This window comes from Acomys minous (genome assembly GCF_964271855.1).
Source record: "Acomys minous genome assembly, chromosome: 4".
In the NCBI taxonomy this organism is placed as follows: Eukaryota; Metazoa; Chordata; class Mammalia; order Rodentia; family Muridae; genus Acomys; species Acomys minous.
Window position 1 is genome coordinate 119,032,690 of NC_140486.1, and position 144,179 is coordinate 119,176,868.

General features: G+C 36.2%; 1 protein-coding gene across 1 annotated transcript; it reads right to left on the reverse strand.

Annotated features, from left to right (window-relative positions):
- Positions 1–16,351: 16,351 nt before the first annotated feature.
- On the reverse strand, positions 16,352–100,076 carry ST8SIA4 (ST8 alpha-N-acetyl-neuraminide alpha-2,8-sialyltransferase 4). Its single transcript, XM_084779699.1, has 5 exons — positions 99,537–100,076; positions 93,255–93,386; positions 87,230–87,487; positions 58,967–59,260; positions 16,352–20,657 (listed from the first exon to the last, which is right to left on the reverse strand). Exons 1-5 carry the CDS (start codon positions 99,647–99,649, stop codon positions 20,375–20,377), a joined length of 1,080 nt encoding a protein of 359 aa, XP_084635825.1. The 5' UTR covers positions 99,650–100,076; the 3' UTR covers positions 16,352–20,374.
- Between the last annotated feature and the right edge of the window lie 44,103 nt (positions 100,077–144,179).

Sequence of the window (144,179 nt, forward strand, 5' to 3'; positions counted from 1 at the left end):
TAGATGTTGGAAAAATACTGATGCTGGAACTAAGACACAGTTTCATTGGATGTTGACTGGACAACGTCCTGTGAGTGAGTCTCTTAGAGATTTTTTTAACTTGGAGAAATTAACCAGAGAAAATAGAGAAATTGTGGCACGTTGAAGATCTTAATATAGTGAACTAGAGTCAGATGGGATGAAGTTCAAAACATGTTATCATGGAGTATTGAGAAAATATCACAAACAGGAAAGTCCCTTCTTCCCCGAAGCGGACCATAAAACTAGAAAGAGGCCATACATTCTTTCTCCTAGGAGCAGGCCATGAGAATCTTATTCAGAAGGAAGCATTCCTCTTCCCAGAGAGAGAAACATCTCATCTTTCAAAAAATATTATGGCAAACAAATTATTTGAAAAATAGGCTGGACTAAGTTTCTCCTGTGTTCCTTCATGATTAAATGTCAAGATTTCCCCATGACTGAACACTGGTCAGCAAAGCTAAGCATGACATTCATTTTCTCTATTTCTCTGAGTCTTCATTTCTAAAGAAGACTCATTACTATGTCATGTGCTACGTATATTGCACATACTTATGCATTTTCCCTTGTTAATCCAGCTTTTGTTGCAAGATTCTCAGTTATGAACCTACTGATGGGCAACACAAGGTAGTTACTTCCTTATAGCCCATAAAGTTTAAGCACTAAGAAGCACAAGGAGACCAAAAAAAAAAAAAAGTTTCTGAAAAGTGATGGGCACAGAGTCACATAAAACTACATTTAGATCTATAATAGCTATCATTTAATACAGTCAGGGTCCTTGTCACCATGTGTGCATTTTCTCCTTAAGATAGCCTGTTTCCTTTGTAGCAAATAGAATTGAATGCTTGCAATGAGGAGAACTGCTTACCTAGACAACCAACCTGTAATTAACAGAACTTTTTTATTGACATATGCAGGTGTGCATAGGGAGCACATTTTGGCCCATGCAGAGCCTGGGGTTGCATCTGGAAAACCAGTAGCAGCATGTCACCAGAAAAACATTCCTCAATTGGAGTATTACAGCAGAAACATATTTTGAAAATGTTTATTCATGGACTAGAATAGCAAATGAAATTTTAAAATATATTTGTAGGAATAGCATCCACAGGCATAATAAGAGAAATGCCCGATAGCATATGATGAGTCATGATTCTGCTTTTATTCATGGTAAAAATATGCACTTTAAACCACATATAATTGGAAAATAAAAATATGCTGTAAATTATCAAGGAAAATCAAGGGCTCTAAATTTTATAGTGTTTTAATTACATGTTACTATTTCTACATTCTGCAGTCTTTGGGAAGCTGGGATTTTATATTTCTATATCTAGTACTCTCAGTGCATTATAAAATTTTTCTCAACATTAAAATTATGCTCTATTAATTATTGAATCTTGGTCATGTCAAATAGTAGAGTCTCTGATCATATTATTGTTAGAATACAGGTGATTTAGCTGGTCTGCCTTTAGGATTGTAGCAATTGCTTATGTCATCACATGCCACCACCAGGTGTGCCTCCCTCCCTCCCTCTCCCTTCCTCGCTCCCTCCCTCCATCTCTCTCTTCTCTCTCTTCTCTTTCCCCTCTCTGCCCACATGCTTTGCTCACAGCCTTTACCCTACCTTCTCCAGGCCCTAACTCATTTGTTGGTTGTGGTTTTTTTTTTGTAATGGTCTCTATCTGTTGCAATGAGACATCTTGATGAGGAGTAAGGGCCACACTTATCTGTGGGTGTAAGTGCAAACATTTAGAATGTAATGAGGGATTACACTGGTTTACAAAGAGACAGTCATAGGTTCCCTTGCACGGTCCATAACTTTACTATTCTTAAATAGTTGGATACTTTTCCAGTACCAGGAATAATTCCCCTCTTGTTGGGTATGTTCAATTAGAGAGCTGTTGTTACCTTAAAGGTATGCATACACTATTATAATTTTTGGGTCGTTGTGCCATGTTGTTTGTTGTGATAGTTAGTAGGCTTCATACCTAGGTAGGAAAGTTGGTTGCTTCCCCATTTTGGAAGCTTGCATGGTGCCTTCTGATGCCATGAAAGGCAGTCTTCAGGGAGGAAGAATTCTGGTTTGATCCATATCAGTGGCCTCTTGACCCTGTGTCTGAGGTGCATGGGGCCTTTAGCAAAGGGAGTGACATTCACCTTCCACCTCTTGTGTGGAGAGAACTAAGGGCAATGGCTCTAATTAAATACCCCTACTTTCATCAACTTATTTGTTCCTCCACACACCTCTCCCTCCAGGGTCTCTTTTAACTTTCCCTCTTTCTGTTTCTACACTAGGACATGCACTCCCTCTAGATTTAGAGCTAGGAGCCTCCACTGAGAGAGAACATGTTGCATTGGGGTTTCTGGGTTGGAGTTACCTCACTTCATATGGTCTTTTCTAGTTTTATCCACTTGTCCGCAAGGTTCATAATTTTGCCAATCTTTAGAGCTGAGTAGTTTTTCGAATTGTACCATGATTCATTATTCACTCACTGGTGATGGGACATTTAGATTGCTCCAATTTCCTAGCTACTTAGAATATAACAGCGATGAATATGGCTGAGCAAGCATTATTGGAGTAGGATTTCTAGCAATTTGTGTGTGTGTGTCTGTATATATATATATATTCCCTGGTTGGTTGATCTTCACTGTTTTACCTGCAGTAAGATGAAATCCCAAAGTTGTTTTAATTTTAATTTAGCTAATTGGAAGAATAAACATATTTTGCATATTTCTTATTTATTTATTTATTTATCACTTGAGAACTCTATGTTCAGATGAAAGGCCTGTTTTTTAATGTGTTTGTTGTTGTTTTTGACTCTGTGTTCTCTATGTACTTTGGATATTTATCTTTGTCGAATGTACAGGTGGCAAAGATTCTTTCCCATCTTGCGGATTTCCTCTTCATTTGGTTAATTGTTTCAATAGCTCTGTAGATGCTTTATAGTTTTATAATGTCCCATTTGTCAGTTTCTGGCCAAATTCTTGGAAATATGGAGTTTTATTAGGAAGTCTTTTCTATACCTATTTCAGGGTACTGCCTATATGAATACTTCTATTTATTTCAGTGTTCTGCCTTTGCATTCAGGACTTTTATCTGCCTGGAGTGGATCAAAAAATCGCACACACAAACACACACACATTTATATATGAAATGTATATTAATTGAGGTTATTTGTTGTTGATTTTTCACTGTTGTTATTTATGTCTCAATGATACTTTATATTTTAAAAACTGTGTCTCATTTTTATGTTTGTTATTCTCTTCTCAATGTATACACTTCTGAATTGTCTTAAGTTTGGGAAGTTGTATATAAACTTTTTTAGAGCCTTTGGATCATGAAAAGTTTTTGTTTTTCTTGAAGTTTGGAGGCTAGTTCTGCTGAGTATGTTAGTCTAGGTTGGCATCCTGGTATCTAGGACTTGGAATGCATTGCTCCAGGCATTTTGCCCTTCCAGGATTCCACTGAGAAGCCCTACATAGCTCTCTTGGGTATTCTTTTATATGTCTTATGGTGCTTTTTCCCCTTAAGATTTTTGTTTTATATACTTATTGTTTTAATTAGGATATACCACAGGTATTTTCTTGTCAAATCTTGTATACTTCATCTTCTGCCTATTTCTTGTTAACTGCATGTGTGTGTTTTCTTCTCAGTTTGAATTAGTTTTCTTTTATGTTCTTTTTGAAGATCTTGTCTGTGCCATTGGCTTGGAATTGTTCTCTTTCATCTATGCCTATAATTTAAAGATTTGAACTTTTCATAATGCCCTATATGCTCCTTTTCTGTGGTTGTTTTGTTTGTTTGTTTTGCATTCCTTATTTGTCATTTAGTCTAGATCCTCTATCTCTGAGTCTTGAATTTCCTATCTTCTATTTGTTCCATTCCACTTCTAAGCCTTACCCTGAATTTTGTATTTGGGTTGTTGGATTTTTTTTATTCCATCTTCATTTCAATAGGTGTCATAATCAATATTTCTTTCTCTTAATTAGATACCATTCTCAAATCTTGGATTTTTTTTTTTTTGTCATTTCTATCCATCTAAGTTTGTGTTTTCTTGGGCATCACTCAGACATTTATTCTCCTTAAGTTCTTTATTGTTGATATCTTTGAGGTGTTTCTTTGTGTTTTCCTTAAACATCTTGATTTCTTTGATCAGGTTTATGATGTTCTTTTAAATTCCTTGTATCAGGAATTTATTTAGTTCGTTCTCATTGGTGTAAGCATTTCTCTAGGACTGGCCTGACTGTTCACATTGTTTGCATTTTTGTCATGAGGTGTTGCCATTTGGACTTCTATTGTTAGTTTTAAGTTTGATAGGGGTGGGGCAGTTTGAGGCAGAAGATACGGAGTGTAGGGAGGTTGAGACTAGAAGTTGCACATGGCGTAGATGCTGCAAAGTCAGGTGGATATAAGAGATGGGACTGGTATACAGGACATGTGTTCTTCTTCAAGTCTGAGGAGTGGGAGTAGTTCTGGTTGGGTGGAGAGTTTAGATATACCACAGCAGGTGGGGGGGGCGTTGTCTTCCGGATACAGACAGTATACATCCTGATGGAAGCCTAGAGATTGTTGCTGTGCAGATAAGGGTGGCCCGACTAGGCTAGCACACGGGGTATGGGACTGAGGTTGGGTTGAGCAGATTGAGGAGGATGAGTGGAGGGGATCTCCAGCAGACTTACCTTGTTTGATCTGGAAGGATGTACAGGATTTGGGTGGACGGAGACGGTAAATTTTGTGTGGCTTTAAGGCTTGTTGATCTGCTGTGACAGGGTGAGAGGCTAGAAGATGTTTGCAAGGTCCATGTTGGCTCTAGTGAGTTGAGGAGTGTGCATGGATAGCAAGGCCAGGTAGACTCATCAGACTAGATCTTGGGAACCTGGCCATGTGAGGAGGTGGGATGGGGCGTCAGAGAGTGGATGAAATCTTTTTAACAACTCAATTCTAGTTCATGCCTAAAAAAACAAAAATCTATGCTCTATCTACTAAGAGCAATGCTATGAACTTCTTTCCTGGTAAATAACCTTTTTAAAATGTTATTTCTCACCTATCTTCATCCTCAACCATCATCTAGAGTCTCTTGAAACAGGCACTGCAATAGACTTTGATGTTAGTTTTGTTAGGCAACGATTCCAGTGAACTACAAAAGGAAGAATGACTAGGCAGAAGGGAATGGCACACAACAATGGGGTTCTAAGCAAATCTCATAAAGACACACAGAAGCTCAAAACGTCTATTTTAATTATCTTATGTTGATTCTGATGTTATTGCATACTCATGGTCCAAACTATCCCTGAGTCGGGAAGGTCCTGATATTTCATAAGAGCTCTCTTTCCAGGTGAGGCAAACCGTAAATCACTGAAAACTGTATCTGTCTTCTACCATGACAGTTAAGTGGTGGTACCTTTCTTCTAAGTTTCATACTCATATTTACAATTGTAATCTTAACTTTATTCTTCCAAATGCTCCGTACAAAGCTGAGGCATCATCCTTGATGCATATCCCTCTCCCTAAATTACGTCAAAATTTCCATGAGAAACAATTGACTCTAAAGCTGTAAGAACATGCATCTCTTATCTAACCATATCTCTCCTTATTTACTGACAGTACTAACGTCTATGCCAATATTACCTTTTATGATGCCTCACTAAATTTACATTTCCTCAAGATTGCCTAGTCTCAACATTTTTGAGGGATAGTCTTGGCTGACAACTTGACATATATTGAAGGAGGAACCTAGGTCAAGCAATTGCCTCCATCATATTTGTTTATAGGCACATATGGTTTAAATTTTATTGATTTTATTTAATGTAGGAGGCCTCAGCCCACTCTGGGCAGTACCATCTCTCGGCAGGTGGGCCTGAACTGTATAAGAAAGGTAGATGAACGTTATTCAAAGAGTAAACCAGGGTAATGAGTGTTTCTTTATTTCTTCTTGGTTTTATATATTACTTGAGTTCCTCCCTTGGATGGTAATGAACTGCTAACTGAAAGGCTGTGATGAAATAAGCCTTTTTCATCCCCAACTTGCTTTTAACCACAGTGCTTTTATAACACAGCCACAGGGCACAAACTATAACAACACTGTGATCAATTTCATCAGTATGCATACTTAATATTTCATATTAATTAAAGCACTTTTTGCTTTATAAAAAAAAAGAAAGAGGGAAAGAAGGAAGAAAGGCAGGAAGGAAGGGAGAAAGGAAGAAAGAAAGACAAATAGGTTTTCCAGTAGAACCCAATTATTTTCATGGCTGATCAGGTAATGTCCTACTTCTCCTTGTCTTTCCACCCAGTTACCATTTTCTTAATCTGATCCTTCATTATTGGTGCAATTCCCCATCCTACTCTCACTGCTCTATCCTATCGGATGCCCCTGGCTTGTGCTTTTCTCAGTATTTAGCGATGCACTTTCTTTTTCTGCAGTTATCTGACCGTCAGCTACTCACATTACCACTTTTGTCTACTAAGAGCAGTTAGAAACTTTTTCACTGGTAGTTCCATTTTCCCAATCAACAGCCTCCCTTCTCCTTTGCTCTGTCTTCTTCAGGAATGAATAGATTTTCTTTGATCTTGTTAAAGTGCATTTGATCTTATTTACAAAGGCACTTACTTTATTTTTGAACTCTTCAGAACTCTTCAAGGGGACCATGAACAAGTATTCTAGACTGGCAGGATGGGAATATGGGTAGATTTAACAGTGTGGGTTCCCTCTTCACTCCAATTGCTAAGTAGCCAAACTGTCAATGACTCTAACGTGTGCCACACTCCCCAGGATGACAGCAGTACAAACTAACAACTCAAACGCATGCTGAAATGAGAGGAAGTGGATTGTATTACATCCACTCATGTTGGAGGAGGCAATAATGAATTTAGCCTTATCAGAACTGATGATTCCGAATTCAAGTTTTATATTTGGACACAATGCAATTGCCAGGCTTACCACGCAGATTGCAGGTAGTTACAAAATCTCCAGCTCACTGTAAAAGGTTCCTGTATTTCATTTTCTTGGACAAATGGGTAACTTCTTAACAAATAAGAAGCAAGGGGTGCATTAGCATTGCTTTGGAATACATTTCTCTCACTATGTACTTCATCAGCAAAAAGTGTGCTAGCCTAATTAATGTAACAGAATGAAATCTTAACTGCTCAGCAGAATGGCAGGTCATGGTCAAACCATTATGCATGTTTGCAAGGATATGATTTTCAGTTTAAATAAGCATTAAACAAACACCCTCCACATCTAGTTTCAGTCCCTACAAAAATGGCATCAGAGTATCATTCACCTATCTTCTTATTATTTTAAATTCATTTTTAGATATTTATTTCTAGTCTTCATAATTAAAATACTACTAGATTAGATGCCTTGATTTGTTCTAGGGCCCACAGGAAATATCTCACTGAAGTTAAAGCTGGGATTGAAGCTTTATTAAGCTGGCTTTTCTCTCCCCAGTGAGTCAATAGATAAGGAAAAGAGAGTTCTCCTCCTGGCAGAGGTAATTGGCACTGACGGGAACAGGAAGATACAATGCACAGAAGGAGCAATAAGTCTGGAACTCAGAAGATTCATTTAGTATCTCTTGGTGATTTGTTTCTGAAATAAATCCTAGTCCACAGCTGTGGCAATCAGTGTCTAGCAAATAAAAATCCAGTAAAAGCTCAGACTCCGAAAGAAGTGTGAGGTCTAAAGTGAGCGCGTAAAGATTGACATGAGTAGCAACAGACTTGAGGCGATTCACAGATAATGGGAGTATAATTTTCAATTAACTATCCTTAGTATTCTCTAATTTCGCAAATTATAAAATTGGCTCTTGGATTAGATTAGGTAGAAAGGAGAAACCTATTGAGAAATGCCTTGGATTTATTATCCAGACTCCTGAATACTCTTTTCTTTCCTCTGACTCAACTGAGATTCAGAAACTGTCTTAACAAATACAAAAGAGTAGATGGTAGATCTGAAAAAATCTATACTTGAAAAACAGCAAGTGAGATATTTAGGGGGAAAAGTATATAACACCCAATGGGTGGTAGGGTATGGTGAACAAATTGTTTATTGTTTTGTTCCCTGAATCAGGATCTTATCACAAAACTCCTCAAATTATTCAAGTAAGACTGAATACTACCATATAGAATTAATCAATTTAAGACATGTCTTTATTGGGTATATGTAGTGAATGGAGGGCTCGTTCTCCACGGTGGGGGAGGGGGAGATGGGAGGAGCAGAGACTGCCTCTAACATGGACTCTGGTGCCTGTGATTTGATCTGTTCCCTTTGGCTCGAAGGCTCTGACAGCACACAGAGGAAGGAGATGCAGGCTATCAGGATGAGACCTGATTGGATCATTTCAGAAGGTGGGGGAGGTGGGACCCCCTGTTAGAGGTCTAGTGGAGGGGAATAGGGCAAAAGAGGGAGGATGGGGATGAGAAGATAAGAGTGAAGGAGATAATAATTGGGTTGTAATATTAATAAGTTATAATATATTTAAAACACTTAAAAATAAAAATTAAAAGATATATTTATGTTTACTTTATCTCATATTCTATCATACTTTGCCTGATTCTTCACTTATATTCTCAGGAATACTTGCCTATTAAACTTTCTCCTTTAAAAAACCCTTCATGCTACATATTAAGTGGAACCTAAAAATATGAGTTGTTTCTTTTACACCGTTTAATATATATTTATCTGGATAGATAATTTGATTTTACTCTGGGTATTCCTTAGTATACTAAACTTTACAAATATTAGAACCCATAAGAACATTAAACAAATGCATATAGAAAAAAAGAAAAAAGATTAAAGTCTTCTAGACACATTTCAGAGAATATATGTAGGAAATCCTACATAGGAGATAGAAGATGTGGTTGTCAAGTCAAAATTAATATAAGCCTATTCCTATTCTATAGTCTGAGAGTTAGGAGTGGGGAATTTTCAGGTTATAGGTCTTCATAAAATAATAATTAAAAATCACATTAAAATACCAGAATGAATACTAGAAATTATTTTAAATTTTGTTACTTAGAATCAAGACATTTTCTTTTATGGTACATTGCTTTAAGTAGGTAACATAAAATATATATTAAAATGGTCACATTAAAACTTGTGGAATGGATAATTTCAGAAATACTCATTTATTTTGGTGGTAACTCCTTGTTTTAGATGGGAATTTGATGTTATTTAAATGTAAAATTCAAAAAGAAATCTAAGAAACTAATGTGATAACGGTATCTTATAATTTTTATAATGCGGGATTTGAGGGATTCCAATTCTTTAGGCGGTAGCTATTTCTTTTCCAAACTCCACTCTTTATAATAATGGAAGAACAATAAAGCCAGCATCTACTTCTTGCCTTCTCTATTAATAAAACATTTTTTGTTCTGTCTCTAGGATCTTGGCTTCTGGCTGCCTAAAGCTTGAGAGGATGGATCCTGTTTTACTAGTCAGTTCACTTCTGAAGGTTCTTTGTTTCATGTTCTGTCAAATCAGCTGTTATACTTTGACAGAAAGGATTCTGTGCTCCTTGTTATTACAACTAAAATAATGCTACACATATAAAACTAATACTGCAGCTTTACTGATGTAATCAACAGTTAATGAATGTTCATCAAATTGACTTAGAACTCACTAAAGCAGTGCCTGATCAGAGGATATTACTAATGCTTAACAGAGTTTATTATCATATACATGCTGAATAAATATGAACATTTTATGGATGTAGTATTTCAATTTTTATATGGAATTAAAATTAGCAGATACATACATTGAATGATAAACTCTTAGAAGAAATGTGTGCAAATACAGTCTGTAGAAGAAAGTTATGCCCAGAAAAATACCTAGCTTTTGGATATTCTAGAAAAAGCAAAAATTAGAATTATTAATACAGATAATTGTTAGACTGTTATAGAAAAACACCTGCTTGAATTACACCACTAGCATAGAAAAATAGAAAGGATATTTTTCTCTCAGTTTAAAATGGGGTTTATTAAAACAACACAGCAACAGGATACCTTGACCTACAAGGACAAACTTTATACTTGTTTCTACATCCTTGTGCCTGACAAATATCAGGTGAATGAACCTACATCAATCCTGTTGCTGTTCTAGACCCAAGAGTCAAGTGAGCTATTTGGACAGAGTGGCCTATGGCCAAGCATGAAGATTAACTAACACAGAAGCTGGAGCTGAACGGCTCTGATGATAGTGATCTTTCCTGGAAAACATCTGCTCCCAGCTGTGTGTGTTTACATCATGGTAACTCGGGCAGATGTGCTTAGATCCAACCCATCTGTGTGGTGCTGGGAGCCTGGGGCTGAGGAAGCAGCGAGGGACAGAATGTGGAGAGTGAGAACATCGCAAGATTCTGTGGAAAATGCAAATTAGCACCTCACAGAAACCTAATCCTTCCTGCAATTGTGATGCCTTAAGCCCTGTGGTTTGTGAATATAAGGCAGCATGAGCAATAGTTGAGCAATACTGATTAAAAGTAGGATTCCTCTTAAATAGTGTTAAGTTACAATCAGTTTTTCTTGTTATTCGTTTGTTTGTTTGACTGATACATTTGTTATTTAATGAGGTGTATATAATCTATCTTTACACATAAAGATAGTTTAAATTGTTTTTCTATTTTTAATTTGTTCACTTTACATCTTGACTGTAGCCCCCTCCTTCATCCCCTCCCACTCCTGCCCTCCCTCCTTCATTCCCTCTCCCCCCTTTCCCTAGTCCTAGAAAGGGAGAGCCCTTTTCTCCTAATATCTGACCCTAGCCTAACAAGTCTCATCTGGACTGCCTGTATCTTCTTCCTCTGTGGCCTGGCAAGGCCGCCCTGCTGCCAGGGCGGGGGTGGGGGCATGGGAGTGATCAACCTGTGGGCACCAGAATCCATGTCATAATTAGTCCCTGCTCCCCATATTATGGGCCCCACAAGGAGACTGTGCTATCTACTACATCTGAGCAGAGGGTCTAGGTTCTCCTGAAGCATGGTCCTTGGTTGGTGCATCAGTCTCTCTGCAGCACCCTCCTCCTCCACCCTGTTTTGTTGTCTGTATTGGTCTTCTTGTGGAGCTCCTGTCTCCTTCAGGTCCTTCTATTCCCCCAACTCTTCCATAAGATTCCTTGCACTCCAACCCAGAGTTTGGCTGTGACTCTCACCTTCACCTTGCATCCCTTATTGGGTGGAGTCTTTCAGAGGATCTCTCTGGTAGGCTCCCTTCCTGTTCCTTCTCTTCAACTGCTCTTGGAGTCTATTTTATTTGCCCTTATGAATGAGAATTAAGCATTTTCCTTCAGGTCCTCCTTGTTATTTAGCTTCTTTAGGTCTGTGTGGTTATCCTGTATTATTTGGCTAGTATCTGCTTATAAGTGAGTATATACCATGTGTGTCTTTCCGGGCCTAGGTTACCCCAGTCAGGATGATCGTTTTATAGTTCCATCCATTTGCCTGCAAATTTCAAGATTTCCTTGATTTTAATAGCTGAATAATATGTGGTACTTATAGAACAGAGTCAGATTTTTTTCCTCTTGTTTTCTTTTATTGAAAATTGATTCTTTTCTCATACAATATATCCTGATTATAGTTTCCCCTACCCCTACTCCTCCCTGACACTCCTATCCTGCAGATCTAGTCCTTTCTGCCTCTCATTAGAAAAGAACAGCCTCCCAATGGATCACAATGAAGCACGTCAAAATAAAATGTAGTAAGATGGAGGAAAAACCATCACATTGATTGTTGGACATGGCAACCAAACAGAAGGAGCAGACTTCCAAGAGCAGGTGCAAGAGTCAGAGACCTAGGGCTGGAGAGATGGCTAAGAGGTTAAGAGCACTGACTGCTCCTCTAGAGGCTCTGAGTTCAATTCCCAGCCACCACATGGTGCCTCACAACCATCTATAATGTGATCTGATGCCCTCTTCTGGCCTGCAGGGGTACATGTAGAGAGAACCCTGTATACATAGTGAATAAATAAATAAATATTTTTTTAAAAAAGGGTCAGAGACCTACTCATTCTCACAGTCTAAGGTCCCATTAGGCAGAAGACCTGGTGCAGACCCATTTGGACTCAGCGTTTGCTGCTTCAGCCTTTGTGAGCTCATATGCACCTTGCTTAGTTGATTCAAAGGATTGTGTTTTCCTGGTATCCTCCATCCCCTCTGGCTCTTAGAATCTTTCTGCCTCCTCTTTCATGGGATTCCCTGAGTTCTGAGGGGAAGAATTTGATGGAGAGCTCCCATTTAGACTCTTGGGGAATGTCTAGTCGTGAGTCTCTGCATTTGTTCCCATCTGCCTACAGAGGAAGCCTCTCTGCTGATGACTGGACAGGACAGTGGCCTATGAGTATAACAGGATATCATTATGATTCATTTTATTGATATGTTGTGATTTTTTTTTAAGAGTTTAATTTTATACTAGGTCTCTGGGCTACCTAGCCTCTGGTCCTTGGTTACCCAAGAAGTGTCAGGTATGTATTCCTTCTCATGGAGTGGGCCTTAACATCAAGTTAGACATTGGTTGGCCAATCTCAGTAGTCCTGTGTCACCATCGAATCGCTATATTTTGCAGGCAAGTCAGATTGTAGGTCAAAGATTTTGTGTCTGGATTGTTGTCCACATTTCTCTTTCTCACTCACCTGAGAGAGAACAGCATCAGTCTTGTTTTCATTGTTGTTATTGCTTAAATGAATGACAATAATTGTTCTTACAAAAATAATTTGGAGTTTTGAGTGAAACCCATTATTTAAAAAAACGTTTTTTGGAAAAAAATACTACATGCAGTAAGTTTGCTTTGCTAGAAGGATAGCATAAAGTGTTTATTGAGGAAGAATGAGGAATCAGGTCTGATATGCATGGAGTGTATAAAGAAGCTGGGCGTGCCAACATGCCTTTGCAATCCCAGCACTGGGAGACATAAGAAGGAAGATCACCCATCAGAGATGCATGGCCAGACATCCGAACTCAGTTTGTGAGCCCAATTCAGTGTGAGTCTTTTTTCAGAAAAAGGGGGCGTGGCATAGCACATGGGAAATCACACTCGGAGTTGTCCTTTGGACCCCACACTTTTGAACACACACTTGTACATGCACACACATGTAATCTGCACACAAAGGCAAACGTATACACACTTATTTTGTTTATTTCCTCTTATTTTGTCTTTCCTCATATTAAAATTATTTTTCAAAGTGTGATGGTAGAAAAATAATTTCAAGGATAATACAAGTTATTTAAAATTATCTAACTCCTGAAACTAAAGAAACTGCTTCCTGTATTGCAACATATCAGCTTCTGTACTGTGTTAATGAGTTTTCTGAATTTCCTAGGAGACCTGTAATACTGTCATTCAAACATTATAGGATTTGTGAAAACAAATAATTGATTTCTATGCTTTTATATCTACTTCACAAATTCAGCACTGGTGATTGTATCAGAAATCAATAAGATATCAGAAATCTGTAATCTGGAAGCAAAATAAGTAATTAACTGTACTTAGGCTGGTATTTAACCCCTTCATTGAATTTTGCTTTTGGAATTTCAGATACTGAACATTTAATTGATTATTATCATAATTTTAAAGGGGAAAATAGCCTAAAAATCCATCTATCAGCTGATGAATGGAAAATCAAATTGTGATATATTTGCACAACTTAATATTATTAAAGTATTAAAAAAATAAAATTATGAAATTCAGAGTTAAAGGGATGGAAGTGGAAATGATGATTCTGAGTGAGGTAGGCCAGACCAATAAGGATTCATATTTATTTCTCATTTGTTGATATAAGATTTGAATCAGTGTTTCATATGACATACCCATAGATATCAGGAAATTATTAAGGAATTTACTAGGGATGGGGATAGAATCAGTGATATAACTAAAACAAAGGAAAGAGTGGAAGACAGAGGATTGGATTAGGCTCAGGGAGGAAAGGCCAGTTTAGAAGAGGAATGCAGGGAGGGACAAATAACATTAATGGCCTTGTAAAAAAGTCATGGGTTAGCCTACCACTGTGTTTTTCCAAATATATTTATGTGATGGTGGTGTTAGTGTAAATGGTGTTTCTCTCTACTGAGGTGATATGCCCCCACCAAATACTACAAACTAACAAATAAAAACCGCAGTGCACATCAAAGAATGGGTTACCTCTTTGGAGTTGTTTTACAGTGAGGTTTTACAGTTAGATCTGTGGTCAAGCTGTCAGAACTTGAGAGTAAGACTATATTGCTAAAGCCAAAATATTTCAGCCATGGAACACAGAAATGAAGCTTGTATGGATATGGGAGCTTTATATTTACCTACTTCTCTATATATCAAACTTAGTGTGCTTTTATTAACTTGGCCATCAAGTCCAATTTGTGCTGTTGATACATTCTTGAGGATAAGGCTTTTTCAGTGAAGCATGCTCAGTTCAATAGGAACTAGACTCAGAAAAAACTGACTATCAGTCAATAGTTGCTTGCCTATGAGTGGGACTTTGTGGTTACATCCTATCTGAATACTGAGCTTTGGTCCAGCTTGCGCTTGCACGGGACTTAGGTTTGTTGTCCCAATGACTGAGTGTTAATATGGGCAGCTGCCATGTAGTGTTCAGAAGACACTGCTTTCTTGTAGCCAATCACTGCTTTGGGGTCCTAGAACCCTTCTGCCCCCTCTACTGCAATGGTTCCTAAGCCTTCGGGTAAAGGACTGTGATGCAGTTGACACTTCAGGGCTGAACATGCTGTCGTGTCTTAGTCTCAGCACATTGGCCAGCTGTGGGTCTCTGTATTGATCACCACCTACTGCAGAAAGTTTTCTAAGCACATTTCAAAAGGACATCATTGCTAGTGATGGAGAAGCATCATCCCTTCGAGCGGGTAGTACCAAGATGCAGGAGAAGGGGGAGAGTGGGGAGAGAGAGAGAGAGAGAGAGAGAGAGAGAGAGAGAGAGAGAGAGAGAGAGAGAGAGAGAGAATCCTCTAGTTCAAGTCCTCCTTCTCTTACTTTTGAGTCATATTTCCGAGATGATATCTCATAGTTTTCTAAATAGTGTGTGTGTGTGTCAAATTTGAATATTTGCAGTACCTGGATCTTGTATGTTTTAGTCAAATACAGTCAATTAACATATATTATTCAGAACAGTATTTGGTCAAAAGTATGGACAGTTCAAGTACTGTTAATAAAAGATCAGTAAAACACAAATTAGCCTATTGAATCCTGAGATACAATATGCATTCATTTAGTCAGGCTTAGTATAAATATAATCCCTTGTAAATTAATTTAGTTTTTGCTTAACTTGTTTGTTCCTCAGAGCCTGAACCATATTATAATGCTTTATTTATTTTTTTTCCCTGTGAGCACAATAGAACTGTGTGAGGCCATGTCAGTTAGTCCTTTGCAAAGCATGTTTAGCTGCTTACTAAAGAGAATGCTGGCAGGAAATCTAGCCACATATGCAGATGTTCAAGTCTATTTTAAATTAATCCACACATTAATATTTGAGGGTAAAGGTCGTTCTCTTTATCAGAGTGATGTTTTAAAGAACTGATTGATTCAAAGTCACCATTTCTACACAGGTTCTGAGAGCTGTTCCACAACATCGGGCCTTGAACTCAGCACGATGTGATCTGACCATACCTCAGGAACCCATGGAATGAGCATGATTATGGATATTGAAATATAAATGCAAGTACACAAGCATAAAGAACCCAGAACAATGACATATAAGCTTATGGACCATCTCTAATAATTCCTTGATGGCCTCCAGCAAACGATTCAAACTTGCAGAATGTTAAAAGGGAACTTACAAAATTAATTTTAAAGTGTTTTCCAGAAGAGAGAGACTATGTCTGAAAACATAGATTTGGAAGTTATTGAAAGGTCTGGAAAATGATTTAAATAAGTAGTCCTTCTAAATCGCTTTCTGGAAGGCAAACAGCAAATGACAGCAATTTGCAGATGCAGTCACGAGTCAACAGGCAGCCCTGGGCAACGCTGTGTGTAAAAAGTCAGCAGCATTCTAGCCACGGAGGCTACATGAGTCAGCTGTGTTAGTTAGTGGGAGATTAACTAATTAGAACTCATTAGAACTAATTTGCAGTAACCAGTGTCGTGAATGTCCCGGACTCAAAAGCACACACAGAATACTCCACCGCCTCCAATTGTTGAGGACTTCCTGAGGTCCATGCTGGGTTGGGAATTACCCATACATGCATGGATACATTTAGAAGAAAATGCTAAGCCAATTGTCAATCAGGGAGGCTGAAATTGGAAAAGACTCAGTCAGTAACAGAAGCTCCACAAGAGCACTCACCTAGTATTGATCCATGAAGTGAAATTGAAGGCGTAGATATACAAGATATGAAAACAATTGAAAAAGAAATTAATTTATTTTACAATTGTACGAATGGTAAAGCAAGAATAGCGCAGTACTATACACAAACAACAGAAGACAGTGGGGACAGAATGAACCCACAGAGTAAGCTTCATCGTCCCTTTCCACAGATGGTATAAGAAAACTCAGTAGCAATTATCCTATGCAGCAAAGCTATCTGTAAACTCGTTTGCACTCCTCCTCCTATGTACATTTAAAACACTTGTGCTTTCACCTTACACAAAGAAACAGTATTTCTTAAAAGGTGCTACATAAAGGGCAAACATACAGCCTAGATTCACAATCAGAAATTTGCGTTTTAAATACATAGCCAGCTTGAAGATATTTTTCTTTACTTTTTATTTATTTTTTATTATTTTTTGGAAAGATTTGAACATACTAGTTCCGTACTATTACTCTAGGAAAGAACATATAGTTCAGCTATAAAGTAGGTCTTTCTTAAAGCAGAATAGTAAATGAAGTCTCAAAAGAACTTCTGTTTTTAAAGTGGTCATGATCTCCAGGGCAGTTCACAGTGCAGACCCTGAAGATATCAATAGAACACACATCTAGTTGTGCACATATTACAGACTCAGTGTGTACACACAGATATACATATATAACATGGTATATATGCATCACACATGTCTATTTGTACTATATAGATATATTTATAGCACATATATAATAAAATATCTATTTCTAGATGGGTTATATTTGGAGTTTGTTTCACAAATTCAAATAATTACCCTTACTTGTTTTTGTTTTCATTAAAACCTTGATATATTGATAGCATTTAATGGGGAAACTTCCAAACTTGTAGAGATAACAGCTAACTATACACAACTTTTCCCATCCCCCTTCCACAGCTATAGATAGTCCTTATAATAATCACATGAAAACAACTCTGTGAACCAAATATCACATAATATGTATCATGATTAACTGGCACAACTAGAAATAAATTACTTTGCTTACCCCTCCTTGAGTAGTAGCTGAGTAACTTGTTGGTATGTACACTACCCTTACTACTTCTTAAATAAAGCATTTTTGTAAGCATATATGTAGAGATTTCCATTAACAATTGATATACAGGTCATATGATACACAACACATGAAGACACTTGACTGTCCAGCACCTTCTCCCAGTGAGAAAAACTTCCACAGTAGTTTCATTATTCCTGTGGGCTGACTAACTAACCCTGAAAGGCTATTACTGATTCGTATTTTCTTTCAGCAACTTATTACTAAGTCTAGATCATGCTGACTAATAATAATGTGAATATTTCCATGGCCTACTCATGACAATAGCACAGTCGCAACCGTGTTACCTCAAGGACTGGGATAATTTACAGTCAACTGCCTGGACATTCCCAGGTGCATAATTAAATGATGAAAAGGGAACCACAAGGAGTAAAGCTGTGAGCATGTTATGTTAATGAAAACACAGATAGTTCAAGTATACACTTATCATTTGATTTTTGTCACGATCCCTTATGCCACCATGTGTGTTAAATCATAACTTCTTTCCTCACTACCCCTGCTAGTCTTCAATTCTTGCTTTGCCTTCTCCCTGTCAGAAGGCCGTCATGCAGACTGAAGTACGAGGGCCAAAGAAAAGAGTTGTGCTAGAGAGTGAAATGGTCTCACACAGTATTTCTTCTCTGATCACTAAACACCTTCAACTGAACTCACTCTTCTGTATTGAAAGTTCCCTGAGATGAACAAAAGTAGTTTTCCTTCAGATCTGAAGCCCTTTTCATACTCAACGTTTTCCTAACTGGGCAAGCATTTTGGAGAACACAGAGCTGAGGGTGGAGAGCCAACGCGAGGACGTAGGAAGGCACCGCCCAATGCGTCTAAGGGAGAAACATCAATGCATCAAACAGTGGATGGCTGAGCTGTGCTTGCTGTGGCCTCAGTGGCGTTTAAACACAGTTTGTTCCTTTTTAAAATTCTGTCGAAATGGTTTGCTGATGCTTTCAAGTACATACTCTGAGTAAGTGCCAAGTTAGTAGTTGCTTGTAAGAATCTACTAGTGACTTCTAGATTTCTATGAATTGATGTTGGGCGCAGGGAATACTTATCTCCATAGAGTTCAAAATAAATCTGAATACATTAACTGCATTCCATTTGTCCAAAAAATTACACTTTCAAGTTAACATTCATATAACATGTATCTGATACTTCAAGTTTTCAAATAGATAAGGAGTTTAATGATAAAAGCATACTGCGATAACTCATGCTAGTTACGACACTCCCATATGCACTCTTTTTTCCTTTTTGATAGATGCACGTTCTCAGCAAATGCTCTTTTTATCCTAAGAATTTGTTGATTTTTTAAAAAATCGCGCCAACTATTATTTTACAGCATTGGTAACTGCACTATGTGACTATCCTTTTCTGAACTATGAATCCATATATAACGTATATGTATACCCGCCTTCCCCTTGCTCTTCATGAATTTTAGATTGCCTGTCTTAAGAAAAACAAAACATACACAGTTTTCATGATGTTCCTGCTTCCTCCAGACTGCCTTGCTCAAGAAACAAGAAGTTATGTTAAGTTGCTGCAGGCCAAAGCAGAAGTGAGAAAATAGTTCTGCTTTCAAGAGAAACAGAAAATTGGCCCTCAGGCAATTCAGTCACGAATCTAATGACTATAAGTCACTCGATAAATAACTTCTTGTTCCTTTAAAAAGGCAGTAATAGTGGAACTGTACTTAACTAAAAACAAAACAAAAACAAAAACAAAAAAATAACTTCTTGTCAATTGAATTTATTTTAAATGCAGTGCTGATATGTTATTGTTAAACTTCTCTGAATTGATCATCTGTTATGAAAACAAGGCTCGATTGAGCATGTTATTTTGTAGAGAAAATTTAAATGATATTAAGCAGCGCATGTTGACCTTTGTGCCTGAATAACCAAGATGATATTATTGAATGAGAAATTACGTCTCAGCTACATCAATCCAACTTTTCTTCTAGAGGGTAACATGTTTTCACAAAATTATTATGATATGTTAAAGGTATAAATTAAACATAAACTTTAAGTTTAAAAATTTTTAACTTTTTAGAGCAAAGTTTGATATTAATAGCATATTGATGTATTTCTGCTAATAACACATGCATTTCATGAAAGGAAAATGGTTTACTGTACTGGAACGTGATAGAATCTTTGGTACCAAGAGTGAAAATTTTCTGCTAATTTTTCCATTTTTAAAATATCACTTCTTTACATAGTTTACTACTAATGTCTGCTATAGTTTGGTGGGTACCTGCTATACCATTAACACATAATCCATATATTTAGAGTTGTGCAAAATAAAATAAAACTCCAAAATGTGGTGTGATTGCTGTTTTAAAAAATATAAGAACTTTAGAAAGGACTGTTTGATGCTTATTTTTCTCATCTATATGCATTTCCCATTTCTGTGTCTCAAACAAATTTCCCAGCATCCCCCATACTCAAACCAAAGTCAATTTTAGAAGACAAACAAAAACGTAAGCAGAACACAAACATGATCATTTTCAGTGTCCTGATGGAAGGGATTCACTCAAGTTGCTTCATCTCATGGACTTCACTGCTTGAACTCTGTTCTTCACTTCTGCTGATAAGGATGCTTTAGTTTCCCAAGGGCCGACTTGTTCTCCCGGGTTCCTCTTCCAATGTGCTTGGCATTACAGTGGCTGCCCTACAGCGATGAACAGATTTGCTTTGCTGAATAATGACAAGTGCACAGTTGGATTTTGTAAACACTACTGATAATACATTCAAACTGTATTCTTCGTGGAAGTGGCACTTGCTAGGACCCTTGAAGTCAGGCTGTTTTATAATTAGAGCACTTGGCAGGTATTTCATCAGCTGCTGGTAGGTAGGTTCACATCGACTTCCATTTCAGCTGTTCAGTCATTGGTGGATGCTGAAACCCCCAGCTTTGTTTTGGATCCTGTTTCTAAATCTCCAGAAGCATCGTTAGAAAAAGTTCCTGTCAAGTTTTCATCCTTCAAAATGTGCTTTATTGCTTCATGCATTTCCCTGTGGTGAGTTTTAGAGCTCCTCGATTGTGCAGCACATTCAGTGTCTTAAATTCTAATGGCATTCTGTGAGGGCTTGCGTTGGAAAAGTATCTGTATTTTAAGTCATCGTAGTAATGATATTTGACAGCCTTTCCATTCAAATCTTTAGGGAATGGCCAGAATCCATACAGGTGAATTTCATCACAGAACCTGGTAGCAAGCGTATACATGAGGAGACCCGTGCTGGGTCTTTTGATAGGAACTTTGTTGGTCAGCCAGTAACTAGAAGAAACAAAAGCGAAAGTAAAACAGAAGAAAAATTACAGTAATGCACATCATATTCTATAGAAATAATACTATGCAGGAATCACAATGCATAATTATGAATGTTTCAGTGATTACTCACAATTTATGTTTATGGCCTTAGAGAATTTCATACTTTCCATTTATACACTTTCTTTGATGTCTATTTTCTTACAGGTTCTTGTATTCATAAACACAGTGAGAGGGCTAAAAGCATGTGTTAGTGTACTATTCTAGATTAGTTCGGAATAAGCATGTCTTTAGAGCAGAATCTCCGCTCTCTGAAAATGCCCAGCATCAGTGATGCAGCTTTGATGGTTGGCAGTCACGTGAAAGGCGTGATGAGGTATGCAGAGGCGGGTGGACCAGAGTCTCCCTGGTCACCTGTGTGTAGTAGCAGCACCTGAGGTTGACCTCCAGCCTAAAGCACATACATGAGCAGTCTCAGACACCACAGCACAGCCAAATGAACGCTAAACTTGAAGGATGTCAACTGACTTTTTCTACTCCAATCATAAAGCCATATTTTAATGACTGAAATTTTAAAAATTCCCACAATGAAGCCAAGAGCAATAATAAAACAAAAAAATATAATTTTAGAATAAATTAATGAAGAGTTTGGTCTTTATATAATTTGTCATTTTAAATTTTTATTGATTAAAACATGTTCTCTGACAATTTCATATACATATACTGCTTCTTTTTTAAACTCATAGGCCACATTTTCATCTCCCTCTCACCTCTGCCACCTATTAATACTGCCTTCCGATTATTTTTCCATAGTCCTGTGCTTTTGTTATGTTTTGTGACCCCTTGGTTTATAACCAGGACCATTTGTAAGGCTATGGATTTCCTTTTAAGTAAGTAAGATGTATTTCCATAGTCAAAAATATTTCATAATATTAGTTTGTAACAACAATATAATACTTCAGAATGCTCAGATCCATTTTTGTTGCTAAATTTTGCTTGCCTAAAAAGCATGCAAATCCCTTGATAATCATCACTTTTAAAAGAAAGGGAGTTTCCAACACTTCTGTGAATATTCATTTCCTTAAAGAAAATGGTGTCATGTGAAAACAACTAAAAGAGGAAGAGAGTGAATTTCCTTTTACTTTAGATGCTTCTTTTTAAAATACAGTGTACTTCATTTATTATGTACCTTTAAATTATTGTTTTTCATGATCATCTCAAACTTCTAGAAATATATCCAAGGGAGAATTTTGTAACAGTATCTTTCTAGGAACAAGATGTATATGTCAGCATATACATCTAAAATCAACTTACTTCCTCCCTTATTCCTTTCACCTTTTTCTTCGCTTTTGCTTTACTATTAAAATGTAAAGCCAATATTCTTTAATATTACTATCCACACATTTATTAGGAAGTTATGTATAGCTTATACGGTATTTCTAACTGGAAAAAAAAGATGTAGGTCCCATAAGTCTCACTGCTCCAGGCATGAAATGTCAGTTCTTATTAACCAGGATAGCTTATTACTTTTCCTTTTTAAAATGCCCACATTCTTTGAGTAAACTAAAATCTGGAATGCTACAAACAGCCGTATTTATGATCATAAAATCCAATCCCATCAGTCCAGGAAGAAGCTGGCTCATTTGTTTGCAACTCAGTCAATAATATTTAACAAAGCTTAATATTATGATGACGTAAAAAGAGATGGTAAAGGCAAATGACTGCAGCATGCACCTTGACGCATAGTGAACAATATTTCACTCAACATGTCATGAGGAAAGCTGTTTTTCAATACAAATCCAACTTCTGGATTAGAAATTATCTCTTAGAATTACATGATGGCCAAACAATTGTGATGATATCATTTCATTTAACTGTACATGTTTCTTTCACTGAGAACCATAAATAAACATTTATTCCTATTCCTTTTGCTTCGCTATGTCTATTAAATTCCACTTCATATTAAAATATTTTTCCATGAAACTGTGTCAAACTCTAGATATGCTTCAGCCTACCCATTTAGCTCTCTTATTTTTTTGATATATGCTATCATAAATCAGTATGATTAATACATTATTTTTATTTTAGATTGGGTAGTCTTTTCTATTTTGCCTGATAATTACATCAAATAATTAGAACACAATAAATCAAATCATCTGATAGCTTCAAAGAACCACACTCTTAAGAAAGAAAACAAAAATATGCTGTTCAAATTTACTGTTCAGTGTTTGCCTTCAGCAAATAGACTGGTTATGAATAACAATTTGAATTTATATTTAAATAAAGAATTTTAGCACTTTGATGCAATAGAGCAGTACATAAATTTTATTATTATTTTGAAACTAAAAAAGCTAAGCTAATAAGACCTTTCAGGATTATGTGATGGCTTGAAATCCCACCAAAAGTACAGTTGATAATAAATTTCTTAAAGAAAAGACACAAACGTTCCCGCATTATCTCAATAAGGATAGTTCTGTCTGGCAGGGATTAATGCTTACTCTTTGCGTGTGTTGCAGGAATGCAGAGAATCTAAACCTGCTTCTTTTGTGAAGAAGTATATAAGGGGGCAGAACTGGACAGATTTGCAAAGCTAAAAAAAAAAAATCGGGGTAAAGCTCGAACACTTTATCAGATGTAACGAAAATATTAATCCATCGAGTGTTTATAAAGGAGCAGAGACTGAATTATAGTCTCAACATAGGAGTTTCTAAAGTTTGTTTCTCACAAAAACATTATAAACAGGTTTTACTTTCCGGAAGAGGCTAGTAGGGTGCGGGTAATAGGGAAGATTAAATAAGCACTTTAAGCTCCTGTGGAAAACAGGTGGGAGAACATGAATTTTCTTTGCGTGTGCAGTGATACCAACTTCAAATAATGAGCGCTTGGAACCCCCGGATCCTCTAGACCATTCAACTTGGAATAGAATGTAATGGAGGGAAATGAAAATGCCATAGGATTATCAGGCCAAGGTCAACATCGTTGTGGTTTATACATGGGGTTTTTGTACTTATTTCCAAAGTGAATAGAGCCCAGTTTTCCCAGTGTGCACTCTCAAGCTAAAAGGTGAGTTTCTGGTTTAAATATGCAAATATTTATTTAACCACACTGCAAATGCCAGAATCACTGACTTTGTATCATAGGGTATGGATTTTACAATGAGCACTCGGGAGGCAGAGGCAGGTCGATCTCTGTGAGTTCAAGGCCAGCCTGGTCTACAAGAGTCCAGGACAGCCAGGGATACACAGAGAAAGCCTGTCTCAAAAAACTAAAAAAGAAAGAAAGAAAATAATATCACAGTGGAGTTGAGTAGTGCTTCCTGAAATATTTTCAAGTTGCCATTAAACTGAAAGAACAAATTTAAACAAATTTGTAATCTCTAGAGGATATGTAACAGTGAAATTTTTGTGACCTTTCTACGCAAGTTTTTATTAATAAGGAAACTAAAAAATGAAATCCTTTTGTGTAGAAGGTATTCATATAATAAAGAAAAAATCATTAAACTTTAGAAACTTAATTCATTAGAAGCGTATGGCACTCATGGAATGAAGAAGAGTGAGCAAATGCTTGATGCTCAATATCTCTAACCTCCAAGCAGAAAAGTGTCCCGCGGAACATTCCTCATCCTGCATTTCATGTGGTCTAAGCACATCATTATTTTGATTATACATGCAGTTTTAAGAAATTCTAGATCAGATTAAATGGTGTTTACCATGCATCTCATATTTTATTAGTGAACAACTCTACTGGAACTTTATTTTATACATATCAATTCAAAGTACTACACAATGTTCATAGCATCTCATGGTGAATTCTATTGTGGGAGAGGCTATCACTAGTGGGTAAGCTCATGGCTCCAGAAGAAATGCGTCATGCTTGAGTTACTCAGTCAACAAGCCGCCTGCTGGTGTTTCATAAAAGATTTAAGAGTAGCTACTCAATAGGGAAGAGGGCATCAGAGAAGCTACTCTTTTCTTACATGCTGTCGGTGTCTGTGGTGGAAATGTTCTGATTATTCACGTCAAGCTAACAGCCTGACATCATGGGATATTTAGCCTGGAAGACACTGTACAATCAGCACTGGACCATAATCCACTCCAGCCCCAGTATATGTTTGTAATACAAGAGAGATAAACTACTTCTCCATACACAAGGTACAAACTTGAAAACTACATTGCAAAATTAAATAAATATTGCATGAGTACTTCTAAAAAGTAACTTTTTTCTTTACTTTTCAAGAAAGGAAGTGGATAGAGAGTCTGGGTATTATTTTTATAATGGAGAACTAACTACTGCTAGTCTCTTAAACAAGTATAATTCCCAACTGCATATTAAATACTTAATTTTTTTTTTTTTAGTTTTTTCGAGACAGGGTCTCTCTGTGTAGCCTTGACTGTCGTAGACTCGCTTTGTAGACCAGGCTGGTCTCGAACTTACAGAGATCCGCCTGCTTTTGTCTCCCGAGTGATGAGATTAAAGGCGTATGCCACCATGCCTGGCTAAATACTCAATTCTTATACCCACAGCTAGTGCAGCTTTCCCCTCTGATATAAGAAATTTCTTTTAAAGAATACAAAGACCATTACTGAAACCCACAACTGGATAATGCAGAGAACGGGTGAACAGGGGTTACCCAGCCCCAGATGTTCCACCTACAATACAACATTCACGTCTAAGGTTCCATTAACATCATGGAAGGAGGGGGGGTTGAGATTATTAGAGCCAGAGGACATGAAAGTTTTCTGTTTTTGAAAAAAAAAAAAACGTGTGTTTTCTATAAGTGACAATGAAGCAACATCCATGATATCTCAACAATAGAGGTGTCTAAAGAAGGCCAGATGTTAAAACCAGTGGAATGCCAATGTGGATGGGAGGAATGTTACAGGGTTCCACCCGTGCATGAATGGCTATGATGGGAAGAATCAATCTCCCTCAGGGATGGGACCTCTTGGTTATCTAAGGCCAAATGGCCAGCACTAAAAACATATGCATACACATATGCTAGAGGCTATGAACTTGATAAAGAGTTATTGAAGGAGAGTGATGGAAGGGCAACATGTACATGCACATATATATGAAAATTTAAGCATCATTTTAGTAACCTAACTGATACAGTGAACTCTTGCCGAAAAGTGAGAGAAACGAAAACAAAAATATCCAGAAGAACTATCTATATATCAAAATTCTAGACAGGGATTAAAATAAACTCAAAGCAAGATGGATGTCTCAGACCATTACGTCGTAGAGAGAAAGGTGTTGATGAGGGGGCTTCTTTTAAAGCCATAATCTACCCACAGTTTCTAATTGTACTTAACATATATATTTGGGCATTTAGAAAATAATACTTGAAATTTGAAACTAGTAAATGGAATCTACAGCGATATTTATAAAGATGTCATATCATACCACAATTCTGTGTGCCCTTTACTCATTGCAATTTACATCTGTGAGAAAACTGAGGACGTCACTGGAACTGTAGAACAAGGAAGTAGTAGCATACAAAAAGGGAAATACTGGTCACAGAAGAAGGATCATCATTCGAACTGTAAGGAATGAGCCAAATGAGGTTAAGGCTAAGGTCAACGACACTCAAGGGATCAGTTTTTGACGAACCAAAACCATGAAAGCCTTACATTTTTTCTCCCAAGACTGAAAGGACATAAGTAAAACGCAACCACTTATCTTGGGACATGGAATCTTATAAAGAAAGAGGAAGGGAATTGTAGGGTCAAAGCCACCCAAAATTTAGCAACAAACAGGTTAGTTGGTGGGAAATGGGAAACGTGCTTATTCAATGTAAAATTTTTTCACATGAACACTTAGTCTGAGAAGCTAGTTTGAGCTCACACTTCCAGGCGTCAGAAAGAGGCTTTCCCCACAAGAGTCAGTTTTGCTATGAAAACAGTGTGTAATCCACCCTTAAAGGTTGATGGTTTCATTTTGAGAGCAAACGACCTGTTTGCAAAGGAGTAAGCACAGTTCACTTCAGTAAGTCAGGCTTATCAGAAGCTAAGTCAGGAGCTGGGCTGAAAGTTATTTCAAGAACAGGGGGCGGGGGAGGGGGGGACAACAAGAGTGATCCTAATTCCTTTCAGATTCATACAGTTCTTACCAGCAAAGTTCACAGATTCTGTAAAGTTTTCCTGTCTGAAGGGCATCAATGCAGGCACACTTCTGCATTTTCACACTTTCCATAAGGGATTAGAAGATGACAGAAGTGCTCACTTAGACTACTGAGCTGTGCTTTGCATTAATTGAACACTCAATAAACAACTATTCATGAGTACATAAGTAGATAAAAGCATTGCATGAAAATGCCGTGAAGGAATAATGTGCAGCAATGTCAGGGGTACAGGCCTTGGCATCTGATACATACTGAAAAGATATGTAAGTACTTGGGAATGTGGCACACTCTACTCCACAAGATGAAGGGAATCATCTAACAGTATTTCGCCACTGAAATTTGCCAGGCGACAAGACAGCATACAATAGTTTTTGTTATATCATATGCAAATTAACGTACTTTTTCATATCACCTGCAAATCTTCACTGCTGAGATGCCAATATCATGGAATCCATATTAGTTTACATTAGCTTTTTTTGTTTTTTGTTTTTTTCAGGAGCAGTCATTTAATGTACAAGCCACATCTATAAAATGTCTCATGAGTAGTCAAACATTGCTATATAGAATTTTAAAAACAATGTTCCTGTGAAAAAAGGAAACAATAAGAATTGTAGCTGAAAATATAATTTCATCATAACATATGCTGTTTTTTTGCTATGGAAAACCACAAAGTGAAGATAGTATTATAAAGTCAGGTACTTCTATGTCAAACTATTTACTTGACTTACTCTCATAAGTTTTTTCATAACAGTTGACTGAGGTATCTTGATGAAGGATTAAAGATGAATACATTCACACTTTATGAAAAATTAAATTCCTTATAGGCCTTAAGATCTAAAACACTAAAACTTTAAAATTGTTATTATTTTAAATTTTTTGTTATGTGTATATTTGTGTCTTTATTATTATCTATTTATTTGTGTATATTTATTGTGTATATATGTATATATATTTATTATGTCATTGTGTAGCTATGTTCAGGTGAATACAGTTGTCCATGGAGATAAAAAAGGGCATCTGATCATCAAGAAAAGATAAATTGAGAGACCTAACAAAATGGAAAAAGAAAAAAAAAAAAAAAAGGAAGCTGAATCACATATCTATCTGGTGATGAAATTTTATCTAAAATAATTAAATAATATCTATGACTCAATAACAAAATATAACATAAATTTACAAAGAATAAGATCTGTACATAATTTTCAAAGAAAGATATACAGATGGCCAAGATGTGGGAACCTAAACGAGATATTTTCTTAGCAGTAGTCACAATAAAAGCATTCAAGTACTGATGATGATGTAGTGGCACTAGAGCCCTTATGCATTCTGAAGGAGAAGTAAAATGGTCAAGTCCTATGGAAAACAGTTTAGAAGTTTCTGAAAAGATTAAAACTGTGTTGCTCTACTATATAACAACTTCATTCCAAATGTATGCTTACTGAAATCTGTTCCTTAGCAAGGTTAGGCTCCTGCGAGGCCTCTCATGCAGCCAGCTTCAGAAGGCACGTCAGAGTCTGTGTCCATCCCGGAAGAGTCTAGTTTCATCACCAAAAACCAACAATGTGTCCCCCTTAGTGACTTTATTCTTCAGTTCCATATGACCACCCATCTGTCCCTTGCTAGATTCAGATGTCAGCTTAAATATGTTTGAATTTATTTTTTATCCATTAAAAAACTGAAGAAAATAAACTTAAAACACTATTATTTTTAATTTTCTCTCCAAAGACCCTCAGAAATGAAAGAACTCTATGTCCGTATAAAAATTTTACTTTTCACAAAAGGAAGTGTTACTATTATGTGGTGGGAAGATTTTCTTTTCAGGTCTTGAACTAGAAATTATTATAATGAGTGAGTTCACCCAGAAGCAAAAAGAGTCAAATGGTATATACTCACTTATATCGAGACACTAGTCCAAGGGGTATGTCCCCATGAAAAACTTTACCTACTAGGAAAGTAGGTCAGAGGGGAGGGCATCCTATTGAGACTTTAGGTGTGAGAAGCCTGGGAGAATGAGGAAATAGAAGGATCCAGAAGGTCCTGGAAAACTACAGGAGGGTCTGGGTCCTGGAGTCCTCCTCAAACTATGGCACCAGCCAAGGAAAATATAGGCAGTAAACTTCGAACCCCTACCCAGTCTAGCCAATGGACAGGACATTCTCTACCGTTAAGTGGAGAAGGAGATCTGACTTTCACACAAACTCTGATGCCCCATATTGGACCATGTCCCTTGGATGGGGAGGCCTGGTGGCACTCAGAGGAAAGATAATAGGTCACCAAGAAGAGACTCGATACCCTATGAGCATATACAAGGGGAAGAGGTAGGTCCCCCTCAGTCACAGACATAGGGGAGGGGAGTAGGGGGGAAGCGAGAGGGAGGGAAGAAAGGGAGGATACAAGGGATGGGCTAACAATTGAGATGTAATATGAATAAATTAATAAAAATTTAAAAAATTTACTTTTCATGGCCCCCCAAAAGAAGTAATTTACATTTTCATGAACAGATAAAATATATTATATACCACAAGAGAATGTTATTTGCCATTTAACATGAAATGTCAATCTTTAAAAATTATGGTAAGTAAAAGAAGAAAGATACAACAACAACAACAACAAAACCCAGTATATTATTTCATTTATATGAAATGTGCAAGGTACTATCAATTCTTTAATTACAGATGGCCAAGAACTGGAGTTGAAGGCAAAGATCATTTCTGTGAATAGCTGATGTTACACGAAGACTTTCTTTTGGATAATGAAAACAGACTAAAACTGATTGTGACAATGGTTCAGTAATCTTATCAATAAATGAAAGCCATCTGATTTTATACTTTAAATGTATGAGTAAAATAAATTCAGAAACAAAGGTATTGTAATAAAATGTAGCACTGACTGGTCAATTCCTGAAGTTTCTGTATCAAACACAGTACTTTATCACAGTTAGAAAATAGTCTGCAGCACTGAAGAACTACCTGGGAGGAAAAATATAAACCCCAAAATAGAGAACAGTAAGATTTTATAATGGAGGTTGTATAACTGTCAATCATTCATCTTTGTGCCTGTCTATAAATTGTATCCATAGCTCTATGAGTTGTTTTTCAAAGTGACAGTTAAGAAACAAATATTTCAAAAGCAAGAATGAAGTTGAGTATGGTAGCACATATCTGGTATCCCAGGACTTGGGATGTAGAGGTGAGAGGTTCTTAAGTTCAAGGCCAGCCTGTACTACATAGAAACACTTAGTAACGAGAAGGGAAGTGGGGAAGAGAAATGTTAAGGAAGTAAGTGGAGAAAGAAAAATTTTCCATTTTCTCAAATAGATTGGAAGTTTTTTGTTTTTGTTATTGTTTGTAGTTTATTTTATTTCTATTTTAACATATACATTTATATTATTATACATAAATAAACTACATGCTCCAAGAAGAACCATGAAACAATCAGAAATTATATAAATGCTACATTCATAGTGTTTTGGCTATTTTTTTTTTTTGGCAGCCTTGAAGAAAACTTCTTTCCTATTTTGGTGAGTCTACAATTCTTAATGAAAATTAATATCTATCATATCTCATCTCTAATAACTTAAAACATCTATCTAGAACTGAAAACATTTTAACACCTAAACAACTAAGCTTAATTATAAGACTAAACTATGTGGTCTTCAACTCCATCAGAGATTTGGGAAGGAATAAAACTTAGTTACCTGAATGAAGCAGAAGTTCAGGTTAGCAGCTTCCAAAATGAAAAAAAAAAAATGGCAGAGACAGTTTACTGCCTGAACAGTCACCCAAAACTCTCTATAACATTGAAACGTCATCTTCAACCTTCTGTCAAATATCTATAACATTGAAACGTCATCTTCAACCTTCTGTCAAATATCTGACAGACGTATTTGTGAGGCAGGAACTCCTGAGGATTTGCTTGCCCTGTCTTTGCAGAGTTTGACCATTGATTCTGCCTGCATCCAAGCTTGCCCCTTTTTAGGCAGAATTCTGTCTGTGGTAGAAATGAGGACATTTTGGCCTGTGGCTTGTTTGCCACATTTGAAGCCATCTTAATAAGGAGATTCTTAGATGCTCATTATCCTCTTTGAGGTAGACTGGGTGTTGACAGGAGTTAACTTTTCTTGTTGTCAAAGAATCTTTAGAATAATAAAAACATCTTTAAATGCCATATTCTATAGGTCTCTGAAGCTTTTGAAGAGCTTATCTAACTATTTTTTTTGCCATATATATCTATAGAATCATATCTATCTGTTAGACCTAGGATATATATTCTTGTGATAAAAATAGACTAGTATTTGACATGGGCATGATTTGATCAACTAATAATTAGCTTATATTACTTAATTATCCTAAATAGCCTTCAATACCACTTTCAAGGTATTGGAAGTAAACCTTGTATTATAATTGAGTTGGATAGATATAATATCTCATATTAGAGTAGAAATGTGTGTGTGTATATATACAGTGTGTGTGTGTGTATGTTGTGTGAAGAATAATCTTAAATTTGAATATTATACCAACGTATTGACATAACACTTATTTTGCATCAATATACAAAATTCTATACCAATGTATTTAAAATAAGGTTATTTGTGAGTAAAAATTAAGGTCTTAAGTTGAAGAGTGGATTCAATAATCTACTTTTTGCTTTATAACCCCTATATATTTCTATATCCCCTTTTCTTTCTTTTCAGCTCCTATCTCCTTACCTACGAAGGAAAGATAAAAGAAAAGGAAGATATCCCTGAGTCCAACCTAGTTTTTTCTCTGTATACGACCAATAATAACTTGTAACCAGCTCCTGCTGAAAATTAGCATCTTAGCCCAAGAAAGCAAACAGAAACCTACTTAACTCCCCTTAGGCGAAATGGGGCATTGTTCTCTTAAGGTTTGTTTAGTCTGATTTGGGGCGAATAATACCTTTGCTGGGGTCCATATAAAACTGAGGAAAATGGTTAAACAAGCCAGGGATAGCATTTGTGGTCTAGTTTCTAAATGTTGAGGATTTTCATGCTTAATAGGAGTCCTGTGTGGGACAGTCTGAATTGCTGGACCAATTGGGATCAACTTTCTGTGAATCTGTTCTGTTCTGTTGGGTAACAGCAACTGAAGCACCTGCGGCTGGAACATGAAGGATGTAGGATGTCAGGAAGCTTTTGTTTTATTTTACATTTTTAATGGGGTCTCACAATGCATCCCTGACTAGCCTGGAACTTGTTCTCTTCCTATCTCCCCATTCCTGCCATGACAGATCTGCTTTACACTCAACTTTAGCAAACTTGTTGCATTGAAAATCGGGTTTTGGATTCCTGACTATAACTAGGGGTAAACTATCTTACTTCAGGAAAAGTGGAAGGAGTGGAATCCTACAGGAGAAACAGTAGGTCAGAGAAGTTAAACTCACTCCACCATGTTGCTACACCTGCGTTAGGAAGGTTTAACCATGTTACCAAGCACGCACACACAGGGCACAGAGCTATGAGTCTGAACTGAGTTTGGCTCCCGTTTTTGCTGAGAATATTTCATGGGTTCTTGTCTCTATTATACAACTAGATCTTGAAAATCATCTGGAAAAACAAAGCAAGACTAATGAGCAAACAAACAAACAAAAAAGAATTCCAATGTTTGCTTTTTCGGGGATTTGGAAAATTTTTTAAAAAGCTGGAAAAACAATCATGGGATATCTATCATGTTCACTGTGAACTGTATAGCTCAGCTTAGTATATCGATCATCACATCCATGGCATTTAAAAAACTAAGAGAACCACAACCTTCATGCAATTTGATTTCTTTTAGCTATACAGATATAGTAAAATTCAGCACTGAGAGTCAAGTACTTCTATTCAACAGACACTTTGAATAAGAATATGAGCTGATGGAGAAAATCAGCTCAGATTTCATAACAATAGAACTTGAAAAGGGTGAAACAAAGCTCTATTCACAAAGACAATGAGATGGAAATGGCTTTTGTTGTGATTGCTCAGGAGGAATATTTTCATGATAAAGCATCTCTAATCCTTTGTTTGATGATCACTGTTACAGGCGGTAGGGAGTGCTACTTCACAAAGAATGTGTGCAATGCCTTTGACCATCTTTCTCTCTGTTAGTAGTTTCATGTAATATTGTTTTATATTTTGTCTCAAATCCTTTGTATAGAATCCCACAATGCGTAAAATATGTATAACATACAGAAAGCGGTAGATGAATCTAGGTTGTAGAAGGACTTAGAGAATGGTATTGATGGCCTCTTAAATATGAAAACAAAAACCACTCATTAAAGCTTTAATACTGTTACTCAATGGATACCTCTGAAATTTCTCTGTGTTATTGTAATATCCATCCACTTAAAGAAATGACAAACTAAATTCAACACTATTGAAAAGCCTTAAAATTTGTGGGAACTCCAAGAATTATCCAGACTGTTTCAATCATGAACGGGTAACATAGGTTTGGCTCTGGTTAAACTCAGTTGGCCATAATGTAAATACAACTAATAATAATAACACCAGAAAGGATACTGTCAGGAATGATAAGGATGGGATAGGAAAGAGTATAAGGAGGAAGGTATGAAGAATAACGAAAGATATTATATACAGGTGGGGAATCCTGAAGAAATAAATGTAATCATTTAACATGAGTTTTCCATTTTTGCTATAACAACTGTGGAGTAGAGCAAATTCAAGAACTCAGCTTAAAAATATGTCTAAGCTATATAGAAAATACAGACTCTAAGAGATAAAAGGCCATAAGATAAACAATTTCTTTGTGAAATAAATTGGAAAACACATGAAAAGTGTTTCTTAAAGTGACTATAATCACAAGAGAACTGGGCCTTGGGGATGTAGTGTTGAAGTGGCGATCATGATTAGGATGCCTAGGAACCTGGGAGCAACTCTGACATAGCCCCACAAACAAAAAGACACACGGGTGATCTCATAGCATTCTATTATTATTTTTTTACCATGTCATCCATCCTATTTGCATTTTCAGAGAAGCTATCATATATCTGGAGGACATTCTCTGTATAGAAAAACAAATCTGGAGTTTTGATGGGTCTAGAAAAATAGAAAACTTGTGTATATACTAATATAAACTAAAGAATGTGGAACCACATTGCAACATTGTGTGACGTTCTGGCAGCCTTGGTTGTGGTGAACCCTAGCCAATCTTCCTCATTTTTGACTCTGATATGCATTTAAGAACTGATTTTAGATACTACCGTGGGAAAACCTTACTGGTCTACAAACAAGAGCGCTATGTAAGTTTCAATGTCTAGTTGATTCATCAAACAAACAAACAAACAAACAAACTGGCATATAAAGAGAAAATATTACCTATTTCTTAAATCTGTTTAGCATAAAGTATTCCTCATGATCTTCTAGGGTTGATGGATAAGCCTTTTGGGTGATGTAATGCTTGCTCAAACCAAGTTGGGCACAGCGCAATAAGGAAATGCTGTGTTAAATTTCAGTTTTTACCTATTTTAGACATACAATTTCTAAATTTGTATACATGCAAAATATAAGCACTTTTCACTGAACAATTGTTTATGGCAAAGCTGAATATGCTGCTAAGTCAATTAAACAATCAGTGACATCAAGAGTTTCTGAGACAAGTATGTTTAATGAATCTTTATAGAACAACATACAGGACATGTTCTTTTTACTAATGAAATTATTAAAAATAAAACATATAACTTAAATAGTGTCTTCCTGTTGCAAATTTGAACTCACATAGACTGTGGCAACATAGACAGGACCTGCACAGGTCTAACCCAAATAGGTCCCAGCACTGAGAAGGAAGGGAGGTAGACTAAATCTCCACCACTAAGAGAGAAGGGTTCTCAAATTGACAACAGCTCACAAAGGAAAAACTATTTTCCTCAATGGAGTGTCACTCAGAAGATACATGTAAGAGAAGCCCCTGCCAAGTAGGAGATGACCAACACACACACACACAGAGAAAGAGAGAGAGAGAGAGAGAGAGAGAGAGAGAGAGAGAGAGAGAGAGAGAGAGAGAGAAAGAAGAAGAAGAAGAGGAGGAGGAGGAGAGGAGAGGAGAGGAGAGGGAGGAGGAAGGGAGGGAGAGGGAGGGAGGGAGGGAGAGAGAGAAGAAGAAGAAGAGGAAAGGAAGGAAGGGAGGGAGGGGAGGAAAGGAAGGAGGAAGAGAGAGAGGGAGGGAGGGAGAGAGAAAGGGAGAGAGAGAGAGAGGGGGAGGGAGGGAGAGAGAAAGGGAGAGAGAGAGGGGAGGGAGGGAGGGAGAGAAATAAACAAATATAAATAAATAACATTGACAAAAATAAGTTCAACAGAGGGAAACAAATACAAAATCTTTCTATTAAATGTAAATGGTGGGGGCTGGAGAGATGTCTCAGCAGTTAAAAGCACAGGCTGCTCTTCCCCAGCACCCACATGGTGGCTCCCAATCATCTGTAACCATAGTCTCAAGGTATCCAACACCCTCTTCTGACCTCCAAGGAAACTGTAATCATGTGGTACATGCAGGCCAAGCATCCATACACATGAGATTGTTTTCAGAGTTTAAAATATTAATTCCCAACAGTGGAAACCCCCTTTCCCAGATGTTCCACTGAAGTTCATCAAAAGTCCTCTATTTCCCTAGGTGGATGAAAGAGCCACGTAACTCCACAGCTTAAATATGAACAACATCCAAATGTTCCCTCTCAGTCTCAAATGTGGACTAAGAGAAGCCTGCTTCCCATAAAATGCTTGGCAGTCGACAAGCACAGAGCGTCCTGGGGTCAGCTCCATTATTCTGCATGTCATGTTTATTAAAACATCACGCTGTAGGAAAATATGTCACAGTCAAATTGTCTTGTTCTTTGCAGTCGGATTTATCCCATGATGGAAATAGTTTGAGTGCTTTTCTCTGGAGACATATGTCTCTCCGTGACAGCTGCGTGGCCACAATATTCTGAAGAGGCTCCAGTTGACAGGTCAGATCCTGCATCTCACATTCTAAATGGCAGCTGGAAGATGCCAGAGTGTGTTCTTGTAGTGGGTCACCCCAGCCTCAAGGATACATCTATTACAGCTCTTTTGGCCCCAGAAACAAAACGGACTTCTACACATGGCTGAAAGAAGCCCAGGTCATATTTTTGTCACTCTAGTTCTGCTGTAAGTAGAAGCGACATTCCGGGCAGAAATATCTACAACTCTGAGAGAGCTGCACCGAGCCTTTCAGGATCACTGTGCCGTGTGTTTTATTGTGACTAATGCTAGGTACAATGATAGCATGATGAGCAACACATCATATATAGTGGGTAAATGAAATCTCTGTTCACGGTTATGAATGTATGTGTGAGTGTGTACGTATGCAAAACTAACACACTCTAGTTTACAGTTTTAGAATATTTTCGTGGCTACAACTGAAAAACATGACCTCATTCCCACCAGTAGGAAGTAGTTCCTCACCTTCGTCTCGTGTCTCTCATATAATACCAACTAGGGACACATAATCCAACCACAAACTATAATTGGGCAGCGGGTAATAGGTTGCTAAGGCCTAATGCAAAGGCCATTTCCTCCCCGCTCTCTGGAGTTACTCCTTTGTGCCAGGCATGCAGATTCTTAGACCACTCACTCAGAGCACCTGCAAGAGAAAACTGCTATTCCTCACTGACAGCATGAGTTTTGAAGGAGCCAAGGCCCTATTTTTCTTTAAATGATACCTTAACAAACAAACAAACAAACAAACAAACAGTATTTCTTTGACCGTCTCTCTAAATGTTGCTTGTAACAGAATCAAATGTTTTAAAGTTAGTTGTAAATATATATATATATATTTAATTTAGATTTCCAAGCAAAAGTTTGCAAAATTTTTCCCTCAGGCAAAAGGCCTAGATTGAGTTCTAGATTTTGTTGATGCAGGACTCCAGAGCTCTAGAACCATTTCACTTGTATAAAAATGAACTAGGCCTCTGAGATATTAAGGACATAGGTGACAGAATTCTTCAGATGGGCCATCAGATTGCAAAATTGCACGGCAGATTCTTTGCCAACATGTATAGCTTCTGATCTAAAGAAAGATCCGACTGTACTGTCTATTGACAGAAGTTCCACACCAGAGGTACGGCTTAATGAGAGTTCCTCAGGACGTTGTGAAGACTTTTAGTTAGCTTAATTGTACCAGGAAAAGAACAAACCTCCCCCTTAGATCCCTAAAAATCTGTGGATTCTGATGCAGGTAGCATTTAACCACAAATCAATTCGATGACTTTGAAAACTGGATAGGCGTTTGTGAGTACAGATCCTTCCAAGATGTATCTTCCTCTGCGCCATGTGACTAACATCTTCCACACAATAATCTCAGTGTTCTGAATACTTAATCCTAATCCAGTGCTACCCTCTGACCTCTGGCCAATCAGTCAAAGGTCTCCTGAACCTTTGGAGCCCTCGAAGAACTTTGAAAGCCAGAAACTGTTTCTCATTTTTCTTCCTCCTCATTTAAAACAATTTTCTTTAAGCTTGATAGTCTATCTTTTGTACTGTCCCCCACATTGATAAATATAAACTCAATTTTCCTCCTAATGTAAACCCACGCATCTTCTTATAAATCCTACCCTTGGCTCTGCCCAACTTAATGCATTAAAATTTCTGTTCATCAGATATTCCTTTGTTGAATTCTATTTTAGCATATTAATGAAAAGGCAGAAAAAAAAGTCATGAAACATCTATAATGGACGAATGGAAAGTCATAAGTGAATAAGAAAGCAGATAGTCATTTTCCAACTCCAAAATGTTCAAAATGCTAATACAGCCTTTAAAATGGTCACATTTCTAACTAGTAGTGCATTGTTCAAGGAGACCTGACATTTTAAAAATCGGATGAATAGGTACAGTTCGATAACATGAAGCTATAGAATATCTTTATTTATTATTTGCTTCATATTACTGAGACTGTAATCATGGTATTTTTGCACATGTCAGCCACAGATACACAATGTTGAATTTCAGTTTTTATGTGGTCCAGCTTTGAAATGTTTTTCTACCACTCCAAAACGATTTTTATAATAAAACTATTCTCAGAGGTCAGTAAGTCAAAGGTGTTAGGACTTATCCTGAGCCCATGATTTTACAAGTTATGAGCAGTATCAAGCTGACAGTGCTACGGCCCAAGCATATTAATTTTTTTTCAGTGTTCACAAGATATCTAAGTTGATTCTCCATTTCATAATCTCTGTAATTAGGATGATATTTATCTTATATTTTGTTATGCAATTAAGTTTACAATTTCACAGTGGTTTTAATAAAACGTGGAACAGAGTTTATATGAAGCTAGATATGTTTGCTCACATCTGTAATCTTATTATTCAAGGGCCCAAGGCAGGACGAAAGAGATCTTTAAACCAACCTGAATTAGATAGTGAGGTCCTGGATAAAAAGAAACCAAAAATGTGAGGCAGCAGTTCTGTACTGCAATATTCAGACAAATGTCTTTCAAATGTTTGGGTTATAGGCATCTTTGGTGTATAAGGGTATGCAATAAGTACACAGATGTGGCAGATACACACATGGGCAAGCATAAAATAATTAAGATGCAAGAAGATCATTTCTCCACACAACTCATCACTTTATCATACCTAAGTTAACTGAGCAGTACATGCTTTCCAATATAAATATTGTCAGTTTTGTTTACTGAGGTCATAACTAGATGCAATGTTTTAATAACAGCTTGTAAATGCAAGGTGTAAGGAGAGATTACATCTTAAAATTTAAATTTATAGTTTTTCAGAATAAATCTGTATAAATGTTGGACTTGTATTTAATGTACACTGACTTTTTCATTATAGGTTTTCATTAAAATTTATTGCTGAGTTATCCCTGACAAGATGCTTAGCAGATAAGGATACTACAACACAAACCTGCCAAACTGCATTGATTGGTCAGACCAGATGGTGAGGCCCAAAGAGAGAATCAACTCTTGTGAATTTGTCCTTTGATCTCGGCATGTGTGTTATGGACACATAGATAAAAATAACAGATAACTGTATATATATATTTTAAATTGTATTTTCCAGGTTGATGATGATAGAAAATATTTTTAAAAATAAAGTTGAATATTCAAAATAGAATATTAGGACATGAAGAATCCATATATCCCTGTCAAAAATACTTGTCTGTATTACCAGGGTCTACAACTCTAAAACTATATTTAAGACACTGACTCTGAGAAATACTTGAATATACTCCAGGAAGTTTATCTGTGAATTTTACAGAAGATCTTCTTTAGCTTAAATATTTTGAAACACCACCAAAATAGTTATTAAATGTGAACAAATAATTAAATCTTTTTGCTTATTTACACTTATAACAAGAGTTTGTACAAAAATCAATTCACACTTAAATTTCATCTATTTTTCTTGTTAATTCTCTATGAACTAGTCTTTCTTTGGAGGATCTGGTAAGAAATCACAGTCTTTGCAATTATCACTAAAATATAAAGCAGCGTATCTGGGGCATATGCCCAAGGGAAGCCTTCCCAAAACCTACAAAAAAAGGATTGAAGATATTTCAGTCCCACAGATGCTTCCTATTGAAGATATTTCTGTATCACAGATGTTTCATTTTCAAATATGCCTTAGACAACAGAAACTGAAATAAAAATTAAAAAAGATTTCCTGTCCCCATCAATGACACGAAGGAAATTGTTCTTATTTTCGGAATCTGATGATCTTTTTCAGTTTGGTAAGTTTTGCATTAAAATGTATTCTGGAAGTCTAATTACTCGATGTACCATCAATTAACTCCACCTGGTCTTTCTTTCATTGGTCAACTCTAGATCCTCAATGATATGTTTAGTGTTAAAAAGAAATCACCCAGTAAATATTTTTGTGGGCTCAAGTCATCCAATAAGATGGGAGTTTTAAAAGAAAAGTATGGTTCCTATTTTGTTGCTTCTAGCTCAACAACTTTAATAGTTAAATCTCCATTCAAAGTAAGAAATAATGCTTGCTGATTACTATGTGGAAGTCTTACAGCAGACACACCCCCCTAGGATGTTCTCACTGTTCCTGCCCCAGCCTCTAAATGTGAGTGATTTCACTCATCTTGCTCCACAGTCAAGGCTCATTCACGCGATTGTCTTGTATTAGTAAATTACAACCTACTCTCCAGGTTCTTAAATGCCATTTTTTAACTGAAAAAAAAAACCTATTTTCTCTAATGAAACTAATTCTTCTCTTTATATCATTTTATTTATTTAGCTATACACTCCATTCTTAAATAGGTTTTAGATTTCTACTATGAATTCAAGGTGACTAAGACGAAACCTTTGCACTGTTGCCAAGTGCATGTATCAAACTGTCTGTGTTTCCATAAATTTTATATATTCTGAGCTGTATAAATGGTTAAAGGCACAGTTAAAAACAATGTATCCCTATATTCCTGGTATCTAGCAGAGAACCTTACATATAAAAGGAAATGTTGCTAAAGTCAACTGAATTCCTAATGTTGTTGATGATTTCTAATTCATGGTGGATGACACACAAAACTGTACTCATTCATTTTTTGGTGACAGAATTATTTCATCTATTAAACTGGAAATTATCATAATTTTAATTACTATGTTGGGCTAGAACAGCCAACCTATTATGTGGTGTTCATGGACCGTGCCTCCAGAGGAACTGGCATGGAACTGCTGAGATGTTCAATGGAACATGAGGGGCAAAGCTCTCTCCTGTTTCTGTGCCTTCCTCAGGATCATGAAATAGGACACAAATCCTAGCTGGCTATAGGTGTTGGTCACATGAGCTTATTACCTGTTAGCTTTCCCTCTGCAATGAGAGCATTGCTAGTGTCCTAAGTCCAGGCCAGTGAGATACATTCATCCTCAAAGTCCCTCCCCCATGGTTTATAAGTCCCTGTTTCACACGAAATAAAGCAGCCAGCATCATTTACTTTACTGAAGGACATCTGAGACTGGTTGTTTATTCTGACCAGTAGCACTGGGGAAACATTGGCTTCTCTTCTCCCCAAAGAATTCTTTGCTTGACCCCTCAGACTCAACTGCTGGCCAAGCCATTGCTACAGAACTTAAAAATAATTTAAGCAATTGATTCGAAATACGTATAATGAGAAAAACATCTAAGAAGGTGACATCATTTTTAGACTGTACTTTTACTTAGATTTGACAGAGTATTCTTGTACTCTGAAAAGAATAAAATCCATCAGAGAAGATTGCTACTGCTTTATGCTTACATTAAAGGGAACGCTTTGGAGACTAGCTTTACATTTTACAGGTAAAAGTACACCAATGTCACTCATTATCAACTATTGACTTTGCTCATAGGAACAGTAAAAACAAGCCTTGGGAATTTTCTCATTAGTGATAACACACACACACACACACACACCCCTTTAATTTTGCAAATATTTTCCATAGAAGGTATGCAAATAAAAGGAGATGCCATGAGTCTTTTAACTGTAACAACCTGCTATTGTCACCTTCATGTCTATCAACAAGCCTTATCTTTCATTACTCTCCTTAATCAAATCCTATATTTTTCAGTTATTTTATGGTTTATTTTCTCCATTTGGTAGATTAATGGAAACAAATTCTATCTCTAACACCTATAATTTCTGAAGCACAAGATAAATCTAATAAAAGGGTGAAATACTTTAGATGGAAGAGTTGTGGTGGGCCAGTATTATATTAACTTGAGGATGTATTCAATAAACATTAGGTGAAATAGCCGACATAATTGTCAGAACAGCCTTGTAAAATCAGTTTGGTCAAAGCCAATCAATCAATTAAGCACTTTTTTTTTTTGCTTTTAAGATTAATACAAACAAAATTGAGAGAAAGTGTGTGTGGGGTCTTTTCAGGAGTTAGAAGGTTGAGAGAGTAGAGGAGAAGTTAAATGACAACTATGAATGGTTTAAGATTTCTAAAATATAAAATTAAACAAATGATAAAATATGGTTTAAAAATTAAGACAATAGGGTAATGCTAAGCTATGTCTGATTTTAAATATTAGAAAAAAACAATAAGGTTTTAATTAATTTTCTTTGTGAATAATTCCACTGTGGAATGAGAAAGAAATACTATTTAATCCATAACCTAACGGATTCATAAGCAGATGACAGCAATACATAAATACTACAGTGAGACTGTTTTCTCCTTAAGCTATTCGGCATCTGCATTGGATACAAGTTTATAAAATAATTGCTAGAGTTTTTGAATTAGAAATAGAACTGGATTTGTATTTACTAATGTGTCTAACTGTAACACGTACACATGCAAGAAATGTGTGTACATATGCAAACTGTGCTATATATTATGCTGCAGATATTTGTCATATCAATACGTATTATTAATTGAAACTTATATTTTTTTGTATAGAATTTCATCACAGGTCATTTTCCTTCCAATATACTTAGATGTAAATAAAAGACATGATAATTTTATTTTCTCAGGGATTCTGGAATCAAATTTACTACTATATTTAATTTCAGACTAAGAACTTAAGATATTAAAATTTTCAAGTTAAGTAGGTCAATTTACATCTTGTAGAAATAGTGGTGCCATAACAATTATGTTTCTAGAGGAAAATAGATAATCATCTCAAATATTTATAATAGAATAATTATAGAGTCTGAACTCTGCTTTCAAGGATTACTATTAATCCTAAGATTTTGTAGGTCATAAAAAGATTAAAATATAGATAATAGGATTAGAATAAATATCCCTTCATGACAAACAATATAAGATGTGGGAACTATTCAAAATCATGCACCTAGGAGAACAAGCTCAGTAGCAGATAAAAAAAATTAAGTGTGTTTCTTTAATCAACACTACTTAAAGATACCTGTTTATGGGTTAAAATATAAAATTTACATTATGCATGCTTATACATGATTAACATAATAAACCAAAAGACAGCCATTGAACAAAAGTCATTTTCAGACATCAGTTGGCCAGTGCGCTCATCCTAGCCAATCTAAACTATTTTGTTTAATAACAAGATGCATTAGTGGCTCCAATATGGCATCACCAACAGCACTCATGACTGTCCTTGACAGGGACATCTATTCTAGTCCTGGTACTGGCTTAATTCCTTCACAGGGAAGATGTCGATTTTCTGGAAATTTGGAAATTGTTTGATATTTTATCTTTAATGCACAATCATATCTACTGGGAGCATTTGAAAAATGAAGATGTGCTAATATTATACATCTAGACTTTTCTCTTTCCCCAGAGATCTCATTATTACACAGTAACTGTCACATATTGCCTAAACGAAAATTCCATTGATGCTGTAGATGCTTCCTAATTTTCTGTCACCTATTTAGCAACATGTTTTCTACATTTGTGTCAAAATAGATACACAATAGACAAAGATCCTCCATTTGTATTCATAGTAAGTAAAAAAAAAAAAATAAAGACCTAATCACAGTTGGTGTGAATTATTTATTGTAAATGTATAACCCATTCTACCTCTAACAAGCAGGATAACTGAATACACGGTTAAAGAACCGGGAAAAGACAGGCTTCGATAAATGACTCATCTGGTATCACGATGGACCAGGAAGTTTTATACAACATCACCTAAAACAAGTAAAACTTTGTCATTTGTCATTTAACTCTGCCTCAGTGGTGTCATGACAATATTTGCATTTTATTAAAGTGACTAAAAACTGACATTTCTATTATAACCACAAAATTCTCTAATGTCAATTAAAGCCTTTTAGGATATCTGTGTTGATAAATATGTCAACTGCTTGAAATTAAATTGTGAATGATTACTATGCTCCTATTGTTCTGTAAGTAGAAAAAGGAGCAGAACTGTCAGTAGAAAGTTTCTGGGGAATCAATCAGGAAGATTATATGTGATCAACACTGCATATTTTTAAAGCCTTTCTTGATCAGGAACAATACCTGCAAGTTAATTTGATCAAATTTAAACACCACTTTCTTGTATAGCTGGATTACTAGCAAATACATCCAATTTTAAGCATCACTACAAGTACTTCCTTATATATTTACAAAATGGCAGGTTTAGTTTAATACAAATTGAAAATAATTATTATGTTTTGATATTTCAGAAACTCAGCTCAAATTCACCAAATTAGATACTCAGTTTGATGGTGTTCAAAACACATTCTCTAGAAATTTCCTCAACTGTACTTTCATGAATATTTGCTTTGGACAAGACACTATACACTTATAAGAAAAAGTAAAATTAGCATTATGCCATTTCAAGAAGTCAAAAACACAGTGATTATTTTTTCTTATATTATCTTATAACTATTAAACATTCTAGAAAAATCATTGATTAAGAAATCAATTTAAATCATGTTAAGGCATACTCCATAAACAGAAAAGTTTATTTATTCTGATGAATCTTGATTGACTTACAAAGTATAAGAATTACTATTTATTTATTATATAAAATTTACTTGTTCTCTGGCCAAAAACATGCTGTATCCTTACTTTGTTTTTAATTTCACTTACTAAAAAATATTTCAGATGGAGTTGGGTTGAGCTTGGTGAATAGCACAGTACACCATTTATCAGTTCTCCAAAAGAGAGCTTGAGTTTGCTCTGCAAACTTCAGCTGAAAGTCTGAGCAGATAAATGAACTTGGATTTAATGAAATGCTTCTGAATGCAGTGATGAAATTGTGCTATTTCTTTTACAGTTGGAAAAAATAACCATTCAAATTCTATTTTAGAATTATTTGAAAACATGGGCTTGTAGTTTGGGTTATAAATCCTTATGAGGAAGACAGCTTTTTTTAGTTATTTCTTCTTATCTTTAAAAAAAAAATAACTCCTTTGGCAGGGAGATGGGAGCCCACACCTTAAATCACAGCAGTTGGGAGACAAAGACAGGCAGACCTCTGTAAGTTCAAGGCCAGCCTGGTCTGTAGAGCTAGCTGCATGACAGCTGGGGCTATACAGAAAAAGCCTGTATCAACGACCTCCCCCTCCCCCAAAAAGAGAAAACTTCTTTGTATCATTGTCCAAGAAACAAACACAAGCTAGAAACAGATCAAGATCTGATATAACTAAAACAAATAGAAAAGACTCATTTTTAAAAATATAATTTTGTTATGATACAAAGGTATTTGAATTGATGGTATTATATAGAAAATTAAAGAAGAGTGTTAGAATGGGCAAAGACCATAATGGTATTGGTAGATGTAGACCTAACCTTAAATCAGCCAGTCTGGGTATGACACTAGATGAGGTTTGTTGCTGGTAATTCAGGCTTTAAAAGTATCTGGTATGGAAAGGATCCAAGATGATGGCGCTGATCACGCACTGTGTCTGATTAGCAGGACAACCAAGACTGCACAGCAACCTAAAGACCAAACTGAGGTCTACAAAACACCAGTGCTGCTGATTCCCAGCACCAAGTTGCTGTTCCTCACCAGAACAAGAAAAATCCCAGGACACTTTTGAAGAAAGCTTCCAATCCCAAAAGGTCCAGCATTTTAGACTGTCTCATACAGGACTCTAATTCAGCCTGGAATTTCTCAACATTTAGAAACTGGACCACAAATGCTATTGCTAGCTTGTTTAACCATTTCCCCAATTTTATTTGGGCCCCTAAAAAGATATTATTCATGCCAAATCAACTGGAAAAAAACTTCAGAGAACAACTCCCCATTTCCTTTAAGTTGGGTCGGGTAGGTTTTTGCTTGCTTTCTTGGGCTGTAGATGGTTATTTTCAATGGGATTGGTTATAAATTTTTATTGATCTTATTTAGAGAGAAAACAAGTTTGGACTCTAGGATGGCTCTCTTTTCCTTTATTCTGCATTTTTAGGTTTGAAGATGGGAGTTGAAAAGAAAGAAGGAGGAATATAGAAATATATAGGAAAGGTAGAACAAAAAGCAGATTAGTGAATCTACTCCTCAACTTAATGACTCAACTGTCATTCACAAGGTTATTTTTAATTCACTGGTACAGAGTTTTGTATTTAGATGCAAAATAAGCTTAATTTTAGATGCAGTGGTATAGACTTCAAATGTAAGAGTATTCTTCACACAGATTATATATATTTCTACTTTAATAGGAGGTGTTGTGCCCGTATAGCTCAATTATAACACAAGGTTTACTTCCAATACTTTGAAAGTGCTATTGCAGGCTGTTTAGGATAAATAAGTTATACAAGTTAATTGTTAGTTGATCAAGTCATGGTCATATCAATTATTAGTCTATTTTTATCACAAGAATATACATCTTATGTACAGCAGATAGATATGGTTCTATAGAAAGATAAGGTAAAATAGTTAGACAAGGTCTTAAAAAAACCTCATAGATGTACAGAATATGGCATTTAAAATATTTTTCATTATTTTAAAGATTCACTGACAATGAGACAGATTAACTCCTGGCAACAGCCAGCTTACCTCACATAGGATGATGAGCACAAAAGAACCTCCTTATGGAGATGGCCAAAAATGTGGCAAACAAGCCATTGGCAAGATGTCCTTGTTTCTACCACAGACAGAATTCTGCCTAAAAAGGGGCAAGCTTGAATGTAGGCAGAGTCAATGGCCAAACTCTGCCAAGACAGAGTAAGCAAGTCCTCAATGGTTCTTGCCTCACAAATATGTCTGTCAGATATATTGGGCCAGAAGGCTGAAGATAATGTCCTAATCTTATAGAAAGTTTTGTGTGACTATTCAGGTAGCAAACTGTCTCTGTTATCTCACGTAGAAAGCTATTAACCTGCACTCATGGTGCACTCAGGTAATCAATTTTATTCCTTCTCAAGTCTCTTAAGGGGTTGAAGATCAGATAGTTTAGTTTTTCAATTTAGCCTAGTTGTTTAGGGGTTAAGATGTTTTTAGGTCTAGATAGATGTTTTAAGTTGATAATGAAGAAATGTGATGGATATTGATTTACATTCAGAGTTTTAGATGCACCAAATTAGGAAAGATGTTTTTTCAAGGCTGTCAAATACAAATAGCCAAAACTCTAAGAATGTGACATTTATATAATTCTGATTGTGTGATAGTTCTTCTTGCTATAGGTAGATTATTGTATATGTGTGTAATAATATAAATATATATGTAAAAAATAAAAAAATGTTTAATAAAAATATGTAACAAATATTTTGTATATTAGTTCGCTATGCAAAAGAGATGGATGTGTTTACAAAGCAACTATATATTTTAATATTTCCAACACATTTATAATTTTTGAACTGTCTATTAATTATGCTGAAATTTCATAGTTATCATTTTGTATTTACTTTTAACAATGACAGCAACAATTCATATAATGACTCAAATAAAATATTGTCTTTGAATGTGCTCAGATATTTAAAGCACTCATCCATTTTTTTCTCACGTGATTTGATATTTTAGAACACTTTATACTTGTTTTGTGGAGTACCGTAGTTACTACAGGACTCTTTCACAGTGAACAAAAAGTAGAGAGTATGACTGTCTGACCATATACTCACCCCCATCCACATACATGATCAATTCTTGAATTTTCTTAAGGTAAATGATGGGGGAATTCGAAAGATTACATAACTACGTTCCAATATACGCCTATAAGAAATAACGAGCTAAGGAAACATTCCCTAATGTCATCAACAGCCAAGTTAGGAAGTCCCATACTTAAAGGTTGAGATCACTCAAGAGCTGGTAAAATTCCCCCAAGCGATTCATGTCATCATGAGTCATGTTCACCATGCCTGGAGATGTAAATAGTGTCCTAATACAAACCACTGGAGAGGATGCCGGATGCATTTTACACTCTCAGCTCTGGGTAGCATCAACTTATAACACATTTTTGTCTAAACAGATGCTTTTTCTAGTCAGTGTGTAAGAAGGTGCCAAAACTTTGTGATCCCTGGATTACTTCAGGGTGTAAAACCCTAGTCTTCATAAATATTCTCACTGTAAGGATCCCGAAGTGTACAATCAAGGAAAATAGTTTGTTTGGCTCTCCTCTTTACAGTGGCTTCTGCATGTACTATTCACTAAGCACCCTTCCTTTGGCAATGTGAGCGTGTCTCCTCATTATCATACTCTGTCATAGAGAGAAATTCAAGGACACATTTCCTGTGTACCCAAAGGAATGTGTAAATGAGAAAATGCGAAAACCAGAAACCAGAAACGGGAAATTCCTAACCTACCATATATCACAGCTGGGAGAGAAGAGGGATTCCTAAATCTATATTGGACATACTTTTTTTCAGCTAGGACTATCTCAAAAGACATTCCCAATTTCAGTAGTTGTGTAAATTTTTGGTTTATTCCTTTTTGAAGCATAAGCTTTAGTATGTAGAATGAAATAGCTTGAGTTTTAGACAGTGTATTAATGGAGAATTTGGGTAACATGGCTGGTGTTCAGAACACTGTTATGACACAGCATCAGAATTAGAATTACTGGGAATGTTGGTTTGTACTACTGTCTGACCTTTGATCCTGCTTGGAAACTCCTCTGTGACCAGTGAGAGCTCACGTATCCCAAAGGATGTGACTCAGGTCCTGGCTAAAGTCCCGAAGTCTCACACTCCGGAATTATTTTTCCCACCCCATGCATTAGCATCTACTATATGAATCTGGGAATGCTGTCACTTCTGAAAGCAAATAAAGTTTTTATCCTCTTTGCAGCTTAAGGCCAGTTACAGCTACCAGCTAAAGAAGCCATCTACATTGTCCTAGAGAAGGAATGACCTCTATTATACCAAGGGCGTATCTTTTCATCATATATGATAAATTTTTTAGCATTTCTCTGCTGCAGCTAATCTTTTTTAATACATAAAAATATATTTTGTTTTTATCATTTTGTACATTATAAAAATATATGCAGAAACATATTCTGTCTCAATTGTTTTCTATAAAATAAAGTATCTTAGCAACAATTTTGTCATAGGCACATTAAAAAAATATTAGTCATCTCAACAAACTAAAATATGTTAGCAGCATTGATCATTGCTAATGGGGATTCTTCTTAATGGCTACAGCTTGGTGGGCTAGTTGGCTACCACATACACAAGGCAACTCCCCAAATTCACAAAAGAGTGCTTACTCTTAACAAGTAGAAATTAAATATTAAGAGTTTTTTCAAATGTTTATGGTTTCTGTCAATGGTTTCAAGCACTGTTGAGAAACAATTTTTGGGGGTGTGTGTGCAAAATCAGTGTGTTGTATGGAAGTATGTGATATGCTAACCATGAGATATCAGTGGGCTTATGGAATTCTACCAAGAGTAGTAGGACCATCAGTGGAATGAAGTGTTAAGTCAGACAGAAGTTTCATGGAGAAAATCATCTTACTTTAAGTAAAATACACTTGAGAAAGGAAAAACACATTACTTTCTATTAGAACAAAATATGAAAAAGTTAATAATGTAGCATTGACCCTCTAGTTCTGAAGGCTAAACTATAAATAGTTACCATATATACATACATATATACAAACATATATATGTTTGCTGCTCACTTCATTTACATTTGCATTTTGGGCAAGTATGTTTTGAATCTAATCAGATGCTTTGAGTCTAAATCCAGTGTTTGGTACTAATGTTTACATCATTCTTTTAAGTGTCATTGAAGCTAACAGCCCAAATGTAAACTAAGCAAGGAGATATCAATGAACAAGGCAAATTGAACTGGAAAAATTCCAGAGAACTACAGGCAACTGACTAAAGTTGGGAGCAGGATAGGTGCCACCCCCAGCACACTGACCGATTGTCCGGTGACAAATGGTTGCCCTGTAAACACACAGGAACCATTCTATGGACACACTAGGCTTATTTATGAATATATATATATACATCTACATATATACAAATACATATATGGATGCAATAACATTAATAAAAAAAGAGGCCCTGAATTTGAAGGAGTACAGAGAAGGGTATAGGGGAGAGGTTGAAGAAAGGGAAAGGAAGGAATAAGCATGATTAAACTGCAATCTCAAAAACAAAGAAGAAAGAAATTGTTAGAAAGACAAAGGAAACATCATCCACATAATTGATTAAAGACACTCTGTGTGTGGCATGTTCCAAGAAATTCTTAATTATTCCCTCTCACTACCACTTTACGCCTTTATGCTTTACAGAAGCGTGAATGGATCCCTAAGCTAATGTTGTCATCTGTGCAGTGGAGACACAGGGCAATATTTCTGTACAGGAGTGTGCTTCAAGCAGCGCAATCTGCTTTCGTTATGAAAGCAGTCTGACGCTGACAATGAAGACCTGCACTGTCTGAAACAAAAGCAGTTAGAACTGACTAGCAAGAGAGGTACAGTCAGCCCCAGGCTTACATCAGATTCCATTTGACTCGCTCACATGGCCATCCTGTGACTCTGTGTTGGACAGGAGCAGACGCAGGGCTTTGTAACTGACAGTTTAGACCACCGGCATTTGACTGATATTCCCAGGAGACATAAAATTCTTAACAAGGGACTATAAGTAATCAGTGTTATTGATGTGTTGAAACGACCCCTTTCTCCCCTAAACCCCCCTTGTGAAAACAAAATGAAGTGAGGGTTTTCTCAGGACAGGGTAGTGACATAGCATGCTTTGGAAACCGATTGCTGTGATGATGCCTTTGACACAGTTGTACGAAGGTTGACAGTGTCAGAGTTGTTATGTGAAATGGACCTGAAGTGTCAGGACCTCCATGACCTTTCAACTCCTCACCTCCACACCACACAAATACATCTGTTGTTTTTATTATCCTTTCACACCAACAATTTAGCTGCCATACACCAAAGATATTTTATAAGTTGTTAATACTTCTCTATGTAAAGAACTTGGTTTTTTATCTCTCATATATATAAAGGTTAATATATATATATATATATATATATATATATATATATATATATATGTTAAGTAGTAATTTCATAATCGAATCTAAAAGCCTTCCAAGATATAAGTAAGTGTTCTCTTGAGGGCTAAAAAAAAATCACTTCATATGAAAAATTCTAACATGTTATATAATATTTAATTTACATACAAATAATAGTAATGTTATATCAGAAGATAAACATTTTATTATTTTTCTTCTTCCTTATGTTCTTGGATGCCTGTTTGTTTTCTATTGGGTACAAGGAAGGGTGTGTATTTCGTGGGCGAGGAGATTGAGAGGTTCTGGAAGGAACTGGGTGAGGAAAAATCATAATCAGAAAATATTGCATGAAAACTATATTTTTCACAAAATAATTTAAAGTTACACCCCCCCACCCCCAAATCACATAACTATAGTGGAGATTTAACTCTGTGTCTGATCACTTGCCCTTGCATCGCAAGGGCCTGAGTTTGATCTTATTGAGGCCAGGACATGGGTGAAGTTGAAATAAGAGAACAAAATGGTATTCTCAAAAGACCATTCCAGTATATTATGGGCAAATCCTAAAACCCCTTTTTCTACACCATACTTCCTGGCCTTTGTAAGTGATTTTGAGGTAAGATTTTAGAGAGTAGGGAAGCAAGCAAGCTGACTTTTCTGGACGTCTCTCACGTGGACAACCCATGCTGTGCTGCCGCAATGATTTCATAAGCAAACGGATTCTATCATAAATGAATTCCTTACGTGGCTAATCTCATGGTCAAGACCTCCCAAATGTTTTTCATTTTATCATTCCTGGTATTAGAGAGCTAGCATTACCAATAACTATAGCTAGGCTTTTCAACCCTTGGCCTGAGGTCCTGACCATGCTGTGAGTCGCGTTAGGAGCTGCAGATGGCTGACTGATCATGATCGATCTCTCGGGAACATCTCTGAAAACTGCTACTATCAAGCTCAACTACAGCTAACCTATTTCAGAAAACAGGACAGACTACAACTTTGTCTTGTGTTACAGGTCAAACCAGGGCCTTGCGCATAGGAGGCAAGTACTGTGTCACCGAATCACCTGCTAAACTGGTATTTTTAAGGTGTTTGCCTCAATAACCTTTTTGGATAATTGTAAGCAGCGTGCACCCACACTCACTGTGTAAGGTTATTAAATACATTTGCTGCGTGCTTGAAGTCCATAACCGATAATTTAATGTGCATATGAATGGTTCCTTATATATAGATTAGACTAGCTTGGTGCAGCTTAAAATCTCCACATTATTGTTTATCTTTCCTGCTGAGAGTTCAGAGAGAGAAGCAAGGGGGTTTTGGGGCCAGTTGTGACCCTGGTACCACCATTAGGAGAGTGAATCTTACAAAAAGAAAAAGATGGCTTTGTTTGCTTTCTGAAGAGACAGAAAGAAAGGCCTTGGAGTTGGATGAGTGGAGAGATGGGAAGGAAGTGAGAGATGAAAAACCATGATCATGCTAAATATTCATAAATGCTTTCAATAAAAAAGAAAATGGTAATAAAATAAAACAAAAATGTAGAAACAACATGATACCCAGAATCTTGCATTGGATATAATTTAAGAACCAGATTAATCTGTTTCCTGTAGCTCTTAAAATATATAGGGTATAACTCCCTGCTGTGATTACTAAACTGCATCCATGGGATTACTAAAAGCAAAGTCTCTTCTGTGTTGTTACCTGTGTTTGCACTTGCTCACACAAGTATGTAGATGTTCTTCAACAGGCCAACACAACCTACTCCCCTGCAGTCTGTGATGTTCGCATGTACACTTGTGTGCGTGTTCTCAGGGATGATCATTTATTTGGTATTGAGTAAGCAATCACGCTAGTCACCAAGGAAGACAGTCTCTCCCTCTCCTGTAGTTACTTGTCTGTGATTGAGGATTTATGATCTTTGCTTCGTTCACCCTAGCATGTGTATGGTGTGTCATCTTTGCTCAAGTCATGCCCAAGGATCTGTATTTGTGAGATTTCATGGGTGACGTTTCTGCCATTCCTAGGAGATATTTTGAACCCCACTTTTCCATTGATATACCCAGTGACTTTTTAATCAAAATTTGTTTCTGCATTTTTATTACTATGCTACCATAGGAAATTAAAATTTTGTAAACAACAATTTTACCACTGAGTATATACTGGGAACAAACTGATGCATATCATATTAGTCAATTTACTAATTAATTAACTTAATATGCTATAAGGTTTGGTTTTCATTATTTGCATCTAAGCCTTTGATGGACAGGTTTCCTCTTAGTCACCATAATTCTCCAAGGAGAACATAATTTCTAATTCTACGCAGATTAAAAAGTAAACAATTTCTTCACTTTTATTAGTTTAGTTGTAACCTTAATTGCTGTTTGTATATATATATATATATGGCTTGTATATGGCTTTTTTAAAGACAACAATCTCCTCTCTGCTTATATGGCCCAACATCCAACAAAATGCATGTACAGAGAACTTAATGTTCCCTTTTAAGTATTTAGAGATATGAGTAAATTGGCCCTTGCTCTTAAAAAAAGGCAGAAATCCATTTTAATGATGTACAATATTAGACATGTCGTTTACAACTTAAGAGAAAACATAGAGAAACAGAACTCAAGCCAATCTTGGAAACAGCAAACACTTGTATTCAACCGGAACTTTCAAACCAAGATTAAGAAACAAAACACAAACTGTACATAGAGCACAGGTAAATCGCACATCCAGGAAGTAGGCCAGGATATGTTCATGACAAAGATGTTCACTGAAGGCTTCTCTTTCTCCAAATAAATTTTATAAATACAAGTTTCTTCTTCCAGATAAAATTTGTAAAGCCTTTTAGTCCCAGTGCTAAATGAGCAGGAATTTAAAAATATGTCATTATCATTTTGTTCACATTGAATTCACCCACTTTGAATGCCTCTTCAGATATAAGCCACCTACACTGTCATATTTTCTAATATGATGTAAATAATAGAAGCTGCAAGGAAATAATATTGTGACTAAAGTGTAACTAGATTAATTCATTTGGAAAAGGTTGTTGTCCTGTGTATGCAAATCTGAATATTCCCAGAGAAATAGAGAGAAATATTCTTCCATAAAAACTGTCTTTAGTATATAACACCTGCTGTGAATTGCCTTGCTAATCAAAGAGAATATTAAGCTATGGTACATGTTTTATGGAAAAATATTACAGCTGTGCTGCACATAGGTCAAATAGAAGCCATATGGTAATGTTTTAGGACAAGCTAGGTAAAATTAAAACGAATAAACCATTTTCAGAAATTATTTGGAGTGAATATTTTCATTTTCAAATTTGTTTTCCTTTTGTTTATGTGGCTTTAAACTGCTTCAGTATTCCAAAAAATCTGTTTGAATGACTGCAATGAACTCAGTTTCCTCAAGAGTACCTAGGAGATATTTCTGCTTCTGCTTGATTTGACACTCTGCTGGGATCTGTTCTGATTCACACTTCTGAAGGCTAGTGATGCACACATGACATTTCCCCAGCGAGAAGTGCTTTATGTTTACCCAGCATTTCATCTATCTTCTCATATGTCATATAAACACACAGATATGTACAATCATGGAACACAAATACAATTGATATATGAAATACTAGTAATTATAGACACTTGTTAGTATATGTGTTAGTATTATGTAAGCAATGTTCTGTTTATATATGTATATACACATAAAAGAGAGAGCATACAAAGTGAATACATGTGTATGCTATTGGCAGTCTATGTTTCATCTGTACACTTATTTTGTGATCACTGTATTCTTTTTAAATATTATGTTTTTCAAAACGCAATATTAGTTTTTGTATTTACTACAAAAGTGAAAGAAAAAAGTCAAAAGTTATTCTTTAATTACTTTCGTATACTGCTTTTAAGTCTATTGTGCTCTAATAAAAAACTCGTATACAACATATCTTGTATTTAGTATATATAAATAATTTATAAAAATAATGTATACGTATTTTATATGTATCCCTATTGTGTAAAATATTTATGTAAAAAACAAACAGCACATATTTTTTGAATTAATTTTTCCACCAGTTTATGTTTATGCAAAGATATATGTATCTTTAAAAACTTACTCTCATAGATGTCCAAGGAGGACTAAATTCAAGAGCAACCTATCTCCCTCTTCTCTATATCACCTATGTGTATCTAGATATGCATCTATCTGTTTATCTATGTATCCATCTGTATGTATGTATGTATGTATGTATGTATGTATGTATGATCTACCTATCACATATCTATGTATCTCTATCATCTATCTGTCTGTTCAACTATGTATCTATCTATCAATGTGTCTATCTCTGTGTATATATGTATGTATGATCTATCTATGTACCAACCATGTGTATACCTATTTTTATCATTTATCTGTCTGTGTATCTATTTATGTATCTACTTATCTATCTCTATATGTGTACACATGCACAAGTTTGTATATATGTATGTGTGAATAAATACTTCTGATTAACTGTGGAGAAGAAACACTTGCTGAGTAGTTTAACTTAGTAATGGTTTTGAAGTGTATGGACATACTTTTTATTCCAAAATATGCTTTAAAAGTGAATATTTCTGAAAGCTCCATCTGCTCACATAGCGAATGATGTGAAAAGAATTCAGCTAGCCTTTATAAGAGGCTAAAGAAAGAAATTTCTGAGAATATTTAAGAAGAGTTAGCACAAAAGTGAGCATTACATGACATTTCTACATATCTTGTGTACACAAATTTACAGGTTAGAATCAGTAAAATTTAGAGAACCAAGGAATCTAATTTTTATTAAAGCCAATACTCAGACTAATTATTATTAATGCAGATACTCATAGTTTAATGGTTATATATCTATGACTTGAAGCCATAAGCACTTTTGTCTCAAATCATCAGAGCTGCACTAAAAATTGCTTACAAATACAATTCCTCTAAGTTTCTAAAATATTTTCTAAAAAACCTTTTTTATTTGAAAAAATGCATAGTGAGTTTCAGAGACATCAATCAAATTTTATCTTACTCTTCAGCATGTACATATGAACTTCTATTTATAAAATATTTCTGTAGGTTGATAAACGATTAAGTCTTTAAAATAAAATTCTCCTTCAGTGAAATGTAAGCAATTATATGGCCAATTTTTCTTATTCTCGCCCAGTATTCACGTAACCATTAGATTTTAATTCAAAATATTTGTTCATTTCTTAGATTATCCTTTCATTATTTTGTAAGACTATGCTATATGTTTCCTCTGATTTTACTTCAAATGACTTTCAAAAATCATTGTACATTACAACAAATCCTAAGACTACCCTTGAGTTTTGCAGGTGATAACTTTTTAGTGCTACAAACAACATTAAACTACATCAGCGTTTAAACTTAGTAGTTTTATTGTTTTCAGAGGATAATGTTTAAATAATGAAATATGACTGTGTGATAATTTCCAAGTAATTTTTATATCTAGGAATCTTGATTTCCATTATCACTTAAACATTCTGTCTTTAATTGTAGCACTCAGAAAAGCATTCACATCGTACTATCGTAGTTATGTTTTATCTAAGATGTGTGTTCTGGTCCCTTAACCTTTCATCAGTCAATCAACCCCAGGAGTCAACAGAGGACCTGAAACTATTTTGTTAGACCGTTTAACCACAGGTTTTCAGATGAATAAGCCAGTAGAACTTACTGCTCTGAAATAAGCAAGACCTAACAGTTCTTTGCACTTTGATCTTGCTAATTTCAGGTAAATCTTGTTTTATCAATGCTTTATAACCTCAGTTTATCAGTGTTAGTGCTTTATTATTTTCTTTCAGAGATCAAGCTACATAAATACATGTTGAAATGTTATACTACCAGTAATAGTAGTTTTCTAATTCCATAGGTGAATTCGTTTTTTGACATACCATGTGTGTAAGTTTCCATCTTACTTGAAAGGTGATTGGCTACCATAAAAGTAATTTATATTCATGCCTATTTTCAGGGGTCAATCTCTTTACCCTACAGGAAGATTTGCAATTAGACGAGTAAGAATGCAGTGACATACCTTCTAGCAAAGTCAGGAATCACCCTGGTCAAAACTACATAAAATGTGGTAACCACAATTCAACATTTCATACATTGTGACTACAAGACTTATCATAAAGCTCATTGGATCACAGCACTTACTAATTATTGAAATAGTTTACAAAATCATATTATGGGAGAAAAGAAGATAGGATGAAACAGAAAATAATGATAACTGAAATGAAAATATTTGATATCTTTTGTATTCAAGCATTTGTACAAAGTGAAATAGATGTGCCTATTTTTTTAGTTACTAGAAAGATGAGGCAGGAGATTCACTTGGGTGACCCCAGAGTTAGAGGGCAGCCTGGGAGGCAGCAGACGGTTTCAAGCACACAAAGAAAAATAAAATAACACATAAAGTATCCATAAATACTTCCATAAACATTTCTAAGTACACATTTTCCTAACTGCCTAGTAAGTTCAACTGTGACGCCTCCTTTATAATCTGCTTATGGTATTGTGTGGAGAATATTAACCAGAATCTAGTGGCCATATTTTAGTTGACATATTAAGTTGCCTCATGTTTGCTCTCTTCAGGGAGTTGAGTATATGCTATTTAGTCCTAAAAATATATCACTGGAGAATACACATCTAAAATTAGAAAGTGATCTATTTTTTCAAAATAATTTAATAATATGAGTTTTAAACACAATACATTCTTATTGTAATCGTTGACAATGCGTCATTCTTTAGTGTTAACTTTTAAACTCAAGGAATATTTACATATTTATAAATAAATGTTAGTTTTGTTATCATCTAAGTGCATATACATATAATATACATATATAACATTTCTCTCTGAATATAAATGACGGTTGAATTATTTGACACAAATATGGCAAATTTAATTCTGAACAGAGTAACCCAGTGTAAGAAACTGTAAAGGCTTGAACAGGAAATTATAAATTTTTGCAGGCGAATGTTTCAGTAATAAAACAAAGATTAAAAATAAGACAAAAACACGTGAGCATGGTTTCTATTATCCAAAGAAGGCATTATCCAAAGAAGACTATTTTAACTCTGGATATGGATATGTTATTTTTCTTCTACAAATTCTCTCACTGTGTTTATTTTTTCTCTTAAACATGTTTGTGTGTGTGTGTGGGGGGGGGAGGGGTCTATATCCACCATGTCCATGCTATATCTTGTTTTCCCATAAGTAAATTAATTAAAATATTTGTTCAGGTGCAGGACGTGGCATCCCAAATTCAGAAATATCTCTGTACTTGATAGAGAATGAAAGCGAGTCGCTCCCAGCCACATCCCTACTTACTTCCTCAGCCTGTGTCAGTGCTCACCGTGGCCTCCGGGTATCCTTGTTTTAGGCTCTCGGTGCTCTGTCCTTTCTTCTTCCTCCCATTCCTTCTTACTCGGCCTTTCACTCTCCTTCTCTTTCTCTGTATCCCTGTCTCTGAATAACACATTATTTGCCATCCCAGTCTTCCTTTGACCCGCATTCCTCCCATCCCTCCTTGTATTAATCTTTACAATTGTTATTCAGTTTTCAAATCTAGTCAAATAGCAAACCCACATTTAAGCTTTACGAACATGAGGAGGAAATTATGCCTCCCTACCAATATGCCCCGCTACAATGTCACTGCAGTGTCAGATGCCTGGGTGTCTACCATCAAGTGACTGCTTCACTTTTGTATTTACAGTATCTAGTGCTTATGCTGCATTCATAAACATACAAAAGTTTTTATCTTCACCTATTTATTTAACACATTACGTACATGATTACCACTAGCCTTTATGTCATTTCCATATTTAAACAATAGATTACTCTTTATGTAATTTTAAGTATAACTTGTTTCATTTAAAGAAAAATGGTACCTCAAGTTGTAAAAATTGGCAAGTTGTGACACTAGTATGAAGCATTAAAGCACATAATTACAGCTAGACTCCTCTCTTACTAGTTGGCCTCTTCGATACGGATGGGACTTAATTGCTCCATAAGCAAGTCCAGCACTTATGTGTCCATCACAACACCTGTGAGAGGTTTAGAATTTCTCTTGCAGCCTGTCGTTCTCAACTCACCAATTTTACTTGAGTTCTTATTACTCCAGTTGCAGAAAGAAACCAAAACTAGTACTTTGCTCATGAGCAGCCATAAATGCCAAATTCAACAATTTGCTCTTCTAAAAGTGGGTGAGCAAAAAGACTAAGTACACAAATTTCGTATTTAAAAATATAGAAAGCATTTTTCAAATGAGGGAAATGTGTGTATTTTGGGCGGCGGGAGGGTACCGATGTTCCTTCCTGGCTAGAGAAAATCTTTAGTTAGGTGTTCTATTGTGCCAAGGACAGCCTGGTCCTCTCCAGCCACTTACCCTCTGACCGCATGAATAAGTCTCAGTGATGGATAGGCAGTTCGCACTTTCAGCTTATTCTTAAGGATTAATGCATTAACCCACTCCACGTGTTTCTCTCCTCCTTTGACCATGAAAGCAGGGATCCAAAGGACACTGTCGTTCAGCATGGAAAGTCTATGCACAAATTTTTCTCTGTCACTCTCATTCCGAAAGCCTCCAAATGCTCTTTGCACAACTGATGGATTCATGGTAATAAAATCTGATTTAGTCCCCACATCCGCAGCAAATTCCACCACAGGAGCTAGATTACACCTGAGGAAAAATTAATGGAAAAGTGAAAAATAAGTATAAAAAGTCCACTTATAAAATGCTGTGTATAAAAAGAATGAGGATCCAGCACATTTTTATCAATAAGAAAAATAAAACGAAACCATTTCTCTGACTAATCTACCTCACAAACTTACATGTACAATAAGTCAACAAAATGTTAGAAATATTACTTTCAACAAAGATATTAATTCCCAGTAGGGCTTAAATTTAGCCAATGTGTTATTTTTTTTGTCTTCACAAATCCATATACTAGCAGTTAATAATAAGTGAATTTTAATGCGAAATCCACAAGGGTTTTGTTTCAATACAACAGGAAACCTTAACTGTGTGTTCTATAAGTTAAAAAAAAAAAAGTGTAATGTACTTGTTGGTTTGCCAGGCTTGAGTTTTTTCAATGTCTTTAAAAATATCACTGAATAAGTTTGACCTTTTTAACACTCCAAGATAAGGGAGCTTATGCCATTTTTGTAGGACTGTCCACAATTATATTTATAATTGCATTCATTAGGCCTATATATAGAATAAAATAAGAAAATGGAATTGTCATAGTTAGCCTGCTTTCTGAAATTTTAAGGTGTATAGGAGAAACACCCTTTCTATTGCTTTGGAGGCTACCCTGTAGATTTCTGCATTCCAGGGCCATCTGCATCCGTTGGGGGGCATATGAAAAGAACACATAGAATCAGGGTTTCTAATTTTACTATGGAGTCTTGAACTTTAAAAACAGCCTACACCTAATTTTATCCATGCAATATGATCTCATCCATGTACTGAAAAATAAATTCAGAGAGAAACTTGAATATATGCTCAACTGATTTGTGATACTGTACTGATTTTTTTTCATATTAATCATGGATACTTGACCTGAGATACCTCCAAATACCCTTATTTTAGCTTACTGTAATGCATGTTTTTATTAGTTTACAAAGGAAAATTCAGATTTTCTTCAAACAACACTTTACTGTCTACAAAAATGTCTTTCAAATGTATTCAATTTATTCATTCATGAATGTACACATACACAAACATAAAGTACAATTTCCTCCCTTTTCTCAGTCTTTCCAAAGAATGAACATAGGTGCCTATAGTTCATTAGTTTTTCAGAATTCTTTATATTTCTTTTTCTGTGTTTTGTTGCATTAATTAAACTCTCAAACACCTTAAGTTTTAGGTAAAAAGGAAAAGGGAGTGTGCTTTTATAAAAATGTTGTCTTGCGTTTCCTTCCATTTCTTTTGTAACACACACAAACACACACACACACACACCACACACACACACACACACACACACACACACTCACCATAGCTCTCTTACAACTTTACCTACAGAAATAAATATTCCCATCTTACATAAGTAAGAGGGGAATGGAAAATATTAACACTTACTATTTGCATATTAGATATTTAAATTTATATTTTAATGTATATAACACTATGCACACAATATCAGATAATATAGATTTTAACTTTTCTTAGTCCATGTCAGTAATTGAGATGAAATATAAATCATTTCCATTATAGAGAAGACAGTAAGATTAGCATAGTCCTGAAAAGCTATCAACACATAAGTAAGCAGGAACCCAATGGATGGTATACAAAGGAAGCATATTCTGCCTACATACCCTAATATTAACAACTGTTAAAATAAAATCTGTCATTAGAGTCATGTAACTGTGGATGTGATACCTGATTATTATTTTTGTTTGGATTTACTGGGTAACAGGATCTCATGAAGACCACATTGTCCTCAAACACTTATATAGAGAGTTTTGGCACATAAGGTCTATATTGTAGAAACTAGTCTTGCACTCCAGATCCTTCTGTCTGCCCCCTCCCCCCAACCTTTTAAGTGCTAAGGTATCAAATGTCAATAGAAGTTTCTGAAGTTCTAACATTAGCATCACAACAATGTAAAAAAAATTAAAAATCTCCACCAATGAAGTTGTAATATGAATTTTGATTCTGTAGGGAAAAGGGTAGTCTAAGAATTATTATTATAGATACTGCCTAATATAACATCTAAAAATACATATTAACAGTAAAACTAACATGATCCTGTCATGAGAAATGACATCTTACACATCTTACTGCTAAATATATAAAGAACGGAGAAAAAAAAAACTCACAAAACTGCAGCACCTGCTTTTTCATTGCAAGTAGCATCTTTACTTTATGATATCAATACATATGAAAATAATAAGAAACAATTATGCAGAATGGAAGTAAAAATTGTATATGGTTGAATCATGTGCCAGGGAGAAACAGTAATGATTATTCTATGTTTATATTCCCCTACAGCATAAACGTTTCTCAACCCATCCATTATTCTCCAACGCACACTATTTTAATATGAGTCAAACACGGTTTTGATACATGATTGTCTGGGCATGCGTCTGATGAGTGGAATTAATACCGAACTAATTTGTAAAATCTTACCCAGATATGTATAGATCAACGTATCTCTCAACTCTCATTGGAGAAGCTACTCTTTGATTACTTAGCACAAGACACACAGAATAAGGGGCCGTGGTATGCTTAGTCCTACATGCAGCATCTATATCACACGCCCTCCTTTCAAGCCTCAGGGATCATGGCGGATGAAGAGAAGAGAAGGCTGTACAACCTAGATGATGGATGATGACGGATGGATCCAAGAAAAGTTTGTCCTCTTGACGCAGGGAGCAGTTGCAGTACAAGCTCCAGCAATTGCAACAGCATGAAACAAGCTAAAACCACACCAAAGTCCAGAATGGAGAGGAAAGGTGGCACAGATTCCTAGAGTTATTGTCAATTACAGCTGCTTGGGGTCGAGGTGTCAATTCATTTAAGAGTATTGCACTTGGTAAGTCTACCGTCCTCTAGCGGAAGGCACTTATCCCAGAATATATGAACAGTACACATTGATCTTGATAGGTGGGAAAAAAGACACAAGGTTGGGTAGTCTCTAAAGGAAGGGTATATCTGGGAGGGGTGGAGGGAGAGCGGGTCATAATGATCAAAATCTCTTCTTCAAAATTCTTAAAGGATTAATAAATAATAAAAGTTAAATTTTAACAGAAGCTTAAAAACATTAAAAATGAAATAAATGAATTAGACCTCAGTACTAACTGGAAAAAAATTGATTTTGGGGGCAAAAGAAACCCTATATTATGTTTTTGTTTGTTTGTTTGACAAGATTGATCTTTAGAGAAAAAACAATGTATTTAAATGCAACTAGAAACAGTTAAATGAAGATGATGTTAACTTAAGGAATATTGTGTTTCCTAGCAATGTCAGAAGCTAGGCTCATAAGTTCTCACCAGCATGACTGTCAGAACAAGGGCAGTGTCAACAGACTTGTTAAAGTGGGTGGGAGCAGCCTCATCCATGCACAAAGAGCTGCAGGAACGCGGAGACTGGGAGAAACAGTCATCTCCAGAGAAGAGCACACAAACCGGTAAAGCCAATTCCAAGTGGTCAGCTCTGAAAACAGATATATTCATAGCATTATACAGACTGGGCATGTTATATCTAGGAAGATACGTGTGCTTACATATATGCATGTAATGAAAATTTATTAATAGAAGAGGTGATGATGTGAAAGCATAGGGTATATCAGAAGGTCTGGATGGAGGAGAGGCAAGGGATAAATGTATTATAATCTCAAAAATAAAATAAAATGAAGAATGATTGGAGATGGGAGAATAAACAGTAAACTCACATGTAGTATTCTGACAACTTGAGCCTAACCCAGTGAGGCTTCGGGAAGAATGGCAGTAAATATGGCAAAATAAATAAATAAATAAATAAATAAATAAATAAATAAATAAATGACAGACTGAAAGATACATCCATAAAATGTAGCTTATATTGGCTATAAAAGGCCAAATTGTCACTCTTCTGGCTGTGAACAGCATCTTTTCTTCCCACTGGAAATAAAGAATTGAACCAGTTCTACATGAAACTTACATATTGCTAGATGGATAAACAAGTTTTCTAGTTATATAATTAGCTAAATTTCACCTACTCATGAAAAAAATTAAGGAAGCTACTATAATGAACCAGTGGGGCTTCATCGCAACACTTCAGCAAACTAGTCATCCTTGGTGTTGTGAGTAGCAATTTGCTGATATAGCAAGACTATAAATGTTTCCTCAGTAAAAAAAAAAAAAAATTATTTCAAAGTATGTTCCTTGGATTTGAAGCTTTCAGAATTAAACAGAATGTTACTCAAGAATTTACAAAGTACTGTGTGATTACTCTGATTATTCTTAATGTTGTAAGAGAGAGCTGGCCAATTTCAGAATGATCCTCTCTCCCTCTCTCTCTCTCTCTCTCTCTCTCATCCAAACTGCTGTGCAGATATGAACCATTAATAGACGCTGACTTCCATTATCTGAACCCAAATCAAAATTTGTACGTCCCAATTATTCCTGACAAATCTAAAATATAAGAAAAAGAAGCACAAAAACAGATGCCTTCGCAAACTTACTGTTGAGGCTCAGTCTACATTATTGATCCAACATTTGCAGGGTTGAGGTCGCTCCAATTTTACTCTAAACATTTGAATTATCTTCCGTGATCCCATACTATAAATTATTGTTTTTCTATATGCCTCATATGAAGTGAAAATACTTCAGTTTTCAAGGATATATACATTATTTATCTTATAACCTATGATGAAAGCTATGCTTGCTACATGTATGAGCTCTAATGGTTCATGAAATTTTCTAGCAAGAAAGTACATTGGATTTGTCATCATTCTTAACATTTTCCTTACATCTTATTTCCACATTCTAAACAAACAGGATGTCTCCCACTTAAGCATTCATTGAGAGCTCACTGTTCAAACACAGCACTGTGTCCAAAATGCTTCCCCAGTTGTTTTAATGATTATGTTATTTTACAAGGATAAAAATAAATGTCAAATATAATGGGATAGTTATTACCAATATTCTCAGCAAAATATGGGTCATTCGTGTCGACATCTCTTTTATTCACTAGAGTGTTTTTTCACTGAAATTTTTATTGTGTACAGAATTAGTCACAGAAGACAATTAAATAAAGCATGGTGCTCTGTGTAATTGGGGAGTGTTAGTTAAACACTTATACAGAGTACACTAGATTTAAGAAAACAGGTCTGAGTGGGTTGTAGATGGTATTTTTTCCACCCCTGTCGTTAACATTCAAATGAGCTTCTATACATAGTTCTTTTCGTTTTTCTGCTGTGGCCAAACCCACCTACGTTTCCTTGAGATAACACCAAGCTCGCAGCCAAAACTAGTGTTAGAATTTGTCACAGCAGTGGATTTTCTTTATTCTGGCCCTTAAAGGAAGCACGTGAGCCTGTTGGAAACTGATATTAGTTCTAGGCTTGAAGAGCCAAGCAATGGGACAGAGAAACTCTTCCACCTGTCTTATTTTAGACTTTGCATTTATCCTCTCAGTATTGCTTATATAATTGGAATATAGCATCAGTCAGTGATTCTGCATTTCCTGGGTTGGTGGTAGGAGTGTCCAAATAGACTTGAAGCCAATCAAGTAAAAATATCCAATGACTACCTGATAAGACTTCACATATGAATCATTAATCCACTTATGCAGGTTAGACATAAACAAGGTGCAGGAGACAAAGGTGGAAGCTCACTCACTTTGAACATCTGTTTTTTTGTATGGTTGATGAAAGACAAACATAAAAATACATAGAGATATCTACCACATGTGAGGGTTGCTGTTAGTAAAACTGCAATCAATGAAATCATCAGCTGGGTATCAATGAATACAAACATGGTGTCTCATGAAAGCAGTGATGAGTGGGGGCAAGATGCTTCTGTTTATTGTTTTTACCAACTCAAGTATTCTTTTTACATTACTGGAAAAGGTGGTGAGAACAGTGGTCTCCAATGTCTAAGAAAACCTCAGAATAAAAATACAAACCCTGTCTACAATTAAAGTTTTGTACACTAAAACATGCTAGACTGTCATTGTCATACGTCAATCAAAACAAAAATGGTAATGTTCAAAAGTGCTACAGTCACAAGGGTACTGCCAAATGGGAATTTCCTACACGGAAGTATGCCAAGCAACTGATGGATGTACTGCATTGAAATCAAATAAAACATTACATCTACATCCTATGTTTGTTCAAGTTTGTGATAAACTTGAAGGATTAAACAGGATGTCAGCTGCATTCTGCTCTTTATTCACCTCCACCACTAAAGTCCAATTCAAACCTGTGTAACTGCAGGTAAATTACTGTAAGTCTCCAAGATTGCAATTGTTCTTTTTAATTTTCTCTCTTTGTGGAAATGCCATTTAGAAACAAAAAATATCTACAAAATTATATGTATATGCGCAGATCATACTACATACAAAAATGTGATGGGCTAAGCACTAAGGCAAATTTAAAGGTTCATAGACACGCTTAATTGTACTTAAAAGTAAAGCTGCAAATTGAAAATTATTAATCAAGAAATGGAAGCTGTCAAATTGAAAGTTAGTAATTTGTGAATGATGACAGAATTTTATGGTGACTAGAAGACTATTTATGGAGGAGCCCTTATCATGTGCCATACACCATTCTGTTGGTTTTGTGCATATTGAGTGTGATTATCAAATAATCAGACAACAAGGATACTGTTGTTATACACACCATCGACATTAATATTGAATTAAAGAGGTAACTTCTGAGCTCTTCTTGAATGGTCTCTGAAACACACCCACCTCCCCACAGGAACATACTACTTATTGTGTTCTTTTGTTAACCCCTTTCCTGTTTCCTAACACTTCTCTAGCAATAAGAACATCTGAGCGGCTTCTTACGCTTTTCCCTCTTCTTACTCTCTTCACCTCTGATGGAGTTTTGCCTCATGTCCCTTCATACCCACCCCATTTACTCACCACTGCTCTATCTCAGCTACGTCTCGCCTAGACGTTTGCTATAACTTTAGTGATTTTATAATTTTTAATCTCATATTCTTAGTTATTTGTCCACATTGCTACCTGTCATTATTCTCATTCACAAAACACCGATAAGGTAGAGTTAAATACTTATATTGCGTAATTAATCTCTGTATAGATGACAAACTGCTTTGTTAAATTAGGCATTCATTGGAAAGAGTGGACCCTCAGAAGTAAGTCTCAAATCCTAGATTAAGTAAATTAACATAGATGGACTAAGAGCTGTCTTGCTTTCAATTGAGACAACGGTAACAGTTTCTCTTCGTATCTCTCTCTCTATCATTGTTACCTCACTATGTGTTATGTCAGTTCCTACCAATAGATTGAGCACTCCTCAGATCATATCTAATTTTATTTTTGTGTGACTCATGCCTTCCAGTTCAAAGTCCAACACATACTGCTAATGAGGGAAACATTTTTCTAAAATGCACAGGTAGTTCTGCAAAGGAATTCTAACCTAGCAACATAGTTGCTCTGGCAGGCCGTCTCATTCAAAAACCTTCTAGGTCTAAGTGATCAGGTGGAATGCAGACACACCCTGGATTACAGCATGACCTAGCTGGAATACAGGCATGCCCTTACAAACAATGTAGGTAAGGTTAGTTGTTAAAAAGAAGCAGCCATGTTTGAAAGTGATGTCTCAGTGAGAGGTAAAGTGATGAATCAGAGAAAGATTTGACAGAATAGGAAATGCCCAATACTCTCAAGAACAGAGAGGAGAGACAACTTGAGAGAGAGAGAGAGAGAGAGAGAGAGAGAGAGAGAGAGAGAGAGAGAGAGAGAGACAGACAGACAGACAGACAGACAGACAGACAGATAGGGACAGAGACAGAGACAGACAGACAGACAGACAGACAGACAGACAGACAGACAGAGGAGAGACGACTAGTTTTCTTGGACAGTTGTATAGAGACAAGTTGCAGAGAGAAAAAAAAGTTAGAAACAGATGAGGGAAGAACGAGCCAGACAATGAGCAGCCAGAAGATCAGAATGTACTTCCAAAGTTAGTATGAGACCCAACAGCACAATTCAGTCAGAAGCTGAATAAGCCAGTTTGAACCAGACAACTTCGAAAGGAGTTTGAGCCACAACAGCTGAGTTGAAGCAGCCAGCCAGAGTTCAGGAGGAACTAGAAAAGGTGAGGTTATCAGCAGTAAGTCTAGTTAGGACATGCTCTCTGTAACATAGCTGAAGCCATTCAGAATCCATCATTGTTTGTAAGGTGAAATTAAGTCAAAAAAACTTTTTAACTCTGCTTTTTAGAAGTAGTTATTCATAGAGGACACTAACTGACCCTGCCAGGGGGTCAAGTTAGCCTTATATTCACTATGACTCAATGGTGTCATAATCAATGCTCTGTGATCTCTTGTCTACATTCTGGGTTGCACTCTATGCTATATCTGCACTTGGCTGCACCCTGATTGAACTCTGTAACATCCTAACCACAGGCTCCCTTACCTCACTTGGGACCAATCAGCTTAAAGGTTAGCTGATAACACTTTGTCTAGTTAGCCAAAACGGCAATATTGCTTTGTATAAGTTGGCCAAAAATTTTTTTTACTGCCCTCCAAGTATCTTTTACATTTGGATTTCCTATAAAAGGGCTTCCCTAACAGCAGGTTGATGTCACAGTTAGACTCCATGACAGTTACATCAGGTGAATTAAAGTTACTTTTATGTAGTTCAATTGCTTGGCTTGGGAGTATGAGGTTTTCAGTTCCATTCCCAAACAGGCATTAAAAATACCAAGTGTAATAGTACATTGTGTGATCTGGGGGCAGAAATATAGGATGCCTGGGCCTTAAAAGCTAACTAGTTTAGCCAAATTAGTGTGCTGAAACCCAATGAAAAATCCTGTCTAAACAAAAAATGATGGCATTCTGAGGGTAGCATCTGTGTTTGTGATCTAATTTAAATAAATATTTGCACATACGCATAAACATGTGCATACGTGGACACTCATATAAACATATTGGACTGAATATATGGAAATACTTGGTATCTATGATACTAAAATTATTGTATACATTCAAACACAAACAGCACAAACATAAATACAAAAAACTATAAACATTTAATTTTTTCATCAACTCCATAGAGTATTAAAGTAATATCATCATTACACACACTTCCGTAATGAGTAACCTGAGACACACAGAGGATTGGACTATCCCATGATCATTGTCTTGCAGCTCCAGAGTGACAGGGCTGTCTAAATACTGAATACTCAAACAGGTTCAAGGTTTAAAATAAAGAATAAAAAATACTAGACATAAGAATTCATACTGAATTTCTACATCTTAAAATTTATACTCTAGTTATAATGCGGGAACCTACCAATATTGCATATGAACTGTCATGTACACAGACATATACCCGAGGGCAAGTTTTACTTGAATCTTTGTAATATAATAGTCCTTGAAGTAACCATAGCTGAAGTGAGGACATTTTGCCCAGTGGCTGGTTTGCCACATCTGAAGCCATCTCCATAAGGAGGTTCTTTGATGCTCATCATCTTCTTTGAGGTAGGCTGTGTGTTGCCTGGAGTTAACCTGTCTCATTGTAAATTTATATTTAAAATAATAAAAACATCTTTAAATGTCTTAGTCTGTATATCTCTGGGGTTTTTGAAGACCTTATCTAATGATTTCATCTCCTCATTTCTACCACAGACAGAATTCTGCCAAAAAAAAAAAAAAAATGAGCAAGCTTCGATGCAGACAGAGTCGATGGCTAAGACAGGGTAAGCAAGTCCTCAATAGTTCCTGCCTCACAAATATGTATGTCAGATATATTGGGCCAGAAGGCTGAAGATGATGCTTCAATGTTATAGAGAGTGTTGGGTGACTGTTCAGGTAGCAAACTGTTCCTGTCATATTCTCATTTCTGAAACTGCTCACCTGCACTCCCAAAGTACTCAGGTAATTAATTTTATTCTTTCTCACATCTCTGATGGGGTTGAAGACTAGATAGTTTAGTTTTACCATCAAGATTAGTTGTTTAGGGGTTAAGATGTTTTTAGGTATAGATAGTTGTTTTGATTTGATCATGACAAGATATGATATATATTGGTGTACATTCAGAATTTTCGATGCACGAAGATAGGAAAAATATATTCTTCAAGGCTGCCAAATACAAATAGCCAAAACACTAAGAATATAACATTTATATAATTCCTGACTGTGTCATGGTTCTTCTTTCTGTATGTGGTTTATTGTATATATGCATAGTAATATAAATATGTGTGTAAAAATATTTAATAAAAAATAAAAATTAGAAAAAATAAATAACATATAGTCTTAAAACCAAGTATATCTGCTAAATTCATTCTTTTTTAATTAAAATGATCATCTTGTTTGATTTTAAAAAGGAAAGAAGTGTAAGAGAAAATTCTAGTAGTTCACTATCATTAGTCATGATTAGTATGGAGTAGATTATTGCCTACGGACTAGGCTGAATCTCAAACTCTGGGGGCTCTTGCGGATACATAAGCTAAACAGCTAAAGGTCACCTCACTCCTACACACTGAAATGTCTTTAAAATGGTTTGGATGCATGGCTTTCCCCCAGATTTCATTCAGACCTCTTTTACATGTCATCACATCCTACTATAAACATTCATTCTACACATGTGTATATTTAATTTAAAATACAACCTTGACTCTTTTCAGATGATATTGAAGAATGTTATAACACTTTGGAACTTTTAAGGTCATGTTTGGTGAATTCCAAGCCTGGGACTGAGAACTGGGCAGGGACTCTCAGGAAGTGTACTGTGGACTCAGGCCATGACTGTCTGGGGACTGAACGCCTCGGTGGATGCCAGCTGGTGAGAAGTTCCCACTCCTTCATGGAAGAGAGGTCTGATTCACACAGAATTCATGACATTAAAACATTTTTGCACTAAGTGGATAAAAAGAACATTCAGGAAATATTTCAAATGCTATCCTAATAACCCAAGTTAGAGAACCCATAATTTTCTTTCTGCAATTCAATGTTAATATTATGTCCCAGGAGGTCATTAGAGAGCTTGTGGGAAGTGTATCTCTGAGTGAGTATAAAATAAAACTCATCAAGGTACACTGCTTTGACATTTAAATTGCTTATTTAAGAAAATTTTGAAGCTTTACATTGTTTTGATCTATCACTATAAAAAGCATACCTTTTCCTCTGTATGTATGTGGGGGTGGTGTGCATGTTCATGTACATGTGTGTGTGTGTGTGCATGTGGGTGGGTGTGCAAATGCATGTGTGCATGTGTGTGTGTGCATGTGTGTGTGTGTGTGTGTGTGCTAAAACTAAAATAGAGACTTGGAAAATGTGTCCTTACCTGCTAATTGTGATTTATTTAACACGGGGGCCTGGAAAGGCAGCATGATTCTCAGAAGACTCAGACACCCTCATACTATTTATCTTAGCCTCCAGGAAAACATCAAGTCATGAGTGTGGAAATGGGGACATTTCAACTTCTAATTTCCCAAAAAGGGTCCAACGACTCCACATCCACTATGTATTCCAACAGCATGTTGCCCAGTAGTTTTAAACAGTGGCATGTTACCATTGTTGAAAGGCCTTGATCCCTTCCCATCTTGTCCATCTCTCCCTATTTTATCCCTTAGAAATGTCCGGAAAGTTCTCACAGAAAAATTTTTCTGAATACATTCTCTCTTCTCTAGTCCTATGGTTATGTTCTAGTGCACAGAGCCACCACATTTATTTTAACTATTATTGCAATTGGTTTTTAATTAATTTCATTAAATTAGCTAGATCCATTGGTGGACCATGAATTAATTTGAGGCCATGAATGAGCAAGTTTGGGAAATTGAAGAATATAGTAGATTAGAGTAGAAAATGACAATATTCCCTTCACTTACTTTATGAAAATGTGGTTTAATAATTGTAATTACTGTATGTGTGTCCAAATACAGTAGTGGGAGTGACAGTAGGAGTAGATAATGATGTAAAATGTATTATTTATTATTCACCATTTAAAAGTTATATTCAAAATCGTTGCTCTGAAGCACTTTCTGTCTTTTGTGTTCTGCTTTAAGAGCAGCATTCGGCTGGCAAAATGTGCAGTCTATCATGCTGTTCTCATAACTCAGATTGTCAGTGGCTGCAGCCAAGACTCTAAGTGGTGGCTCTTATTACAGCACCTCATATTTCCCCGAGTCTTCTCTGTATATGCACTTTTCATATCTTACATTCTAGTGACATTAGCCTGGTCCATGTGCTACACAGGCTACACCGCTCTATGCATGTCAATGTATATAGGACCTATTAATAAGAAAACAAAAGAGACCTGCATGTATTTTTTTTTAAAAACAAGTGTTATGAGCATACACAGGGGGAGGAACTCCCCTTCAGGAACAGTCATAGGAGAGGGGAATAAGGGGAAAATGGGAGGGAGAGAAGAATGGGAGGATACAAGGGATGGGATAACCATTGAGATGTAACAAGAATAAATTAATAAAAAAATTTTAAAAACCGAACGTTAATATCTGTCTTATCATTTATGATGTTTTAGGAAAAACTGCACTAATTTCTTGGCCTACTCTAAACTATTATTTACATCTTAATTATATATGAAAATTATCAACGTGGCAAGTTATGTGGAAGAAATATATTGAAAGAATTATGAACAAAGAACAAAATGATGACCATCGCCCAATATATTTTGTGTGTGGATGTGTTCAGTGAGCAACTCACAAGATCTTCTCTTCTCTTGAATTTTTAGAAGCACCGTCTATGTTCCAAGACAGACTTTGAAATGCCTAAGCTCTGCCCAGATGTTAACATAGTTCTTACAAGTTTTCCAAGACTTGTTGTTTAAGAAAAAGGCATATCTTTGGCCTTGTCTTGAGAATGACAATAGAAAACAATGTCACCACATTGCTGGGGCCCTTAAACTTTCAGATTGTAAACTCTGCAGCCACTCCTCTCATTCTATTAACAATTGCTTCAAATTTGTATGATTATCTTATTACTTTTAATTATATATGGGGTATATATCTGTGTGTGGATATATGCATATGAGTGCAGGGGTCCTTGGAGGCCAGAGGGCTCAGAGTTCCAGGAACTGCAGCTACAAATGTCTGTCAGCCGCCTGATGTGTGTGCTGTGGTATGAACTCAGGTCTGGGGGGGGGGGGGGAAGCAAGTGATGATTACCCATAGCCACCTTGTGGGCTTAGCTTCAGGCTTCATTCTGTTTTCACTGTGTATTTCTGTGACGTGGTTGGAACTCAGAAAAGCACAAGGAACTAAAGAGTCCATTTTAATCTGGAAAGTAGTTTTTAATGGTTTCAGAAGTAGGGTTAATATAGACCAAGATGCTGTAAAAAAGAACTTTGCAGCTGGAGTTGTTCTAGTTAAATAAAAAAATGTGGCCTGGCACACCAATGTACCTGTTTTAGGTGACTAGCGCTTTCTATAGGCATGCACAGGATCATTCAAAGAAAGTCAGGGAAACTGGATCTGAGCTCATCAAAGCTTTGAGGGTTTCCCTCAAAACAAAACAAAGAAACACACACACACACACACACACACACACACACACACACACACACACACACACACACACAAAACTCTCTAAACCAAACTTCATTCTTAAGAAGAGTTGACTTCAACAATTACCAAGCACTGTCTAGGTGTGATGATAAACAGAAAATAAACTACCGTGTTTAAAGTAATTCAAAATTTCAGGATTTCATTTTATTAAATTGTAAGAGATAAAATGTGTGCTTTTAAAAAGTGAAACTCCAAATTTTTACTTATTCAATACAGTGCTGTGCTGTGTCAAACGCCACCTAGAATACTGAAATATGGTAAAAGTCTATTATGTTACAAATGCCTAAAACTTGGAAATTTTTTTTGCAGATAAATAAAGAAGTGAGAAACAGCTACAATATAAAGGGCACCTAATTAAGCATCCTAAATAAAAACAATTTTCCTAAACTACATTCCTAAAAATTGTGTCTGAGTAATCTAAAGAAATTAAAAGATGTATTTGTAAAATTAAAATTACAATAGTGTTATAATGTTAATGATCTTAGTAATCAAAACTAAAAACATTAAAAGTGTATGTACCTGCATAGTATTTCATTAACATTATATATATGTGTATATATATATATATATATATATATATATATATATATATATATCACAGCTAGCAAGGAAAGCTGTCAACTTTTAAAGTAATATTATTAATGTGTCACATTAATAATCACATGTGAGTCACATGTGTAACTCTCATATTTATAATGGATTTATCTGTCCCATTTTCAGTAATATTCTATTTCTATTTCAATCATTGCTGTCATGGTATTATTATTTTGCTATTCCTCTTTACATATCTACCTACTCCTTTAATATGTAAACTTTAAATAAAAGACTAGGTTGTCTTTATATCTGTAATATTTGTAAAGCTGCCTAGAATTGGATACCAGAGGATGTGTGGTAACAGTTGATAGAATGAATAAAACACTAGCTGAGTAAATGTGACAAATTGATGGCATAATTGCTTTAAAACATATATAAGTAATTTAATATGATTATAATACTAAAAGCAATTATGAAATTAAAATTTTGAATTTTTATTAAATCAATGCGGATCTTTGTACAAATATTTAACTGCAATATTTAGAAGATATCCATGTTTTTGGTTCATGGCTTCATTGTTTGTCTGATAATTTATGTAAATCGTTAAACATAAAGGTATCAGTTACTACCTAATACCAGATGGTATGCATATGAATTAGCAAGTTCTTAAAATTCACATATATGATGAATTAGTAGTCATGTTTTATGAATGCAAAAATATGCCCCATTGCTCTACAGAACTTAAAAACTGGGGTATAAGTTATGCACTGAATCAAAAACAATGAACCCAAAAACTTATCTTCCAGCCTAAAACTACAAGTGGTTTCAGTACTTTATTAATATATTCTACCTTATAAAAACAAATGTAAACAACTGATACAGTATCCATAACAGTGCTATAACCCAGGAATGAATACATAAAACTATGGTTAATGAAATCTCAAAAGTTCGATACTTAAGAAGTAGTTATTTGGGCTGAATAGATGGTTCAGCAGTTAAGGACTTGGCTGCGCTTGGCTAGGGCCCAAGTTCAGCTCCCAGCAGTCACGCCAGGTAGCTCACAATCACTTGTAACTCCAGATCGAGGATGACCCAATGTCTCTGACCTCTGTGGACACACATGTATCTCCCACAGTCTCCCACAGATGTATTTAAATTGAAAATAAATCTTAGCTATAATCAAAAACAGTGATTAATCTTTCAGTGTAGAATTTCAAAACTAAACCCAGTTCTACTTACTCTTTGTCTATTGTTACATTTTAAATAGTGGATCCATTTTAATTGCACAGATGTCCATGCAATATTAATTTTACATGTTTGTATGTGTGTGTGCACACATACACACACACACACACACACACACACACACACACACACACTCAAGAGACCATGTAAACATTAAAAAAATTTAACTAAGAAGAAAATTTTGCTTTCAAAAATATAATCCTGTAAGTCCTCCTAAAATTAATTACCATTGATATTTGGCATCATATTATTAATTCATATTTTTTATGTTTCCAGTAATAGATGAGTCAGTTGGCATTTCAAGACTGTGTTCTATAATTCCCAGAATTCTGACACTTGCCTATAAAGTGGCAGGTCCAGGAACCCCAAGATAAGTGCCAGGGTCTTTTTACTAGAGCCTCCCTGAGTGACGACTATGTACAACTACTTCTCTTTCTTTGAGTAATTCTTGTCGTTACTGGTTTTCCCTTAAAACCTTTCATGTAATACATGGCCTCCCTAGAATCTGTTCTCATCACACATAACAGTCATCTCTCTGAATCATTCAATGCTGGGATTGTTTTTCTTCAGCTAAACAGATTTATCCATCTCCTGGTTTTACATCCCAGCCAGCTGAAAGGCATTCATCAGAGGGAAGGCAACATTTCTGAACCCAAAGAAAGAAAAACAACACCAACAAAAACAAAACAAAACAAAACAAAAAACCAGCATAGGGAACACGGCAATATGTGTCATTTCCACAACTTCACTGATGGGAAGAACTTTGTCTATAAACTATGGTAAATAGGAGCTAAAAAGTCCAAACACTGTAATCACACAGGCCTAGTCCCAAAGACATCCACTGAGTCATAGGAAATACAGTCACAAGGTTTAAAAGCCAAAGAGGAGTGCAGGTGATCACTGAGTTCAACTTCCTCATTAGGCGAATCAGCTGCTGGAGAAAATGAATCCCAATGTGTGCGGCGTCATCTGTTCAGAGTTACACCGCGTTTAACTGCTGTGCTAGGAGAAGACTTCAGAGTTCTTCCCTCTCAAACGACTATCCTTTCAACTGCTGCTTCCTGGTAGTGGTTACTCAGCGTGGCACAAAGGGATCTTTTGTGTGCATGAAACATGGTTAGGATGGTTGCAACACAAATGTACAAGATGTTGATCCTGAGTCATCAGAAGGATAATGCTATATTTATTGAATAACTATGCTAAATAATCACTTTATGCTGTATTTGTACCTAGAAACCTTTACTATGCTGCTAAATACAGACAGGATTTTTAGACACAAATTATTTTTATTCATAGTATTTGAAAATATCTGTGGCTTAGTTTGCATGTTAAATTGATACTTAATTTAAATTTTTGTATGTTTTGATGAGCCTGTTAAGGCACTTAACTAAAAGCCCATGAGTTTCCTGGTTACTTATCTTCAAGATATTCAAATGTTCTTTTGTTCATAGTAGAAACATCACGGGATGAGGCTCTCACATTATATAGATGATAGGGCTACAACAGAAAAAAGTCTATTCAACCATGTACATTTCAGTTTGGTGGTTTTAACTTTGGCTTTCATTGTTTTTTTTTTAACGTTTTATAGCCCTAGGCCTCACTTTGAGGAATTACTGGGGCCTTTTGAAAATATCAGACGTTCAAGTGGGATTCTCCCTTCTGTCCTTCATGCAGTCAACAAAAGTTAGAATATAATTTAGAGATGTTCTTAGTTCCCTAGTAAACCCGGAGCTAATGCTTCTCAATGCAGAACAACCCTGTCTTGTCTTCACTGTTGAAAATTCTAAGCCTTTTTAAGGTCTGTGTCAGACATGCTGTTGGAATTTGATTGGAAAGGAGGCTGTGCTGTCCGTTTGTCCACCCACTGGGCACCTACGAGGAAGCACTAAGCTTTTGCTTCTGTGAAGAAGAGCACAAGGTTGATCTGTGTGTAAAACACTTTGGAAAACTCAGCTAGGATGAATTTAATTCCCCAATATTAACCTTGAATTTAATATATATCATAATATCATTGAACCTTTTCTTAGAGACAATACATATATTGTCATTTGTATTTTTCTCATTATGCAAATTCACAGTATTGCTAAATTATTGATTTTTTTCCTCCTTGCTCTCAATAGCTCATGCCCACATCTGTCCCTCAGTTTTTCTCTCCTCTTGGTAACTTTCAGACTGTTTCCAGCATTACATTTTGAACATCTCTCATGTGAAAATACAAAGCCTAAATGCTCTAAACTCTGAGAGCCTTTTGACATTTTCATTATGCTGAAAATGATGAGTCATAGTCAAAATGCTATGCTCTGATAATTTACTAAAAGTACCTTCAGGCAGTATCTAAAAGATGGTATATGAGACGTATGCTCAGACAACAAGCCAACTCTGAAAACATCTCCTTGTATATGTGCAAATATCCTTAAGTTTGAGAAAAACCATCTCTAATCGCAACCTCAATATTAATCATCACTGTACAGTAATTCATTCTCAGAGAGTATCAATGCTATTTCAGTTGAGTTAATCTATTGCCTTAAACATCTTCATGAGCCTCACATTTTCTCCTACAATTCTTTTGCTGAATGTATTCCCAGAACATGGGCAAACTTGAGCTCAATCTTCTGAGGCACTGTCCTCTGTGTTCCACCTCTCTCTTCAGTCTTAGCACATCTCATGAGCCAATGCACTCTTGCATTGATGCACACTAAAACTGCTAAATATGTCCATGGAGATTGCAAAAGACCACATCGTTCTGCATGTTTCCCCTCAGGTATGTACCTGCTGCCTCTTCACAATTCAACTCAGACACATCGTACTTCAGTAAATGTTTCCCAGCTGGACAGCTACGCCTCCCCTACATCTCATCAGGGCTCTGTTCCAAGAGCACCCCGGCACATTGTTACCTCACGAGCTTACGTGCTGCCCTGGACTCTGATCCCTTTAAAACGACTTACTCTAAGTAACTACTTCAGCATAATTCTTCAGACCTTGGTGCCTGATTGAGAATTATTAAAAAACCCAAAGGTGTTATGTACTAAAATTTTTGTGTTTGACTTTGGATCAAAAAAAATTAAATATAGCATCCATGAACAGAGGCTCAATAAGTGAATCTTTTGTCTTTAAACAAAAACTGAAACCACATTTTAACATCTATTAAAGAACTAGTAAACTGGGCATTTGCGGGCATTTTGTGTCAGAGAAAACTCTGGGCCAAGATGAATCATGCTGCCCCAGCTCAATTTTCTTTGCTCTTTTCTACTCTGACCTGAAACTCAGACTTCTTCCTCTAATCACCCTTATTTGAGAGGCTTTTTTTTTATAACCACTTTTTATAGTGTTTTCTTTCCATTTATAGAGACTTATTTCTAGAATTCTGAATCTGTTCCCCTTTGGTTATAGCAATTACACATCAAATAAAGTTGAGCAACCCAAAATTCTAAAGAACTACAAGGATATTTCCTTGCAATATTTCAAAATGTCATGAAAAATAGGTATTATGAAATGATTATTTTTCAATATCTATTTCCAATTTTTCCACTCCCTTTTCCACATAATCTTCATTATGCACCCCAAAGAAAAGAAAAGAGCTTGTATGGTATCGTATGACCCTGGAAAATACTTATTATTTTATTATTATTAGTTCTTCTTCCTTATATTCTCCTCTCTTCTTGTAGAATGACTGATCACACAATTGTCCAGTGATTTCTTAATTATTATTTGTGAACTGTAACAATGCTTTTGTGGTAAAAACAAAACATAATTTCTACAATTGAAAATGGCAAATCAATGAATATGAATAATTTTATAGGTTGTAGAAGACATTACCAAGTTGATTTTTGGAAAGTCTTACCTATTTACATATCTGAATGTACTTTGCTAAGACGTGATTATCAGAGATTTTTCCCTATTTTTAAATTACCACTACATATGTATATATATTTATAGTCTTTAATTTTAGAAACTAATTAACCTTTAAAAATAGTTTTAGTATTTTCTACTCCCATTTTCATTATTATTTCCTATTAAAAGTCATTTTGTCTTAGGAATTACATAACTATTGAATATCACATAGCAATACAGAGTAGCCTTCCTATTTAGCAGTGGTAAGCTTTAAAATGATTGTTTATATTAAAATTACATTTTTTGTTGCACATAGAGCATAGATTTTATAAACAAACTCAATAGATAAAAACTTCTGAGATAAGTATTTTAAAACTTATAATTCCACTGAGCAAAACATATAAAAATATACCATGCAAAAATATTTTAAACAAAGTTATATAAGACATTATCCTGTCTCTGAACTGAAAGTTGTTATTTTAACTTATAATAATATCATTTTCTGGGGCTGCCTCTCTGTTACACACTTTGTTGTTCGTTTTCCATTTGACTTTAAGAGGTGTTTGTATGTGTGTGTGAAGGAATTACAGATATTCTTTGCAATTACGAGAAAGTTTTGTTTTGTTTCTCACAGGAAATTGTCTAATTTTTAATATGCATGAATGTATGAGGTGAAGGTCCAGTGTATGATTTGATGTTTGTCCTAAACTCTCCACCAATGGAAAAATAAAACCTGGATTTAGTCTCAAGGGTATTTGATTAGTCCATCGGTTTCTTTGGCTAAGCATTCCTCGCCTTAGAAAGACAGAGCATCTTTACCATGTCACTTCCGATTACCCAAGGCGTATATACTTTCAAACATTTACTTCCATTTTCATGTGTTTATATTCTATAGATACTCCTGTCTTCTGAAGTGGTATTCCTGTGTCCCCTCAGGTCAGATTCTCTCAGTATCAACTTTATATATATTTAATAAATTTGGACAAAAGAGTATATTTCTGGTCATTGTTCTTCCCTTTTGCCATCATTGTTGGGCAAGGTACCTGAAATCTCATCATATATATCAATATGAATACGCGTTCATATACATTCAGACTCTGCAGCTTGACTCAAATTCTAAAATTCTATACTTGTAACAAGCCCTCAGCTGATGCTGGAATCCCGAACAACAATTTGAGGTCAAGCACTTTGTTATATCTCTGAGCTGTCCTTGTTTTTCGAAGTAAACTCTTCCTTTCGAAGCAATTAGGAAGCCTGTATTTAGGAAGAATGTCATGGCATATGGTGAGGGTGGAAGTTACTAAAAAGAAAATGAGTAAATTAAAAGAAAATTATTTAGGTCAAAGATAAGAAAAAAGTTAGAATGGGAAAAAGGGGGAGTAGTGAGTAATAAATTAACAAAATTAAGTAGAAAGCCATGCTTATTACTCAGAATCAATAGAAAATGTGTTTCAACATGGAGCTAACAATATCCTATATACACACATCAGGGATGCAATATTTGGAGCATTTCTATAATACAATATACTTTTGGTAGATAAAGAGGTAACATATTCAATAAATGTTATATTTAGATTCAGAAACATTCAAACTGCTTTAAAGACTTACTATTTATATTCAAATTATGAACTAAATAAATTGCACAAAAATGTTCAAATGTATTGTTATTTAAAATTCAAATCATTTAAAAGACATATTTGTTAGGAATTTTAAAAATGAAAACCCAAAATAACTTTCACTACTTAATCTTCTTGAATGTATGAAGTACTTGGCTAGAAAGTGAAAAAAAAATTGTTTTAAAAAAGGAATTGAAAGGATACTATAAATATATGGTGAAGGTTAGTTTCTAACCCTATTTTTACAAATAGTAAAAATAAATGGTTATTTTTGCTATAAACTCTAAGATGACAAAATTACATAGTGTTTATTTGCATACATAATGTTCTTCATGGGTTAAACAGAACCTTTTCAGGGTTTAGAAGAAGGAGGGTAAATCTATAATTCTCTGATCTCTATGACTCATCAAGTGGTAGCATTCTCCATAAAGAGAAAGAATAACACACAAATCTCAGGTCCCGAAGTTGAAACCTCAAGTCCAGGAAGGCTAAACACTCATCTGAGTGTGATGCACACATCTATAAGCCCAACGCTTAGATCCTGGAGGAAGAGGGATCTGTAGATCACTGATTCCCTCAGCTGTGGAACCTGTCTGAGGCCAGCCTGCTACACAAGGTCTTGTTTCATGAGCACACAAAATAGAAATGGAAAGACTAGACACTTTATTCAGTATCAGTGAGGCTAACCTTTGATTATACTCAAGATGTCATTATAACTACTTATATTACCTTAAAAATTAGATAATACAGACATTAAAACAACTATGTTTTCTAACTTAATGATGGCCTTTCTTCCTTTAGTTATTTGTGTGGTGTTCAGAATCCATTCATTTGAACTAGATTGGGCTCTGAAACACTAAAAACTGCATCAAAATTTATATAGAGTGTTTAAAAGCATGTTCCACTGTTATACTTTAAGCATAGGCGAAACCATGCTACTTAGATTCCATAGGCAGCCCTTTGCAAAGATGAATGTCTCTTAGTAGTGTGACATGTGACTATTTCTGTAGCTGTGTGGTTTGCTGCATTCTGGTTGGTTTGACCCAGGTCATTTCATGGTATTCTACTAATACTGAACATTATCAGTAGTTACCTAAAGCACATGATTGAGGCATCTGAAGGCCCATCATCCACATACTCTTTTATTTTAGTGTCTCATAGCCTAGGTAAAATTCTGAGGTGGAATAACCCTATTCAATAGTAGAATCAAACCTTATTTCTCTAGAACATTTTATAAGCCTTTCTTCATTCTTTGATATATTAGAGAGAGACATGGAAAAAATACTTGAAATTTTCCCTGTGTCTTCAGAGATTTTATTTCGGTGATTACTGCTGATCTCACACCCAGCTTCAGTCCCTTGTAAAAAGTCATCAATTCTATAATATCTGCTTTGGACTGGGATATGGTATCACATATCAAGCTTTATCTGTGACTAAGAAATAATATGATATATCAGTGTTTTGCTAAAATAAACTAGTGTTCTCCAGATCAACAGATTATTTAAATGGCTACAAGAATAATGTAAAATGATGTATTCTAATCAATATAATTTTAGGTAATGTGAAGACTGAATTAAGGCAAATTTCATAAAATAATTTCTAGTCATGCTAAATTTATTGATCCTGTAAATGTTAGTTGAAAGAAATATTTCAGTATTTTACAATTTTAATTGTACATATTCCTTCTTTCTGTCTGCACACATTGGTACCATTGATGTTAACACTCTAGGCAGCCTTAGCAAAACCAATATTTGTGATGTTCCTTTTATTAGTTAATAAAAAAAGCTATAATGCCTCTAATTAAACCTCACTGTACTTAACAATATCAGAGACACAACTGCTTCTTGAACAATAAAATACTTAGCCTCAAGAGGGAAAGAAAATATTAGATATGAAATCATACCAAGGATGGAATTCTTTTGTACAGATCATGGTCATCGCCTATAATGCAGAATCTAATAGACAGAAATCTCAGCTCCATGCGGTTTTAATAAAGTACACCCTGAGTATGCACAATTTTATGTATCTTACAAGAACAGTTTCTGAAACGTAAAGCTGAAATAAAATTTAGCCGTATGCTTTTGTTATTACCAAGCCTATAGGAGGTGAATTCAGTATATAACTGATATATCAGCACCAGATTAAAATAATAAGCTTTTCATCCTGCTGAACATGACGGAATAGCTGATACCATAGGGCCTTTATCATTTCATCAGGCATTTCTATCAGAGATGCCATCCAATTATATTTTTAATTTGAAGCAGTGACATACTTCTTTTTGTCTTAATAAAGATTTCTTTGATGAGACATATGATCTGCACACTAAAGGATCACGGACCAGGTGTCATGAGTTTTGTTCATGAAGAAACATTAATCACAGTGCACTTGACAGTGTTGCTTGATTTATGGGTTTGCAAATGTTTATTAAATATTGTCTCTTTTCTTCTTATGTAAGTGCACATGAGTATGAAACTTTTAGTATAGGAATTGGCTGAATATTTAGTCCCTCCATAAGAGTAAAAGAACGCCATCCAGTTAAGAACATCTAGTTGGACATGTTGTAAACACTGGGAGGAGAACCCATAAATGTTCTGCTGCTAAATGGACATAGTAATAAACTGAATCCTAATGAATTATTTGTAGTAGATGATGATTCACAGAGATGGTGATTAACTCACAACTGGCCAAGGTGATGAGAGTAAGTGTCTGGGAAAGGCACAGTCCAATGGGGAGCGTTCGGTGATCATTGTGGAGGAAGGAGAATACACTGTGGAAGCCAGAGATGGTGGATGTATACAGTGAAACATCTTCTGTGCACATCAGGGAAGCAATACATATGGTTTTGCTATCGGTGTGGAAGTGTGCAAAAGAGTGGTGCAAGTTCAAGCCAGAAAAACTCCAGCATGAAAAGGGAAGTTGGACTCACAATTCCACCCCTACCTATAAGGCTACTGACGATTGTTAAATGCTAACAGAGAGAGAGAGGGGGCAATAGTCTCTAAGAATGTGTGTGGTCTCTGGTAAGTTAAATATGCTCTAGTACAAGGGCATGCGTCCAATAACATTTGTGCAGGACAAATTGGCTCTAAAGAGTTAAAAAAGAGACACAAAGTTGGGTGTGCCTACGAAGATGTAGGCTGTTGATGTTACTTTTATAAAACTGTGTCTGTTTCTCTTAGCTTATTTCATAACCTGTCTATCACACAAATAATTGAGACTTTGATAATACAAGGCTTCATAATACAATCTTGAGCAGTTTATATATTTTCTTAACCCTCGATGCTATTTTTGTCTTACTCCCAGCAAGCATCCCAGTGTTACTTGTACTTTGTAGATTTCCTAGGCTCCAACTCCTTCTGCTTGATCTTTCTTGGACCTCCACCCATGGCTGAATCCTCTACTTCCCCTTCTAACTCCTCCTGCCCTGGCTGGCTGGGAGTCCACCTCCATTCTCTCTCCTGCTCATCGATTGACTGCAAGATGCTTTGTTGACATATCAGGGGGACATTTGGGGAGCAGAGTTTACACCACATTTAGAAACTTAATTCTCAGAACAACGTTTGCAGACAGACCTGGAGGGGTACAGAAATAAGCATTTAAATTACACAATAACCTTACGCCTGCAGTAGGGAGGGTTGAATATGACAAAAACACACAGGAAACGAAAAGAACTAATGAAAAATAACAGTCAAAGGAAAGTTCAAGGTCTGTCTGTGATTGTTAATTGGTTTTCCTACTCTCATGTTTTAATTTTGTTTTTATTCGTCTAGCATTACAAACAGGTTCCTTTTGTCTAATATCTATCTGAAATTACTATTAATGTAATTGATCAACTAGTTGTATAGATCACTACATAATGTAAACAAAAGCTTGTATAGTTTGCTGTTATTAACTTTTTTATTACACTCTAAGTAATCCCAGATTGTCAAAGAACTAAAGGGCTCCTCAAGTTCTAGAGCTAAGGGCCTTGACCAGCTTTGAATACCTATAGAACAGTCAATTATTCCTTAAAACCTTTGTTCTACATTAACTTAATATATAGTACCTCCCAATAGATTTGGCCTAGTTTTATTATCTTCTTTAAAATTTTTCTGACCTTGGGGAAATAATACAACAGAGATAAGAGCAACTTAGAAAAATAAATTAGCTATGAAAAGACTTGAAATATTCACAAACACATTAGCCTCTTTCCTATAGATGAGCTCTAGGCTAAAGAACACTAAATTTATGTAAATTCAACTTTATAAAAATTGTTTCATAACTCACATTGTACAAATTTTTGAATAATAAGCTATAACACTGTAAGTTGGGAAATGTTATGAGAACTAAGGGTCTGTCAGGAAAGACATTCATGCATTTCTTTGTGCAAAAGCAAATAAAAATGAGGACAGAATTTTATGATCTCTTACCCTAGAAGGATGCAATCTATGCTGATAGAGGTTCTCTTTTGTATTGTTGTTCAGAAGACAACCAATAAAGGGATAGATTTGCTTGACACAAGGCCTTTGTTTTTTGTTTTTGTTTTGTTTTTTTTTTTAGCTAGTCTATGGCTCTTATAGACTAGGGAGTATTGTCAGCCTAAGTGGTATAACTTCATTTATGTTTGTGTTCATATATATACATATATATATCATATATATTCATATGTGTGTATATTTAAAACACAATGCAAACTATATAGCTAATATATGTGTCATATAATATATAATACATATACTATATATACATACAATAATGTAAGGTATTCCTCTTATCTTTGGTTTTCTCTCAGAAGTTGCAAGACTCTGCTGCTGTTGATGCCTCACAGAGTGATCCAGAACACATGACGACTCACAAGAATTGGCTGGATATAACCGTAAAGCCCCCTTCCTAGAATCTAGGCTTCTTCGTATTGCAAAGTATTATGCCAGCTGCCAAGGGAGGGAAGCAGTAAATAGTCCTGCCCTTATGAACCACAGTAATGATCAATATGGCAAGATATCCCAGAGGTGCAGTAGTGGCATTTCTATGTTGGTGGTAACTAACAGCTGCCTAACTGGACTCCTGGCCTATCCACAGCAGGGAAATCATGGCTTATACTAGAAACCTAACTAGCTAGCGGGAGCCAGTGAAGTCATGGAGCTGAAAGGCGAACCGACTAGCAGCACTACCTTGCGAGACCAGCGGAATTCCTTACTACACTCTAAAGCAAACCTTTAACCCAGAGACCACACTGCTCCAGAACATAAAATAGGTTTCCAAATGCACCTGCCAATCATCAGCAAAGCAGATCAAAGATATTGGAGACACAAGCTGAAAACATTATACTGAACATTACTACAGTTTGCTTTCCTTAGAGATTTTCAAATGTATGTGATGGTTTCACTGGGAGGTTACTGGTCTGACACAGAAAATATAAATTGTAAGCCTACCCATTAGGCACAAAATTAAGTGTCCAAGTCATTAGAGAAAGAAAAATGACAGTATTAACAAAATCTTCAGTTTCTCAGCATTTAGCTGGACGTTAGCTAGCATAGCTACATAATCTACATTCTGTTTGTCCATAGTATGACAGCATGGAGATTGTTGTATCTGATTGTTCCTGCTAGGCTAAGGAAAGAGAATTTTGTCTTTCCATAACACCAGTGGTAAGATTCAGACTGAAAATTGTAATCATTAGTAGATCAGGTCCTAGGGGCTTTGCAAATGTACAGGCTGTTTTAAGAGAATGAGACCTGATAAGAGATGACCGTTTCTAGGAAATGACTGCAAGAAAAATAAAAATGAAAGGCTGTGGTTTGCAGCAACAGCAGTCACCGAACAGTGAGAGAAGGCAGGGATCCACCGATTGGAGGCATTATGCAATGTGAGGTACTAGGATTTCTTAAAACTATAACAACAATAATTTTTAAAAATCAGTATAAATGAGTAACAAAGCAAGGGGAAAAAGTGACACCAATGAATTAATATGAAGTTAATCGGTACTGATGACAGGCCTCTGTCACATAGAAAACAGCATTCTTTTCAGCATCCACAACAGGGCTGAATCTATTAGCTTACCTATCCTGCAGCACACATGTTCAGGCTCACTCAAGAAGTAAACAGCTACCTTCAGGATTAATGACATCTTGACATCTACTTCTTCATAGTGTGATACTTTCTAACACACTTATTTTACCTGCTCTGCAATTTTACGATTGTGAGAAAGTTTGGAATCCTAATATGTTCTTCACAAACATATTTGGCCCAGATATCAGTGTGTAAAGCTCACTGTAGACCCTGTCATCATACTGTATATCTGTTTTCACACATTGATACAATGTGCAAATTATTTCATTCAATCATCATTTTTCTAAGAGTCTAAGAGATACCAATAACTGTACAGATACTAGAATTAGACATTAAAATTATTTACTATCTTTAAATATGATCTCTTGCTTACTTATTTAAGTTAATTAAAAGTTAACCATATACATGATTTGTCAGAAAGCTGCTGGTCACTAATGAGCAGAAAATGAATACATTCACTTTTGTGAGAAAATTAAACTTATAAACAATAATAATTACAGTAGCACAAATAAAGTGTAATAAAACCATTTTGATTCAGGATAGTAAATATAAACCCACTAAGATTCTTTGAGAACTGGTATGGCATTATTAATAAAATAGTAAAATTAAGTTATGCCTGTGACAGCACTATATAGTAATCTTCCGTCGACAAATTAAATTATATGAAATTCATGACTAAAAGACGAAGCATAAGAAACCATTGTTTGCCTCTGTAAGGACTCATGTAATTAACTCATTATTTGATCCATATTTAAAGTCTGTTGTGAAATGCTACTACGAGGAAATAAAGTTTTCTTTCTTTCTTTTTTTTTTTTTTTTTTGGTTTTTCAAGACAGGGTTTCTCTGTGTAGCCTTGGCCATCCTGGACTCACTTTGTAGACCAGGCTGGCCTCGAACTCACAGCGATCCGCCTGCCTCTGCCTCCCGAGTGCTGAGATTAAAGGCGTGCACCACCACGCCCGGCAAAGTTTTCTTTCAATGATACACTAATTACATTTCGAATCCAAATTACTGGGTTGTTTGGATACAGCACTGCAAAGGATATCACACACAAATGTCAATGCTTCCAACAGTTCTTAATGTTTGTGTGAAGTTCAAATGTTTCTAACAGTGTTCTAAACAAAATGACGCTGAAGTACTCACAGTCTCCAAGACAGGAAGGATGCTCACCTTATTACAAAATTGTGACTGTCGATCTCTTTTCCGCATCCGCTGTCTAGCAGAATGCCAGAGTTTCCAACAACGGCACAGGTCTTAAACCTGCGGTTTTTCATCGGTGAAACTTCAGGCAGGAGGCTATGCAGATCGTGGGAAATATTTAATGTCCGGCGTCTATCCAGCACATAGTGTATGACGTCACCAGGTTTAAAACTGCTCTTGACCACTGAGACATCGCGTTCTGCGTCTAAGAAACGGAGAATGTTCTTCCTATACATGGAGCACAAGTGAAACTGTATATTAAGAACTGCATGTCTAAGAGCCGATGTGATTTTTTTACCGCGGCATGTGATATATACACTGGCAACGACTACTCGTAAAATCTCAGGTGCCGATTAAATCAGGTAAATGCAATAGGAAGTACATTTTTGTTAAATCCACGTGAGGAGTTTAGAATAAGTTTTCAGTAGATATAGTATATGAACCTATTTCTAAAGTGGGGAAATCACTCCATTTGTTAAAATATACTTTAAAAAATCATTATGTAAAATACAGTTGGAGGAGATGGACTTTGTACAAGTAGATAGTTGCCTTGTGTTTTCAATTTTTATAGTCATTGGTTTTATTTAATATTGTCCCATGAAATGAGTAACAATAACTTGTAGTTATTTCGAAGTAGACCATCTGTGAGGTAGTGCAGTTTGTAGCTACCGTGTTTCCCTGCACCCTGATTGGTAAGAAATGTGAATACAAATTGTAGCTGTCTAAACCAGAGTGATAAGCTTATCTTTTTATGTTAATCTATATATTTGAATGTACCCAGAAGTGTATCTGTGATCCAATTATGGGATGGAGAGCTGGTTTTGGATAATTTAAAAAGCACTGAAAAAAAGTTTGCATTCACAAGAAGTCTTTGAAAGGATATCTTCATGTTTGTAACTAACACTAAGGAAATATGCCAGGATCTACCAGCTTTGAAAGAAATGACACTTAGGACTGTGGCCTACAAGAGTCCAAGATTAATATACAGCCCCAAGAAGCAATCTGAGAAAACTGTAGCAAATGCTGGAAAGTAGTCGTTGCTCACCAGTGTTCTCTTAATGCGAGCTTCCACCTTCACAAGAGTCATATGTAAGATAAACGGGGCATCTTGTTCTTCTGTGCTAACATTGTCGATTCTGTATGATGCTGAGTAAGTTTCATGACTAACAAGGTGCTACAAAGATCCAGTTACTCTCCACATATGCTAACACCTACTATCAAAAGTGTCTTCACAAACCGTTCTTTCTTACACATCTGTTAACTATTGTTTAACTGGCTGGGTGCACAGAAGATGAGGTTGACACCTACATTTTAACACAATTTTTTATTTGCTGTGAAGATGAGAAGGTAAAGACTACTGCACGGATGTGGTTAAATCATCAGAGAGCGTGATGCTACCGTTTCCCTTAGAACAGAACTGAAATGGGCTGCCGTAGATGCATTCAAAGATTGTGCTGAAAAGCAGGAGTGTGTCTGCAGCTCGAGATGAAAAGGTCAGAGCTGCAGGTGTGAGAGAAGGTTCTGTAGCTTAGAAATCCAGGAGGGAAACTCCCTTTCACGTCATCAAAGCTTTGCACTTACTTGTATGTGAACTGATAAAAGGGACTTTCCAACAAAAAGGCTTTCTCTGAGTATTAGAAATTTAGAAGCAAAATCATTTCAAAATATGTTGTCTAGTGCCCAAGTAAGCAGGACACTGGTTCATTAACCACTCTTAGGAAAAGCATCTGGAAGTAGTTTAAAAAGTTAAACAAAACTTGAAGATGCCTAGGCTAACTTTTGGGAGAAAATAATAATCAGTGAAATAACCAGTTATTAAGCACAGATGCCAATGTTATGTGCCATGTTAAAAAGTCCCCTTTAAAGCAGTAAAAATTCCAAATCATGTAGACTAATGACAATTCAAAATTAAAAAAGCATTTAGATAATATTTAAAACATTTTTAATGTAGAAATGTGCTATCTTAAACTGGAAAGTTAAAAGATTCTGCATTCTCTTAAATGATTTTTTGTGTGTTTTCTTTTTTATATTTAATCAAACATATAATTCCTATTTTAGGGCTAAAATTTATGCATGGAAGTTATTGGAAACAAAAATGGTGGTGAAAGTGCATAACATGTTGACAATAATTATTACAAATGAATAATATTGTGACTTTTAAGCACAAAGCTCTTTTGGAATCAGCGAGGAATGGCTAGTTTCTTCTCATTTTAGAAGGCTAAAACCATTTTATTATATGATAGATGCAATGGAACATAAGAAAATCTATGGGTTTCTCTGATATAGCCATCACTTAGACTATCATGAAGGGAGGAAAATGGTTCTTAATTAACTGAACGCCACTGGAAACAGGAAACACTCTGAATCTTAGAGTAAACTGAAAAATGTTTAGGTTTCATCAGGAAGACATGAATAATTTTCTCTAAAATGTAATGTAAATTTGATTTTGGTCAACAGCGGAGTGAGCAAAATTGCTAGGAAAAGTAAAGGGGAAACTCAGCACCATTCATTTACAGATTCCCAAGTCAGCAAAAGTGTATTTAGTTTCTAAGCCATAACCTTGCGAGCTTTCTTGGTATGTGGTTGAGCTGCTAGCAGATAGATATTTAAAGTCGGAGATTGTGTCTGATGGTAAGAAAACAAAGGCAAGAGAGTACCCACGCCATTCCAATTTAGATCTTCAAGCCTCTTTAATTAAGCCAATACCTTTTTACAGTGACTGTTTTAAGATACATGGTAACTGGAAAAAAAAAACCTGTTTCAGTTTCAATGAGACTGACTATCTTGGTCACACACACACACACACACACACACACAAAACCGTTCTGATTTTGAGACCAAGTTGGTTTAAACCGAGAGATTGGTGGTCTGTTAAACTGAGAGGAAAGATCCTACACAGAAACTTCTCAACTGAATCTTCAACCAGAACTTCCCTTTCAATACCATGCGTCAGTTGCAACAGCAGCTGCAGGGGCCTCGATGAGTAATTTACTACACATTGTTTTCATTTGTGAAATGTTAAATATAGCTAATCCGCCACCACATGCCATTCTTTCTTCTCTGTACATTTTCTGTCAACAATATGTGTTGTGGCAACTGAAATGCCAGTGGAAGTGCATTTGTCTCACCAGCAGGCATTGGGTAGCACGTATTACAGCAGGAATAAATTAAAAATTGAAAATCAAATTAGGTTATGTACATAAACACATATGCATATATCAGAATGTAATTTGTTTCCACTAAATATGTAAAAGAGATAGAGGAGAGAATCAGTGTTTGTAAATTTGATGTTAAAAAAAATCAAATTTATTGACAATGACACAATTAAATAAAAGGAAAAAATCTTTGAAATTTCTGAAAAAGGTTATCTTCTGACGTTCTTTTTCTCAAATGTATAAAAGAACAAAGTATTATTATTACTTGGTGATTGCGAATATAGAAAAAGATTATGGGAAGGATATTTTAGTATGAAAGGGAAAATCCTAAACAATTGCGTCACATGAAAACTAAAATTGTTCCAAAATATATGAAGACCACTGTTTTGAAAAAGTCTATAAATGTAACAGCAAGCTCTTTTTTGTTTACAGCCAAACACATATAAAAGTACACTAAAGATTAATTAACCAGTCTTACATGTTTAAGAAACATGACTCTAAGAATCAAAATAGTTCACTAATAATAGGCTGTTTTAGAAAAGTAGCTGAGTTCATATGTTTCTACTCCCTTATTTGGCATTCATACTTAGTGTTTTGTTACTATATGAAAACTGAGAAAATAAGGAACCAAAATATTGAAAAATAGGTTGAGACAGACACTGGACAGAAGGTGCCAGTGTTGACAGATTTGTTCACAAGTAATGAAACTTAAATGTGTCATTTCTTAAGAAAATAATATTAACAAACTTTTACCAACACAGTGAAGCATTTTGATGATTATGATTTTGAATTTACTTGTAACATGACTAACTCCTTAAACCTTGAGGATTCCTCAAAATACAATGCACTCAAGTCGCCTTAAACAGTTCTCCGCCACACAACAGCCTACTCAGTGAACACCTAATGTGACTTAGCTACAGGCCAACTGGCTGAATAGTAGAAACTAAGTTCACATTTAAAAACATTAGGCAATATACTACACAACTACCACACATGTTAATGCAAATTAACAAATAACTTACTAGAAATATCATTGGAACATTATGGACATAATGGTAATAAAATAAAACAATGCTGTAAACATAATTCAACCATATGTAAGACAGAAAAACCAATTACATGTAATGGCCCACTCAAAACATTCAAAGTGGATTTTGAAAAACTTGAACATGGTTCCACCGCCCTCTCACAGACATGGTTATTAACAACATACTTGCAATACCTAAACCAAACAACAAGATATTTTCCTATCCCAAATCTTTTATTACAGCTGTTGAACTGATTAACGCTCCATAGTCACTGCTGCTAGACGCAACTGTAATTTTTATGAACTGTTTGCACATCATGCAATAATGAACTTACAAATTGCTCTTTCCCTGCAAATGACAACTTTGTATGTATTATTCAATTATTCAATATTTGTTCACTGTTCCATTGTTTACCTATTTTCCTGTTAAAGGAAACAATATAAACATAACTAGTGCTAATGTTACTTTCATATTGACTGCTATTACCTGAGAAAGCTAACCTGCAAACTGCAAACTTCAATCTTCATTACTTTGTGGAGTTCCAAGAGAGGAGACACTGTAGATAGTTTTCATTTAACACCTTTAGACTGGACATTTTACCAAAAAGCAAACTGTAAGTGTAAAGTCTCACAAATATGTACAGGATTGATATTTGAAAAGATGCTGGGAACGCACGCATTGATACATTAATTATGGAGCTGTACCCTTCATTCAACACACTTTTCACATTGTCACACATGTGACCTGTTTTAAGTACAGCTAATTTCTTCTCTTTTCAATCAACATGTTTTTATCTTTCATTAACTTCCGATATCTAATGTGATGCTCCTCTGTCACCTCACTGCTAATAATTAATTAACTACCAACTTAGTTTAGATTCAGAGGGTGAACTAGCTATGAGGGAGATACTCTACAGGTGACGTGAGAGGACAAAAATGTCAAGCTGACCAATAGACACGACACTCATGTTTTTAGTCAGTCATCCAGTGTTAGAAAATTTCTATGTCTCTGTCTCATCAATGAATAATTGACTCGTTAAACACTAAAAAGCAATGATTTTGTTAATAAGGGATATGTTTTTTCAAACTTGAATTCCGAATAACCAATATGCTCTAATTTAGGCATAGTAACCAAAGCAATGTTGTAATTAAAGTATCAGGAAAAATAAGATTTTTCCCCTCCATCTTTGGGAATGTGTAGTCCATTTAAAATTAATTTTAGGACTGAAGTAGAAGAACGTGTTGTAATGGATAAGCAGTCACTGGGTTTTATTTCAATAATTCATTATGGCTTAAAATGTCTGTCTGGCAAAGAATAAGCCAGAACTTTAGAAAGCGTCTTTTCTGACATTTTATTCACTTTTTGAGCTTATACAGGCATAACCATTTAATAAATCAAATCAATCTACATTTAAAATACAATATGAATAGAGGAATCTCTGTTCTATGTAGTTAAATGTCAGATCACAATGAAATCTCAATAAGGAGGAAGTAGGAAGTGATTCTTAAAATGAATGTTCATCCTGAACAATGAAGTAAAAATATGTTAAAGGTTGGGACTTAGCTCAATATTTTGCTCTATTAATAATGAGATAGTATATTCAAAATTCCATCTTCCTTGAAAAATTGACTATACAATGATATTATTTTTATGAGCCCACACTCTTCCATGAGGAACATTAAATATAGCTGATTCACTTTTTCATTAAGCATCCACACTTAAGCCATAAATCAAGTGCTCAATATAAGTTTGCCAAACCCAGCATATTTAAGAACATAATGCAATGTATTTGGGGTTATTAAAGAAACCTACCTTATCTCCAGGACTAATGAAGAATTGATTTTCCAGCCTTGTACAGAATGCTGGAAGATGGTGGAGCCAGCCTTCCGAATGATTTTATCAGAGCTGTTGACAAGTGATCTGCTCAAACACAATTCACCATCTCTGAAAAAAAAATAGGCCAATTGTGTGAAAATCAGAAGCACTTTTCATAAATGGTATCATTCACAATTATAATTACAGTATTGATTAATAGTTGGATATTATTTTCACAAGGTCGAAGAAAAGAAAAGTATAATAGAAGGTGTTTTAGGAATTAAGTGACTGACATCACAGAAAACATCTACCTCCTCCTTTTAAAAACAGAATCTATGTTTCATATAAGACATACCTCATGGTATTTGAAAAAAAATGAACTCCCATCAAAGCTACAATACCAACTACCCCCACCACTGCTTGGACAATAAGAGGCAGAATGTTTGGTCAATTACTCTGTAAGCCTATAGCCTTGGTCAAGATTAATTTTGTTTCAGAGAAGGCATTTAAAAGTATTGGAAATACTTTTGGCTGAGGACTACTAAGAAAATTTTGTGTATAGCAGATCTGCCCATGTGCTTGATTTCATGATGGTTTGTTTTTTATTCTTGGGCAGGACTTCACTAGGCCACTGTGGTCTTACCTTAACCTTGACAAAATGCAATGACATTATTTAAAATGCAGTGACTGTGTGGATTATGGAGGCTCTGTATAACAAAGCAACTTTTCAAGCATTGTTGAAGTGCCGATTTAAATAGAGCTGGTCTCTAACATCTGAAGAATGAGATTCCCAGGAAACAGAGAAGAAAATTCTTTTGGCTCATATGTCTGTTGCTTTTGCGTTATATGAAGAGCAACTAACACTTTGGATCAGTCTCCTCTAGCAAAGCATTGGCTAGTACTCCATGTGAACAGGTGATGTCAGGGGTTTGATGGTGTTATGATGATGAGAGACATCTATTATGTCATAGATACCATGAGGACCTGCAGAACTAAGCGGTTCATTATTGAATAGACATTTGTCTTTGTGATTTCTGGTCAAAGGGGAAAAAAATCAGAGAATTAGAAGGCCATTAACTATGTCAGAGGAAAAGAGTTTAGCCCTTTCAAGATTTGTATTGGTTTAATTTTTACATTTTTCTTTAGCTCTTAATAGTATTACTAAAACATAATGGGATTGTTCAAAATCACAAATCCTGTGGGGAACCCATATTACCTAGAAAATTCTCTCTACCAATAGAAATACTGCTTTTTCACAGCTGTTGGATGATTCTCAAACTCGAAGTGCATTGCTTGGCACTGTTTTTGCATTTTCTTTAATATGTAGTTTTAATTTGAAGCAACTCCCTGTGTTGCTTATGAAATTAACATGAAAGCCACTCCCTGTGAAATTTGGAACACTACAAAAATTAATACTTTATGCAGTTCTACTGATGAAAATGACACATTTGCGTGTCTGTGCAAGGCTAATAATAATCATTTAACAGAGGTCATTTAAAATGTTAGGAAACAGAATACATTTTACTATGCAATGACACAGTCATCAATTTTCATATTACACTTTTAATGAGAGTAATTGCATGTGAGTGAAAATGTAGATCTACGTGGAAATTAACCTTCACACTTTAACATAAACCTTTAAGCAGACACAAATTATTATTATTTCTATGGGAAGAGGCAAAGAACTTTTCAATCTTCACTCCATTAATAGCTGACAATATCTTCTTTTTTCTACTACATATTTCTAAGGTTAGAATAATAATTTTGACAGCCAATATATTTACATAGAGGTAAAGTTATTCATGTGATTGAATTTTGATAATCTATATAGTATTGTGGCCCTTATTATGGGTGCACATCTACCTGTACAATTGTTTTTATGAAAATGCCCTTAGTCTTGTGGAGTCTTAACAGAACTTCTGACATTAAAATTTGTTAAGTATATATTTTAAGTATAAATGCATTTTCTGAGAACACTATGTCACTACAGGACTTCTCTCTTTGAACTGCTTCTATTACCTTGGTAGTTGGCCACAGATCAGATTTCTATTATTGGAAAGAACCTTAAATGGAAGTAGGTACAAGCAGTCAAACTTCTCTTTTACACTCAAAGGAACCTATAGAACATATTTTTATTTTCCTGCTAAGTTTATTCCCAAGGGATCTTTTTGCACATGATCTTGTTTTCACTTTGTCTGAAGAAACACTTCCTCCCCATGAATGCAAGGCATGAGGGAGATTGCCACCCACTGCTGTTTTCTCATTCTAGTTTGGACATGACATCTGAACAGCTGCACTGGAAACATTTTTTGCATAGAGATATCTACAAAACATTCAACAGGAAATTTTAAAAGGGAAGAAACAAAAGGCATAAAAATAATCACTCAGCACCAAAGAATTACAATTTTACAGTATTCCTGCTTGTAGGGTGCTGTGAAAATTCAACAAAGATGATAATATATAATGTTGCACTGTTAGGAAATATTCTTACTTTTGCCACTGAACATCTACAAATCTTTTGTTGTTATTTTCTCTTCCATATGAGTTTCTAGTCTTTGCAACAATTTCATTCATCAGTTCTGATATACATAATAAAGGTGATTAGATAAACTTTTGGATATTAGATCTCAACATCTCACATCACCATGCTGAAATTCTGAACGACTACTCAGCTTTGGAATCAATGTGCCTACATTAAGCTTCTTTACTAATTTAAACTTTTAAAAGCCATATCAACAAAAGAACTTGAATCAAACTAAGTCTGCAACAAAGGAGGAGGTAATTCTATACTTTATTCCCAAAGCATCAAACAAATTAATATGAGATATATAGTGTAATGCAGTTATAAGCATAATCTGTGAAGTAAAGTGCAAACCATGGAATACCCATTTACAAAGCCGTCTTCCACCTTGAAACAAACTGAAACCAACTTGGCCTGTGCAGTCCTAGTTCAAGCCCCAGAATTTAACTTTAGTGTCAACGTTATGAATGTTGAAACTTTTACCTCTTGATCATTTAGTAATATAATGTAACAGCCTTGAAAAAGAGAGACAGGTACAAGACAAGTCCATTTGAAATTTCATTTTAGTCTACCGAGCAAGTTCCAGAGAATCGAATCAAAACAGACATCGACACATCATTTAACTTTGTCCCACTTTCCAATTCTTTCCTCCTGGATAGGTACGTTCATGTCGTGTACATGCGAATTTTAAAGTACATTTCCAATATAGTCTGTTGAACATAGAAAAAGTGGGAAAGTGGGACAAATGTGAAGCACATAACAAGATTAGGGAAGAATGACCCACTTGGTACTGCCGATGATGGTCTAAGGTAATCTTGTTAAGAAAGTCATTCTATCAGTAAAGTTTATAGGGACAGAAAGGGCAGTTTCACGTGAACTGCTGGGGAGTTGCCCTTTACTCTTGATCACACACTGCTGGTGTTCCTCTGGAAACAGAAAGTGTGTGATGGGCAGGAAAGTTTCTCAGCTACTGTTTAGAGTGCTGCTCAGTACTGAAGCTTCATGCTACACTAACTCTGGCTGGGGATGCTCCTAAAGGAAGAAGTGTTGAATAGAGAAACTGCCTACCTAGTGAGAAATACTCATGGTGGTGGTGGGGATGGTAAACATGAACCCAGAGGAATGTAAGATTAAAGGCCTGGGTTGAAACTACTGCCCACCTGCAAGGCATGCAGTGCCCCCCAAAGGCTGTAGACTGCCTCTGTTACTTCACTTTTAAACGAAACCTTGATTTGGGCTCCTGAGTCCCTTTGCTCTTTAATTCACTTCAAAACTGGCTTCTCCACATGAGCTTGCTTTGGGAAGGCCTGGGTTAGCCTATGAGTCAACTGCTCCACCAGAGGCACTGTTGGGAAGTTGAAAGAAAAGCATGTGCTCATGTCACAAGCTTTTCCCCAGAATGGTTCATTCTCGGGAAAAGGGAATGCGTGTCCAGAGGCACCAGCTGCCATGAACTGCTCCTGGCAACACCGGCCCCACCTTGTGGTGCTGGGTCTGGGAGTCCATAGCAGTCAGGATTTCTCCAGCACGTGTATGAGTGCTAGCTCCACAACCAGGTCTCCCTGCCTGTGAGGCTGAAAGCTTTAATTAAAGAGGAGGAGCTCTGAAGGTGAATTTTTTGCTTAACTGTCATAAAAGAAGGCATGCTGTCTCCTTTCAGAAATGATGCACCCCGTACGCCGCCTTATCTTTAGCCTGCTCTGACTTCTAGTTCTCTGAGAGGGAAGGACAAGAGCACACACCTCTCTTCCTGTTTTGTTAACTCAAGCGCCGGCCTCAAGCCTTCTCAAAGGAACCGGGAAGAAAGAAACCACAGCTCAGCTTGCTAAGGGTGCAGGGCACAGCTCAGTAGAGCTTCCCAGCCACTGTGTGCATGCCTGCAGCGGTCCCCCAGCTCCCAGGGCTGTGCCCACCCTCCAAAGGTTTCCAGAAAAAGGCCACAAAAGAAACGCCACTTTGAAACGTGGAGTGTCCTGGATCTGTTATTCCCTCCTGGGGCACCCGGGGCGCGTGCTTCCTTCTTAAAGGCAGTTTACCAAGCAAGGAAAGGATTCCTTTCCGGCTTTTGGAGTCCCAGCTCATCGCCACGCCCACTCCTGCTTGCCTGGGTCCCAAACCGTTGGAGTCCTGTAGCAGCTTGGGACCGCTTTGTCTATGCTGAGACTCCTCTTCCGAACCTTCCAGTTCAGAAGGGAACAAAGAACCTCGATTCTCAAGCCCCAGCCTCCGCCTTTCCCAGGAATTCCCACGCGCGGGTTCACCACCTTCAAGACCCCTTTGTCTGCTTTGTTAAAATAGGTCTGCTGGGGATGCCCACACCCCTCCCAATGTTTCTGTTCCACCATTGACAAGGGTTTTCAAACCACCTACTTCTCCGTAAAGGACCTCACATGATTCTGTATTTTCTTTTCTCTGAAACGGACCTTGTATAGGCTTGTTGATGCATAAGGACCACTCAGCCCACTCCTTATTAGCTTTCCTTTTTCCTACAGTCTCCTTCCAGCGTACTACTGTTAGTCCAGCTTTGTACAGCAAGACCTTCCGCGAGGATACACCTGCGTCTTGCTCACTGAAATGCTACTCATTCAGGGACCAACAAGGATATTTAAGAAAGGAGCTGCGTAGTAAAGTTTCACAGACTGTGTTTTAGCTGCACGTGCCCCGCCCCCACACATAATCCCGCACAGAAAAATGGCAAAGCATCCTTCATCTCTTTTAAAAATGTCAGAAACATTAAAAAAAAAAAAAAAAAAACAAACCAACACAGAAGGAAATCTCAACCAGTGCAATTTCCGACTGCGGAAACCTCCGGACTTGGACGGATTTCCGAAACAGGACTTTTAACAGAGTTGACAAGCAAGACCATATCCTCGGGGGTGGGGGGGGGGTGAGGGGGGGAAGCGCTTCCAAGCCTTGTCAAAGACACGAAGTTACAAGGTACTCTGCTCTGGATAGACTTCAAAGGCACAGAGGCCAGGGGAGAGAGGAAGGAAGTGAGATATTTACAGAACTTAAGGGGCGGAGATTTTGAACACATCTTGACAAACTCAAGAAAGAGCAGAGGTACAGGCTGTGAAGGCAGACTTCCCAGTTCACTTCTAAAACTGCAGCCATGAAACCCGGGAGTTTATCCGTGAAGGAGTAAAAGGAATTAGTCTTATTGGCACCGTAATTTCTAATAAAAAAAAAGAAAGAAAGAAGAAAGGTAGAAAAAGAAAGAACGCAGAACTTACAGGCAACTCCAGCTACCTCCCCAAACAAAAACAAAAGAGTAGAGTAGAAATATTTCCTCTTCTATGAACCTAGACTTCCGCCTTTTGAGAAAGGCTGTGTTTATAGTATCTTCTTAGACTGACAGGACACAGAAAAAAAAAAAAAAGGAAGGGCAAGGCTTGATACATAAAGATAGCCCTCAGTTTTCTGCTCGAGCATTAAAATGACAAAGGTACACTTTCTTTGTTGACACTTCTGCTATGACTACTTGGTGAGCAGCACCCAGTGCCAAGGCATCTGTCACCACCACCACCAGCACCACCACCATCACCACCACTGTCTCACGGGGGCAAGTTAAACTCATACTGGAGACAACATGGGAAATACATGTATACACACCTCCAAAGAGCCTTTGTTATTTAATTCATAACACTTGCCACAAGCAACCTCAAACCAACACACATAGCACTCCAAACGTCACTCTACTGTCCCCATGCACACTTCACTATGGCTTGACTTGTGTCATAGCCTAAATATGTATTTACCCGATGAGTTGCGTCTCTTGGTGCTCCTCAGTCCTTGCTATTTCTTTTGTCTTATAAAAGATCAGAAGTAGACTTATAGTGCAGATGGTCCACCGTTTTCTAATGGAGCGCATCTTGGGTGCCCTGGAAAGTCCTGGTTGCCCCAGCTCCGGCACCTTCTCCTGGTATAAAGGCTCCGTTTTGGGGAAATAATCAAGGGGGGTGGAAATCTGAAAATTGCGAAGGGAGCTTGGAGCTGAGATCCCAGGATCAGGTCGCTAGGATGTTCTGCAGTGGCGCTCTCCCGGTCCTCCAGCGCTGCCCAGCGCCCTGCCGCGCAGTTTGCACTAGCCCAGCCAGGGTCGTTCAGCGCCGCCTCTCTGGGGCTTAGGTTTCTTTTCAAATGTGACACCTTGTGCACTGGAGGTGGCGGTCGCTTCTGCAGCTGGGCTGGGGGCGTCACTGGCCCTTTCCTCGCAGTAGCTGTGTAATGATAAGCAAGGCCAGCCAATCACCGGGCTGAGGGGGCGGAGGCTGCTGTTGCCTCGCGTTGCTGGCGGCTGCTTGGAGAGTATTGTCGTGGGCTCGGTCTGCACTGTGCAGGGGGAGGAAGTTCATGCTCGCACGCGCGCGCGTTCTCGAGCACATACTCAAAAACCACACACACACACACACACACACACACACACACACACACACACACACACACACACACACACTCACACCGTCGCCTAGGACGCCCAGATCAGCAAACGTGAAGACCATCCGACCACATCAAATGTAAAGAGTGCATCTCATCTGAGAGAGATGACGGACTCATCCCACTGGAGGAATGCAGGCTAAGGGTAGCTTGAGAAAGGAGCCCCCTCCCTTTTTTTTAAAAACATGTTTGATAAACGTACGTAAACGCATTAGCCAACAAACCCGTCCGAGGTAGAGTGAAATCCAGTAGAGAAGTGGAAAGGGGACTTTCATTATTCAGTGCACAACTCTGTCTGGAAATGCAAGTATTAACAGGAGCGGATGAGCTGATCTCTCCCGCAAAATGGGTGGGTAATGAGGCTCCCAGCTTGAGGCTTGCGGTAAGCTAGTGAAGTCAGAGGTGTCTTCACCTTATGAATGTTATGGATATTTATGTGATCCTCTGATTGTCATTTGGAAACTCCTCGCGGAGAAGTGAAGACAAGTCCAATGTCATTTAAACTTCACTGCAGAGAACCAGAATTCTGAGAAAAAGCAGCGACTTCGGGATTCGGGCACACCCACAAACATATTTGTATTCCAAGGAAAGAAAGGAAGGGATAGGCAGGACCCTCTTGAAAATCTATCTGAAGTGTATTGGCCTCTGATTTTTTTACCTGTCCTCCCTCCTACCGTTTTCCTTATTCCTCTTGTATTGTGCACCTAGCTGACGTGCCTTCTGAGTTTTCTGTGTGAGCACCTCTCCGTTCCTCGTTTTGTGCATATCCAAGAGCTGACCACTCGACCTTATCACACTTAAGATCCACACTCTTTCCCAGCAGGAGACCTAAACTGGAAGGCAGACACCTTCCTATCTGTGTGCCTTGGCTCCAAGATGCCCAAGGCTCTTGAGTCTGAATCCTTGTTCCTCCAGGCTGAGCATCTGGCAGTCCATCACACTCACCAGTTAAGTTTACACTTTGCTCATCAGGAAATGATGAAGTCCACCACCAGGACTTGAGTATCCTTGGATTTAGGAGAAATTCTGAGTGACTCCTAGAACGGCATGGAATGAAAAGACATCCCTCTTGCTTAGAACCTGAGGTTCCAGAAGCTCAGGTATAGTTTGCCTAGCTGCTGAAGTCTCTAAAAATAAAACAACCAAGCTTAATGTAAGACCCAGGTCCCTTGCTTATGCATGCCATTGTCTACTGGAGGTTTAGGAAGTTAAAAATCTCCAAAGTTCTGAGGGCCTAATCTCTGAAGCACAGCCAAGCAAAGGGCCAAATCTAATGCATCAAGGAGCAAGTAATTGTGAGTCTTTATTGATACTACAAGTGGCCTGCCAGGAGCCTTTCCAGTTTATTGATGTCTAGGCAAATCCTGCTTGCCTTAATGCATTTTTGTTACACAGACATCTCAACTCTCAGCAGGGAGAAGAATAAAAACAGTTTCTTATTTGAGTTAAAGGGAAGTGGTATTGGCCTGGATATATCCGTGTATCCTTACAAAAGAAATGCAACAACTATAAAATGTAAATGCTATTTATTGCAAGGAAAAATATAATTTCACATGTAGAATATATAATTTTAAATTTTCCTACATTAGTTCATTTTCGTCACATAAGAACCCAACTTAAAATCTTAAATTTTTTGTTTCTATGTATTGATCTTTTATGTTTCCATGCATACGAAACAAATATAATAATATTCCAATCAAGAAAGATCTTTACTTTAGCTAGAATCAACAATCATAAATTTAGTGTAATTTTTTCACAAATCAAGATATTTATCATCATTATTCCCAATTCTTCAGCATCATTTGGCTTGGATAATTTATAATAATATTTACTCGCATACAGTGCCATGGTTTGTGGCCAAGCATGAATTTTTTTTTCTTTACAATGAATTACCCTTAGGTACTATCAATTAAAAAATCTTCAACTTACCCGATTTAAAATATCCTGTGAGAGGTATCTGGTATGTTTATCATGTATCCTGTGCTGCTCAGAAGCACCACAGTTTTAAAGACTCACCTTAGCTGCTTAAGGCCGCATTTTTATTGTCTATAGACCGTTGTTCTAGCAGGGAAATTTTGTGATTCTAGCTATTAACTATTTAATATCACGCAGCCCTTTGAGATGTGGGAAGTCCCCAGAAGCGACACCTCAGCCAGCCTGTAGGGTACATTCTACCCTATTACCTAGCTGTGCTTCTTTAGGTGGCCATTTTCTGCGTTCCTCTGATCAAACCTGATAACTGGTCCTGCCTGGCGAGAAGAGAGTTGTCAAACCAATGCTCTTCAGTTCTGCTTTCTTTTTTTGAATAGTGGCAGTTCACTGGGTGATTGTCTACCTCACCACCTCTAGTGGGGCAAATTATTAATGGTTGTTATTTCTTTGGTATGGATTTTCAGTATTCTTTCTTGGTTCTAGACTACAGGGCTATAATACTACATTTGCTTCCTCTCTTATGAGCTTTTTCCCAACTGAATGACCAAATTAAGTTCTATGTAGAAGAATTATACCATAAAAATTTAAGGCCAAAAGTATTGTGTGGGTAAATTTGCTTCTTTTGAAAACTCACTCTCTCTCTCTCTCTCTCTCTCTCTCTCTCTCTCTCTCTCTCTCTCTCTGTGTGTGTGTGTGTGTGTGTGCATATACTGTATAATTTAATAGTTCACTATGAATAATCATGTAAAATTTCATGACAGCATTATTTGTAAATTAAATTTTGTAAACAAAAAGACATTTTAAATAATTTGACAATATTAATTATTTATATACCCAAAGAAAAAAATACTATGGTCATTATTAGACGGCATGCTATTGGTGAATATAGTATGCAAAGACTTGTTCTTTGTTGAAAAATATATATGTATATGTGTGTATTATGTCTTGTCTCACTTTTAATAACTTTTGATTATTTCAGAATTTTTAATTCCTGCTTTTACTTCCTATCGATTGATCAGTTTTCATTTAAATATATAAAGTAAACAATTCTATTAAAAATTACAAATATATGCTTTCCCTGTTAGTGTACTAAGATTGTAAAAATTTCAAATTTTGGAAAAGAAATAGTTGGAAAATGAATACATTACTTATAAAATGTTTTAATTGCAAATATAAAATGTCTAATCCATGGGCAGGGGAGTGTTACTGGGTCAATAAACACTTACTGGAGAAAACTTTTGGGAATAAGAGAAAATAATGGCTCTATTTAACATCTAAACTGTAACTCCCCAACATAAAATAAATAATTGATCTTCCTCTCCATTACCACAATCATAATTCCCTATATCCCACTTGAAATAGGTCAATACCTATAGATACCGTATGCATGGCGATGAAGCATATAATTTTCACATCCATCATTGATCTAACTGTGATGATTTCTATTAGGTGCAATTACAATCCTGCCATTAAACAAGCATCATGAAAACAGAGTCACTATACAAGGAAGATAAAAACAGTAGGACTATTAATGTCTCTTGTATGACCTAAATGTAGAATTATTTATTTTTTCAAAGCATGCTTTAGGATATGAAGAATATGTAATGGATTTGTCTACTTTGAATTTTTTGACAGGAGACTACATCTACAATGGCTTCTTATTGTGGATACAATGATTGCTTATTGTAGCATTATATGTAAAACACTGAACAAATTGTTCTGGAATGGATAGAGATTTTTGAGTGAATGTGTATGGTTAGTGTCATGGTACCTGCATGTTTGTTCCATATGTTTTGCAAATGAAGGATACAGAAGTCTCTTTGAAGATGAAATCAATGTCAAAAGTATCAGCAAGGTGCTGTAGAAAGTATAATAAGCTAAGACAACAGAGAATTTTGCGTAAAAATAAGAAACAAAATTCTGTGATGTTTTTGTAAAAATAAGAAAAGAAAATTTAGTTAAGACATGTTGCATCACTTTTATCCATGGAGCCTAAGCTTGATATTAAGGAGAACTACCACTGTGGTGTACCAGAACATGTTCAATGTCATTCATTATGACAGGTTCCACTCACAGAAAATGATCACGCCGTGTTGATTCTTTACTAGTCAACTTGAAAAAGTAGTGAATATGTTCCCTTAAAGTGAAATAAAACTCTTACTAATAAAAGACAAATTACCAAGAATAAGATAGAAAAATGGAAAACAGAGACCCTCGTTCATAAAAGCTAAAATTCAGTGGCTAGAGTAACACTTCAATTTTAAAAGGAGACCAGAGAAATACAGGTGGAAAGACGGGGATGCATGCAACCTGGATTTCTGAGGGGCAAGAAAAAAAAATGAGAAGACAAATTAAAGTGAAACCAAATTTGCTACAGGTGAGAAAGTAAAGTGGCACAGAGAGATTTCAGGTCACCAGAAATGAGGACAAGAGCAGGCATAGACAGCACAGAGGAAAGCTGGCTACTAAGAGTAAATGGGTAAGTAGGTGACAGGAGGAGAGGTAGTGGAGGGGACACTGCTGGAAGCCCAGCTATCGAAAACCAGGAAGCATGCTTTGCCTATACCTAGCCATTACCTGTCTAATACACCCAACAAACTCAGAATTAAGGGCTCTGGAGAAAGAAACAGTTCTTCAAATGTCCGTCAACAGAAGTAGGTGACTGATCTTCCATTTCACCACAAAGCGGCAAAGATAGTCACCTAGCAACTGGATTGTACAGCTTCCTTAACTTGTATTACCATAAAATTTAAGCAATTTCATTTTTTATATTTGTTTATACAGCATAATTGTCACTCAATGTGTCAATTGAAGATCAATTCAAACTTTGGTGCTTATTTGGTGTTAAAATACTTTTTCATTATTTTCTATGCTAGTATATGAGCTTTATTAGTTAATTTTGATTTTACGTACAACAACCCCCCCCCCAAAACCATGAAGGTAACAACATATACTAATTTCTTATTCATGACATGCAGCAGCTATTTTCTATGGCTCTGTAATACTTGTCTTCTCATCCCAGAGTCCATCAGCAAAGGTCATCGTAGAGATGCCCAGTGCAGCCTCCAGTTTGTTTTCTCCTTAGATATATCTGTCTGCCATAATCCCTCTCACATGTCCACCAATGTTTGACATATGGTCAAGCTCAAAGTCCGTGAAAATAATAAAACAGATTCTCCTTCAGGTTTCTCTTTCTCGGTTTTCCACGTGTTGATAAATTAGTAGAAATATTTTACTAGGAAAAGAGAGAGAGACACACCTTAGGGGAAAAGAGAGGAAGACAAAACAGAAAGAGAAGGAAAAAGTAAGAAAACCCAGATCTAAGCCTTGAAAGCATAAAACAGTAAATTTGCCACATTACATAGAAGTATATATTAAAAAACAAAAAGCCACAATGAAATAAAAGCCAGAAAGATCTGAGTGATGCCAACCTGCTAGAGAAAGAAAGAGAAAACTGCAGATCAAGTCTACAGTGTCCATAGTGATGTAAGAAGACACAACTTCTTTCTAAATTGTTTGGAAAGCAAACAAATAAATACAGTGGGAATGGCACTGTTGGAAAGGAAGACCAGCTGTTTTGTTTTTCTAACACCCCTGTCCAGGAAACCAAACAAATAAAGTTGGGAGATTTTTTTTTTATAACCCAGTGTCTCACCACTGCCACCCCAAACTCAAATTTACAAATATTCTACATATCCAAGAAGGAGCTTGCATTAGTTAACATGTAAAGCTAGCAGCTTTTCTTACTCATCCCAGTACGTAGGTAAGATATACAAGTCATGTTACTGTGCTTTATGGCTATGGTCCGGTCCAAACTCCTTTACCACAAAGAGATCTTGAGTGGGAGTGAACAAAGTTTTTGTTCCTTTGCTCTAGAGTGTATGTTTTAATTTTAATCCTTTCTCATTAGCATATTCATTCTTTGTAATGACTTATGTGTGGAGATTATATGTAGCTATCTTGACTCATTCATATATGGTGGTGTTTTTGCTCTAATTTCTAAAGTGTTTCTTTGATGAAACAACCAGTGTAGGCAGTGCTCTGTAAGCATGGAGCTTTCCATCCTACAACTTCCAGAGTAACACAGAAGGCACGGACATGGCCCTGGGGCCTTTTTCAGAGTCATAGAGCCTCATTAAACTCCAGTGTTTTATTTGGAAAATATCAGAAGTTTTGAACATTAAATTAAGAACCCCGAATATTTCACTGATCAAGAAGAAAGACTTAAACAGAGAACTTAGCTGTGGGTCCCCGGGTATTCAATGAGTAGAAGACTAATTTATTCTCTTTGTCCTGTCAGAGAGGTCGCTAGTAATTTTTACTTTCTCTCCTATAACATATTGAGTGGATATTTGCAATAGAGTAATCTTTATATATGTTTTGAGAATTAGACAATTCATATAATATATATTTGCAAAGGACGGAGGAGGTTTGGCTTTGGTGGGAGAGGCCTGACACCCTGGGAAGGCTTCGGGGTTACACAGGACTTACAGCTTTCTTTTCTGGTCCTCTTTTTCTGCCTTGTGGATGTGGATCAGAATGTGCGTTCTCAGTTCTTCCTTCTCTCAGTCATCATGAATCCATAAACCTAAAGCCAACCTTAGCACTTTCTTTTATAAATGGCCTTGGTCACAGTGTTTTATCACAGCAACAGAAGACTAAGACAAGAATACATTTATTTTATATGTATCAGTGTTTTCTTTTCTCTTTTTCTTTTTTTGTATGAGTGTTTTCTTTGCATGTACTGTGTGCATTATCTGAGTGCCAGGTACATGCAGAGGCCAACAGGAGGTAACATAGATTTTGTAACTAGAACTACAAAAAACAAAACAAAACAAAACAAAAAACCACTATATACACATCTCAGGAACTTATAAAATAGTAGATTTTTAAAATACTTGTTAGATTATTTTTTTACTAATAATTTATTTATTCACTGTACATCCTGGTCATAGCCTCATGCTTTCTCCACTCCCAGTTCAATTTTACCTCCCTCTCCCCTTCCTCCCTTCCCTCCTCCTCAGATAAGGGGATGCCCCCTGCCCATCTGCCCCAGCTCATCAATTCACATCAGGACTGAGCTTGTCCTTTTCCCCTATGGCCTGAGAAGGCAGTCCACCATGTGGAAGTCATCAGAGCACACATCAGGGACAGCCCTGGACCCACATGAACCCTGAACTGCCCATTGGCTACATCTGCCTAGGGGACCTAGGTCCAGTCCTTTGTTGATGTTTCAGTCTTGGCAGGCCCCTCTGGGCCCTGGTTAGTTGGCTTTGTTGGTTTTTATTTTACTTGTATGATTCTGATGAACATTTTAAAAAGTTTATCTGTTCTGAAATAGTTATCAGGCTTTGATAATGGAGTTAAATAGAATCATAAAATAAGTTACAAAATTCCTCCCTGATTTTAAGAAAATGAATTGACAAAGGTATTATGTTTATTTGTGCACTGAACTGAATGCATGGCTTTACTTCTAGACCTGTTTCAAATTAATCATTTAGTAGTATGAAGCCACAGCCAATATTTGTTGTTGTTGCATTGATTTTATTTTGCCAAGTATTTTTTAACTTCATATGTAAAATTACATTATTCTTACAAGTTTTGTTTATCATGTTTTTACTACCTACAAGCTTTTGTTGGCATTCTATTTAATTTATTGGCTTATTGTAGAATGTAACCATCCAAAACTTTAAATTTCATTTTAAGGGTTGCATTGTACATCTGATATATTTTGGTGTATTTGGGGAGATGTGCTTAGCTTGGTTTATTTGTGAGACAAGATCTTACTATCTCAACTGTACCTGACTCAAGCTGTACCTGAAGATGTTTGAATAAAAATACCTATCACAATATCTGGCTGATATTTTGTTTTGATTCTAATTTTGCAAGTAATAAAATTATAGGCATACAGTTTTGTCTACAAGATATTAATCTTTAAATATATTACGAGACTTGGATAATGTCATCATTAATTTTTAATCATGTACTTTAAAAATTTGTACATCTTTTGGTCATATGAAATGGTGATGTTTTCTATGCCATGTAGGTTAAGTAGATAATTTTTCCCAATCTGTTTCTTTTGTTTTATTCTTCAGTATCTGGGATAGGTTTGGAATTGTTCTAGACATCTTAAAGTCAGAACTTGACTGAGTAAAGAAAGAGGATCATAATTTGAATATTGCCTGGAACATATAGTAAGATCTTTTCTATATTAATCCATCAGTCAACCAATCAACTAATCAAATAGGCTAACGCTAGCAAAGAAATATTACTCATAACATGGTATCCGTTTCTTTACTCTCTTAAGCTTTAATTTTTCTTAAATGTATTTTAAAGTCCAATTAAAAATACATGAGAATATATTTTTTATTTTTCTTTTTTATATTCTTATTAGGTATCTCATTATTACTAGACTTTTCCTTTCAACTCTGATAATACATACCCATTTTAAATGTTATTCAATTTATTTTAAGTGTATGAGTCTTTCTGAGCAGGTATGTATGTTCAGATGACAGAAGAGGGTTTAAAATTTGGATCTGGAACTGAAGCTACAGATTTTTCTGAGCCACCATGTAGATGCTAAGATTTGAGCCCTTCAGTAAGTGTTCTTAACCACTGAGCAATCTTGAAAGTCCCCAAATATTCACTTGTATGATTTTTGATCTGAGATAGAGCCTTACAATGCCAAGATTTTATTTTTTAAAAATTCTTCCTTTACTTTCAACTTATCTTTGCTTTTATGTTTAAGGAGGATATTTTTGACAGCATATTATTGAGGCTTGATTTGTTAGAGTCATTTTATATAAATTTTTCTTTTTGATCATACCATTTAGTAAAGCTTACCTTAAGAATTTCCTTTTTCTTCCAGGTTACAATTTGTCTGAGGAAAAGACGACCATCAAAGATTAAACATAGAAAAGGTATTGAATAAAATGAGAGTGAGGAACAACGGCTGCCAAGCAACAGAAATGAGAAAGCCACCTGATGCCCAGATCTTACTGCTCTGACTGTCAAGGAGGGGAATGGCAGGGATTGTAATCTCAGCATATGTTGTAACACTGTGACTGTTCATGTCAAGCACATGGAAAGTTTTAAAAATCAAGCCGCCCATTAGATACGATAAGTATTCAAGCAACCATCAGTAATAGCTGATATCACCCGAAAGTATGACATAAATGGACTCATGGGTTCACAGAATAACCTTGGGCCTTCCTGTCACGACTACCTTCTGTATCAGATAATTGAGTGGCATGTATCATGCCCTGACATTTGTGCCTTCCACACAGATCTACATTTTTACCATATGTGTTCAGAGAAGCAGCTCTTCCAATATTCTCCTGGCCCTTGAAATATTAAGGATAACTCTGAAAGCAGTTAGTTGATTGGAAAAAAATATGCTCCTTGTTACTTCTTTATCCCCATGAGGTTATATTTTACAGTCACTGTTTTCTCTTTCTTTATGTACAGATTATCATGCTTCATGCTTCATGGCCTGAATGAACTGCCTCTTGCTGGACTCAAACGTTCATTTCTAGATTATGGCCCCTTATATTCTTCTGAGAATGTGTAAGATACATATGTCTGTTCATAAATACATTAGAGGAAATGAGCAAAAGAATATGCCCAAAGGGGTCATGTGAACTGGCATGCAAAATTCCCTGCCACTAGTATCTGTTATTCAAGTATATCATCATAATTTTTTAAAGATATTCTTTTGTATTGAGAAATATTTAGTAGTTGGACCTCACCTTGAGCCAGGGTCCTCCTACATTCTGTTTCAGTACATCCTCTTTGTCTATTGTACAGTTAAATGTTAGTTCCAAATATTTAGCTTGTTATTTTTTTAAATTTGGACAAAGCTTAACACCATTTATTTTAGGTCACAGTATCTAAGAGTCAGATAACAAAGCGAATTTAGACTTTAAAAGTGTATATTGCAGAAAAGTTTTCATGAAAAAAAAAAACAGAAAGAAAGAGAAACAGAGAGGAGAGATAGGAGACCCCTGTATGGAAATAAGGAAAATTTAGAAATATGGGATTCAAGCAAAGTTATTCTAATAAGTTTTCTTTGGCATCTAATGAGGACTCTTTGAGCCACTCTTGCTGGCTCTGCCTTTCATCTTACTGTGAATGTCTAGTCATTTGCTGAAAACAGCTTGTGAGAAGGGTGGCCTCAGCTTGGACTGGGCATTGGGCTCTGCTCACAGCACCCAGGACTGTCAATCATTCATAGTCTCCAGAGAAGGACAGCTGATGGCTACTGCAGAAAAAATTCCATCTTTGTAATGCCTGCATACAATTGTTTTATATTTTATGATAAATTTTACTTTTATTAATTTGGGGTGAGTTTGGCACTTCTTAAATTACGTCTGGAAATTGTAGCTTGTCAGTGTTGGTGAGGTTTTTTATTATTATTATTATTATTTTCATTACCCTGAATACATGTGACATGTGATTTTGACAAGTCAGCATTAAAATGAACATAGGGGGAACTGACGTTCTTTTGCAGTCAATCACAAAATTATTTTTCTTTCTTTCCCTCCATAATCAAAGCTGGGAGTCAGGCCCAATTTATTCTTCTCAGGGGCCTTAGTCCAGTTAATGTTGCTTGTCTTTGTTTGTTTTCTGGATTGACCATTTGGAAATGGATAACCAATTGGTGTGCTCTTCCTGGTGAAGACTATTTCTCCTGCTCTCAGCATTCTTTAGTTGCCTATAATTCTTTGTCTAGGACTGAGGTCTCCTGAGCTTTTCCTATTTCACCTTAGCATGTCAGTTGCTATCAGCCTTGTTCAGGTCGTGGGTACGATGGTGGAACTACATGGGTGTGGCTTTTCTGACATGCCTAGAAGCCACAATCTCAGAGAAAATTTCTTGTTCCTCTGACTCTTGCAATCCTTCTTACCTGCTTCTGAAATGACCCCTAGGCTTTAAGGGCAGGCGCTGGGCTTCACAATTCTGCTTTTAGATTGGATAATTCTGCAATTATCTTTGCTACAAAGAGAACTTCCATTAATGAGTGGGGAGAACTGAACTTATCTATGGCTATAAAGATAAATATTTGGAATGTAATTAGCAATTGTGCTGGTTTAGTTAAGTGGTTGTTATAGGTTCTCCCATCAAGATCCATGACTTCTCTAGTCCTGAGTAGCTGGCTAGGTTTCCAGTAGCAGGCATGAATTCCTTCTCACTGTATTCTTAAGTACAATTGGACTTAAGTACAATTAAAGAGCTGCCTTTTGGAATATAATTTTTTATCATCATTTGCATGCAAATCAGAGCTCTAGGAGGGGAGCTGTATTGAAAAATTAAGAGCTATTTATGATGCCTTTGAGGCAGGGAACACTGGGCCATTCTTGATAAATATGAAATACTTGTCTTTGCTAGGAATTACGGGTATTGTCTTTAAAACCATAGTACTCAAAAGACATGGAGATAAAGTTTTTAGTTCAACAGCTCAAGTATCAGCAACCCCAAGGTACTAGATGTTTCCATTCTGGATCTCAAGATTTCCATAACCTTTTCTGGAAAAACTGAGAATTCCACCTTCTGTAGAAATTAATTCCTAAGCTAGAATTCCACTTTTGCATGGAAGTTTTAGTTCATGAGAAGTATAATATACCATAGATGCTTTTGGAATTTTACACATTAGTTCCATAAGATGATTAATCATACACGACAGGTTTTAATTATTTTCTCTGATGCTAATAGTAATAATACAAAATTTACTTTACATTAGCCCCTAAAGATACTGAAAATATGGATTTGTAGTTCATTCACTTGTACCAGCATACTATTCTAACCCAAGACAAGTGAGAGTGTTAAAGTATTGCCCTCTTATATATTAAGTGTTTCACCATCTGCTATTCTTGTCAGCATTCTGTCCTCATATTATATAAACACCTATTTTGACTATTGCTCATACCTATAAGGGTATTCACATTTAACAATTCTCTCCTTATTAGAGACGTATTGACAGGCAGAAAATTTATCAGTACTTTTAATGTCAATAACTTTATATTTCAATTCCTAGATTAGAGAGAAATAGGAAGCTTAACCTATAGCTGCATAGCCAGTGCTGGCGTGGAGGAGATGCTGAAGATTTAGCAGGTCTTAACAAGGAAGCTATACCAGTAAGCTCACAAGTAGACAATGAGTAGTTTTTCATGATTGAAGATACTTTGACCAGAGCACTGATATTCCTTGAAGGTCAAGAAAATATCAAGAGATGGAGACTGAACTCCTGATAGTGCTTAAGGGCAGGAAAAAGAGTTTCTTAATAGAGGGAGGTTAGATCACATATCTATCTATATCTATCACATAAAGTTACTGCAAATGACACACTATTGCTTATGCCTTGAAATCATGCTAATAACAATTTCAGTGTCTTTTATTTCATGTTTTCTATATAACTGTTGGAAGGATGTGGACTGAACATTTCCTTATATTTACTCTCCACTGTCAGTAATGCTGATATATATGATGGCTGTTTGTCAAGGAAAACATAGGATTCTGTTATGTGCATTTCTTTGAGAGGTACATTATTTTAAGAAATCCACATTTCTATGACAAAAAGACTTTCAGTCATGTTTCTAACACCTAACTCATCAAGTTGAATATCACTGAAGGCTTTAAGAAAAATAAGTGTGTTGAATTATTCTTGGAGGCTTATAGAAAAATAAAATGAACTAGAAAAAAAGGTAAAGTCCACCAGAAATTTTTGTTTCATACAATATTTTGTATGAATTTTGGTTCATACAATATATTCTAACCAGTTTCCTCTACCCTAACTCCCTAATCCTCCCTGCCTACCCACCAATAGAACTATATACTCTTAATCCTTCTAATCTCTCTCTCCCATCCTCCCCCCCTCTCTTTCTCTGTCTTTCTCTCTCTGCCTCTCAAATAAACAGTCAAAACACATACAAAACCAGAATAAATTAAGAAAAAAAAAAAAGCACACACACACACACACACACACACACACACACACACACACACACTATAGAAACAATACAAACAAAAAAATCAGTTAAATTACAAATGCCCATGTGAGTCTTTGGATGTGATCCCTTGCCAGAGCAGCCATGTTGCTGAGTTACATTTCCTCTACAAGATTTCCTTCGTATATGTACATATGTAAGAGTCTTCCACAATAATAGTTTTCATATGATCTTTCAAATGTCCCTTAGTGTTAGTTGTCTCTAAGTATTCCCTTCTTATTCCCATCTTCCATCTGCCTCCCAATTTAATACTCCTGATCCAGTCTCTCATGTGTTTCTCCATAACTATTTATCTTATTTTCCATTCTCTGGGAGATCCTCATCTGGCACCTAGGCCATAATACAGTATATAACCTTGGTACTTATAATATTATAATTATATGTATTGAGGCTTGGAAGCTAACATTCACATACAAGAGAATACATATCATATTTGTCTTTTGGCGACTTGGTTACCTAACTTGGGATGATTTTTTAATAACTACATTCATTTACCTGCAAATTTCATGATTTTATTTTTTAACAGCTGAATAATATTTCTTTGTATAAATATACCATATTTTCCTTATCCACTTGATAAATTTAGATGTCAGTTTTATGTAGCATGACAAATGCAAATCTATTTGCATTTTTCTACATGAAGCTATGCAGTCTGACAAGCACCATTTGTGGGAGATGCTTTGTTTTTTCAGTGTGTAATTTTCACTTCTATACAAAAGAAATCACTCACCACCACTCCCAACAAAACAAAAGCACAAAATACAAGTGGCCTTAGGTGTGTTGAATTCTATTGATTTCTTTAATTCAATTCCCTTGATTAATACGCCCGATTTAGGCCAACACCATGCAGTTTTAATACTGTAGCTGTCTCGAACAACTTGATAGTGGGATCAATTTATTTGTTATTCAAGATTGTTTAGCTATCTTCTGCTAGCAGTTTTAAGCAAACTTTGTTCATCTTGCTGTTTGAAACATGCCACTGTGCATTTTGGACTTATTATTATAGATTTTAACTTTAAGATCTCCCTTAATGCCAGTGATACGTACTTTGTGGATGGAACAATCAGAGTAATAACAGTTGTCTTCATGGCAAACATCTCTGTTCTACTAATTTCTATACAATGGGTAATAAAGCCCTCCTCCACTGATCAAGGCACCAGGATGTAAGAGCATCACATGGCTTATAGCACAATATCCGAAAGATGATGTGCAGAATCACATAGCAATAGAAATATTTAATAGCTTCATAGTAAGTTAATGTATAACATTATGATTGGAAAGAGGAGTACTTTCAGTGAGAGATTGCACAGAGAGACATACTGAATGTTCAATATGGCATTTATTTGCATGAGCAATGGGAAATTTCATATAAATGTTCGCAAATGATCACATGGTTGCACATAATAGCATTCAGTGGCACTTACCTGAATGTTCCCATATTGTTCTGAGATACATTCATACAGCAAGCCTGAAATCACACATTAGAGTCTATGATAAACGTAAGCTTGTACTGTTTGTCGAATTGCATGATCATCTTCTTCTGTCATTTTGTGTTGGTCTCAATGTTTTAGAAAATCGTGAAAACGGATATGATTCATTTCTGTTGAAGTATCTTGGGAGTGCTGTTTTTGTACTGTGCTTGGCATGAAACAGGGGTTCTGGTCCTTTGTTTACTTCAGTTGCACCCCTGTAACTTCCTACCTGGGCTAAACTACTCCTGTCACTGAGGAAAGCACTCAGGTGTTTTGGAGAGAATGGCTTAAAAATCAAGTGAGCAGAGAAATTCACAAAACTTAAGAATCCTGCTGGAGGCAGAGAATGCCTCAAAGAATACACTTTGTCAAGTTACGGTGATCATCATCTTGTGTAATTATCACTTGTGGGTGTTAAAAAGCACTTAAGAACAAATATTTTAGCAAATTCAAGTGTAAAATACAGTCAACTACCAGTACAAGCCTTTACGTTTTACCCCCAGGATACATTCTTCTGAAGCTAAATCTTTCTACCTCTTCAGCACAACTATGACTCCATTCACTGCCTCTATCAATTTGTATATATGGTATTTCACATAGAATTGACATTATACAGTTTTCTATGTCTACTTTTTATTTAGTATAATATTTTTCACATTTATATCAATAGTTGTATACCAACTTCTGAATCTGAATAGTGTTTCACTGTACACACACACACACACATCATACCAAATTTTCTTTATATTCAATTATTGATAAGCAGGCAGATTGTTTTGGATCTTTAATTATTGTGAGTAATTCTGTATTCTGGATACTGTTATATATCTCTTGGTATGCAATCTTTTATCCTCTTTATGTGTACGTCTAGAATGGGGGTTCTGAATCATCTGCAGATATAAGAAACCTCCATTTATTTTTTATGTGTGGTACCAATTTATATTTTCATCAATAGCATACAAGAATTTCTTTTTGTCCATGTCCTTACTGATATTTTTATCTCTTGTCAGTTTTGATTATAAAGCCATTAGGTGCTGTCTCATCCTGCTTTAACTTTCATTTCTCTGTTGATGCTGAATGCTTTTCCATATACTTGGTCATTTGTATGCTTTCTTCTAATATAATCCCAACAGTAAAGTGCTATCAATTGATATGGACATTAAGGGTTGGAAAGATCAGCAGCTAAGAGCTATGGAAGGGGATCCAGATTCAGTTTCCAGCACGCACGGGATGGACATAGTCATTACTCTAGACTCAGGTTATTCAATGACTTCTGACCCATATACATATATTAGCCTAACATAGATGTCCTCTGAGAGACTCCACCCAGAGGTAGATCAGGACAGATACCAGGACTCACAGATAGACCCCAGGTGGAGCACTGAAGGTGTTATGGAAAAGTGAGGATATGAAAGGACCCAGAGGTTTAAGGCTGGCAGATATAGCCCAAGGGGTACTGCACAAACTGTTATGCTAACCAAGGACAATGCATGCAGTAAACCTAGACCCCCTGTTCAGATCTAGCCAATGGACAGATCATTCTGCATGGTTGTGGGGAGAGCAGGAACTGCCTCTGACGTGAACTCTGGTGCCCCCCCCCCACATTTGATCACTTCTCCTTGGTGGAGAGGCTCTGTGGGAGCATAGAGGAAGGGGATGCTGGCTATGTGGATGAGACCTTATAGGCTGTAGACATACAGCCAGGAAGGAGGTCCTGTTTTGTCAGAGACCTAGAGGAGGGAAATAGAGCAGGAGAGGAAGGGAGAGTGGGAACAGGAAGATAAGAGCGAGGGGATAACAACCAGGATGTAGTATGGATAAACTATAATAAAAATTTTAATAAAACAATTGATAAGAAAGTCCTACAATAGAGTAACAAAGAGTAAGAGATTTACTTTTATAAAAGAATACGGATTCATTAGTGCTTACTTTAAAAGTGGATGAGAGGTGACCGGGTGGCTAAGAGCATGTGCAGACCTTACAGAGGACCATGGTTCTAGTCCCGGTCCTCACGTTTCAGCAGTTCAAAGTCTCCTATAACTCCAGCTCCAGGGTTCCCGACGCCCTTTTTTGTCCTCTATGGTCAATTGCACAGAATGGTGCATATGTTCAAGTACTCACCTAATACACAAAATTAAAAATAAAAACACCTTTATAAATGAATAAACATTTCAGGATGAATAAATGAATGGATAAATAAAGATTTATGTAAGCAGAATGAGATTTTTATTTATTACAGTAAAATTATTTAATTACTGTTGCATATGGTGTTACTTTCTTTTGCATGATATTTATGCCAAGGTGTAATTTTTTTTTCATATTCCTTATATGCTTATATCTGCTAAGACATACATTGTAGGGATTCCTACAATTTTCCCTTGAAATATCAGGTGTCTGTGCTGCTGACACAATCTCGCAGATAAAGGGCCTTTGGGACAACGGCAGGCACTTGAGAGACTGACTAAAAGAACATAGGAATTGGTCTCTTGTTTCCATTCTCCCAGCCTTGGCAGCACTTCCTGTTTTAATGCGTACCGTCTAGGACTTCCTTCCTTACCATGGCAGCACTTCCTGTTTTAATGTGTACCATCTAGTACTTCCTTCCTTATCCACCACCCCTCTTCACTTAGCCTCATAAAATAAAATTTCCTTTTTGGCTTACCAGTCATATCCTTTAAAGTTTTAAAATGTTATTTGAATGTCTTAGCTGTACAAAAAGAAGTACAAATGTTATTGCTAAGGTTCATTTGTCAATTTAAGCGTGTCAGTTTATAGGGTCACTTTTGATGAGATCTGTTACTTTGGGTGGCACAGACTGTGCAATCTAATGTAGTAGACTTTATCAGAAGATCTGAGTACGTAAACATGACTGAGGCCATTTCCTGTGAGTAGAAGGGACTCTGCAGCAGGAACCTTTGTACAGGGCCCTGGTGATGGATTTTTATCTTCCTGGCTTTTGACTGAAATTATATTGTTGTCTCATCTGGGTATCAACTCTCCAAGTTCACAGTATAAATTTTAGGTTTAGCATCCTCAATAGTAACCACGTTAATCAATTCCTTATGGTAAATCTTCCTATCTCTCTCTATACATTTATTTTATTGGTTCTTTTTTTTCTGGAAATTATTAAAGAACTAGCATATAAAATGTAGATGTTGGTATTAAGTCAGAAATTTGTGTATGATCACATTATTATCTTGTCGCTTTGCCTGGCTTCCAGGTCCTGTGAACAGAGCAGATATTTCTCAGTATAAAGAAAATGACCATATTTGCCTTGCCAGGAAATGATTATGACTATACACAGACTAAAGTACTCAAATAAAATGACAGTAAAATCCATTTGTTTTATATTTGAAATCCCAGAATAAAAAAAAAAAATCAACTGGAAAGGGGGTTAAATAGATGACTGAAATGATTAGTAATATTTTTTTAGGAAAAGATCAACATAGATGGTTATTGAATATCTAGTTAAGGAAAAATATCACAAAGTCATTGCTAAAACTTGACTGTTCTCTCACTCAAAATCTACCCAATATTGTGTAGCTGGAGAATTAGATATGCAAAAAGTTTTGAATTTAGTAACTTTTTAATATAATTTTCTTTACTTTTTTGTTAAAAATTTTTTATTATTTACATATCCATTTATATTATTATACATCTACACAATAAAATACCTCCAGCAATAAGAACCATGACACAATCAGGAATTATATAAATGTTACATTTTTAGTGTTTTGGCTATTTGTATTTGGCAACCTTGAAGAAAACATATTTCCTATCTTGGTGAGTCTAAAATTCTGAATGTACATCAATATCTATCATTTCTCATCTTTATCAACTTAAAACATCTATCTAGACCTAAAAACAACTTAACCCTAAACAACAATATTTAATTGTAAAACTAAACTATCTGGTCTTCAACCTCATCAGAGACTTGGAAGGAATAAGCTTGATTACCTGAGTATGCCGGGAGTGCAGGTTAGTAGCTTTCCAAATGAGAAGATGTCAGAGACAGTTTGCTACCTGAATAGTCACCCCAAACTCTCTATTATGTTGGAGCATCTTCTTCAGCCTTCTGGCCCAATATATCTGACAGACATATTTTTGAGGCAGGGACCATTGAGGATTTGCTTACCCTGTCTTGGCAGAGTTTGGTTGTCAACTCTGTCTGCATCCAAGCTTGTACTTTTTTAAGGCAGAATTCTGTCTGTGGTAGAAAAGAGGACATTTTGCCAAGTGGCTTGTATGCCAAACAATAGGTAAGAATATTTTATTCTTTAAGAATTATTCTCTCTACTTCTAATCCCCATCCCTGTCGCCCCATCCCCTTTTCTAACCACTTCCTTCCCTTCATCCATCTCTTTTGAGTGGGTTGAAGCATCCTCCCTTGGGCCCTCCTTGTTACTTAACTTCTTTGGGTCTGTGGATTGCAGCATGTGCTTTGTGGCTAATATGCACATGGGGATCGTCTCTATCTCTGAGACCTGCCTTTGGACACTGTTCTCCTAACTGGGTTGCCTTGTCTGGACTCAGTGGTATAAGATGTGCCTAGTCCTTCAGGGAATTAATATGTGGGTTGGTACCCTTGGGGGACCTCCCTCTTCTCTGGGGAGATGGGGGGTGTGTTGAGGCGACTAGGAAGAGAGAGGGGCTGTGATCAGGATATAAAGTGAATCAATAAATTTGTTTTAAAAAGAACTACTCTCAAGATTCTTCAAATACAAAACACCATAATCTTAAAACACCAAAAATTTCATAAATCACTGGCACTTTGTAAAAGATACAAAGGAATGATAATATAAATATGCTAATGCTTTAACTAGCTAAAATGTTTCCTCAGGAAAAATTGTATATATAATTAGCTTTATAAGAAAATGTTTAGTATTTAAAATTACATAGGGGGCTTTGACTTTTAGATAAAGTCTTATTTTGTTTCATTACTAATTAGAAATTCAGAAATTTTTTTTTCTTGAGGTACTGACCAATGGCAGATTATGTAATGAGAGAAACAAAATATCTCCAGGAATGCTAAAAATCCCAGAGCAGAAATGTCTAGTCCACAAGAGCGGTGATAAATAATTCAATTTGAGATGATGGGATTTGAAAATGTTGTACTAGGTGGGTATCTGAGGACATCTCACTAATGAAAGGAGTTAAGAGAAAGATCTACAAATCTTCCCAGGGAGTCCATGGTGTCTTCATTTGAAAATTAATTTTCACATCAAAGTGAAATTTAATGAAGGCCATGCAAAGAAAAAACTTGAAGAAAAAAATACTTTTAAAATACACATAAATCAAACAATTCCTGCACTTCCTCGGGTGTTTCCATGCCCCAGCAAACAATGTAGAACAACTTATTATACACACATGACCATTAGCAAAGAGACAAGAAACATGACATAATAATTGGGATATGCCCTAATCAAGTAAAAAGCAGTAAGCAAGGCCATACACTGTGGATGGATATTACAGAATTGCTAACAGCATTACATTTTTTGAGGAGCTTAATATTTATGAAACACTACATTAGAAACAACATTCAATCATTAAAAATCTGAAACAATGAAACTACAGCCTAGAATACTTGGGGATTTTAGAAACAATAACACATGGATTTAATCTACATTCTTTGGAGTAATATAAAACAACCACATTGAATTGGAAGCTTTTGTTTTTGGACTCTGTGATGGTTTAGATGACAATAGCCTCCATTGTTTCATATGTTTGAATATGTGATCCTAAGGTGGTGGAACTGTTTAGGAAGGATTCGAAAGAGTGGTTTTGTTGGAGGAGATATGTCACTAGAGTCTCTCTCTCCCTTCTTCCCTCTCTCCCTCCCTCCCCCCCCTCCCCCTCCCTGCTGTTGTTTCTCAGGAAGTAAGTTGCCAACTGTTGCTCCAGTGTCATGCCTACCTTCCTGCTGGCATCATGCTGATGATCATGGACTCAACCTCTGGAACTCTAAGACACTAAAAACCCCATTCTCCTATAAATTTCCTTGCTCATGGTGTCACCACAGAAATAAACCATGTAACTAAGACAGGCTCTGTTTAACAATGTAGGCTCTGTTGATTGTTTATGTGTATTCCTCAATCAAGCTACAGTCTAAAATAGCTGCTCATAATGATTTAGTACTGGTTTCTCCTCCTCATAGTTTTGCTTAACTCCTTTCCCATACAACAGTTATAAATTATATAAGTTCCAACAGGCTTTCTTTCTGGATATATATTCAATGCTATACTGTTTAGAGCATCATTTCTTTCACGTGTTTGTCCTTTGGAAAATTTATCATCCCTAGAAGACTTTGACGATTATTAGCTCATATATTCCTTAAACACAACTAATATTCTTCCCCAGAGACTACTACAAAACTAAGTTATATGGCCTAACCAAATTTTAAGAGTCTCCTTTATGCTCATGGAAAAGATTTATAAACAACATAAAATTATTGCAATGGGTAGCTGGAGACAAAATGTAGGTAAAAATTACTCTTTTCATCAGAATATAAATAGGGATGAGGAGGCAGCACCAGTTTATTAGAAGGCCAGGACTACCTTGTAAATAGGCTGCTCCCTGGGTTCTTTGTGGGTGTTTATATAGAAATTTAAAATATTTCTATCTAACTTTTTTGTTTAATGTTGCCAACATCAGTACTTACGGTTTTCAAATAAGGAATTTAAAGTAATCAAAACCAACAGAAAACAGTAAAAATAAAAATAATATTTTCCATAGAGGGGTGGAAAATTTTTGTGTGAGCTCAAGACTCAAACAAAAACAACTCTCTGCAATCTTTGTCATCTTCCTGTGCTCCCTACACAGCCACGCAGAGACCTACAAATACACATTTCTCAATCTGGAACTTTAGCTCGACTATGACAGTAGGCAAATATTTAACTTTAGACTAATTCCTTCTTGGGCATCCTCTACTTTCTCTTTAAGGATGAAGTACTCCTAGTTCCCCGACCTGTTTTGTACTTATCTAACTTCTTAACTTTACCAAAGTGTACAGCTTGTGTCTATCAATAAGAATGGACAAACTAAAATTGGGCTTGTGACCAGTAAAAATATTTTCTGCTACTAACTACTGTTTATGGTGCTGGAACATAATATGCCAATGACCAGAAGAAAAAAGTAATAATCCAGTTCATTCATCTGTAAAACCTGAAATTTACAAAAGAAACCTGCATGTATATAGTGGTTCTGGTGGTACAAATGATATGGGAGCAACTAATTACTTTTAAAATGTTAGGTCCATGAAATTGGACCCATATATGATATGACCAAAGTCATCTAGAATTTGACACTAGATAGATCATATATCTGAGGAAAAACCTTCTACTACTATTTTGCAAAAGGAACATAACCCAAGCCCAAGGACACACTGCTATACCATAGAGCAGAGCATTGCTCCTCCCTAATCAAATAAATGTCTTCTTTTAGATGATGGTAAATATTTTTTATCAAAGAAATCTATAGCTCAAACATGTGCAGACAGTGAAACACTTGGGAACACTCATTCCCAAATGTGATTTTTTTTTCCAAACTGCTCCTTTCAAATCTAAGGGGTTTAAAGGGAAAGGAGATAGAAATACTGTAAGGGTTAGAAGTGGTAGATGACTCCAAGGAAGCAGTGTCTTCCAGACAGGAAAGATACACATAGAAACGTAGGGAAACTGTGACAGCATGCACAAGACATGTACAGGTTCAGATAATACAAAATAGCATCAGTGCGAAGGGCAAGTGGACATTATCAGATGAGGACTGATGAAGGCAATGTGAAGACAAAAGAAAGAAGACACCAGCATCAACAGTGTCGAGGTGTCCTTGAATCAGAGCGCTCTGGGGTGATGGTTTTGTTGGAGTAGAGACTGTGTTCACGGAGAACAGGGGCTTGCAGGCTTTATGTAGAGAAGAAGACACTTGGAGTCTGAAGGATTCCATCTGCAGGTCAGTTCCCCTGAACCCTCAAAGTGGTAAGCACCAACAGAGATCGGTGTACTGCTTTGCTTATCAGACACTCTCAGGATCCTGACACCCACAGGAGTTATATGTCAAGTGCTGCTTACCTGTACTGATTTATCTGTCTATTAGTTACTGAAATTCCTCACTGGTCTCTTGGACTCAAGATTCATTTTGTCTGAAATAGTGCAATAATTTTCTACCTGTGCCACTATTACTTCTATCAGTTCTCTTAAAAGAATATTTTTTTGTAATTAATAGAGTTATTTTATGATTTATAATAGAGTTTATTATGATTAACTTTAACTGCATGCCACAATCACCCATTCATTGATGTGAAGCAATGATTTTCCTGTTATGTTGGAAATGTCATGTTAACACTATTAGGGTTCTTACTTGGATTCTAATGATTAGATACACTACTTCACTATCCACCTGCTTTCTCCCCCTTTACACTTCCTGCATTTTATTGCATCTACTCATATTTATGTATCTCAACATGGTTGTAATATATTTGGAAGAATATAGTACCCATTAATTTGTAAGACATGAGATATTTACTCTTTATATTTTTGGCGTCTATTTTATTGGCATCAGAGATGGTTTAAATTCATGGATCTACTGTTATGATTACATTTAAACACATACCATTCTCAAGTAAATTAATATAGAATATTTTCTGGGTGGTGGTGGCACACACCTTTAATTCCAGCAGTGAGAGTGAGGAAGATCTCTGTGAGTTCGAGACAAGCCTGGTCTACAGAATGATTCAAGGACAGCCAGGGCAACATGCAGAGAAACTCTATCTCAAAAAATAAAAAACAAAAGCATAGAATATTACTAATACTACTAGTGTATAGTAGTTAATAAAAATGTTTTGAACAGATATTTTCCTTCAAGATTTTTCATCTTTTGAAGACATGTTAATAAAAGGATACTTTTATTAAATATTATAATTATACTTCAGATAATATATAGATTATACACTAACATGAGTAATTATATTATATTCATGTTTACTATAACATTCAAAATTTTCCTATATTATATACCAAGTCTGTTATCTGAAATGATTACTAGTGATAAATAAACTGCTACCTTGATCTTACCAGTTTTGCATCTTAAATTTTTATCATTTAACTGAAAGAGATTAAATTAAATTACTAATATATTTAAATTAAGTTCTTATATTTAGTTTGAGCAATAACAGTGTAAGTTGTAACACTATGACAATTTCTTTGATCTACTAAAATATTAAGAAGTATTATAATAGTAATTGTGCCTGGGGTACTCTTGTAATAAAAGAAGCTTATCAATCAGTGCGCTGAGTGAGCTTACTGTTAAAGAATGCTGGCAATTCCTACATGGTGAGGCATCAACATTTAAACTCCCTATGTTAGTATGCTTTCAGTTTTAATCAATGGTGCTGAGATGCCATCCAGAATTAAAGATTTTAAGTGGCACTGTGCATTTTTCATTAAATGGAAGATTTATGTGAAGCAAAAGAAATGATATACAACAATATTCAGCCACATGAAAATTCTGTTTCAGGGAAGTCAGTATATATTCTATCTTGTAGAAACTGAGGAAATTGCCGAATTTCTTTAATAATGTAAAATTGAACTTACCAAAATATAAATGATAGAAATAATCACATGTTTGAATTGTTGAGCATCCTACTTGCTAATTGTGTTCTAGGATATATTCTGTCTCCTTACATACTGACGAGTAGGCTGAAGAGCTAGAAACATGCCACACAAAATGTGCTGTCATGTGTTGTCCACTAACATGGTTTGAAGAAAACTACGCAGGATTTAATCAAAATGAGGGTTTAAACCATTATCCTTATTTATGAAAAGCAATACTTCATCAATTAAACACATTATGGTAACTGTAAAATGAGACCTTATATTCAAAGCTTTCCATGATAAATCTATATGGCCATTATGATAAATGTGAAAGTATTAATTAGCCAAGATAAAATAATAATCTCTTAATACATGATGAAATGATGATTACTTCTTTCAGTATATGGTTAGCATTTTTACCTCTGAGATTAGACACTCCTATTTATCAGTATCTTGTATCTATGTACTCTATCCCTGAGCAGCCTTGTCACTTCTCCTCAGGACCAGAACACTGTTTTACTTTTACTTCTTATTTCTACAGCATATACTCTTGGTAAACTCATAAATGAGCATGAGATATATTAAGAGTCCCAAGGAAACACTAAATTTATTTAGACTAAAGATGTCGGGATCTGAATCTTTCCTCTAGAAATGTCTTGCACTAAGAGGAGTTGAACCATTTATGATCACATGGCGCCTTCTGAAGAGGGGAAGGGGGTCTACGGATTGTCAATGTGGGGCTGGAAAAACAGAAGCTTTGAGTTTTCTTGCACAGTCATCATCTCAGTTTAGATATTCTATTGGATTCCCCGTTGTTTTCGTTCTCACTATGTCCAATTTCTTCCCAGCACTGCTTCTCCTACTCCTTTGCAGATAGTGTCCCTCCAAACATAACCAAATAAAGTCTTTTTATATATAAATCTAACTGCTCATCTCCATCTGCTCTTCAGGAAACATAATAGTACTATACAACATTATTTCATGCTAATTTTGCCAGAGAGTTTCTATTTTCATGACATAAGAAATGCTAAGTCCCAAAATAAGAAGCAAATTTCAATTTCAGTTCTAACTCAGATAAAAGAAATCTGTCTTCAAGAGACATCTCCCTTAACAACACAGGGTCGTGAAGAAAGTGGGGAATTCCAGGTATATAAAAATGTCCTAAGCAGGCAAGCACACATATTGTCACAGACAGTGAAGCCAGCCAGTCAGTCAGTCAGTGCACTGCACAGAACTTCAGAGCAGCTCAAATTCTCCATGAAAATCAATTGATCTACATTTACTATGGGTTTGTTTTTATAATTTCAAAAGCTTAGCATTTAGGGGTAAAGGCTCATAATATCATTGTTAAAAGAAATTGGATCACTAAAGTTGGAAAATGTACCTAATTAAAAACATACTAATTTTTTTCTGTTTTTATACTGCTCTAAAAGGAAGCAAAGCAATGTTTGCTTTTTGTTTTCTTTTCTTTTTTTCTCTGAAAACTCCATTTTTTTTTCAAGTTATACACTGTGGGACATGTGGATGTTTGAAAGCAGCGCGGTAAACACAGCAGGGCTCTGCTCTAAGACAAAACAAACAAAGAAAAATTATTCTTCAATACTGATGATAAACATTAAAGAAAAATAAGGTAGGTATCTCTGGTTAGAATTCATGATTTTAAAAAAGGAATAGCTGATGAGAAAGTGTGAACAAGAACGCCTGAAAAGAAGCTGTGTCTGCAGAGTCTGACTGATTAAAACTTCAATGAGTGTGGAAAGGATGCAGTGTTTCTAGTTCAAAAGCATAATAATGTAGGTGCTGGGAATTGAACCCAGGTCCTCCAGAAGAGCAGCCAATGCTCTTAATCGCTGAGCCATCTCTCCAGCCCACGGCAACTCACCACTGTCTGTAACTCAAGTTCCAGTGGATCCGATTCCCTCACGCAGACCTTCACGTAGGCCAAACACCAAGTGTACATTAAAAATAAATAAATAAATGTTTTAAAAATGTATGATGTGAAAAAAATTAAACAAGAGCCTAATAATGTCTTTTGAGATATCTTTAGCACCACGTGGAGCCGTTCCTTGCCCAGACCTAACACCCAAAAATAAACAGCTGTGTTTTTCTGCGGACATGATCTGACCTGTAGGCAGTGTGACAGAGTGAGGTCTACTACTACATGTAATTTGAATTTTGTCTGTGTAGATACATTGGGATGAGTGCCAGTTCTCGCAATTATAAGTTACCTTGGTATAAATATTCTTGTGTAAGTGTTGAGTTAGCTACGTGACTTCATTACTCCTTGTTAGATATATAGAAATAGGATAGTTGAACTCATGTTGAAAATGAAATTTGAAGTTTTTAAAATGTAGAAATGGGGACTTTGGGGGATGCTAGTCCCACTTCCTAGTGACGTAGAGTACAGCGTCCCTTCCTTTCCTGCTCATGCTTCACCTCCCTGTCCTTTCTGAACCCTTCACTTTCTTAGCTTACATTACAGGTAGCATTTGGGGTAGTCCTGTTTTTCATCTTAATTCAAGTTTGACAGCTAAGTTTAAACGCTACATTCGGCCCATATATCCAATTACATAATTGTGCAGTGACCTAGATCTAAATGTAGCTTCATTGTTGAAGATATCTTGTAAAGGTGGCTGTGTTTTCCTGTACTTTTCAGTCTTTCTTTCCTTTGTGTCCAGTTACCTATGCGTCCTCTCTTCATCTTACATGACCTCCTAATTTTAGGGACTATCCATTATTCCAGTAAAATTCCCACTTCTGAAGTGTTGACCAGCGTACACAATCCTCAAATTCGTAAGTGTAAGACTGTTTTCTGTTACAGCAGCAAATGCAGCCATCAAAAACAGTCCTATTTGCTGCGTGTATCTTTGATTACTTCAATTGTTATATATTATCTGTTATTTGCTTATTTCAAATTTATTGTTTACATGAAGTTGGGTGAGTGTCAGTTTTAGCAATTACAAAGTGTTTTTATATAAATGTTCTTTTGTAATTTTTACCTAAAAAAAAAACACATTAGATTCTGTGTTCTTAACATTAAATGGTCCTATCAGTATTTCAACTCTCTTAATAAATGTACAATTGAATCTTATTATGGTGTAGTTTTCATTTTCCTGTTATTAATGATGTTCACTATTTTTCATGTTCATGGTTACACATCTTACTCTAACGACTTACTTGTTAAAGTCTTCTGACTGTCTTAAAAATAATGAGCAACTAATTTCTATATCATTGAAAGTTTTTCCAACCTCCATGTGTGTGTATACATGTACAATGTGATGATTTTATATAGATATATATTATAAAACTATTGTCATAGAAAAAGCAATTTATATATACTCTGCCACAGTTGGTTACCTGCACGGGTATGAGAGAGTGAGGCAATATTTGTTTCCCTAGCCAATTTCACGTAGACAGCACAGTGTAGCGGTCACAGTATCCATGCTGCATATATCCCACTGTATATGTGTAACACATTTCGTTTGCCCATCAGTTGATGATTTCTGAAGTTGCTTTCATAATCTAGAATACTTTGCTACAGTAAACATAAGAGTTGCAGCACCTCTTCAAGAATCTGATTCAACTTGTACTTAAAGTGTCTATATATATCTAGACTTGGGGTTGTTAGATGGAATGGCAGTTCTTTTTTAAAATCTTAGCACAATCTACATATTGTTTTCTAAAGTGCCTGTCATTATGGTTTAAATATGAAGTATCTTCCAAGAAGCCTCATGTATTAAAGAATTAGTCTCCAGCTGGTGGTACTATTGAGTAATTGGAGAATGGGTCTTGCTGTTATTTGACTAAGAAATGTCTCCCCCATAGGCTCAGATATTAGGCACTTACTTTGCTGTTGGTGGCACTCTTTGGACAAGTCATTCAGCCATTCTGAAGGAAGCGTATCAAGAGGCAGGCTTGGCTAGTTCATGGTCTCACCTCACTTCAGGTTTGAGCTCTCTGCTTTTTGTTTGCAGTTGAAGATGTGATCAGTCAGCTTCCTACTCTGCCAGCCCCTGGTATCCTCTTCCACCATCCCGGAGTCTCCTTCTCAGACCATAAGCCAAATAAACCGCATCTTTCTTAGGTTGCCTTTGATCATGGCGTTTTCTAATAGCAACAGAAATGTAAGACCTAATAGAGAAGTTGGTGGCAAGAATCGGCTTTTGTATTAAGGAACCTGACAATGTGGGGTTTGGGAAGAAAGTAAAAGACTTTGACCTAAAAAAAATCAGTTGGCTGCTGTAAATAGAGATTAAAGGGCTTTTCTTGGTGAAGCCTTAAAGTCAGTAGTACTGAGAATAATGTAAATAGTAAAGGCCGGCACATGAGGTTTGTAGGCAAAGAAAACAGTTTAGCAGAAATTGATCTAGAGGTCATGCCTATGGTATTTTTTTGGGAGGGAAATGTGGTTACCCTCTGCCCTTGTCCTAAGAACTCGCTTGGGTCTAAATTTAAAAGTAATACTTAATTTCTCTGGCAGAGAGAATTTCAAGATTACATAATGTTGAGTTTCTGGTGTGGTTGTTACTGATTTATTTTCTGCAGGTCCACAAAGACAAAGAGCAAGTGGGGCAGAAGAAAATAAAGAATATAGAGTTTGGAGAGGAAAGTGCACCAGGAAGCCATGAGTCTACTGAAAAAGAGGTTGTAACTGTAGAGGTCTGTGCCTTCAAGGAGAGTTTCCTCCTCTTCACTAGAGTGATAAGAAAGGTGCCCAAAGGCAAGACCACTTCTTGTGAAACTTGCTGTCACCTGGCTACACAAGTCAAAATCCTTACCAACCAGTTTCATCCCTCAGCTCCTTTTGAGTTTAGTACCAGCACATCTCTCTAGAGCTTCATTATTTTACTTACACATTTTAAAATAACGGTTTGATTTTACTTTGTACGGGCAGTACATACAGCACTCAGGAGGCAGGCAGATCCAGTCCCATACAACCCTGATCTACATACTGGCTTTCAAGCCAGACAGGACTACCAAGGGAGACCCTGCCTAAAAAAATGAACAAACACCACCATAAAGAAAACAAAACAAAACAAAAAATTAAATCCTGTTAAAGATTCTCAAAGAATTTCACATAAAACTTTATAGTGGAGTATAAAAAAAAACAACAACAAAAATTTTATACACAGACTTAACAATACTTCTTCTAGCGCCTGTGTTTCATTGCCTTTCCTCACTTCCCACATTTGCTGGCTCCCAAATGTAATTAGGTGTGGGGTGGGGAAAAAAAAGCCTTTGGGGCTGATAGCAGCCTTCTGCAAAGTCACTGTTGCTACCGTATGTCACATCATCTACAGTGTTACATCCTTCTTGATGAGAGCTTGAGGAAATAAAATGTCCCTGCCTAGCAGGTACTGCCCTCGCTGCCCTACCGAGAAAGGCAGAAGTTCTCCATCCTGCAGGGTCTTCATCTCACACAAAAAATACACCACACTTTCCCTGCTGTTGGATCAAATGAAAAATGTGAGCCCACAGATTTTCCAGCGCTAGAGGACAAGGGATACTATCGCTCCTTTTCTGTTACTAAACTTCAGTAGGATTCCTCTCCAGACAAACAAACAATGGCATCTATCACCGATGAACTGTAAAATTTCAGGAAGGAAATTACATTCACCTATCGTATTTGCAAACGAGCCTACGTGACTGGGTGCCGCCCAAGCAAGCTTCTCCATCACGGGTGGTCAGTTCCGTGCTTTGTCTGTGGTGCTCGGTGAGTGTGAGGGCCTCGAGGGCTCCGCCTTATGAAACTGCCTCCATCGCTGCATAAATTGCTGTGGGTTTTGCAACTATGAGACAGCATTGTCTTTAATGAGGCAAGTTTCCAAGAGCACAGTGAGGAGAGCAAGGTGACAGTGGTTGGAAGAGAGGGTAAAAGTAGCATTGATGGCAGAAAATATCTAGACGATTCTCTGTGAAAGTTTATTACAAAAAAAAAAAAGTATACACGGAGAATAAAGTTTGACAGAAGTTTTGTGTTAGTAAGGGGAAACAAAAAGTTTTAAAAAGATTACAAGAACTGGAAAACAGGAAACTTCTAATTCATAATTTAGGTTTCATGTTGAGAAACAGGGTAGGGAATTCTGGAGCCAAGCACAATGGTGAACCTGAATACAAGTGGTTGTGCAGATTCAGAAATTCAAAAACTTCTAGTCAAAGACCTTGTTCGCTGGTTATTGGGCGTTATCTCATGAATTTGTCTCTAGTCTGGATTTAGCCAGAGACAGGAGACAACATTAACTTATCCCTGGCTAGCTAATGTCAGGGCTCAGTTACAGAATGACAAGAAGACTATTCTGGAAACCTCAGAATACTGACAGTAGTGGCAGAATGGAGAACCGTATGAACTCCCAGAGTGATACATGAGAGAACACATATCGGGGTACTTCCCTATGATCCTGATACATGAAATAATATCGCTCATTCCTCAGGGATGCTTGTTCTGTGTGGCCTTCAACTCCTGGCCTAGCTGAACATAAAATGTGCACATGGCCTAAGTGCTGTCTTCCATATTACTCTATGTAAAACTACAGGTTAAGAATAAAAAAAAAATTGTGAGATTTAACTTCTATTGACACTTAACCTAACAGAATTAGGTAAATTATCTTAATTTTCTTGATATGAAAAATAGTTTTTAAAAATTAAAATAAGCAGGAAGCAAAAGTAGAAATGAGAAAATATTTAGGTACATTAAAATAAAGTGGAGTACAAAACCCAGGAAAGACAGAAAATAAAAAAATAAAGAAATAGACAGCAAGGCAGAGAGAGGAGTCTGCAAGAGAACACAAAAGGGTTTTATTTCCTGCACATGATCTTTCATTGCTGTTGTTTTTGTTTTTTTTGTTTGTTTGTTTGTTTTGGGTTTTTTGTTGTTGTTGTTGTTGTTTTGGTTTTTCTCTGGGTAGCCTTGGCTTTGTAGACCAGGCTGGCCTCGAACTCACAGTGATCCTCCTGCCTCTGCCTCTCAAGTGCTGAGATTACAGGCGTGCGTCATCACACCAGGCTATGATCTTTCGATACACTGAATTCTTTCCCTGATTTGAGGATTTTAGAAAACTTGTGGAAACTACACATTTTCTATTTGTTAATAATTTCTTTCTGCTTATGCTACTAGAAGTTGATATGATGGTGGTGGTGAGAATTCATATTTACCAAAGAGAAGCAACACACACACACACACACACACACACACACACACACACACACACACACACACACACTTGTTCCATATTACCTGTGGTTTCAGGTTTCAGGCATCCACTGAGAAGCTTGATGTTTTGGAAGGCTGCACTCACATGAAGGTGGGATTTATACTGATTACAGTGAAAGATGTTCAGCGAACACATGGAGAAAGTATCAAGAGCAATGGTGTTGGATAGAAAAATTTGACCTGACCCAGCAGCAAACACCTGCAGCCAGCTTTTTACCCCAGGGTCTTACCTCCAGAGGGGCAGCTGCATTCTTTTTTTTTTTACTTTCTTCCTGCATTCCAGCTCAAGGAGGGCAGTCTTCACTTCCCTATCTGATAAAGGCGCAGCCACTGTGAGGAAACTGACTGAAGAGGTGGAAGGGAAGAATTATTGCACCTTGCCATTCCTTTGCTGACCTCAGTGTCCCGCTCTTCCTCAGGAACAGAATGCAGCAGAAAGATCAGTACCTGGGCCTATTGGTCTCCTGCAATATGGAACTGTGGGAGACTTTCATATAGATTCTCATGACTCCATACCTTAGGGGAGGCAGTGTCCTTTCCTGTTAATTACCTTTGTTCCAAATTACAGCCATTGCCTGTGCTCATCTGTGATTGAGCAATTAACAAATGTCAGCACCCTAATTTGTGTACATATCTACGTCCTTATATGTTTGTATGAGTGTTCGTGTAAGCATATAAACAAAAATTCGGTTCCTAATCATCCAGCTATACTCTGCACAACCCGTCAGTTCACAGCAATTTTATTCAACAAATTCCTACACACATAGTTCTATAAGTCTCTGGTGGTGTGAATCTTATCTGCAACGTCGTCTCCTACAGACTTGTAAATATTGAGCATCAGAAGTGGATAGCAACAAGTAAGAGGTGCTCCTCACTTCTGCCTGAATAGATCATTGGCCCCCTGTGCTCACCCCCCATGGTGTATCCTTTGCTACCCTACTGCCCTCTTTCACCTGCTTCTCTGGGTGACTTCTTAGATGACTTTGACTTCTTCAGTCAACATCATACATGACAATTCTTTCTTTTGTAACATGTTACAGACTTGTGGCCCAGGAGACAGGAAATTATATCAGGTTCTCTAATAAACCTACAACTTCCTGCCTTGCATCCATTTTCAATGTAGCTATACAATGATGGTATAATAGCTCCTTCTTTATTTAAAAAAAACATTTCTTTCATCCTATTCCTTTTAAGTAGTTGGGTGACTGTAGTCTAAATGGCATTGAACACATTACTTCTTTTTGTTTGCTTGCTTTGCACTATGCTTTTCCCTACATCTATAGGTGGCACTGCATGATCTTTTCATATCTTCAAAGCCAATACTTCTTGGGTGGCTCTTATATCACCAAGTATGGCTGTTATCATAAAGTACAGCCTTGGTTCCCTATGGCCCGTGGCTTCTATGTGCTGGCCCTGGGAACATTACCCAAAAGATTTCACCTTAATAATGATGGTCTCTTCCTAAACATAGTTTATACTTTTTTTTAATGTCCATAGCAACTTTATTGGTAATAGCCAGAATCTGGAAACAACCTAAATGTCTCTCCAACACATTTAGCATAAATGGCAATGAGTTTTGTCAAATAGGTTTTCAGCATCTAAGGAGATAATCGTGTTTTTTTTCCATCTTTTTATTAAACATTTTTATTTTTACATATAAGTTTATATTATTACACTTAGCTTATACTTTAGCCCCTGAGGACCACAGATTATTAATTAAAAATATTTTAAGTTCCCAAAAGAGTCTTTAAGGAGCTTGCAAACTTCCCTGTGTAGCTTCACAAACCAGGCCTCTATCGTTTGTTCTGTTCTCACAATAGCTCCTTGAGCTCTGAAAATGTAACTTCTTTGCTAGCCTAATCCTAAAGCATAGCCACCAAAAGTAATTTGGGGATAAAAAGTTTTTCCTCATCTTACAACACAGATCACACTAATCAATCATAGAAGGAATTCAAGGCAGAAACTCAAGCCAAGAACCTGCATGCAGGACCTGTAAGACCGTGGTGAAGGAACGCTGACTGTTGACTTGCTCCCAAAGCAATACTTTGCTTCCTTTCTTACACCACCCAGTATAGCTTGTTTCAGTTTCATTTACGCCAACTTCCACTGAGTATAGAATACAGACTTTTTTTTTTTAAAAAAACTGTGGAACTATTGACATTTCTCTGGCTTGCATCTGCATCTCTGGTCTGCATGTCCAAGAACTTCAACAGCTAGAGATACACATTTGATTTTTCTTTGTATATTTGCATTGATCCTTAATCATTTGCAACTTATCAAGCTTTATTTTCTTGTTGGGATGGAAGAACGGTATTATATCATAAAAACTCTTCTACAATAAGATTTGTAGAAAAAAATCTTAATGTTTTGATTCTTCCTGTTTTAAGTGATCAGAGTTCCAGATAACTCAGTTGTCATCTCACCACTCTGGCTCCTGAGAGCTCCGGACAGCTCCTAGTGCATGTTTCATGAGGATGGCCTCTGACCCAGGCATCAGAAACTGACTCTTAACACTGCCCAACAATGAGCAAGAACAGAGAACAAGAAAGTCATTTATAGAATTACTCTTTTTCTATGATACTACATTTTGTTTGGATCTTAAAGTAGAGATTAACACATTATCAAGACCCAAAACATTTGCCTTCCTGTATGACTTCTTATTTTGCTTTGTTTTGTTTTGAGAACAATTTTCACAGACTAATTTTTAGAATGCTAGGTGTATTTCCTTTTATGTTAGCACCCTATATTAAATTTTATTGCTACAAATACAAGAGTTCAAATATATATAGTAGTGTTTATTTTGTATATTCCGTAGTTTAATGAATATACAAAAAAGAAAATTGACCCATCAGTTCTCAAGCAAATACCACTTTTGGAAAATTAAGTGTCAGACACATTTTTATAAAATAAAACTTTATCTATATTTTCTTAGTTATGCTGATTTACATACCAGCTTTGCACACATGTTTCTAAGATACATGCTATGAACTTAATGTAATTGACAATACATTACTATTTGTGTCACTCAAAGCTCTTTTGCTTGCTTGTGCTTGGCTACATTTATCTATATTGGGGTTTCAAATATACTCTTACTTTGATGAAGTCCAATGTGATGTTTCAAAAATCCTAACTTCTCTACCTATATTTCTGAAAAATATTAAACATTGTCACTTCCACTTACTATTTCAGAAAAAGAATGTTCCCGTGCAAATTTTTTAGTCTCGCTCTTCCTCCTAAACCAAAGAAATTAGATATCCATAATAACACCATAATACTGGTCTCCATGGACCAAGGGACATCTGTTTATGTAGCTTATATTGTTCATATAGCATCTTGCTATTGTTAACATTTCATCTTATATTTATAATGTACTGAAATTGTCGTATCTCCCACAGATAAAGAAAGGCTCAGGTACGCAAGGCACTAGCTCCTCTGACAAAGCCAGATGTTGGGGGATGAGATGAGATAAGACCCAAAACCAAGCTCCATGAATACATGCTAGGGCTGAGCCCAGAGTGTTTCTATCTATGTTCTATCTTTCCTTATGCCTGTGCCTGGAAGTTTCTAGCCTCCATACACCCAATCTATGCCTAGAAGATTTCCTGTCTCTAAGACTTACTGCTGAATTAAGTTACCCATTCTAGTGCTTTCTGAACTCTGGAGGGTTGGTCTAACTCAGCTGTTCTGGCTCAAACTCCTCTCCAAACTGACTTATGCTGGCTTTACTTACTTCTGACTAAATTGCACTGCTTGGAAAAACTACCTCTAAATTCCATGAACTAAAACTGCACTGAGTCAGAATCTGAACGGAACTGAATGAAACTACAGGAACTCAACTGAACTCAACTGCATTCAACTGAACTGCACCAAACTCAACTCTCGAACTCTACTCTACTGTCTCTGCAAAATTCTCCTTTTTAATCTCTGTACTTCTCTTAAGTAGCCTCTCCTTCCTGTCTGTTCTCCTAAGAGTTGGGCTTATCTTATGTCTGACTCATTCTGTCAAATCTCTCTGAGTCATTACTTCGTCTACCCATCAATCAGACATCATTGTTTGGTGTTAAAGGTGTTTATTAAGAGAACGCCTATATTCTCGCCAGAGAGATCATAAAAGTGTGTGGCTTGTTTGCATTCCAGCCAGATCACACAGACCTAGAAGGTTTTTGGATGCGATCCCTTGCCAGAGCAGCTATGTTGCTGGATTAAAATTCCTCTACAAGGCTGTTACAATTTATTTTCAAAGTAAAACTTATCTTTTGGAACAAAATACCATATTCAAATGAGCAAATTACTGAATAATTGTCATATTGGATGATGAGTCCAGATGTTTTACTTCCAGTATAATTCTGAATTGTTTACATTATTTTCTCATATGTGAGAAACAGACAAGCTTAGTTGTGTTATAACATCTCACTAATGATTCCAATAAGAGTTTGAGTTTTAGTGAAAAAAATTTAATCATATTTTTAGCTACTGGATGCATAATTAAAAGAGAGGACTAATATCATTACATTAGAATATTATGAGTTCTCCTTAAAATTTAGCTAAATAGTACTCAATATTAAAAATATTCTGTTCACGTACAAGGTTCTTCATTAAAAGTTTCAGTTATATTTTAGGGTTTCATGAAAAGATTTATTTTCATTTTTGTTTATGTCAACCTGTGAATGTATTCCCTGAGAATGAGGGTGACCATTGATGTCAGAACTCGACACATATCCTCAGGAGCTGGAGTTACACGCAGTTAAGAACCATCCAGTGCTGCGGATCTGGAAATAGAACTCTGGCCCTTTGGAAAAATCAGAAACACTCTTAACCTCTGAACCATCATCCAATCCTCAAATTTTAGGTTTTTAACTAGGAAAAGTGTAATGATCTATTAGGAATGGTGTTGAAATAGCAAAAACTTTGATTCTCTTTACTGGTACTCCAGTAAATCTAATTTGATTGCCTGATATTATCCCTTTTTGGGTCTTATCCTTCAGGTGCCTGTGTCAACAATATTTTCAGATGAAGTCTATCATATCTAACCAACTTATTATTATACTCTCTTAAATAATGGGAACTCTTCCTACATCCTGACTGTGAAGGACCAGTTCCATAGCTAAGCTGGTGTCACCTCATCTTGCCATCTTCACTTGAGATCATGAAGGAAACACATAATAAGCATCTTTAAAGATTTATGAGTACCTCTTGTGCTCTTCTATTGAATCTCCCTGTCCTACACTCCCAAGGAACAATACCGCCAAACCCAAAGTGGCCAGAGTACCATCTCTAGAAAACACAGACATTTGTCAGTTGGAAAGATGGTGAGCAGAATATGTTAGACAGGTATTTCATGCCTAGGAGCTTGGATTTCTTCCAGACGGCTATGGATTTGTCATTTTGTAAGACAAGGATGAAATAGAGTAGAAGGGAAACAGAGAGAAATAAATTCCTAACATAAAGATCTTTAAATAGAAAAATCTTAGATAAACTGGGATGTTAAACATTAACTATGGAACTATTATTTGAGTACTCATTTATTCTTTTTTTGCATTTTTTATTATATTTTATTTTTACACATACATTTATACCACTACACATAAATACAACAAACTACAAACGGCAGAAGAATAAACAAAATCACCCCTGAAATCAAATATACCAGCAACATTATATGAACCGAACAGGTTATAATTAGAAATATATGTGCATATATATATGCATCTAGTAATAATTAGTTTAAAAAACAGGTCATGAATTTGAGAAAAACTATTGGGGAGGTATAGGTGAAAGCTTGGAGGGAAGAAAGGTAAGGGGAAATGTAATTATATTATAATGTCAAAAAAAGAGAACTAGGAAGGCAGAACACTCAGAGAAGTGATGAATGAAGAAGTCTGAAAGAAAGGGAGTTCACACTACACCTGTATATGAAGATGGAAAAAATAGAACATGAGATAATGTAAGTACAGATTCTAAAATATTGCTTTTATCCGACAAATACCTCAGGCTTGCAACCACAAGGTTTTAAACTTTGCTGACAAATTAAATGAGCAGGAAAATGGACTACCCTCTAGAGTTTTCAGATAGAAATGCAGCCTCAGTCTCTCCTAGAGTGTTGTCCCATGAGAACCCTTCCAACTTTAAAGCAGATGAAGACGATGTGGAGAGCTGGCCGGCACCACTGCAAGGCGATGCTTCTCCAGTGCTGACAGGACACGACTCACACCTGAACAGGAACAGGACTCAGTGCCCCAATAATAATGGCTGACCACACAGACAAACTATCACAGTCTCCTCTTTTCTCTATCATTCACAAGGTCACCAATGTTCAGTTTTTAATCTTATTTTGTTTTTTTCCAAGGGTACAATGGTTCTTATTATTAACACTTTCTTCACATGGGATTTACAAGCTATCTCTTAGTGTTGGTGACATGTGTGAATAGGTAATATGCTTTGTTTACTGCTAGTTAATTTGTGACATTGCTTTTGAGGGTTGCTTTCAAGAGAAACTGTTACTTGCTTACTGAAGGCAGTATTTTTTTTTTCATTTTTAAAAATTTTTTATGGCACTTATTTAAGTGGGTCAATTCCATTGTCAGTTCATGATGTATTATTATCACAGCTGTGTTAATTCTTACACTGAAGTGGTTTTATTTCCATTTTATTATAATATATTGATTTTACATATTAGCTCAGATTTAATATGGTATTTTAATATATGCATGCAATGTGAAAACAAAATCTGACCTGTTATCTATCTGTGTCCTGCCACTTCATAATCACTCATAATATCTAGTGACTACATTTTAGCCACTATATAGGGGAAATATGTGAGGTATTTATTGTCTTGAGTACAATTTATTTTCTCTTAGATATATTTCCTATACTTCCAGCTACCACAAAGCAAGTAACAAAATTTAGTCTTCTTTATGCCTACACAACGTTCTGTGGGCTCTTCTTCATTCATTCATCTATTCTTGGGCAGGTAGACTACGTCATCTTTACTATTATGAATCAACACAAAACAGACATGGTACACATTTAAACATGTTTTTTTTCTGTGTTCATTTTATTTCCTTTAATGTATAGTTATCCAGGAAGATCATGTGACAAATTGCATTAACCATCTGACTAATAGGGCTAATGATGGAAGCATTTCAAGATCAGAAGGAAAACAAGGTGTCTACTTTTACTGTTCTAATTTGTCGTATGTGTAGAAGTTTAGTCAGAGCCATTAGTTAAGAAATAAAACTAAAGCACCTCCATATACAGAAGCAGGGAGTCAAATTGTCCATTTTTACATATGATGAGATTATATCTGGAGAAAAATCTAAAAGTTGTACTCAAACTTATACACAAATACAGTAAAGTTACAAAAAGAAAAAAAAAAAACAACCTACACAATCAAGTAACATGTTTACATCTGTATAATGAACTTATTGAGAAAGAAATTACAAAGAAACTCCCATTCCAAAAGCTATAACCAAAACCAGGTCTAAAATTCATGTGGATATATTTAATTAAAATACCACTATAATTAATGTTATGAAATGTTGATTAATACAATTGACACATAAACTACATAAACTTGCAAAGTTAATGAATCAATGAAGTCAGTACCCATACAACCCAAAGCAACTTATAGGTTCACTGTAGTCCACAGTGATTTTTCTCACAGAACTAGAAAAGTGTTACATTTGTATTCATCTACTTTTCCTCATTTCCCTTTTTCTAGCTTTGTTCTTTCCCATAATCCATGGAAAAAATCCTATTAATATCACTAAATTGACCTTCAGTAACAATATTTGTGAAAATACAGTTTTATTTTCAATATTACTTAACATGCTATTTTTCACCATCTAGTCTCATGATAATTCTTTCATGACATGTTTCACCAGTAGTGCAAGAAGATGATTTTGTCCACAGCTATGACCTTCTACAGAGGACACATAATTTCTTTATCCACACATATCATGTTTTTTGTAAATTTTTTAATGATGTTGTCTTTTCTCGTCTCTGACACTCATGAGCAAACAGGCTCAGAGAAATTTTACCAAACTTAACTATAGTTACATTCCCCCTGGTGGAAAATCTCTCCAAAACACAATCTACTAATTTGTTTTTTCATAACATGGAGCAAAAATTTGCTTTTCATCCTATTTTACTATCATTGTATATTTTGTAACTTTATACACTGCATAAAAGTATATTTGTAACCTAATTACATACTCAAACATATTTGTCTTTACTTATACTGTCTTAGGACCATGAAAAATGCCTTATATCCAACACAATTATGATTAAATTGTCTGTTTATGGTTAACTTTTCTGAGAAATTTAAATATTCACATTCACCATCTCAGATACAGAGTATCTTTAAACTTTTCTTTAGTTATGCTTAAATCTTTATTGTATTACTTGAATTTAGCTGAATGTATTTTTCCTTTTTCTTGATCGTTTCCTGCTCATCTAGTTAAAAAAAATATTTAAGTAGTTCTGAATAAATACAGTATGCAAACGGCAAGTAGAAAAGCATTGGTTTGTTTCTTTGTTATTAGTGTATAAAATTAGCTTGATATATATGATCTAAATATAAAAGGTTTTCAAAATGTTCTATAATTTTAGCAGTGTTTTTTCAATATATTTCCTGGTATCTTAAATACATATTTTAAGAATGTATTCACCGCTACCTAATTTATACAACTATTTACTGCTTGATTTGCTTTGTATTTTAATAAAAACTTTGAATTCTAAGTCACAAGGAGAGCTGCCTTACCTCTCATGACTTCTCCTTAACTTCTGATTGTTTTCTTATTGAAGATCCCTCACTACCACATAATGGAAGTGGAGCAGGACTTGGATCTTGGTCCCAAGTCAGGCTGCTTACATTTTTTACCAATAGCCAGGAATGAGATGCTGCCCCAGGGCAGCCTCTCACAGAAAGGCTTGATGCAGGTGTGCAGGATGATGCATACTTCAGATCTGAATTTACCTATCAGTTACTATACATACCAGTTATAATTAATTACATATATAATATATTATATCATATTATATGTAAATATGTACATATATTTAATTATAAATCCAACTAAAATGTCACCTTTATGAAAATACAATCACAAAATAATGCCATTCTCACTCAGTATTGAAATTAATGCTATTAGCTGTATGATAATGTATGATAATGCTATGTAAATAAAAAAATAATATATACATATATATACTGGCAATTTATTCATGATCACATAAGGCATTATGCATTCAGAAATATATGATTCCAGCTTTCCTGCTATGGATGATATAAACATTTTAAACTCTTATGTGCATATTTTGAGAAAATTATATGGTGGCTTACAAATACACAGAAATCCTTATTGTGTTATAAATAAAAAAAAGTATTTTGTTTAGTAAAGTCATTGGTATATGTGAGTAAATAAATAAATAAGTAAATAGTAAATTTGGAGATGGGGAAGGATAATAGTATAGACATAAAAAAAAAACCCTCAAATGACAGCATATGAGGGTGAGGATGTGGAGAAAGGGGAACACCCTTCTATTGCTGGTGGGTGTGCAAACTTGTAGAACTTCTTTAGAATTCCATCTAGCGCTTTCTCAGAAAACTAGGAATAGTGCTACCTCAAGACCCAGCTATAACACTCCTGGGCATATAGCCGAGCGATGCTCCACCGTACATCAAGGACATTTGTTCAACTATGTTCCTAGCAGCTTTATTCATAATAGCCAGAACCTCGAAACAACCTAGATGTCCTTCAAGTGGAGAATGGATAAATAAACTGTGGTACATTTACACAGTGGAATACTATTCTGCTATCAAAAACAAGGAAATCTCGAAATTTGCAGGCAAATGTTCATCCTTAGTGAGATAGTTCACACCCAGGAAGACACACATGGTATATATTAACTTATAAGTGGATATTAGGCCAACATAGATGTCCTCTGAGAGACTCCACCCACCAGGGGATCTGGACAGACACTGGGACAGGTAGCTTGACTCTGGGCAAAGGGCTCAGAGTTGCATGGAAGAATTAGGGCATGAAAGGACTCAGAGGGGTCAGGACCTCCACAAGGAGACCATCAAGGCCTGTGGATCTGGACCCAGGGAGCCTGCACAAATTGGCGCACCAACCAAGGACAATGCATGCAGTAAACCTAGACCCCCCTGTTCAGATCTAGCCAATGGACAACTCATTCTCCACAGTTGTGGGAAGAGCATGGACTACCTCTGACATGAACTCCTGATTTGATCACTGCTCCTTGGAGGGGCAGCCATGTGGATATACACAGGCATGGGATGAAACCTGATAGTCTGAGGTCAGAAGGTGGGGGAAGAGCGGCCCCCTGTCAGAGGTCTAGGGGAGAGGAAGAGGGCAGAAGAAGGAGGGAGGGCGGGAAAGGTAGGAATGGGAAGGTAAGAGCAAGGGGATATCAATCTGGATGTAATGGGAATAAATAAAAAAAATCTAAAAAAGAAATGTCTTTATGACCAAAAGATATTAGGTTAGGGAAAAATAAGATAATTTCCTGAAATGTTTTTGTTTGCCTTCCCAGGATTCCTAATTTGTCATGCAAATCGTGACACTTATATCTTAGACAAAAGTAATATGCTAAACAGGATGCAGGAATGAGTGAAAATTCGTCACTCATTCCAGAACATTCATCAGAACATGTGGTCATGTTATTCTAGAATGCATCTTGTTATTAATGAGTATATATATTTTCTTTTTATGTGGTTTATTTTCAAGCTCTAACTAGTGGGTATGGAGAGGCAAAAAAAAATGCAGAAGGTAGCTAAACATCTTCTGTTCAGTCTTGAGGCTGGTATGCTCTGTTCCTGAGAATCTGGGATTGTTTGCTTGATAAGCCTGTCTTGTCTCAGACTGATGCAAACATATAGATTATTCATTACCAGGAAGAACTAGCCAGGTTTCTTACTTAGATAAGCTTTTTCTTTCTGGTGCTGGGGGTATAAATTTTCAACATGTTACCAACACAGATGTTATACATTAGTAGATAATTCTTCACAGCCTTTTCCAAACAACACAGCAGTTTCAGAATTCCAGTGACTCGGATACATGTGGGTTTGGAAAGTCAGTTTACTCCTCAGAGTATTTAGTGCAAATTGGTCACTGAGAACAGTTAGAAGCCTAAGAGAGTTTAGGGATCTGGGGTGTGATGAAGCAGCTGGGTCAGCAGCAGAAAGTGCTGCTCTGTGAGCAGGAAAACAGACATAAATAATCTATAATTAAGGATGCTGAGGAGCAGTTGTAATTGTCTCTGTAGTTTGGTAATTAGTAAGCACAGGAAATGAAAGTTGTTTCCACTCGGGTAGCTTCTGTAAGGCTTTGTTGTGTGGATTCACTTGCAGAGGTACTGGTTTATCATTGAGATCTTTTCCGTTTACTGTATTGTCTTTAATAAATTGCGTCTTTAAGTCACTAAGTGGACAGTGAAGGTCTTAAAGATTCAGTGACGCAACACAAATTATAAAGATGGTTCAGATTAGTTTTACTTTTACCTCAATATGTGTTTTTTTTTTTGATTGGGTAGAGGGAAAAATAATATAAACCCATTCACCCTTATCCAAGAAATTCTATAAAGTTGAAATGGCATTAATTTCAAATCATTATTAATTAAATAAAAATTAACTATCTTAACAAAAACATGTTTTGTACTTTGTTGAAAATGTATTGCAGTTGCCTATTTGCACTGTTCTACATTTTCACAATCACTTTAGAATAAAGCACCTTGTTTTGTTTTGTTTTCCAAGTGCTAAAATTGGTCACAGTGGCAAACTGTGGCACCTACTCACTGAGGAGGTGAAGGTAAGAGGACCCTAAAGTTTAAAGTTCACTAGCTTGGGAAATGGAGGGAGCAAGATTATCATTCTCTAAAAAAAGAAAAGAAAAGGTGAATGTAAGTAAAATTGCTATATGCTTTGGGTCTAATTTATTGTCTTCACTCTTTAAAAATTTCTTCCATTGATTGGTTGGCTTTTATCTTTTCCTAAAATGACGTCATAGTATTAAAATACCTAGTTTGGTGGTTTGGATGAGAAATGTACGCCATAGTATCACATATTTAATGTTTAAACCCTCGGTCCTAAGTTGGTGGAGTAGCCTTTTCGCTGTAGTTTCCATTTGCCAGATATAATTGTCATCTCAGAGGCTTACTGCTTGCTAAACGTGCCCTTTTCTCTTTCTGAATTCTGGCTGGCTGGCTCAACCTGGCTTCGCTCAGCTTCTCCTAAATTTCTCTGCTTCTGAACTCCACGAACTGAACTGCGCTGAACTTCAGGACTCAACTGAGCTCAACTGCACTCCACTGAATTGCACAGAACTACCTGAACCTGTACTATTCTGTACAGTCTGCTGTACCGTCTTTCACTGAACTCTACGCCGTGCTGAACTCTACATCCTTTCTCTACCGTACTCTACTGTACTGTCCTCTTACTCTGAATTGCATCTAGCTCTTCTGTTCTCAACTCCCCTGCACTGCACTTAAGTGCCTTTACTATCCTGCCTGTTCTCAAGAGTGTGGTGTATATCCTATTCTGTCAAATCTTTCAGGTTTGTCACTCTGTCTGCCCCTCAACAGAAGTCACTTTCAAAGATGGGTGCTTCCTTCTACAAACTAACTTTACCTTCAGTGTTTGGGATTAAAGGTATGTACTAAGGGTGTGTCTGTACTGGAACCAGAGTGGTATGTCATTCCAGCTGGATTACACAGACCAAAAGGGCCTTTGGGTGTGATT

Coding starts and splice junctions, on each gene's coding strand:
- ST8SIA4 (XM_084779699.1), bottom strand. CDS start 99,649: ATGCGCTCCATTAGAAAACGGTGGACCATCTGCACTATAAGTCTACTT. Junction 93,387..99,536: donor CAAGAGACGCAACTCATCGG/GTAAATACATAT, acceptor TTTTTTTTTCAG/AGATGGTGAATTGTGTTTGA. Junction 20,658..58,966: donor CTTATTCATGCGGTCAGAGG/GTAAGTGGCTGG, acceptor TGTTTCTTCTAG/TTACTGGCTGACCAACAAAG.